General features: G+C 39.0%; 1 protein-coding gene across 3 annotated transcripts; it reads right to left on the bottom strand.

Annotated features, from left to right (window-relative positions):
• Positions 1-37,447: 37,447 nt before the first annotated feature.
• On the bottom strand, positions 37,448-108,760 carry STRN (striatin). 3 transcript variants are annotated; one of them, XM_075203607.1, is made up of 19 exons: positions 108,228-108,760; positions 79,709-79,812; positions 78,538-78,611; positions 70,937-71,018; positions 70,349-70,516; positions 66,613-66,748; positions 65,220-65,355; positions 62,940-63,050; positions 58,430-58,516; positions 57,929-58,072; positions 54,807-54,943; positions 54,346-54,521; positions 50,443-50,490; positions 48,087-48,208; positions 46,626-46,793; positions 44,993-45,133; positions 42,651-42,758; positions 41,690-41,776; positions 37,448-40,600 (listed from the first exon to the last, which is right to left on the bottom strand). In XM_075203607.1, exons 1-19 carry the CDS (start codon positions 108,495-108,497, stop codon positions 40,431-40,433), a joined length of 2,469 nt encoding a protein of 822 aa, XP_075059708.1. In that variant the 5' UTR covers positions 108,498-108,760; the 3' UTR covers positions 37,448-40,430. The 3 variants fall into 3 exon arrangements, with proteins under 3 accessions (XP_075059708.1, XP_075059709.1, XP_075059711.1); XM_075203608.1 differs by lacking the exon at positions 58,430-58,516 and having other exon boundaries at positions 108,228-108,759; XM_075203610.1 differs by lacking the exons at positions 58,430-58,516; positions 62,940-63,050.
• Between the last annotated feature and the right edge of the window lie 22,900 nt (positions 108,761-131,660).

The raw sequence follows: 131,660 nt of genomic DNA, 5'->3' as shown, positions 1-131,660 counted from the left end.
GCGCATGTAGGCAATGTACAGTAAGGGCATGCCAAGGATGCAGCAGCATTCATTTCAAGATTTGCCCATCTCTAAGGTGCAAGTGATTTTCAGCCATATCACTTGCACCAGCTTCAGGCCAGGTGTAAGTGCCGAGTGATAGTGATGACAGCCAGGTATGTATGCTAGAACATGTGTTTGCAATCAAAAGGAACTGTAAAAATGCATTGTATGTATAGTAGACATTAATAATGTCATGATAAGTGTATTTCATGGAAAAATGTATATATAAATTGTAAATTAGTTAAAGATTATAATATTAACAGGAGACAATAATTGAATACTTTTTTTTCTGTGCGTTCTGATGGGACTTTATATTACACATATGTATTGTCCATATCCAGTGGTGTGTTGTCTGTCTCAATAGGGCAAGTGTGTATATACAGAGCGTACTTACGTCCTTATTCAAAAAGAGATGTTTCTTCAGATCCGCTTGTAGTTGAATACGGACATGTAAATAAAATTTCCTTTGCTCTACACTAAATGATAAATAAATGGATGTGTGTGTGTGGGGGGGGGCTGGGTTGTTTTTTATTATAATGATTTTTTATGTCCCTTAAGTTGCAGAGTTTGCATTAGAGTTTGCAGGCAATTGTAACAGCTGAATTTTTAAAGTAAGCACTGCTCTATAAAAGGTTGTCAGCACAGCAGACTGCTTGTCTGCCACAGGTTGGATGGGGAATCAATAGCAAAGAAAAATGTGTGATAGAGTGGTAGGGGTAATGTGAGACGGGCTGCCCGACAGGTAATCATTCTTCTCTGGCAGCGGCAATGGTATTCTGACGTAAGCTCCATGGCAGTAAATGCATGTGGGGAAAAATGGATCAGGTATTATAACTGTCCATATAACATGAAACAGATCGTAAAGCTAACAATGTTCAAATGAGTTTTATAATCTGTAATCTAGAGAATTGATACATAAGGTGGTGGGACAATAACTGTAGCTGTTGGTGAGGAAAGTGTGGGTAGCTATTGTAAGGCAGAAACAGTGTCAGCCACCAACATTAAAGCAGTCATTGCCAGCAATTGGCATCTTTGTGCAACTTTCGTGGTGTAGTTCAGTTGGAATGAGGAAAGACAGAAGAAGGGGGAATTAAATTAAAAGTTGTGGTGACAGCTTTTTGGATGGAGTTAAATATTTGCAAGTATGTATATAAAACAATGTTTTTTGTGTTTAAGAGCATGACTATTTGCCACATAAAAGGTTGGTTTACAAAATAAGGGAACTGGGTCTTGGAAACAATATTTGTTCTTGAGTTTATAACTGGCTGGAGAATAGGGAACAGAGACTTGTGATTAGTGAAACATTTGTTAATTGGTCAGAAGTTTAAAGTGATGCTCCTCAAGGTTCCGTGCTGGGACCACTCTTTTTTAATATATTTATTAACGAGCTTGGTGATGGTTTAGAGAGTAAAGTTTCCATTTTTGCAGATGACACTAAACTTTGTAAGGTAATAAAATCAGAGCAAAATGTAGTTTCTCTACAGTGGGACTTGAATAAAATGGAGGATGGAAGTTGAAGATTAACATAGATAAATGTAAGGTTATGCATTTTAAGATAAAAAAAAACCCACAATCTATAAATTAAATGGGATAAATTTAGGGGACTCTATAATGGAAAAGGATTTGTGAGTTTTCACAGACATTGGACTTAGCAATAGTGTTCAATGTCAAGTAGCAGCTGCAAGGGCCAATAAGGTATTGGCATGCATAAAAAGGGTCATAGATGCAAGGGAAGACAGTATAATTTTGCCACTATATAAATCGTTGGTAAGCCTCATCTTGAATACAGAGTTCAGTTCTGGGAACTACTTGATAAAAAAGACATTTTAGAACTAGAAAGCGTTCAGTTATGAGAAAAGGTTAACCAGTTTAGGCATATTTACTTTAGAAATGGGGGGCCTGAGTCATTAAGGCAAAAAAGGAGTAAATGTTCTCTGGGACAAACCATGTTTCAATGCAAGGGGTGCAAATTAGTTTATTTTGCAAATAAGTTAAATACTGGCTGTTTTTTAATCTAACACACAAAAATATAATACCTTTATTATTACACTGATATTTAATGTTGATCTAGGACATGCCCTACCCCAACTATAAATCTGTCCCCACATTTTAAATTTACCTCCCCCTCCAATGCAACATGGTTTTGCCCAGGTGTAAATGATACTCTTTTTTAGGTTTTGCTCTCCTTAATGACTCAGGCCCGAAGTGTCTAAGAGGGCATATAATTACTATGTACAAATATATTAAGTGTTAATACAAAGAACTTTAATGAGAAATTTTTACCCCAAGGACTGTACATAGGACTCGCGGTCACCCGCTAAGGTTAGAGGAGAGGAAGTTTCACAATCAGCAAATGAAGGAGTTCTTTACAGTAAGGGCCGTCAAAATATGGAATTCACTGCCAGGGAAGGTTGTGATGGCAGCAGGGCCATCTTTTCCATTGGGCACGATGGGCAGCTGCCCGGGGGCCCCACGGGCAAGGGGGCCCCATAGGCAGGGCTCTTAATGAGAATAAATAATCCTGCAAAAGAAAAAAAACTGCAAAAAAAACCTACAAGGGTCTCTGAGCAAGTACATTATCTATCTCTATATATCTATATCTGTATCTGTATACATCTATATATCTATATCTATATCTAGGGGCCCCGGTGCACTGCTTTGCCCAGGGGCCCATAATGTTGTTGAGATGGCCCTGGATGGCAGATACAATTGATATGTTTAATAAAGTGTTAGACATATTTTTTAGCAAAAAAGGATATCCGGGGTTACAACCATTAATTTAAATGTGGATCCAGGGAGAAATAGAGCTGAAATATTGGGTCAGGAAGGATTTTTTTCCCCGATTGAAACAGATTGGCAGTTGCTTCTTCAGGATCAATGTAAAATATAAGAGTGCATAGTGGATCCTGGTGCCATCTCTTCCTCAGGTAAACAAAGTACACACACCTGGTTGTCCACATGATGTAAAAGAAAGTGCGAATTATCAGACCAGACCACCTTCTTCCATTGCTCCATGGCCCACTTTCGGCGATGGACAGGGGTCACCATGACCACGTTTGGTAGGTACTAACCACTGCATACTGGGAACACCCCACAATACCTGACGTTTTTGAGAGGCTCTGACCTAGTCATCTAGCCATCCCAATTTGCCCCTTTTCAATGTAGCTGAGATCCTTATGCTTGCCCATCTTTCCTGCTTCCAACACATCACCTTCATGAATGTACTGCTCACTTGCTGCCTAATCCCACCCCTTGACAGGTGGCATTGTAACGAGATAATCTTATTCACTTCATTGTCAGTGGTTTTACTGTTGTGGCTGATCCACTTACAAAGCAATGGATGCAGTGGGAATATTTTTGCCCAACAGGTAACTTTCCCAAATATTTTGCTTTCTGTCAAATTACCAAATTTTACATAAAATGATAAAGTGGTAGGTTGTATTTTAGCTATAGAGTTGGAAATCTTTATCATAATAATAACTGTGTCATCAAGCAAATCTCCAGAGATTTGAAATCCTGAGATGACTATCATTTACAAAGTCTAGATTAAAAACATTCTACTATATAAAAAACATTAATAAAACATCAAATAAGACTTAGGGCTAGATTTACTAAGCTGCGGGTTTGAACAAGTGGGGATGTTGCCTATAGCAACCAATCAGATTCTAGCTGTCATTTTGTAGAAAGCACTAAATAAATGAAAGCTAGAATCTGATTGGTTGCTATAGGCAACATCCCCACTTTTTCAAACCCGCAGCTTAGTAAATCTAGCCCTTAGCCTTGTTGTCACTGTGTCAATAACAGAGAGAAACACTATTAATTGTCTTCCAGAATACTTGCTAAATCTGTCACCGGCATTGCAATGAATTCAATTAGGAGAAGTGAGAAGACACAAGAGACAAATAGAACTGGATTAAAACTAGTTGCTTGTATGTAGTGATCTCCATATGTCATTCTTTGTTACTTTCCCCTTTCTATGGTCCCAACATTGTTATGATTGCTCTCCCTACCCTTCCCTCTTCCTAATACCTTCCATTCCTTTAATGCCATCTTTCTGGGGGTACTTCTTCCTGGTTTCTGAGTAATATTCCCTCCCTCTATTAGTTCCTTACCCTACCTTCCATCCCATTTAAAAACCATAAAACCCAGCAGCTTTTTTGTTACCTTATTCTAGCACTACCAGGTCTCATTATCTCAAGTTTTCCCATGTTACTGTTTTATTGATACAGAGGGTTGCTGGCTTTTTAAAAACATTTTCCATATTGTATGTCGTTTATAGCTTGTCCTTTTCTTTTAATTTTTTTTGTATCTGTCTTGCGTGACCTGTATTGTTTTTCTGCTGTTATAAATAAAAAGTTTTTTTCTTAAATAATTAAGTATTATTGTGAATTGCAGGTTGATTAATCATCATTATATTATATATACTGTTTTTTGTTTCTTCTATTCGGCATCATGAGTTTCTTTTTCTGTTACTTTTTGCCCTCAGTCATTGTACAACACTGTATAACATGTTGTTGTTTTATATGTACTAGGTCATAATAGAGACTTAGTCAATGACAAAAACATTTTCCAAACACAACTAGGGAATGTAAAAATTGCTTGCTATGAGATGGCATAATATTTATAAAAAACAATAATACCTCAAACTTATTTATGAAATACAATTTAGTAATAATGATTACTAATGTAATATTTTCTAAGTTAAAAGTAGCAGCGGTACGGTTGATTTATTGAGTTTAATTTAAACTGTAATATTGCAGCTGGCAATATATGAGAAAAAAAGCACTGGTCTGTTTTGTAGCATCATGTGACTTAAATCCACTGGAGTGACACTAACATGACATAAAGGTCACTTGGCAGAGCTTCAGGATAACAGATTATAGGGATTAGATGAATCAAGGCAATTTCAACCTTTTAAGTGTGTGCAACCATATGGAACAACAAAGTATAACACTTACTCAAATCTGTTTTGTATAAATATCAAATACATCTATGTATATTGTTGTAAATGGGGATTTTTCATTGTTAACATGGCATTACATAATTTCATGGATTAAACAGTGGAAACAATAATGATACAAAGCAAGATGAGACTCCATTCCAGAAATACTGTTTGCATCCTTAGAGCAGCAACATCTAGGAATGTATAAACTATTGCAGGTGGTAAGTTTTTAAAATAAATACTGCTATGTTTGTCTATGTCATGATGTGAATTCAGGGCAAGAGAAGGGTGATAATTTATTAGACCTTATGAGATCTACACCTTTCTGTGCTGTATTGCACAATGCTTTTCTAAATATATTCAAGCATATGATATATACACAGGTTGTAACTGGTCACCTGCTATATAGCACAAAAAAACAAACGTACAGTCTCAAAGTTGTTGAACTATACAGAATATCCATGTCTGAATTTGCTCACAAGCAATATAATTAACAATATAGATACAATTAGTTACACTGAGTATATAATCTGAATAGAGTAGAATATGAAGGCAAAAGAAGAGGAAAAAAAGGGGGCATAACATGAACCTAGTCAGATACCCCTGGATCAAGGCTGATGTTTAACAGGATGCCCAACAGGAAGACACACTGCTCCCCCTTACAATCTACTCTTCATTTCTAGTGTACATTTGTCATTCTAGTGCGAAGAAGGAATCATTGTGCTACATACAGGAGCGGATTGGTGATTGGCCTTACCGGGAGGATTCCTGGTCAGCCGGTACCCTAAAGAGGCCGCCTGGAGGCCACCTCACTAATGAATTATTATTGTTTTGGGTTTTTTAAAGTACACCCAGATTGGGATGCCGCTGGGTGGATGGTGCCGTCGGGTTGCCGATGGGGTTGTGAGAGAGGGGGGTGGGGCGATGATCAACTACTTTGGTGGCCAGTGTAAAGCAACAGGCAGCCAATCGCGAGGCTGCCTGTTGCTTACTGGAGTCCACAATGCTGTGCGGTTGGACAGGAACTTCCTGTCTGATTTGAGGAGCGATGCTGCGCACTTCCAGGTAAGTGAGGGGAGGGGAGCTGCTCACATATATATATATGTAAAAACTATTCTGGATGGGAAGGGGCTGTTCATATATATATATATATATATATATATATATATATATATATATATATATATAGTATTTTGGATGGGGAGGGGCTGCTCATATATATATATATAAAAACTATTCTGGATGGGAAGGGGCTGCTCATATATCAACCTATTCTGGATGGGAAGGGGCTGTAATGAGAGACATGAAGGGGCAAAGGGAAAGATGTGAGGGAATGGGGAGGCTGCTATATTACTACAATATGCGAGGGACAGTGCCGGATTAAGGGAATGGAGGCCCCTGGGCTAAAGGGGCCTTCATTCCCGTGTGAGGGGCCCCCCCTTGATCTGAGTTGCCCCCCCCCCCCGTGATCCGAGCTGCGATCTCCTCAGTAAGGAGAATACAGCGCGCCGGGGAAGTACTGCAGTGAAAGTGCTCAGCAGCACTGATTGGGCTGGGGGCGCCCCCGACCGATCAATACTGCTGCTGAGCACTTTCAAGGGCCCTGTCACTCACCGGAGTGTGAGTGCCTCCACTCTGGTATGTGATTCTCCATCTTTCCTGCTCACACCTGTGTGGAACCGCGGCCATCTGCCATCCTGTCGCACTGGGCATGCGCAGGTCCCTTTAACAACTACACCTGACCACTAATGTGATTGATGGATCTTACTTAAGGTACCTGCAGCCTTAGGTAGTGGCCTGATCTTGAAGTCTCACTCCCAGTGAACTTCTATAGGTGTGTGCAGTTTCCAAACTGCTTCCAGCTCTACTCCTGTGTGCAGTTTCCAAGCTGCTTCCAGCTCTACTCCTGTGTGCAGTTTCCAAGCTGCTTCCAGCTCTACTCCTGTGTGCAGTTTCCAAGCTGCTTCCAGCTCTACTCCTGTGTGCAGTTTCCAAGCTGCTTCCAGCTCTACTCCTGTGTGCAGTTTCCAAACTGCTTCCAGCTCTACTCCTGTGTGCAGTTTCCAAGCTGCTTTCAGCTCTACTCCTGTGTGCAGTTTCCAAGCTGCTTCCAGCTCTACTCCTGTGTGCAGTTTCCAAACTGCTTCCAGCTCTACTCGTGTGTACAGTTTCCAAACTGCTTCCACGCTGCTCCCTGCTCAACTCAGCGGCGGTTCCCATACTGCTACAACGCTTCACTTCTCAGCTGATTCCGGATCTGCACAACTGGGTATGCTCTACTGACTATTGACTATTGCCTATTGCTCGCATACCAGTTGTATCCATTGTTGTTTGCTGCACAGGGTACAAGTACCCATATAGACTGTGTTACTGCATTGCTTCATTTAGGACAAGCTTTCACTCAAGCTACGATATCTCCTCACGCTACTACTTAGCGTTATTGTGCATATCTGCTGTGACCAGCTTCTCCTCACTGCAAGGCATCTTCTCCATACAGACTATTCATTGTGCCTTCCATCTCTGCCTCACAAGACATTGCTCTACTCGCGCTGTTTCCATACAGCCACAGTTTGCCTTTCAACTTCACTCTCCTGCACCTGGACAAGTCCTCATTCCTTCTCACAGCAGTGGTACAACTTGCTGTACGCAGACCACTGACTCCTCCTCTACCTACCATCACCTATCCACGTCCACTCCTCATGTCTACATTATCTTCAGCCTCCAGTTTACTGCTCCAAGTCGCTGACTTTCCTCTAACCATAGCTGCAAGTCGCTGACTTCCTCAGACTATCTCTACTCTCCTGCTGTTGTGTCGCTCCAATCATTCACCTGCCTGCTTTGAGGTGCGTGCCATAACCCCGCCTCTCTAGCAGAGTTCCATCTGGTGAAACTCGGGTAAGCAACTCCTAGTGCCCGTGACAGTAAGATCAGGCCATGACAGACCCAGGATTGGAACCAACAGCTAAGGAGATGCTGCAGCATCTGATCACTCGGGTAGAACAACAGGATGTTCAGCAGCAACATCAGTTCCAGTGTTTCCAGACTCTGGCCCCCCGAGGAGTTCCTCTACAAACTGTTTCAGCGACTGTTGAACCTCAAGCGCCTTCTCCTTCCCCAGTGCCATCCCAGATGTCTACTGCTTCCACGCTACACCTGCCTACTCCCTCAAAATATGATGGAGATCCCAAGACGTGCAGAGGTTTTTTGAATCAGTGCTTTCTCCATTTCGAGCTTCAACCTCACCATTTTGTCACTCACCGTGCCAAGATTGCCTACCTCATTTCTCTGTTTTCCGGACAGGCTCTTGCGTGGGCCTCCCCTCTGTGGGAGAGAAATGACCCCCTATTGGAGGATAGTGCACTCTTCATTTCCACGTTCCGCAAAATTTTCGATGAACCTGGCCGCGGTGTCTCTGCGGCTTCCAGCATTCTCCGACTACGCCAAGGATCACACTCTGTGGCCCAGTACGTCATTCAGTTTCGGATACTCGCCTCTGAACTACAGTGGAACACCGAGGCCCTGATAGCTGCCTTCTGGCAGGGTCTGACGGATAAGATCAGAGACGCACTGACCACACAAGAGTTACCCTCCTCCCTGGACGATCTAATTTCCCTATGTCATAGGGTAGACATGAGATTCCGTGAGAGGGAGTCTGAAAGAACAAGCACCTCTAAGGGGTTCACTCGCCCATCACCTCAAGTTCGTCATCTTCCCCCTCCAGTGGAACCCATGGAGGTAGGACGTTCTAAGTTAACATCTAGAGAGAGGGATCGACGAATACAAAATAGACTCTGCATCTATTGTGCTGACCCTACTCACAGCCTGAACTCATGTCCTAAGAAGTCGGGAAATGCCAGGCCCTAACCAGTTCTGGAGAGGTAAGGTTAGGGTCCCTGGACTCCTCTCCATCTTCTATGGATTCCAAAGTGTGTGCATTTGATGTTACCATCTTCTCAGCCACCAAATCTTTTATCTCTCAAGCACTTCTGGATTCCGGCGCTGCCGGCAACTTTATCTCCAGTGCTCTTGTTAACTAGTGGTCCCTACCAGTGGCCCCGTTAAAAACCGCCATAGCGGTCACCGCTATAGACGGCTCTTGCATCATTAATGGACTTATCACCCACTGTACGACTCCTTTGACCCTTCAAATTGGAGCCTTACACCGAGAGAAAATCTCTTTGCTGGTCCTTCCTGCTACTACTAGTCCCATCATTCTTGGCCTTCCATGGCTTCAGCTTCATTCACCACAAGTTGATTGGAGTACTCCCCAAGTCACATCCTGGGGCCCGGATTGTCATCATAGATGCCTAACCCGAGTGGTACCACTCAAAATCAACAGATCATCTATAACACCTGGTCCTCCGGGTCTTCCTCCACAGTATGCCCCGTTCGCTGACATGTTAGATAAGGCGCAATCTGAACGCCTGCCACCTCATCGGGCATGGGATTGTCCCATAGATTTACTACCTGGCAAAAACCCTCCTAGGGGCCGTGTATACCCTGTCTCGCTACCAGAGACACAGGCTATGTCAGAGTATATCAAGGACAACCTTCATCGCGGATTCATTCGACCTTCCAGCTCTCCCGCTGGAGCGGGCTTCTTTTTCCTGAAAAAGAAAGATGGGACCTTAAGACCCTGCATTGATTATCGGGGGCTCAATGCCATAACCGTAAAAAATCGGTACCCGATTCCTCTTATCACCGAACTCTTTGATCGTATAAAAGGTGCTCGGATTTTTACCAAACTTGATCTCCGTGGCGCTTACAACCTAATCCGGATCAAGTCAGGCGACGAATGGAAGACAGCATTCAACACCAGGGATAGGCATTACGAATACCTAGTTATGCCCTTTGGACTGTGTAATGCCCCAGCTGTCTTCCAAGGATTCGTGAACGAGATCTTCCGGGACCTATTATACGTGTGCGTTGTAGTCTATCTGGACGACATTTTAATCTTCTCTCAAGACCTTGTCTCCCACCATCAACAAGTGGCTGAAGTTCTCTCCAGACTGCGGAAGAACCTCCTATTCTGCAAATTAGAAAAATGCTCCTTCGAATTATCCCAAATTCCATTCTTGGGATACATCGTGTCCGGAGTAGGTCTGGAGATGGACCCAGACAAAGTTAATGCCGTTCTACTTTGGCCCCCAGCCAACTACCCTCAGGGCTATACAACGCTTCCTGGGATTTGCGAATTATTACAGACGTTTTATCCTGAACTTCTCATCTATTGCTTCTCCTATTGTGGCCCTGACCAAGAAGGGCGCCAATACTAAACACTGGTCCTCCGAGGCCCTTCCCGCTTTCCAAAGCCTTAAAGAAGCATTTTCTACCGCCCCTGTTCTTCGGCAGCCTGACGTAAACCTTCCATTCTTTCTCGAGGTGGACGCCTCCAATGTCGGACTAGGAGCTATTCTCTCCCAAAGATCTGAGCAACAGAAATTCCATCCTTGTGCCTTCTACTCCCGGGGTCTTCTACCCGCGGAAAAGAACTACACCATCGGTGACAAAGAACTGTTGGCAATAAAAGTCGCATTGGAGGAGTGGAGATATCTACTGGAGGGGGCTCATTATCCGGTAACCATCTTCACCGACTACAAAAATCTTCTCTATTTACAAACAGCCCAATGTCTAAACCCTCAACAGGCGAGGTGGTCACTTTTCTTCTCTTGCTTCAAACTCATTATAACGTTCAAACCTGCTGCAAAGAACAGGAAAGCAGATGCTTTATCCCGGGCATTTGCTCCTCCTTCTGACTTCTTGGATTCTTCCGATCATCCTATACTGGATCCCAAATGTGTGACTTTGGCCACTTCGTCCACCAATGTGCTACCGTTTGGAAGAACTCTTGTTCCGCCATCTCTACGCAAGAGAATATTGTCATGGTACCATTCTTCACGCTTCTCTGGACATTCTGGTGAACGAAAGACTTTTGAGATCCTTTCCCGGAGTTATTGGTGGCCTTCTATCAGAAAGGCTGTCAGAGAATTTGTGGCCGCTTGTGAGATCTGCTCTCAATTTAAGTCTTCCCGCAGAACACCAGCGGGATTGCTCCAACCACTACCTATCCCTACCAAACCTTGGACCCACATAAGTATGGACTTTGTCACCGAACTTCCTCTTAGCAAGAGATGTAATACCATCTGGGTAGTGGTGGATATATTCTCCAAGATGGTTCACTTCGTGCCTCTCACCGGATTACCATCTTCTTCTACCTTGGCTGACCATTTTATTAAAGAGATTTTTCGAATTCACGGCTGTCCGTCCGAGATTGTGTCCGATAGAGGAGTGCAGTTCGTCTCCAGATTCTGGCGAGCACTTTGTAAGAACTTGGGTATCCGACTGTCTCTATCATCGTCTTACCATCCCCAATCAAACGGCCAGACCGAAAGGGTCAATCAAGATCTCGAGACCTTCATAAGAATCTTTTCCTCAGCCAATTAAGATAATTGGGTAGATTTACTCCCGTGGGCTGAGTTTGCCCACAATAACATGTACCATGAGTCTTCAACAAAAACTCCTTTTTTCGTGGTTTACGGTCATCATCCGTCTCTCCCAGAGTTTCCTGCCCTCCCTCCCACCCAAGTCCCTGCGGTGGAGAGACTTTGTCAAAACTTTAAAACCATCTGGACTCAGGTGAGATCATCCCTGAGGAAAGCATCAGCCAGATACAAATTCTTCGCAGATAAAAAGAGGCGAGCCATTCCACCACTCAAGCTTGGAGACCGTGTATGGCTTTCTACAAAAAACATCCGCTTGAAGGTTCCGTCCATGAAGTTTGCGCCACGCTTCATCGGCCCATACAAGATCACTTAAGTCATAAATCCAGTATGCTTCAAGCTACTATTACCAAAGAACCTCCGGATCTCCAATGCCTTCCATGTCTCCCTGCTCAAACCTCTTGTTATCAATCGTTTTTCTGCTCCTCCTTCTGTACCTAAACCAGTACAGATTCATCAAGAAGAGGAGTTCGAGATCTCTCAGATCCTGGATGCTAAAATTTCGCGAGGAAATCTCAGATTCCTCGTTCATTGGAAGTGCTTCGGTCCAGAAGAACGCTCCTGGATTCGCGCTGAGGACCTCAACGCTCCAGCCCTGCTTAAAAAATTCTACCAAAAATTTCCGGGCAAACCCGGTTCCAAGTGTTCTGTGCCCACCTTTAAAAAGGGGGGGGGGGTACTGTCACTCACCGGAGTGTGAGTGCCTCCACTCTGGTACGTGGTTCTCCACGTGGTTCTCTCGCCATCCTGTCGCACTGGGCATGCGCAGGTCCCTTTAACAACTACACCTGACCACTAATGTGATTGATGGATCAATCACCCCTCCCTACTTAAGGCACCTGCAGCCTTAGGTAGTGGCCTGTTCTTGAAGTCTCACTCCCAGTGAACTTCTATAGGTGTGTGCAGTTTCCAAGCTGCTTCCAGCTCTACTCCTTTGTGCAGTTTCCAAACTGCTTCCAGCTCTACTCCTGTGTGCAGTTTCCAAGCTGCTTCCAGCTCTACTCCTGTGTGCAGTTTCCAAACTGCTTCCAGCTCTACTCCTGTGTGCAGTTTCCAAACTGCTTCCAGCTCTACTCCTGTGTGCAGTTTCCAAACTGCTTCCAGCTCTACTCGTGTGTACAGTTTTCAAACTGCTTCCAGCTCTACTCGTGCTTCAGCTTCCATGCTGCTCCCTGCTCAACTCAGCGGCGGTTCCCATACCGCTACAACGCTTCACTTCTCAGCTGATTCCGGATCTACACAACTGGGTATGCTCTACTGACTATTGACTATTGCTCACATACCAGTTGTATCCATTGTTGTTTGCTGCACAGGGTATAAGTACCCATATAGACTGTTACTGCATTGCTTCATTTAGGACAAGCTTTCACTCAAGCTACGATATTTCCTCACGCTACTACTTAGCGTTATTGTGCATATCTGCTGTGACCAGCTTCTCCTCACTGCAAGGCATCTTCTCCATACAGACTATTCATTGTGCCTTCCATCTCTGCCTCACAAGACATTGCTCTACTCGCGCTGTTTCCATGCAGCCACAGTGTGCCTTTCAACTTCACTCTCCTGCACCTGGACAAGTCCTCATTCCTTCTCACAGCAGTGGTACAACTTGCTGCACGCAGACCACTGACTTCCCTGCTACCTACCCGCACCAGTACTATTCTTCCCATCACTACAGTGGTACAACTTGCTGTACGCAGACCACTGACTCTCCTATTACCTACCTACACCTGGACCAGACTCCTCACCATAGCAGTGGTACAACTTGCTGAACGCAGACCACCGACTACCCTGCTACCTACCTGCACCAGTACTATTCTTCCCATCACTACAGTGGTACAACTTGCTGTACGCAGACCACTGACTCCTCCTCTACCTACCATCACCTATCCACGTCCACTCCTCGTGTCTACATTATTTTCAGCCTCCAGTTTACTGCTCCAAGTCGCTGACTTTCCTCTAACCATAGCTGCAAGTCGCTGACTTCCTCAGACTATCTCTACTCTCCTGCTGTTGTGTCGCTCCAATCATTCACCTGCCTGCTTTGAGGTGCGTGCCATAACCCCGCCTCTCTAGCAGAGTTCCATCTGGTGAAACTCGGGTAAGCAACACCTAGTGCCCGTGACAGGCCCCCTGGATGCCATAGGCCCCTGGGCTGTAGCCCAGTTAGCTCTATGGTTAATCCGGCCCTGGCGAGGAATTGGGAGGGGGCTATGTTACTAAAATGTATAAAGGAAAGGAAGGGGGGTTTTAACATTATGCGAGTGTGTGGTAGGCTATACATTTAATGGTGGAGTGTAGGTGGGGGCTAATTATTTAATGAGTGCTATTTTTTTTTTTTTTATTTGTGGGGTATTGAGGCTATTTAATTTAATATTGGGGCCTAAAAATTTAAGGCGAGGTGACAGGACGTTTAATTTAATGCTTGGATGGTATAGTGTTATTAAATGAGTATGAGGCTGAGGTTGGGCAGAAAGGCTGTTTATTAAATGTGAATATGAATTATTTAATGCCGGGGATGGTTTTGGGAAATGGCTATCTTTTTTAAACGTAAATACTATTAATTTATTGCTGGGGCAGTTTAGAGGGAGGGAGATAGGTTTCTTTATTACATGTGTATACTATTAATTTAATATCAGGTCTGGTTGGAGGGAAATAGATCTATTTATTAAATGTGAGTACTATTATTTTAATGTTTGGGCTAGAATTAGGCCTAATTATTGAATGTGGGTGCTATTGATTTAATGCTGGGGCTGGTTTGAGTTTTGTACATTTCATATACCTTTCATATACCCATTTTTTCCAAATAGAGCACCCAACATTCCAGGATCCAGACAAGCAGCAACTGATCTAAAGAAACCAGCAGCTACAGATGGTGAAAGGGACAAGAACAGGTAGGAGAGAGCAGAACAGTCTTCCACCTGTCATGAATTTGTCGGACCAATCCAGAATTTGTGTGACTAAAGTGAGTCATTCTGGATTTGATCAGACTGCAAGGACAGTTATTAAGTATGTCTCGCTTCACATTGTACTGCTTGTGAAGGCAGAGCTGCATGTACCTTACAGTAGTGCACACTGTATTGCCTGAAATTAATCCAGCTCTGGTGATACATTAATGGTTCTTGCATTTATCCCATTGCCTGCCTTCTACCTTGCACTGGTCCCATTCTCAGATCACTTTGTTGAACATACTGTACTGAAAATAGGCCTGATTCATTAAGGAAAGTTAAGTAAAAAAAATTGAGTAAGTAGGCTCCTGGACAAAACCATGTTACAATGCAAGGGGTGCAAATACATTTTCTATTTTGCACTTAAGTTAAATACTGCTTATTTGTACACTGAAATTTAAAGTTGATATTTGTGTGCTACATGAAAAAAACATACAGTATTTAACTTAGGTGCAAAATTGAAAACTAATTTGCACCCCTTGCATTGTAAAATGGTTTTGTCCAGGAGACTACTTACTCAGTCTTATTATTTAACTTTCCTTAATGAATCAGGCCCAATATCATTAATCCTTCCTCCTTTACACTTACTATATCACCAGCAAACCCTTATGCAATTGTTAACCCCCACTGTACTGATCTCATTGTTAACGCTCCCTGCACTGTTATTAATTAAAACCATCCCCAATCACAGGGCACATTTAGAGCTAATACACAATTAGAAGTGTTTTGTTGCAGATGCTTAAAGCATTTCACCTTGATCACACCTAGAAAGCCATTTATTATAGGAATTACTTTAAATGCATTTGTCTGAAACACACAGTACACATATATATAATATATTATAGAGAGAGAGATTTGACTGTTATCTCATGAAGTCAGGGGCAAGAAGCAACAGTGCGTGAGCTGCTCATTTGCTGCTCTAGCAGACTGATCAAATACGATTGTGCCAACATGTTTCATAATAGTTAAACTTATTAAACAAAGTCAAGTATGTTTCTATGAAGGGAATTTTGGAAGGCTGTGTAAGTAGGCAATTAACAAGTTGAAGCACAGAAGCATAAACCAGTTGCTGATGATGCAAAAGGATTAATGTAATTTTATAACAGAGGACTGGCTGCTTTTTCCCTGCATTGCTTTAGAAATTACCCACTGTGTATTAAGTTATTACATCTAGGTTTTCCTAAATATTACTACAACCAAATTCCAGTACTTCCAAATATCACCCACTTTTGTGTTCGCCCCGCCCACAGTTGATTTGGTCCTGCCCACATGAGGCCACTTCAATAGATTTTTCCCAGGGCCACTTTCAGTTCCCAATCCGCCCCTGGCTACATACAATTATCATTGACCACTTACAGCAGTGATGGCCATCCCATATACTTCAGAGGCCAAATGTGTGATATATAATATATATATATATATATATATATATATATATATATATATATCCCAAAATGCCCTCACATGCCCCTCAAACCTCTCCACATGCCACTCAAACCTCCATAAAAATTGAGTGTCTATTGATATTTTAATTAATATGAGGGTGTGAAAATACTGTATGGTAAAATTCCCAATAGTGCTGTGAATAAAGTTAGGACAGTTGGTAGAACAAAAAAGCGGCATTGCCGGGTCCAGCTGCCTAACCCTAATCTTAACCCTAAACCTGACCCGAGCCATAACACTAACACTTAGCTTAGATGCGTTAGGCAGCGGGACTCGGCATTGCCGATTTAAAACCATTAATATGACGTTTGCCATTTTAAATTACATCAAAACGGCTTTTCTGGATTTCTTGTGTTCAGAATATAGCTGAACACTGTCGTATACTGTAGGTGTCATTTTGAAGGTCAGACTATATTTATTGTCGGGCATGTAAGCATCTGAGATTTTATGTTGGGAAAGTAACTGTCAGTGTTATCATTACCGGGAACATGACTACCACCGGTATTTTCTGTCTCATGCAATCTATAAATATTATTATTTTTATTTATAAGGTGCCAGAGTTGAATGATCTCTAGACCATAGGTTCACTTAAACACAGGGGGCCTGATTCACTAACATACAAAATGGTTTTTTTTGGGGGGGTTTTTTAAAGGCACTTACATCGGGTATGTGCATGTCCATATTCAACAAGGAGCAGATCTGAAGATACAACTGTTGATGAATACAGGTCTATGTCCTCTCTACTCTAGCAGACAATTCACTACAGGAAACATCTATACATATGTGGAATATCAAGTCACAAAAGAGCACACAGAAAAAAAAAATCAATTTAAGTCACCTGTTAATAATATAGTCATTAATGACAAAACATGAAAAAAATATTTAAAAAAAAAAAAATCCCCCCACAAAATACATTTATTAGGATGTTCTTAATGTCTACAGTACATAAAATACATTTTTATGTACTGCATACAAACAGTTGCTCCTGATTGCAAACACATCTTCTAGCATGTATACACAGCCGTCATCACTAGTAAGTGGTAGTTACAACTAACACGTGCAAATGTTACCACTGAAAATCACCTACCTCTGGGATGCCCAACGCTTGAATCTGACCCTGCTGTGTGTGCTCGAGCTTGGCAGGCGCTTACTGTACATTGACTACGTGACCATGCCCTTTCCCCTCCATGTTCCACCCCTGAAATCAGGCTGTCATAAGTTTCCTTTGTGCTTGAAGTTGAATTACATACACTTGTGTTCTATGATATATAGTTCGTTTCTGGGTATGTGCAGAGCAGTTTAATGCGCTCCAAGATGAGCTGGACGTTGCTGTGTTCTCTGGCATATGGTCTGGTTCTGGGCATGCGCAGAGTAATTGTGCGCAAAATAGGCAATGTATCGCCATTTACTCCCTCCTTAATGAATCAGGCCAAGGGATACTAGAAAGCTTTGAGCCCATATATAAAGAGAGATAAAGTACATTCTCACTTTTCTATCATGTAGGTCATAGCAGAGAGGGTATATAGAGTAGACATTATTATTAGAAAAAACAATAAGGGTGCGCCAAATAAAACAGATCATATATAAATAATCTATAGTAACAATGACTGATGGCGGCTCCGTTGTATATAAATAGATTTATTTTGATTTAAAAAATAAACAATAATTGTATGTGCCATATGCACTAAATGCAGTAGTATATATAACCTCTAATCGGAAATGACGTGTCCGATTAAGCAGAATAATATTTATTAATCCTGAGTAATATTCTCATTAGAAGTGGCAACAAAGTGTGTGGCCAGTATACCTTGTGTGGATATCTCAAATCCTGGACTTACGTATAGAGTCAAAGTTGAAATGATCAGAATAGTGGTAATAGTAAAAGATCTCACCCGACTGTTTGCACCTGTATACGGTGCTGGTAATACATCCACGTATGCAGTCAAAGTTGAATTGATAAAAATAGCGGTATTATCATAAAGATCTCACCCGACAGTTTGAACCTATAAGCGGTGCTAATAGTACATCCACAGATGGGGGTCCTGAATAAATGTATTAAGTATATGCCATGCGTTCTTGAGCTCACGGTCCTGACAGTATATCGTGAAGAGTCTGGCTGTTTAGTAAAAGTAACCTCCCCTCTTGATTACTTACAACTCAATGTCCGATCTCAATTGGGCAGATAAGTGCTCATTAGGGTGAAGAAAAATGTCTTGTATCCGCTAATATGATGTAAACCAATAGTGTCCAGGGATAGTAAATAAGGATAAACTGCTTATCCAGACGTAGGCCAATATCAGTTATGGAGGCATTTCGTCCACTCAGGGGCAAACTTTTTCAAAACTTGATAAAGTTTGCCCCTGATGGGGCACTATAACTAATATTGGCCTACATATGGATAAGCAGTCTATCCTTATTTACATTTATTTACAAAATTACATTTTTATTTTAATTTCTATAAAGAAATATTTTTGTATTGTCCATAGGAGTGCTCAAGTTTTTGTTGTTTCCTTTATTATATTATTATTCTTAGGCTTTAATTATAAATCACCAACATAGCACTGTACAATAATGAAAAACAACACACATACAGTATATTGATGACTGTGCAACAGGAAAAATCTAGAATATAGTTTTATCACCCAACCTCCCTCCCCCCACCAAAAAGGTCTGCCAGATAATTAATTAGCAAAGGCATTGATAATGAATTGTGATGAAACACTCTTAAACCATATAATTGTTGTACACATTAGCATATTCATCATTCAAAATATATATTACTGCCATTGTCATTTGTTTTATTACTTTTTTTTTTTCTACCTTGCTCTGACACCCCAAACACAGGTAGACAACCAGATCTGTTCTTCTGCCTTTAGCAACCCATTTCTCCTTAGGAAGGAATCCCCCGCCATTCCATGGAAAGCCACATGTTCAAGCAAGGGTGCCACTTAGGCATGCATGAATCTGGAAAGTCCATTTTGGTTATCATCATCATCACCATTTATTAGCACCACTAATTCCGCAGCGCTGTACAGAGAACTCACTCAAAGCAGGCAAATACGAACCCTTCTGCAAACCTTGGTTCCCGTTTTGTTTTCCCTTCCCCTATTACCCAGTAACTACCGATCTTTGTTCATCAGTCTGACCTTTCACATGGCAATGACAATAACATTTGCAATGCCTATCACGTTCACTAACCTTAGTAATCTATATATATATATATATGCCTAGTGGCGTGTGTTAGTCTGTCTGTGTGTGAGTGTGTGTGTGTGTGGAAAAAATAAAACCAAGCTGCAGCGCCACCTGCTGGGCGGAGTTATACACTGACCTACTAAATTCTTAGTGTGTGTGTGGAAAAAAAACCTCAGAAAGGGCTGAAATTTGGTATACTAAGATGTTTTAAATTTGTTAATTTAATTTGTTAATTGTTAAAAGTGTTTATAAAGATTTAAAAAAAAATATATATATTTCTTGAAGGAGAAGTGACAGTTGGGAGTGGTTGGTGGTTGCCGGGGGTGACAGTGGGGAGAGGTTGGTGGTTGCCGGGGGTGACAGAGCGAGAGGAGTGTGATACTCAGGACCGCTGAGAGAGATCCCTGTGTCTGGATAGATGTGGCGATAAAAATGAAGGATGAGGTGATGGAGAAGAATGATGAGGTGGTGACATGTGGACAAAACCACGTTAAAAAAGGGCACTTGCGTCGGGAAGTAACGCTCTTCCCCTGAGGAGGCCTGGGCTATGGCCCAAATGCATGACAAGAACCTTTTTAACACCTTAAGTAGCTTGATTTGATTAGAATGCATGAGTATCATGCACGGGTTAACTTGTTAATAATATAATTCTACCTATATACCGATACACCTTAAATGTTTTGTAACTCATTCCATGGTTTTTGTACATACCCTGAAAGGTGCTCTCCTCCCAATCCATTTCAACCCTCTTTTCTACCTCTAGCTTCTCCTCTGTGATTTTATAATATACCTTTAAAGCCTTAAAATGACATGCTGCCAATGTTCTATTTTTTCTGCATTATTTCTGTTTATTCATGTATTATTGTTACACATTTGAACATTCTACTTTGCTAATTTTTATAATTTGTATACACTGTTATTTCAAAATAAAAAGTTGCAAAAGTCGTTTATAAAATTCTATTCCACGCTACTACATTATGTCACTAGTTTATGCACTACTATAGGAGCTGTGTAGGAAGTTTAAAAAGTGCTTTATTCTCCAATACATGAACTTATCATACAAATCAATAACTGTAAGAATGTTAACATTAGTTTTGATGAATTAAGGGTGGGGAATGGAGCCGTACAATATTTATTTACTATACTTCAGTTTATATAGTAATGGACTATGACTGTAGCAGCTACTGTAATCTACAGTCAGATAAAACCCCTTTCATTGACATTTGTACTTATGTTGCCATCCTTACTTTGATGCTGTATTTAATGTATAAAGCATGTACTCTATGTCTAATTTATACAATATTGTGTCAATGTATACTTTTGTATCAGTGAAGTGAGCTTTCATTTTAACAGTAAATTGGTTCAATTGTTTAAATTTATTTACATTTCTGTTGGTAAATTACTTGAATTAAGAAAGTCAATGATGTCAGTCCAAAAACATTTTTATTGCTAAATCTTTTTAGTATGGTCCACTATATGTTGAGCTTTCACTCAGCATGTCTATAGGTATTCAACATTAATTGCAATATAAATATATATTACACTCTACAGTAATTACATGCATCTCCTTCACTTGTAGTGCACTGGCAACAATGATCGTTTTTCACAACAGAACAATGAATTGAGACATGAGTCATAAAAACCTGTAAGTCTAATATAGTCATCAAATTCCTGTAGCTATACCATTTTGCTCAATTAAAATCAGCAAAACTCTAAATATGTGGTCGTTCATTTCATGTAATGATAACTGTGTAAGTAGGTTATTCAACAGTACACTAAAAGTACTTTAGAATTAATGTTAAGCTGATCAATTATTTATATATTTATTTACTAAATTGAGCTAGATAGGCTAACCACTTATGATTGGCTGGCAATTGGGAAAACTGCTTGTGATTGGCTGAGTGGTGAAGGCTTGTCTAGCTTATTTCAGTTTACTGCATTGTGTGACAGGTGCACCCAGCTAGCAATTGTGCCATTTAATATTTTTTTTTATGTTATTGAATTAAAAATTAATTCAAATGGTACCATTGGATTACAAGAAGATAGAAGAAAGATGATGTGTAATAAAGTGGTACATGAGGGCCTTTTGGGGAGTATTCTTTTCCAATATTCCTTTCAACACATTCATCTTTTATCTCTTTATACTATATTAGCATAACCTGGAAGGGGTCAACAATGCCGGTCCAGGCTCACAATTCTTACTATTACGCTGACACCCACAGCTCAGAGGTGCTGGGAAAATCTCAATTGCTTTTCATCACAAGGCTGCTAGACTCTAGTAAGTGTGGACCTGTTTGTTTTGTGTGGTTCCTCTTACCATCGAGGCTCCAGACCAGGCTGGGTCTGGTTTTCATTATTACAGGTTGATTACATATTGTTGGTCTCCCAGTAATATAATTAATAATGAGAACCAACCATTCAGTCCAGTCTATAGCTGGTTTCCACTGTATCAGCACACTCACAGTGCCCCTGTTTTAGTGGGAACTAGCCCATATTGTCTAGCGCTGCTGTTGGCTATGGATTTTAAAGGAAGAGTATGCTGTCCATTTCCATTTATTATTTCAGATTTCTCAAATTTATTCCAGTAGGAAATTCAGTGCATGTGCAGGTAGAGTGATTGAATGTGACATCTGATGTGACATTTTCCATCAGATTCTAGCTATCATTTATTTAGTACATTCTACAAAATGATAGCTAGAATCTGATTGCTTGCTCTAGGCAACATGTCCACTTTTCAAACTCGACGGAAAACTCTCAGCTTGATACATTTACACCCTGGTGTCAATTTCATTGTCTGCAGCTGGCTGTATGGTAGGATGCATAGATTTAGCACTGTAAAGACACAGCTCTAAGGCTACTTATCTTTGTAAATTTCTGACATCACTAGTTATTAAACATGACAATATATTTCACTACAGTGGCCATTTTTGGACATATCTCACACATGCCAGAGAGCAATGGTTAGTCTGCAGTCTTCTCATGGTAAAAATGAACATATATTACTTCCATTCATGGTGACATTCATTCCAATCTAGGTGACACAGCATGGAGAGCAGTAGAACTAAATGCCATATTATTTCCCTTGCGGATATCTTGATTCCCTAACAAAGATAACACAGATACTGTATTTAACGCCATTGGCTATGGTACTTGAGGCAGTTACCTTGTGCCAATCTGCTATCAAGCTCCCCAAACCAGTATTATAATGTGGCAGGTATTTTCATCTCCTTTATAATGACATTGTAAGAAAGTTTATTGTGTCCAACATGGGCTATGTGAAGATGTCCTTGACCAAGTAACATAGGGAACAGTTTTTTGAAGTCTAATAGAATCTTATTTCCCCCCTCATGCCAATATACCAAGTACATAACAAGATTTCACATTTTGTATGAAGCTGGGTTACGGTCATCTAATTCCCATATGACAATGTGATCCTCTAGGTTCCATTGTTATCTGCAAGATACATTTTTGTCACGTTTTTAATATACAAAGTAATGCTAATGAGAGTAAACTTCTGTAAATAAGATTTATATAAACAGTGAATTCTGATGTCATCACTTATTATTGATGAGTTCTGATTCAGTTTTAGAAAGTTGAATGCACCCTTACTGTTAACTATTAAGGATATTAGAAGTCATCTCAGATTTCTGTGACTGGATTTTTTTGGGCCTCAGCAAATTTCAGGTCCCATGTATGTTCTGGATTTTCATTTTACAATCATTGGAACTCAATACTAGTATCCATTTTTGCTATTACTTAATCACTGCCACATTATTGTAACTAAACTGTTATTTTGACATACTTGCCTAATCACTAAGAAATAAAAAGTTCAGTACAAGGAAAAATAGTTAGCAATAAGCAGATAATCTTCAGCTTTTTTTGGGAGATGAACATTTAGTTTGCAGAAGGAAATAGAATTTGCATTGTGAAACCTCAAGGGGGAGAGTTAAAGAGATCATAAAATGACGTGAGATGTAAAAACAAGCACACATTCTAGTTATTTGCTTGTAGCTTGTTTTTTTTTAATTAAGTAGGTCTTTTTGTGTTGGCTAACTTTAGTTTACTAGAATTTTGAATGGCAAACCCAATTCTCAGCAAAAGTGAATAGTTTATTGCTGATATTTATCATTAACGGTGGTCATAGAAATGTGACATTATACTGTAGTGCTGAGTGTTGTAAGTGGTTTCTTCATGATTAACCCAACCATAACTGAAATCAGCTGCAAAGTGGAGATAAGCTCAAAACATATCTCTACGTTATGCCTGTCTAGTTATCAAAATTACACAGGAGCTGCTGTCCAAATGGAATGAAGTGTAAATAATAACAGTTTTTTAACTCGAGATGCTCTACGGTCTGCATGAATACCTATTAGCAGGATTACAATCTTTATGAAAACAAATGTAATTCTACTTTTCTATATTCCATTTAAATACGTTATCAGAGTCTTCAAAGACAAACTGCTGGTATAACAACTACAATAACTCCACCTTCAATTACTGCATTGGTAGCAGTTATCTTAAGGTAAGTTTGGACCTTCCATAGGATATATCACGTGGCTGGGGTACTGTGGTATATTCTGGTAAATTTTGCATACATGACCCAATGTTGGTACTCTCATTGATTAGAGTTAGGACCATCACATAGAAATACTCTGTAAGTGGTGGCTGCCTTACACATATTTGCAAGATCTCTACTTTAATTACTATGTTTATAAGAAGGTCTTAATTTAGTGCAGGAGGATTCTATTGTATATGCACCAGTAAATAATTGCCCCTGCCCTTATTTAAACATTTTGCTAGCTATACATTTATTGGGCAACTTGCCTTGTTTCTTTTTTGTAGCATTGGTAATAATGTTAATCAGTGAACCAATTTCTTAGCAAGCTCAGTTTTAGAAAACAAATACTTGCATACTGATTAGAAAAAACTGGACCTTTAATTAATTAACTTGCATGTATGTAAAATCACTCTAGATGGACAATGTTATTATTATTGAAAAAAAACTTTGGGTATATGAATTTTGTGGTGTCAAATGCACCTCAATATGAAATAATCATCGTCCATCTGTTTAGCAGAAGATTCACACAAATCATTACTGTTGGGGGACCCTTTCACAGACTGTGGTTTTCAGCCTCTATCCATTCCCCTAATCACAGTAGGACATTATCCCGGTCACTTGGAGCCCTGCCTTCACCTCACACAAACAAATGAACAGGACACAGCTCCAATCACTGAGGGTTGGCTGGAGGCAAAGATTATGCACAGTACACTGCCCTCTTAAACTGACTGTGACAGCCCTGTGACATCATCGGGTTACATCTGCGAAGCTGTCAGCGGAGGGAACCTGGAGGAGTCCGCCGAAGAAGTTGAGAGTAGAGAAGAAGTCCTATGGTAAGTAAACTAATGTAAGAGTGGTATAGAGAACAGCAACACTAGGCAGTAACTTGAAATAATAGGTAGGAGAGCATAACACAGGGTTTGAGATTGGTCTATTGCTCATAACAAGATATGGGGGGGATGGTGGTTTCATCTGTACTGAGCCCCACAATTTCTGATGGTGGCCCTGCCCCCTCATATTTAATATGGATAGAATGATGGGAAAAATGGGATGAGGGGAGAGAGTGGAGGGCATATATGACATAAGCAATTCCTTACTCTCCCCTTGTCATATATGTTCATCCACCATTCTTTCATTTTCATGTGTTCCTCAAGCCAACCCCCTCCCCCAATAGGCTCCTACCTGGTGCAGCATCTGCAGGAATAGGCTTCTAATCTTCATAGAAAACGGAGTAAGGTTCAGAGCGCAAGAGGTGTGTACCTAAAACTTGGATTTATTCTATTAATAAGCACACATAAATTAATATAAACATGTTCCATCCGGAACAAACATGTATAAAACACTGAACTGTACACAATGCAGGGCACAGTCTAGGATTGGTTGCACTAAGCAGTTCAATGTAAAGTAAAAAGGGAATGAACTCCCAGTGATGTCACTCACAGCATTCTGCACAGATTGTTCACATTATACAGCAGTAGTGGGAGCTGATCCTATGTAGTGCAGGGCAGTGTAGTCGGCTGATAACTCCTCCACCAGACACTAAAGAAGGGTAAGAGCTGCTGCTATGGGTGGATTAGCAGAGCAGCATGACTGTGATCTCCAAAGAACTCAGGATAGTCAGCAGACTGAGCTGCTCTCTCCTACATGTTCGTGTAGCTTCGACTACCTGCTGCTTGTGTCTCTGTTGCAGCTTGGTTGGATGCATCCTGCAAAGGCAAGGCCCTGATTGGAATACATTTGCTATACACCACTTTGAAAGTTTAGCACCAAAAGAACACTAGTTCTCTTTTCCCAAAACCAACCTCAACATCAGTAGCAGCCAAATTTAGTCCCTACCTGCTGCTATATTACATTGATAGCCTCATATTTATTAGTAAACCAAGCATTGTATTAATAACCACCAACACCAACATTACATGAATAGCCTCCGTATTACAATATTAGCCCCCACCTTTAGCAACATTACACATTATTTAAGCATTCATTGATAGCCAAGGTTGGAGCTTTCAAATACCTTGCTGCTATATTAATGTTGATTCAGATAGACAAAGGTGGCCTGCACCCATAGTACAAAGCTTCAAAGACTACGCGCACCATACATTTTAAATGTTACAGGGCATCCATCTTAGACAGTGAAGCTATAGTCAGCTGCACCCATACCAAAAACTTCAAAGACTAGTACTATGCACTTCTCGAAGGACAGAACATTCATTATTAGCTACAAGTGGAGCTTTCACACCTTGTTTTATTTATATGCTACGAGTAAGGTAGATCTGTTCCATAATGCTGCCCATGGAATCATACCAGGGGACTCATTTATGGGGAGGGCTGAAGTATCAGTCCCACAGGGGAAGCTTCTTCCAACCCCAGGGGAAAAGGAACTACCTGAGACTTGCAACGTAGGTGGTCCCCAAGACTCATGTATATAAATATGTAATGTATATAAATATTCATATGTTCTATTAGTGAAGTGTAAGAAATATGTAATACAGACAGTTCAACAGTTAGGCCAATATTTGCATTTTCCACACAAGTATAATACATTGATTTAGATTTGGTTGCCCAAAACATCTCGACAATGCAATTGACTTCATTGTGAGTCCAGAAGGGGTGTAGTCACTCCGACGCCAGATATAGCGCCAGCCAATCGTAAAGGATTATATCCTGGGACCAGTGGTGCAATGTCAGTATGACCTTCCACTGTTTGGTTTTTCTATTAGTAAATATCTGACTCACATTGCTCTCTCCGCCACCATTTTTGTTTAAATAAAAATTGTGACCTTTTGCCAAATTTACATTGATGTCTGTGTGGTTATTTAATTATTCAATTACAGTAATAGTAAGTCTGAACATGCGAAAGAGTTTTAGGTGCAATGAAAAGATAAACATTATGCAGTTTAATTATTTTTTTTAATTTAATCGGAGAAAGCAAATACAACAATGGCAAAGTTACAAAATTTAGGACAGCTCGCTGCAGACTTTGGCCAAAATTGGTAAAAATTGGGACAGTTGTAAAGGGATCATTAGAAAATAGCTTTGAAATGACTGAAGAATGTTAATGCCTTGAATAGTAATAAAAGAACAAAAACAGCGCAAAATGACATTATTTTACCTATTTTTCACAATATTTAATTAAATCTAGATACAAAACACCAACCTTTCATGTTTTTTTTTTGGCAAAACCAGTTACGAAACCAAGACACGAATGCGTTTTAGAGCCAAAGCCACATCCAAAACACGGGGGTCAGCGCACGTCTCTTGTATTCGGCATAATGTCACTTAAACACCAGTCCATTATCAGACAGAGTTCCACTATGTGACAAAAGTCAGTTTTTTTTTATAATGCTTTAAAATTTGTATAATACACACAACAGGAACAATGATTGGTTGTTGCAAATTCCACAAGTATGAACACACACAATATTAATACTGCTAGCACTGAAAGTGTAAATGCAACATGAACTATAAGTCTTGGTGTAGTGTCACCATCTAGTGGTATTGGATGGAATTTCTCCAACTCTCATAAGTAACCTGTATCTATCTGCATGTGTCTAAAAGTGTTTTAGATTTACATTTAAATTAGTTTTAGCAAATTGGTTTTACTTGAGAGTTTAAGACAATTACCCAAATGCAGAGATTTAGAAGTTCAACCTTGGGACAGTAAAATGGCTTGCCAATTTAAATGTGTGTAAACTCTGGAATTTAGTCATTCTTTATTTCTATAGAGGTAAAATACCATATCATTACAGAGACATGCATCATGTCTCTATCAGGTTTTAGAAACAAGTATTCCTGTAATCACAATATAGTCAACACTACCAGTGTAGCCAAAAGACAGCTGTTAAAGCCCTGTATCTTAAATACCTGCACAATCCTACAGTCACAATACATCAGCCATGGGAGGTTAGCAAAGACTAGGATAACAAAGACAGAGTATACAGGAAAAGCAGAAGGACATTGGGAAACATTTGGGGGAAGACGACAGTTGGGAGAAAAAGAGCTAAAAAAAAGTGAATAAAATAAAGGGGCATTTATGAAGCAATGGGCAGGATAGACAAAGATGGGCAGAGATGAGGCACGGAAGCAGTGAGCAGACGTGAGGCATATTGAAAAAAATGGGTAGGTGTAGCCTTTGACCAAGAAGATAAAGAAGACAAGGTAGAGAACAGATTTGACAATGGGGAAATATTGAAAATACAAAAGGGCACACATCCACAATTGGGGGAAAAGGGAACAGAGAAGGAGTCGCCTGTCCTCCACACTAAAACAAGGAGATGTATTCAAAACCATATTCATAGAGAGAGAGCCCTTCAGGCTGTAAAAAGGGAATAGTTAGACACAATGTAGGCATTATGTTTATTTTTTTCATTGTGTTTTATATGCATGGTACTAGTCAGGGCTGCCATTAGACATCTCGGTATTCCCTACAACCAGTTTACGCCAGAGCCCATTTTGATGAATTGTATAAAAAGTGAATTTCCATTCTGGTGGTTAGTGTATGTGGTTACTGACGGAAGTGTCCTTTGTGTTCGAAGATGATTTGGCTGTTCTTGCGTTCACTGGCATATAGTTTGTTTCTGAACATGTGCAGTGTAATTTAACGCATTTACGTTCCTTAATGAATCAGATCCCTTGTGTTTGGTGTTGCAGCAACCCACCAGTTTCTCTGGCTGAATTTGTCCAATGACAAAAGCTCTTTTTCAGTGACATCATAGTACCTCTTCCCTGGACTCACTTTTGGAATCCTGCTCACTATTTGTAAATACATAAATTCCAACGCTTAGGGGCTAATTCAATTAGTCTGAGTTCTGTAGTAGTATCATGTGTTATGGTTTCCATGTAATGTTTCGGTAATCCTCATTACTTTATTTTCTCACACCTCATACAGGTGTGAGCAAAAATAAACAATGTTTTCATTACTGTAATCGCGGTTTTTCTGCATGATGCTGCTACAGCACCTCGTGGATAACTGAAATGACCCCTTAGACCAATAGAAGAGGTTGAGGCATGAAGTCAATGGTGGAGTTTTTATTACCAGTCTAGTATGCCTAGAAAATATGACAGATTTCAGCAATATTCAACACTGCAAACATAGGTAAAAACTTTACCTTTTCCTATATGGAATCATACACATGGATGTTTTACCTGCATTCGCAGGACATAGAATTGTGAAGGTCTCTGCATCTAAAAGTAGACTAAAGTATAGTGTGTTCAGTGTTTCAACTGCAAACAAATTTAACAGTATTGTTTAAAACCTGTGTGCACATACCTTAAGGGGGCTTGTTGTTACATACAGATTTGTACCTGCAGCTGATAGTTGCACTTTAAGTTCTAAGAGACTCCATATTTCCCTTATATTAAATGGTCTACTTTAGCCATCTTCAATTGTTCTTTATGCATATAGCACTTCAAAAACTACCACTCCTGCATATATATGTTAGTTTTAATCATACTTGCCAACTCTCCCGGAATGTCCGGGAGACTCCCGAAATTCGGTTCAATCTCCCGGGCTCGTTGGCATTTCTCCCGCATCCTGGATTTCACCGAGAATCGCGTCAAATGACCCGATTCTCAGTGATTGACGCCATTTTGGAGGGCGGGAGGGGGCAGGACGAGGCCAATCGCGTCATTTTGGCCCCGCCCCCGCGACGTAAATTACGCTTCCGTGGGGGGCGGGACCAAAATGACACGTTTGGCCTCGTCCCGCCCCCTCACCCAGAAACTTGTTTCCGAGAGTTGGCAAGTATGGTTTTAATCTATTTGTGGAGCTGCATGTAGTGTGTTTTGTGTTTTCCAAAATTCTGCAGACGTGTGCATGGTCTTACAAAGGTGCATTTCTTTACAGCCATCGTGACCGTAACTCCTTTGCTTTTTCAAGTAGCTTAATAAACATCATATTATGCATAGAAAAAAAATTCCTCCACTAAAACAGATTTCATATATTCTGATCTCTAACAAGTTGAATTTGTAATTATACCCATGGAGTTTATATTCAAGTCTCACAGAATCAACTCGAAGATGACAAAGGAGAAGGGTGTCATGGGCAGAGTAATTCCTGAACATACAATCAAACTTGCATGTCACTTTAATTATTGAATAAGTTCTTACTTGTTAGGGAAGTAGACTAAAAAAAACACAAACCAATAATAAATAAATATGTGTGTGTGTGTGTGTGTGTGTGTGCGTGTGTGCGTGTGTGTGTATGTGTGTGTACATGCACAATTCCGTCCTAAAAGGTCAATGCAGAAAACCATAACCTTTAAAAAGGGAAAACAAACAAATCAAGGAAAGCGGCATACTTTACTTAATCATTTAAGCACAGCTGCTGCATAGACTCAAGTATTTAAATCTACCACTTGATATACAAAATTATATATATATGTATACATACATATACACACATACATACATACATACATACATACACACACACCATATAGGGGCAGATTCGATTCCCTAAATATCCGCATGAGGTGCCTCTGGAACGGACGCAAAACACCCTGCGGGTATATTTTCTTGACATAAGTAATGGTGCTCGTTACTCGTGCCCCATAAAGATGCAAGCAAAACTAAATGTTACTTTGTACTATAGCATCAGCAAAAAAAAAAAAAAAAAACGACCAGTTGAATCTACCCCATGGTGTGTTCCCCTCAAAACCACCTGGGTGCTTCTTTCTTTCAAAGTATAGCACAGGTGAAGAGAGAAGGCACTCTCAAAAGTTTTCATATACAGCCAATCCTTTAATAGTGCTGTGTGATGTTTTGGTCAACCTAGTTGAGCATTAGCAATCATAAAACAGTGAGAAAGTGACGAAGTATTTAAAATGATTGGGAACTGAATTCAATGTACTGAGGATACAGTGGTCTAGCATCCAGAGGCTGGTGAAGAGATTGGCCACCTCAATTAAACAGCATTAGTATGACAGGACTAGGCAAAACAAACACACAACCAAAGTAAGTATGATGAGACTAGCGCTTCCAATTGAAAACTGCTAGAATACTGCTGGGGAAAAAATCCCAACAACAATAGTATATCAAGATTCAAATGGAATATGACCATAATCTCAATTACAGTTTCAAGTCTACTGTAATTTCCACCAGACCCCTTCCTAAAAGACTCACACAGCCAAGCAGTACATATTAATAGGTGTGAATAATTCTTTCACCACTTCAGATGCCTCCCCTAGATTTAGGCTGGGTACACACTACAGATTTTTCATCCAATTTTCCGTCAAATCACACTATAAACAACCGTTTAGCCCGATATCATATTAGTGCGTATGCTCCAACGATGAACAATTATCATTCCAAAACACATTGTATCGTTTCATTTGATTTTTAAACTGAACTAAAAATCTCATTCAATGATGGAATGATGTTGTTACAATCCTGCAGTATGTATGCACTCACAACCAGCAGTGTTCAATCTCTATGGAGTGTGCAGAGTCACAATCTTTTCAGCCGATTGTTATGACAGATGAAGAGCAAATCTGGAGATAAATATTGTAAAATATGTTTAGTGTGTACACATGAATCAGCATGCTTTTTTTTTCCCCCCCAGTCGTTGGTAAAGGTTTTAACAATATTGCATCGGTAGAAATTTTCTGTAGTGTGTACCGAGCTATACAATTCCCTCTAATATAAAAGTTATATCATTGTTTATTTTTGGTCATCTAGAATCACCAACAAGTCACATTGTACTATTAAAAGGATGATCCTGTGAGTCATCGCTGATTGTATATCTGTCTTTTATGTACATTTAGCACACACTAGTATAACAAGTCACTTTTTAAAAATTTTTTACATGCAAGTACAAATATGTTAAACCATTTATAGACTCTGCGTTACAAATATGTATAAAACCTCTATTTTAAGTATGGGGCATCATAACTGGTCCCATTGCCAAAGTAGAATGAGCTCTTTAAATAAAATATCACTTAGCCACCACTCTTGCAGACTCATGTTCTGAGGCACATGGGGACTGTGGTATGTTAACATTGCTACAATAGCTATGGTGGGCTGAGAGATAAATGAAGTCCTATCCTGTGGTTGAGATTAGTCAATTTTGCTCATTATTAAAAGCGAACACTTATATGGACCACACATTTTCATACAATCTTTGTAAGTCACCATAAATTCCAACAACTGAGGTTTAGTTAATGGCATTGGAAAATACTGCATAGGCACACATTTCTTTTGTCCACAGATAACCCAAGTTAATATGGTCTCTCACCTTCCATGACATAATTACCATAATTCATCACTGTAGCTCCTGTCAAATGTTTCTCCGCAAATCACTCTCTCAGCAACTCTAGCTGTGCTGATAAAAAAATATTGGGCATTTGGGCCGGCCCAGAATAATTATAAATGAGAGATAGCAAAAATACACAGAGATTGCTCTAAATCAAATGTGTGTAATTTCCTTTCTCTGTCAGTCAGTTTGAGACAGAAAGATGGAAGATCTGTTGATTAATATGGAAAGTGGTTACATTTTTAAGCAAGAAGGATGGATAAGCTCCCGAGTATCACTTTATCCATTTATACATACAAAAAGGGCTGTTTGCACAAAAAAGCATGTTGTTTTCAGTTCTACAAGCAGAAATAATTGTCGTCAGAAAAACTACTTTAAGCGCAAGATACTCAAGACAAAGGGATCTGACACTAAAATGTCCAAAATTAAATAGACAATCCAAAGTGCAATGAAGACTGGAGAAGAGGATGAATTGTCTACACTGCTTGAAAAAATACAAAAAAAACCCAGATAATATAATCTCCAATAATGCACCAAGTGCAGGTACCTGAACTTCAAGGTTGAGGGAGATAGACCTTTGCTAAGGCTTTCATGAAGAAAGTCCAGAACAAGAGAAATATTAGCCAAGACTGGATCTAGTTTAGATTTACACCACATGATAACTTTTCTACTATAGAATATGTAAAAAGTTTATTTTTCCTTGTCTGCAGAAGTACAGTATGTCACTTTGTCAGAAATTCCCTCATGTCTCATCACTGACCACTCAATCTCCATGCCATCAAAGTTAGTCATAGACTTGGATGAAGAATTGGGCCTTGGTGTCGGAAATCTGGTTGAAGAAATAGAGGACATGGTTGTTCTAGAATAGCATATCCCAAGCTACTGGAAACCATGGACGACCTGGCCAGGATGGCAGAATCGTTATGACCCCTGACTTTTCTTTTCTTGATCTTCTTTAGAGTATGAGCAATTAAAGGAAATGGCAGGAAGACATACCTTAGTTGAATGTACAGGATATCTATCCCCTCTGTTCCTGGAATGTTGTAAGAAAAATTGTGCTACTATGATTTTTTGCCTTGGTGCCATTAGATATGTTTGAGGAAGACTAAAATTTCTTGTCAGCTGTTGAAAGATTTCCTGAATCCATTCTCCTGGATGAATCTTTGACCTAGATAATCGGCTAGATCCTGCTTGACTGCTACATGAAGCACAGATAGATCTCATTATTCATTGCCCAGGATATGGCTTTCAATACTACAGACATCATAGTTGGTAGTATGGAAGGCTCCTATGATCATTTAGAATTGATAATTTATGAAAGCAACTAGTCTTGTTGACCGAAAAAATCCTGGGTATGGTCTTGTATAAAATGATGAAAATGCCAGATTGCATTCCAGTCTGCCCACACTTCCAAAACATTTGCATGTGTGATCATGCACCTTGTGTCACTCTTGATAGATGAGCACAGGAGCCTGTGTCACTGGAGTCTGCCATGCATGCTGTCCATTCTGGTCCTAAAAGAGACACTCCAGCTTTGGATCTTGCTGCCAGTTGAGGGACTCCATGGTGGTTTTTGTTAAGAAGATGACTTGTTCCAGAGGTTTGTTTGCAATCGCACCTAGTGTGCCTAACTGAACATGTGCCACCTTATGTTCTATTGTGGTAGAAAACATTCCTAGAAGGCAAAGGCCTATTTGTTTTAATATGTTGTTGACTGTAGCTGACCTACCAAGGACTAAATCTTGATGCAACTTTCTGTTGGTAGAGACATAACAGGTTAGTGACAGGGAGGGAAGGGGACAAAAGTGAAAGTAGACAAAAATAGGTGACATACTTGAGGAGCAATTTGGGATAAAAACAAAAACAAAAAAAAGAGGCGATTTAAAAAACAAAACAAAAACAAAACTCAGCAATGAGATTTTAAGAATGGGAGTGATGGAGGATCAGAAATCAGGAAAAAGAAAAACACAAGCAGAATTGCTTGGGCTAGGGGGAAAATGCAGACATTAGTGATTAATGAGAGCAGAGTCGAGCTAAAGCAAAGATGACAGCTGCAAATGGCCAAACAGGAAGAGAAAATGACTTTGTGTGCACACTGCTCACTTCAGCACTTAGGGATCGGGACTTTACAAAAGCACTGCACCATCCATCTCAGGCCAGCACATTCAACAAAACACTGCACTGTTCAACATTATTCTAGGCATAAATAATTTTGCCTAGAAGAATGTTGAATAAAGTTGTGGCCAAGTGAACAGCAATTTCCGCCTTTGTCATCAGTAAACTTAAGTGAATCAGTGTTGGATCATTAACACCAAACTCCAATTACAGGGGATTGACAACCTCAGCAGATAATCACAAACCAGTGCATACTGTAATTTGAATTTATTGAAACTTGATGAATTCGATAAATCACTACAGATTGTCAGCAAAATTGTTTCAGAGACAATTAAGATTGGTAGTTGATCATTAATTGTACACAGGTAAGTCACTTTTTAACAACTTGGTCCTACCTTAAATTCCCTTCTATTCCTATGCCACACCTTTCTTCCCCAAATAAAAGTTTTCATTTAAAAGCATGATTCTTGGGCTGTTTTGATTAGGGAACATCATCTCTCTACCTTAGGTTGGTGATAAACTCTCACTCCAACTCAGGGAGAAGTGTCCACTAAAAATCGACCACCACATGTGTTCATGACACATTTCAAACTCAATGGCTATATATGGATTGAGGGAATTTAAAATCCCTTTCTAGCATTATTGATCTGAATAAGTTAAAATGAATCATATTCAAGGACACAAAAAACTAAAAGCCAGAACACATAACCTTTATGCTTTTCTCTGAAATTAATAGGGTGCAGAACCCCCCAAAAATGTTTACAAAGGTCAGTAGAAAAACTAAATATGGTGGTGGTTGTTATCTGTTAAGTTTGCCTGGTACATGGAAATATAAGCAGGACAGTTTCAAGGGGTTGTGGAAATTCAAGGAGTTGGGTATAAGGTTTGCCTGCATTCTGTCACTATTGGACAGTTTCTGAGCTGGCCACTCCCAATTCTGATACAACAACTGGGGGAAATTGGAGTGGGGTATTTTAAAAGAATTATCACACCCCAGTAACACTGATAGCAGAGTTCCTGGAGGAGACTCAGGGTTTCTGGGGAAGGCAAGGTAAACAAGGAATGTGTATCACTAACTTTTACTAGAAAATGTATTAAAACAAATAAAGTTCTATAACAAGAATATTTGCATACATTATCCCATAGAGTAAGTAAACCCAGAACATGGCATTAGACATCAAAAGCTGTGATTTACTACGTAACTGTGGCGTTTATAATCTCATACAACTCTGCTGCAGGCTGCCATGTCAGTAATGTTTTTCTATCACAGCACAAAGTGGCTTTATTTATAGGCCCTGTGCAGCCTCATACATAGGGGGAGGACCAGTAAGAGTGATGTGACAGTAGCCTGGATGACTGCATTCTCAGCTTTGTATTTTTTACCTACATTAGAACCCATCTGCTAAAGATGTGGAGGAGCTTCAGCTGTATGTAATGGAGTGGGACTATATTTAACTGAGCTGTAGCAGGAAGCAAGTTTAAACTATATCGGTCGCTAGCCGAAATGTTGCTAATCTCAAAAAATGTGCACCAATATATATCGTTATAAATATATGTTATACTCATTGGGGGGTATTCAATTGTTCGGCTTGATGGCCGAAAAACTCGCGCTCTAAAACTATTACCGTTCATACGGTAATTTACTTGCTGAATTTCAGCTCGCAGCTCAGGGAGCTGCGAGCTGAAATTCAGCAAGTAGTTACCGTATTAATGGTAATAGTTTTAGAGCGCGAGTTTTTCGGCCATCAAGCCGAACAATTGAATACCCCCCATTGTGTTTATATATTCAAAAAGTGACAAATGAAAAAGATATCCGGAAAATCACAAAAAAATGTGAGGTAAGAGATAGCGGAGAGAGTGTACAAGGATGTTTGATAGTCTTATTTTGACACTATATTCTCTCCTACAAAGATACTAATAAGACGTCTGGTTGGAGCTCAATTGGTAAAACATAAAAAAATATAATATAAAAAATAGACACAATGTGCCTGTTACTGCGGTATCCGCGTATTATCTTCTTTCCTTCAATGATATCGAAAAAGCGCTATATAAGCTGCTGAAACGGTGATGAGCTGCATTATTTTCACCGCTAACACTCTACTCCACAGCGCGGTGAATGAAGACTCTTTTCAACTTTGGCATTATCAATCTACTTAGCGGACTATTATCCACCAACTTTTCCTTCATTTGGGTACGATCACCGAATCTTCACACATAAGTGCACCTCACAGGTATTTTGAGCATTTGATCAGACCACACGGGACCCGATTTTACTATATATATATATATATATATATATATATATATATATATATATATATATATATATATATAATCCTGCCCAGCTTGTATGTTTGGTCTCACATCCAGATTACGGAACATTGGGCAGAGTCACTGGGACATTCTGTTCTCTAATTGGTGTTGCAATAACACATCGGATCTGGATGCATACTAAGATCACATTGAGCGGAACAGGCATCCGGCTGTTGCAGTGTGGGTCTACTGTGGTTCCGCCTTTCTGTCAGGCCGTTTTGTGGGGGTCTGTGCGGATATTTCATCGCGCTGTGGAGTAGAGTGTTAGCGGTGAAAATAATGCAGCTCATCATCGTTTCAGCAGCTTAAATAGCGCTTTTCCGATATCATTGAAGGAGAGACGATAATACGCGGATACCGCAGTAAGAGGCACATTGTGTCTATTTTTTATATTATATTTTTCATGTTTTACCAATTGAGCTCCGACCAGACGTCTTATTAGTATCTTTATAGGAGAGAATATAGTGTCAAACTAAGACTATCAAACATCTTGTACACTCTCTCCGCTATCTTAGCGCACATATTTTTTTGTGATTTTCCGGATATCTTTTTCATTTGTCACTTTTTGAATATATAAACTCAATGAGTATAACATATATTTAGTTTACTGGCCAGACACACAATATTTATATGATTGAACATTTATATGTTTTCTTTTATATTTAATTGGTAGCAAATATATTTATTATTCATGTATACCACTCTGAAGCTAATTAAACTCAAGTAAAACATTATCCGCCATCTGTGTGTACTTTTCTGGCGCTACTATATCGTGGCGCATCCAATCTCTTGATATATGTATTGGTACCTAAAAATTTAAGTTTGGGGGGTTTATTGGTCCTTTAATAGTTACATTAGATATTTTCTAACAGAAAATAAAATAGAGAGAGTCAGAGACCATTTAAGATAGTGCCTAAACACCACTGGTTCCAGTCTACCCAATGATGAATGAGAGAAAGAATTGAGGTATATTCAAATTAGATTTAACACAAATAACACCCAAACAGAAAAACAACGTATCAAGCATTAAGTTAGCATGCATTCATTTTAAACCCATACTATTAAAATGTGCATTTGTCAACTAGAATATTTTTTTAAATCAATTATCCCTTTATTGGTTTATAAAATAAAAATTACCATTGCAAGTTGACTTTACCCAGCACTCATTCATATTTATTTCAATTCACATCACAAATAATTATAAATTCAAAAGGAAGTTAACAAAATTGTGATTTGTCCAATTCCACATGGGAGATTCTAAAACTTCATTTCTGCGCTTGCAAAATTTTCTACAGTTCATATGTATTGTGTTGTCTGTGTACAGATTTACAAAATAATGATGCTATGCATGTTTTGAAACTAAAATACATTTAAAAATATGCATTTCATTGTTCAACTAAAACATATGCAATTACACAACAAGAATTTGTTTTTAATTTTTAATTAGATAGTACTAAAATCAGGGCGGGCCAGGACATAAGAACATTTCTCCATTCAAATTTGTAGATTGGAATCTTCAACGGTCTACTTTCTGCGTTGATTCTTGGTCTTGTAGACACTGAAATTTATTGGAAGATGGTTGCAAACTGATCAGCAGTTTACCCAATGAGGTTTTTTTAAAAAAATAAAACTATCTTCCACCCTCTTCGAACACTCCTCTAAACTATAACAGACTGACATGTTGTATTTTCCTTGCATGAGTTTAAATAGCCATTTTTTTTACTTACATTCAAATTTTAATCAACTAAATATTACAGTCAGTAAAACAAGCATGCCAACTTAAGATGTATGTACATCAATTGAAACAGCTGTAGTTGTATATAGTATGTAACAGCAAAATACTCAATGTCATACTCATACCATTATCTCTTGTGTACACATAGAAGAATTTAATACAAAATATTAAAATGCACCCTTGGAGTCATCCCATACTAGACACATTTAATATATGTTTACAATATATATATATATTTATATATAATATACATAGCTTTTTTTTAGCATTTCCAAATAAATCTTTGCAATTAGTCTAAAAAGAAAGTAAGAAAAAAAACAAACAAAAAATAAACATAAGTCAGATACACAAATAATCCACAATTTCAATGTTTAAGTAAAACGCCACAATTGTACTTCTTTAAACAAACTGGAAACATTAAAAAAAATCATTTAGGTTATTTTAGTGGCATTTCATTTCCGATTCCTTTGTTTTAATGATCTGTAGCTATTTAAATTTAACTGAGCACAAATATCACTATATAAAAAGGTAAAGAATTTTCCCAAGCATTTGAGCAAGTGTAGCAACAACCAAAAATCAGTGTTTGATAATATTTAAGTCCATGTACATTTCTGTAATACAAAACATGTACAGAGTTAAAACTACGCAACCAACAGGGTAGAAATTGGTGTATTTAGCATTCAAAATGTATCACTGCAATATCAGGTATACAGGATATTTGGTGCATCCTAACAATTTAAATAAAAGTGAAAAAAAAAAAAAAAAAAAGTGTTTGCCATAATTGGAAAAATACTACTGGAAAATAAATTACTTAAAAAAAGGATTTTAAAAGGTGATTCAAAATGTATTTGTAACTTAACCATCATTAACTCATTAATGTGCGTAAATATTGCATATTGCAGTTTTCTATATGCTTTTTATTTTCCCAGCTACAAGGCATATCTATGTGTTCCCATAGTTTGCATTTCTTTGGATCAATGTAATAACGCTACACGTAGGTTTACAAAAAGGACATAAAAACATTTCATGAAGAAATGTCTTTAAAAAAAAAAAAGGCACAGGGTTACTGTCATGTTATTTCTACCACAAACTAAGACATGAAGACTAACAATACTAGTGATCATTTTAAATGATTTGGCCGACTGCATCTCAGTTACACATGCATTGTGCGGACAAGCACAACTTACATGTATTGCTAATCGATGCAGTTATCCATCAATCTAACTAGGCCATTGCCAATTACTTGTGTGCCACAGGAGAAACACAGTATTAGAAATAACCATAGTTTCACATCTAACCATATTGGAGAAGATGCACAAAATGCTCAGGGTCACAGTACAAGCCCAGGATTATCATTTTGCATGAGAAAAACATGTGCAAATGGGAATTTCTAGGGAAAATAATGCCTACAATGCAGCTCTGGGTTGTCTCCATTTCACCCCTTAGTAAACAGTAAATTTAGAAGTTAAGTTGCCAAAAGAATGGACTGAACAAACATTTTACGTTATATCATCAATACTGATGAAGAAGTCCGAAAATATTGACTAAAGTAGTGATTAAAACTATTAAAAGCTGCTAATGTATTTGCAGAATATGCAAATTGAATTGTTAAATAAAATAATTAATGTAGGTGAAATTCAAAACTGACATTTGACATATTCAACACATTTTTACCCTTTTTAGAAATTTATTTTGGTATTTTACCTAGAAGTACATTCAAAGAACACAAAGCACTGTATACTAAACAAAACAAGTAAAATATAAAATGTGTTCTCTTTCTTTTCTTACACTGATTTGATTTGTTACTAGCAGCCCACTGGAAGGGAAAATGCTTCCTTTCTCAATAATCGGCTCCACAATGAGAAAGATGCACAATGAGAACTGGGCAAATAACAGGTCCATGCTTTCCACCATGTGTGCTAAAGCTCTAAGTGAGAAAAGGGAGCAGTTGAGTACTATCCCCATTGTGTTTCCTACATTGTAGTTATTTGCCATTCACTGGCCATCATTTTTTGTTTTTCTTTTTGTACATTGTCCCAATTGCCACATCCGCAAAATAGGCTGGAAGTTGGAAACTAGTTTGATCCAGGCCTGCCTGGTCAAATGTGCACTCTTTAAAAATAAAATGCTGCTACTGTAGCTCAGAGGTCATTTGAAAGACAGAATCCTGGCTCCAAGCACCAGTCGAGTTCACAGCACCCTGAACAAACCATTAATTTAGAAAACACCACCCAACAAAACTAAACCCACAACATTGGTTTTTGCATCTTATCCTGATTATTGAAAACAACAAGAAAAGAAAGGCCGGTTAAATCAAATCTTCAGGCATTAGTAGTACGTCTCTTTTCATGTGGCTGCTTTGTAAATTAAAAGCTACAGATGGTAAGCATGGTGTCATACAAAAACTTTGGCAAGGGCATCGGCGCCCGCACTGGCTATATAGCATTTAGATGGGTGGAATGCCACATCGTAAATGGACTCGTCAGATTTCTTGCGGTGAGCTGTGAATTCCTGTATGCAGGTCTTGCTCTCCAAGTTCCACAAACGTATTGAACAGTCATGACCTGTGGAAAAGGCAAACATTTTAATGGACTTTCTTGTATTTAAATACAATAAGCAGCATGTAACCATAAATCAGCACATTTCTTGTACATACTTTGAATCCCTGCGTTGGAACGTGACAAGACATATGAAATAGGCAGATATTTTTATTGCTATTTTTATGCGCTTTTCCAAGCCACAATTTAAGAACATAGTAAAACAAACATACTACGTTCAGTTGTGTTCATAACACATCACATTATAAAAAAATGCAATTGCAAAGAAGAAATACAATATTCTTCACATATAAAATGCAACAATAAACATGTGTTTTTTATTTTCTATTATCGCTTTTATCTAAGTTGGCCAATCACCTAGAAACATGGAAGCAGCCATTTTGAGGACTGCACTAATATTACTGAAAATGCAGACTATCAATTGACTGGTCAAACCTTGACACTGCCCATGTCACATGCAGACATGACTAGTATTCATACACACAATCACATGAGTGGACAGTTCACTGTCACAATTCAAGCACTAGTGAGTATGATTAACTACAAGATTTCCTTTCCCAACCCACTTGTAAAGAGCAGACATGGATTACAAAATAAAAAAAAAGGTACTCAGACCACAATCAAATATACTATAAAGCTGCAATAACCATATGAACAATCTGGTCTATCCCCTCCCTGAAGCCCCAAGGCTGCTCCCACAATAATGGAACTTATACACCCATGCTAATAGGTGAACTGGTTACATACACCCAAAAAAATCAGTGTACTTTGAACTATTACAGCATTCTAGGGAGGTGGACTAAGTATAAGTAAACCAAGCAGACATTAAGATAAAATCTCAATAAATAAAATGGTATTTTAAGTAACATGGTTTTCACTTTGCTTGATGTCTTTCATACATTATACAATGTATTTGCCATTAACTCATCTTTACTTCAGTGTCACGAACTTTGAGTACAATACAAAATGTTTGCTTGTTTCTTATTCCCACATTTTGGGTTTATAGTATGTTGTAGAAAGTATTGAAGTGCATCCTTTCTTGTAACACAACTACAAATAAGTTATATTTGAGCAACTCATTCAAACAATACTCACTGCCAGACATCAGGTATAATCCATTTGGATCAACAGCTAAACTTGTTACAGCATCTAAGTGAGCAACCATTGAATGGATCAGTTTTCCTGGAAGATACAAAAAAAAAACCTACAAATTAATGAACAATTAAATGCTATACCATTTATATTTAAGATACATATTTTCATACATTTATACAACTATAAAAAGTTTCCAAAACATAATTATTCTTTGAGCTAGTCTAAAAATGTAAGGAGTCTAAGCAGGCAAGTGCCAATTAAAACGTTACATAGTTTTGAAATAACAAACAGTAAACCCTTTGTAATAGCCAAATTGTACTGTACGGTTATCAGCACACAAAGCATCAAACATAGCATTCAGCTTTAAAAAGGTGTCACTGCCTTCTGTGGTGTATATATAATGTAAGTTTTATTTAAATGAACTTTTGGTGTGGGCAGAATTTCCTGTGGCACTAAACTCATGTGATCATTCGGAGCCAATGTTCTGAAACCTGGCTGTTTGATGAGGTCACAGGATGTTTTCTCAGGAGCGCACTCAGCATGCTTCTACCAGTAAGTGGGCTCTTTACACTCTCGTACTACTCAATATTCATTGCTGCACATAAGGTGGCCAATTTCATGCTGGCATATATAAAAGTAAGCAAATTTAAAATAAAAACCACGAACATAAACAAAAAAAAACAAAACAAAAAACTATATAGCTATAAATTGCAACAAACATGTTTAGTAACTATATGAATTTTTGGCAGCCATTACTACTCTATCTAGTGATCAATAGCCTCTGTTCTGTATAGTAATTTCAGTCATGAAGCAGAAGTCATCAATATGTTCCTCTTTTCTTCTCTCTATACTCCGACTTTAAGGAGTACACCAGTGAGCCAATAACATGAACAAACTGTTTTCAGTCTTTTCCTTTGACCCGGTTCTGTTTTCTTTACCAGCAATGACTACGTATATATACCTGTATTGTTGTCATAAAACTTGATATGACGATCTTCATGAGCAGTGATGCTGATTGGAAGCGTCGGATGGCTAATTACTCTGTTTATCTGGCAGCTGGAATGAACAGCTACAGGGAACAATACAAACATTTCAGTCTCCTATGTACAGCATTTGTATATTAAAATGAGAACTACAGTCTATATACATGTTGTTTTAGTACATAGTTACCCCAACAAGACATTGGGGTGGGCTTATTAAAGTTCCTCTACAATGCAAAATCTGATGTTTTGCATGATGGATGCAAGAAGCATGAGACTCTACAGCCTATTCAATATTGTTTCAAATTAGTTCTGTTATTGCATCAACTTCAAATTATTTTTAAACACTTTGGTCATGGAATCCTGTAGTAAAATGATTCATGCTCATATTACCTATGTCTGTATTACCCAGTATTTCTTTTTTATTACTGTGTTGGTTGCCAATTGTAAAGTACTACGGAATTTGTAGGCACTATATAAATAAAAGTTGATTATGATGACAATATTAGAGGTTAGAGAACTTTTAAACCCTATACTTTAAACACATATGTTGTAGTCTATACAAAGTCAGTAAACAACATCGGTAGTGCAGATTCTAACTTGGTTTCATATTCTACAAACTGCATTTAATTGGGAGGCATTTATTTCATATGCTTGCTCACTACATGGACTGCTTCTACAGCCAAACTGCTGGTATCATGTCTATGTTAGGCTCGCTTTCCCTGGTCTCTTTCCATGTTTAGACCAATAATTTCCCTACAAACTAGAATCTTTACAAAAGTTCATTAATTATATATCTTTAAGCCATACATACAGAGAAGTGTGTCTTCAAAAGCAGTGGCGTTCCCCCTCTTCCTCAGAGGGAACCTAAATGCGAGTGTTCCATTGTTTTGCAACACCCAAAAAGGCAATGTCTTGAACATACGATATTAAGGGTACCCCAAAAACACATTCTATGAAACTACTTGAGATCCCGCACACACAAAAGGTTATACACCTCTGCTATTGAGGACAGACAAAATGACAAGATGATCATCAAGACACATTGGGCATGCATTTTCATATGATCCATATTCAGGGCTCAAATTACAAAGGTGGCTTGGAAGACACTGGCCAAGCAGTAGCAGAGTAATTGATTTAAACATAGATCCACTCAAAACTAAAAGGATTTAGAAGAGATCAATATGAGAGAATACATAGTTCTACTTTCCCTCAGACACAGGCACTCTACTAGCAGAGAGGAGTGCTTCTCTGGAGCCTTAAAGTGGGTGTGTTTCATGACACACAGTACTGTTGATGCACCACATGAATATGAAGTTCACAGGACAAGGGTATCATCACCACCACCACCACTGGCTGCTTGTAACAGGGAACTGGTAGTAGTAAACACGGGAGCTTCGCTGCACTGTCAGATAGATCCCAGGTAAGAAAAACAATACATTCTGTCATCTCACAGAACTCCATTCAAAACGAAGTGTAGGATGAAGTTCTTAAATACACCAATGAGTGTTATAAGGTGAAGTATTATTCAGGGTGTCTTTCAATCTTGAATTATGTAAACTATTGACTAGTGATTTTTTTTTTTAATATTCCCAAGGAGCACAGGTGAATAAAGTCAATGGGGTCACGAGTTCAATTCCCGACCATGGCCTTATCTGTGAGGAGTTTGTATGTTCTCCCCGTTTTTGCGTGGGTTTCCTCCGGGTGCTACGGTTTCCTCCCACACTCCGAAAACATACTAGTAGATTAATTGGCTGCTATCAAACTTGACGCTAGTCTCTCTCTCTGTGTGTTAGGACATTTAGACTGTAAGCTCCAATGGGGCAAGGATTGATGTGAATGAGTTCTCTGTACAGCGCTGCGGAATTAGTGGCGTTATATAAACGATTTTTTAATCTATGCAATACAGCCCTGCTGATAACACCTAAGAAAACATCTACATTACATCAAATCACAGTTTTTTCAACATATTAGGAATCTGTTGAAGCCACTCGGGACAAGGATAGTGAATGGATTTCATTTAATATACAGTGCACTCTCTTTACCATGCCATTTGCACATTGCCAAGCAATCACTCGCAAATTTGCATTTGGTGGTGGGGGGGGAGAAGAGTCATAATTTCAGATTCTGGTATCCACTTTAATCTTCTTATTACCAGCTTTGGCCTTATGTATTATACTGGCAGGGCATAAGAAAAAAACATAGAAAAAATGTGCCGTCACATCACGACTGCTCTGATGGTCAAGCTGACCGCAGAGTTGTTGTAAAGAAAAATGAACATATTTAAAAAAAACAATCTCAAAAGCTGTCGCTAACTACATACCTGTATCTATGCAAGACTCTAATGTTAAAACTTTCTGCCGCGTCTCCATATTAAAGATGCTTGTGTGCCCACTGTTAAAAGATGCAACCATATGGGCCGGATCACAGCTTACCAAGTCCACAGAAGAAGGTATTCCTAATTCTTCATAATAGAAAAACAAAACATTAATTTGTTATGGAACAATCACTAAGTAAAACATAACTGCAACAGCTTGCAAATTAAATATTGATGGCTGAGAAATGCACCAATGTAGCATTCTGGAGCATTATGGAGATACAATGGAAACAGCTTTTTACAGTCAGAAATGTGGCTTAACATTACTCTACAGCTCCTAAACCACAATACATACTTACATACATAATTATATATCTGGTGCCTAAAGATATTATAAAGCACACGTTTTATAGGCCAAATGTTCTTAGATTGATCTTTCAGCAGACTCAATTGAATAATGTCATGCTCTCAAACAGTCTCTCTCTCTCTAAATATGGGTTTCCATAATGAAGGCACACAGTGACAGTGACCACATGGGATGTGTGGTAGATTATAAACAGGCAATAAAACGAGGCAAGAAAATGGAGAATCATTATCACTGTGCATAGACACTGTTTTGTGTATTTCTACCTTGGTAAATGTGAGCTTATGCAAAAGGATTAACGTAGTAGTTTTGTAAAAAAATTTATAACAAAAGGTCATTCCCAGATGCTACAGATTTATAAGGAAATCAGAAGTCCAGCAAGGAGCTTGTGGAGATCTCATGCGACAATATATAATGTGTGCAGATTGCTTCTCTGATATGTGAGGTTTAACAACCTGCAAGACTTACAGCAAAAGAAATTCAGAATTACAGAAGTGATAAAGATTACAGCACAAACATATTAAAAATTGTCAAGATGGCTGGAAGTGCTAAACCTGCTTTCTTATCATCAAAAGGATATTTCCCAAATGTATTTGCTGTTGATCAATGCCTTGGATAGCAGTTTTGATTGCCATTATTCGTATGTTTTTTTATTACTATTTGCTCCAAACGCAGAAGTCAGCAATATTATTACCATCCGGCTTAAAAGTATTAGCATGCTACATTATGCATGGCCAATTAGGCCATTTTATATCTAATTGGCTGCAAAAAGACAGATCATTTTTCACTACATCTGAAATCAAATATAAAGGCAGACTGGGTCAGCAATGAATGCATCTACAGTGATCATCCGACTACGCTGACGTAGCTGCATCAGATCTAGACCTTGGCCCAAGTGGTGATCACCAGCATGTTTTCAGATTTGGTCATAAAAGTCATGCATATATGTCATATCATATCAATGCAACCATAGAAATAGGGCCAAAGTGTAAAATGTAGCCTAAAAATGACATAATGCAAACTTTACCGCAGCCAAGCTAGAAATGTTCGTTTGAATGTGCAGGTATAAATAAGGAATTACCGATGCAAAAACCATGAAAGCAACAAGCGCCAGTAACAAAAATATAGATTATGAAGCAATCTAAGAAAAGTAATATCTTATGAACTTGTTTGGCATGATTCATTAACTGCAGAACTGGCGTACACAAATACTTAAGAGGACTACAGTAAAATGCAGCTTTGGCCATCTGCTTATTAATATGGTAATTAAGTTACCTTGGCTGTCATTAAATATGCTCAATGCAGGGGAGGCTTCTAACGCATTCCATACTCTTATTGTGCCATCTGCTGAGGCGGACAACAAACGCTGATGAGCAGCACTGTACACCAAGCCCCACACAGCATCGGTGTGGCCGTCAAAGGCCACTCGCAGTACAGAAGGATCTGTAAGAGAGAAACGCCACATTTTACAAAAAAATAAAAGAATTCTGATTTAAAAAAAACAAACTTCAGAACCACATGTTTTGAAGGATTTTTATATCTTCTCAAGTTGCTTTTACTAAGAATGACTCCTTACACCTGCTCAAGTGAATTTCCCTTTGTTATTTTCATAAACAATTATACTCTATTGGAGGCATATTGGGATGTAAGCTCGTATGAGCAGGGCCCCTATCCCCTCCTGTCTCCACACCTGTTCTTCCGCTCCGTCTTTACCTGCCTGGAGTTTCTGAAGTTCTGGTACTTTGAGTTTATTGTTCTGTATTGTTTTACCCTGTATAGTGTGTACTGTTTTTGCCGTGTAAGGCGCTGCGGAAACCTTGTGGCGCCTAACAAATAAACGATAATAATAATAATAATAAAGGTCCTTTTACTTTTGGATATTACAGGGAACAATGAGCAAAAATAGGAAACAAATGCACTAAGTCTTGGCTTTAAGCCTTGCTATTTTTACTGTATTAAATGGAAACCTCAAATGTATTGCCAAAGTTTATTTTCAACGTTTAGCTAATATGCACTTTATTATATTTATTATGTTCACTAATAAGAGACATAATAAATGTTGTATATAAATAGCACTTTTTGTGTGGGTGTATTTAATCACCTAAAGGGATACTTTTTTTTGGCTGTTAACATAAATAGCCTGTTTACATGCCTTAGCATGTTAGCACATGCTCTAACACTTGGGTAAAGTCCACTGAGCTACTGGGATAGGATAAGAACACAGCGCAGAAGTGATCTAAGACAGGAAGCAGCCATGTACACCAAGGGGTTAATGTGAAAGGGATAGACTAGAGATTAAATATAGAATAGTGCAATTTCTTTTATACTTTTAACTTGTGTGCAATTAAATTATGATTTGCAAACCCAAAGCATGGGTGGCCATGACATTTAGTGTGAATCCCCATTATCCTCTTTGCTAACTAAATGTGTGTTATTACCTAATAAACTAATCACATTTTAATTGTTATTTACAAGATTAATTATTTCTACATATTTTTTTTTAGCACTAACATTCTTACTTTGTAGAAAACAGTAATTAGAAGTACAAAATATTGAATCATTGCTGACAAAACTGGTTTAAAAATAAATATTGGGGCACTAAAAGGTTACAAATGTTTGGTGTGATGAAAATTAAGCAAATGTGACCTTTAAAATATAAGGCAATAAACGCTGCAAATTAAGCTGAAACAATAGTACATGTTGTGAACGTCACTAGAGATCAGAGTTTGAACATACCGTAAGAGTCATATGGATCCACATTGGGGTTTGGTGTATTCCAGCTCTGGATAACACCATCTGTTCCACCACTGTAACACTGCTCCCCGTTACTACTCATTACTACACACAAAACTGGGCCCCTGAAAAAAAACAAAGAAAACTAATGAATAGGCGGTTGGATGTTAAACTATTACTGAAACTATTGACACTTAATTTGGCACCTAATTCATAAAACATTTTATGGAGTTATACTTAATTATTACTATAAAGCAAGGCTTATAGACTTGTAACCTTTATGCAAACTTCTGTCTACCTAAATTAGGACAAATAAAATAAAAAGTTGACTATTTTGGAAGTATTAAAGATGTAGCCAAAGCGGAGCTGCCCATAATACCATATAGCTCGGCATAACATACATAGTAGTAAATGGCAATTTTTAAGCTATTTGACTCCTACACACTATTTGCAGCTGGTGACGTCACCCTGTAAAGTTACACATCTGGGAAAGGCAGGTAAGAGTTGCACCTACAAGGTGCATTGTGGTCTCATTTATTTAGGATAAGGTGTGCACCAGCTTAGAATGACTGCCTCAGCACATAGTAATGTATTCATAAAACACCTATGCAGGTTATGCTATAGATAGTAAATATTACGATTCTAAGCACCATGAGAACTTTTCATTTATTGAAGGGTATTTTACTTTGACAATCACGACAGATCCTAGAATAGTGATAGGCAATCTGATATCTTCAGGGACCACATGGTTCGGTCCTCTAACCTTCAAAAGGGATACAGATTAGCCTTAATCTTGGTCATAAAATACTACATTTAACCAAAGAAAGACTCACCTATCTGCCACAACATCATAAGCAGGCATTTAAAAGAAGTGTTAAAAGCTACAACAAATAAATCTGTCAATAAAGCAGGGAGGAGTTGGGGGCAGCCTCATGTGGTCCATCACTGTCCTAGAAGATAACATTAGGATTTAGAAAGTGATATGTGCCCACTTTTAGCTCTGTCAAAGTGATGTTCCATTTACTATTGGATTATCAGGGCATCAGCTGAGCTTTATATAATGACTACAGATCTGTATAAAGAAAGTGAGCCACCACACAGACTTTATAGTAAATGACTTAAAATCTGCATGAACTACTGCATGAAAATTGCCATTACTCCAGAAAGTTGTTCTACTTAAAACTGGGAATTTAACAGTTGCTGAAAGAGCCCGACCAAATGCGAGAAAAGTCTCAGCCCAAGTGGGAGACCAACCCTGAGCAGTACTCAAAAACTGTGGCGCATATGTTGATCCACAAGATATCTAGTAGCAGACTCTTGGCAGCCTAGTCGCTCCTAGAATTATTGGTCTCCTGTTTCCCCCTCATGTCATGTCCACACCTTGGCACCAAAACAATATCATACAGAAGCTTCTATTGTGCATACTAATGCTTATTTGTTCCAACGATCGAAAGTTTTCGAAAAAGTGTTGTATGGTCCACATACACTGCACAGCATTAGTACTAGACAATTACCTAAAATGCAAATCTGCACTCAGACATAAAGCCGTCGTAAAGCCAGTGTAGTGCATGAAAAGAGCATGAAAGCAATAAAACGCATTACTAAAATGCATCTAAATGACATGTTAGTTTTAATGTGTTTTAGTCATTTTCACATCATATGTGTGAACGAGCCCTAAATGTCACTTCTTAAAGGCCTGATCGCTTGATAAATTGATGTATAACATGTTCAGACAACGTCTTATACTAAAAAAAAGCATGTCTCTGCCAGCAGGCAAATACTGAAGAAAAGACAGAAAGCTCTCATCTCCAATAAGGTAACATAAGAAACATAGACATGTCAAAATATGCTAGATTTGTAGGTTAAATTTAAGTACATAAATAGAAAAATATGGAAATTATTTCAAACAGCCCTACTAGGAACATTTGCTGCTGAATACAATTGTGTTTAATATAGCTGTCAGCATAAAGTTTAGGAAATCATGTTAAGAACTTGAGGTACTGAAATTATAATAAATTAGTTTAGATTTATAAAAGAAACATTGATAAAGTCAGTTATTTAGGTCACCTTTGATTATTAAAATAAAATAATAAACTTGAGTACTGCGAAGATCTCTGGTGGACATCATCAATTGCGCAGTGGTGAAAGGTTTTAAATTGAACCATCAACTTGAGTTCTTGATGCTTTACAGAAGTAGAGTGACAGACACTACTAAATTAAGTACTCCTTACACAGCTCTAACACTTGTCCTGCTAAAGATGACACATTTAATAATATCAACATGACTACTTTTATAGATGGCCTATTAAACGAACATAGAAATCTCCAGATTTCAAAGTAATAAATCAGTGTCCATTACCTGTGTGCTCTGAATGTATAAATTGGTTCAACATCAAGAGATGTGCTCCTAGAATGGTAAAAAAAAAATAAAAAAAAAAAAAATTAAAAAAGTAAAAGAAATAACATTCCAATAAAATCCCTTATGGTTGTATAACAATGCATGGCACAGACAGAAAAGGCAAAGTCCGATATTAAAGGCAGGATTAAAGCACCTGTCACTAGGCTTGATATTTGCTCCACAACCCCTAGTCTCAGTTATACGTTCTCCATCTCTATGCTAGAGCTTTATTAATAAAGGAAAATAAATGAAACAAGCTAAAATACATGGCTAAATATGCTGTCATTCCAAACTGGTTAAAGTTGTATTAAATGCTTTCTGCAGTCCATAGCCTTAGCTTATGGTCCTGCTATTACTACAAACATGATATACCTGAGCAAGCCCTTGTGATGGAATCCATAAATATGTGCAGTAATTTGCAGTGGTTCTCACACTGCAGGCCACACAGTCCTACTATGGAGTTTTTCAGCTCAACCCTTTTGACAGGTATATTACACGCAATAAGACACCGATTTTATCATATTAAAGTATGCACTTGAGACTTCACTTACACTTCAAATCTGCTACATTAAATGGTAGCACACCAATTTTTTTATATAGCAAAATAATAAACCTAGCTGGATGGGCTTCTTCCTCTGTACCTACAATGCCGTAGGCCTCTCTAAGGTTTGTCCCCATGGGTGTTTCCTTTTTCCTTTAAATAGTAGTAGTATTTTTTTCACTTAAAAACAGTGCTCATGCTTAACATGTTTTATGCTTGCATTAACTTTTTTTGGAAGCTGAAGGCATATTTAAAGAATAGTACATTGTACATTTTTCTTTCACATCCCACTGACTGATGGGGAAACCATGTTAGGGGTGTACCAACATCTGTAAAGTGCTGGACAAATGAAACTGAGAAGTGGACAAGATCTTAGAAGAAGGTTACACACACACCAACATAAAATTCTGCATTTAAGATGTATTTCTAACTAAAGCTAAGGACATATAAACAGATGTAAAAAATAAAAATCAACGTAGCAGAATATACATATCTGCACATATCTAGCGTTGTTATTCATTATCTTGAGCGATTCTTATTCCATTCTAGTGCCTGACACGCATCAATGCAACTGAAAACACACATTTTCCCTAATGGGAGCACTTTGTAAATGCAATGAAGTGCGGTTAAGAAGGGGTTACATATGTGTTTCCACACTTTCTATTCTGTTGCAAGTGTGCCGACATACATAAACACAATGCAGTTAATAAAAATGCTTTGAAAACACCAGTGTGTACAAACTCTTAATGATTCCAGTGATTATATTGAACAGGTAAACTACATTCTGAACGTCTCAAGGTGTTGGGAACAGTGGTTCACACATAAAATGCAAATTTACACCACTGCATTCAAAAGATGTGACTGGAAGAATAGTCAATAAATGTGTGATACAATTTCAAAATATGTACTTCAGAACTTGGCTAAGACAGCTTATGTTCTTAATGTAGTTCAAAATGCAGCAAGAGATATCTGCATAACCCAGGAAAGCATGAATATCACTGCAGAAAACATTTTCTTGAGTCAATGTGAATTGTCAGTTGTGAGCAGTAAAGCTATTACCATGCAGAAGGGGTATGATTAATTAGAAAGCTATTCTAAAATGTACACACTAGAGGCAGCCATCTTGCGGCCTAAACCCAATATTTACAAATCAATAGGAACCAGTAACATGACTGAACCATTAAATAGTAAGTGTGTCAGTGATGTCACAGGTTCCCACTGAATTGATAAGGTGTGCTCTGATGAACATTTGAAAAACGCAGTCACAACAAATGGTCTGTCCTGGGCAGGCATCTTCATAAAAGCATGATGGCACAGCTGAATCAACTATCAGACTCACTGCAAAGTTATCTATTATTGCCAAGCCCTATAAATGCTTTAACCACTGTGTGATCAATAAGTGCAAGCAGATTGCTTTTTACATATTTAACAAGATGTTGGCCAGCCACCAAGCCGACATTGTCATTAGCTTAAGCAATTTAGTTTAAGCAGAATTAAGATCAGCAATATTACTGCCTGAAAAATGTTTACATGACTTGCAAGTCGTAATCTCTAGTAACATCCATCAAGTCTATTCTGGTCGATTACCTTTCTAATCACCGTGCATAAATACACAGTATCGTATAATATAGTTATCTAAGCCCACCAAGGGAAGACAGACTTTTTCAGCACACTGGTTTTACCTTCCTACTCCACTACAGAGAGCTGGCAACTCTGCCCACATCTTCAGGACAGTGTGCTGATGGTGTCCAATACAGTTTAGACTGAATTAGTGACATCACTGGCTATGCCCCTTGTATGGACCAACCCATTCACGCTGCATTTCTACAAATCTGACAGTGAGTGTGCCTTCTCTGTTAGAGAAGTACCTCTATCAATATTCCTGCTGAGAGGAGCGAATATACATAATGGACAAAGTCAAATATAAGCCCTAATTATTTCATGTACATTTAGCTCTGCAATGCACAACTTTTCATATATATATATATATATATATATATATATATATATATATATATATATATATATATATATATATATATATATATATATATTAATGGAAAAAAAGGGATATGCTCTTCAAGAACTTTTTCTAAGATCAATTGGTGATTTGCCAATAAACATTTCCATAATTGTAAAGGGCTTTAACTTTAAGCACAAGTTTAAGAAAGTGAAGTTAGTCCTTCAGCTGCCTATAATTCAGGGAAGGATGTAGTGAAAATTTTAGCAAACTTTTACTTTACCATAACTACAGTGGAAAGTCAGAACACTGAACAAAATATTTTCTTCATGCTCCTTAAATGAATTTGAATGTTCTGTGTTGTGGTCCTTTAAGCCAACATTGAATAGATACAGAATACGGCCATGGGAAAACGCATGCGACAAAGGAATTGACATTTTCTTCCACGTGAAGGATGGTGTGAAAAGAAAGTATTTGTTTCAAACATAAAACCGTACAGACTTGCAGAATTGTCAATAGTGGGAGATTTTTAAATCGCTTGTACCTTAGGTTTAGTGGTGAAGTTATTTAATGACAAAAATTGTCTTTTACTTTAGAGTATTTGAATAAGTTTATGTCTGTATGTAAGGACGTTAAAAAAGTATAGAACAGACAAATCAATTGTTGAAATGTAATATAACTGTGGAAATATTGTTTTTCTTCTATTGCAAGTATTTCATTTCTAATAGTAAAGACACTGCAATGGCTCACTTGAGTTTATTTGCAGTGAACAGACCAGACGAATGCCACATTCAACCACAAAAGCAAAGTGGGTAAGGGCACATTGGAAGCAATAGTTTCCATCCCCATAGAACATTCACTTACCGCCTGTGGGTAACTGGCCTAAATGGTAATTGCCTCTATTGCAAAAGTCTACAGCATTGTTGGAATAAACACGAAAGGGTCGAAAAAAAGCAGTTGTGGCTGTCTGATAATTTCTACTGAAATGAATAAGAAGGGGTGGAAGATACGACTGCTGACACCACTATAACTAGATTATTACAGCGGCTAAAATATCCAGGTAAGACGGCATATACAATATATGCTGCTTCTACCAGAAGAAAGCAGCCAAGTTAAAAGAATGTATTCCCCCCCCCCCCCCCCAATTCATTAAGTCAGGTAATAAACAAGATACACATTTCTTATTAAAAGTGAAAGTTAAATAGTGTTTTGGTCAAAGCTGTCTGCCAACCTACTAACTCCTTTGCACCTTAGGAGAAGTAGAACAAACTTACTTGCAGTAGAAAAACTTCAAACACAGTTGTGACTTATCCATGTATAAAAAGATAAATGTTGCAATTAGAATAACAAGAAAATCCCATACTTTTTTGCTGGGGCCGTCTTTTGTAGATTCCACATCTTTAGTGTATGATCTTCCGATGCAGTTATAAGGACTGGCTCTGTTGGGTGGAACGTAAGGCCGCGAATTCCATCAAAGTGGCTCCGAAGAGTGAATTTGGGATTCCATGTTTTCCTAAGTGCATCCTTATTGTTAGCAATCTGTGAAGGCAAGGGAAGCTGTTAAACCTCTATACATACATTTACAGGTGTAAAGCAAAGTACATAGTTACTGTATATTATTGAAATTGTAGCTCAGTCAGGAGGAAAGCAAAACTGCTTCTTAAACAGAACACCAAACACACACAATGATGTTGTCTACATTGAAGTGGTTACAATCTAAATATAATGTACATATAAAAAAAAAATATACTGGCAAAGTTTGAATGGGAATATTTAAAATCCAGAACGTTTTCAACACAAAGGATTTTCTGCACAAAAACTTACGTCATACGTCAAGGAGTCTGCCTCATTGGCCACTGTAAGCCCCGCCAACTCTCCTAGTCCGAGTTCGTTTTCTAATGCTTCATCAGCTCCCATTATGAAAGATTTTCCAGATGATGGTGGAAAAGTTAGTGCTTCAACTGGACAAAACAAAAATAAGTGATATAGTAATATAAACACGAACATCTATATGATTTCAGAGAAAATTAACATTGTATAATTGTGACCTACATTAACAAATTGATCAATGACTGGGTTTTCCTGATATTCTGATTTAAACATACAATAATGTTTTCAGTGCATAACTGTGTGCAATTTGTAACCAATAGATCTCTTAACAAGCAACACATACTTTAGCTCTTATTATTTTAACCGACTGATAAACTATGTCACAAACTGCAATTTACTCCAATATATTGCCAGACTGGATCCCTGTTGCAAACATGCGATTATTAGCCCTTCAATCATGACAGTGTGTACATAACTGAATCCAGTGTTCATAGCACTGGGTGCTTCAACATTTTAAAGGTGAAAACCTTGGACATCACTATGTGATGTCAGATTATATAATGGATGGTAAGCTCAGACATATGCATTGGATACCTAATTAAGGCCCAACGGCCATATAACAAAGCAGTAAACTGTCCCAAAAACAAAACAAAAACACAACTTTAAAGCAAGGTCCCATTTTTAAAAGCTTAAAATGCATTTGTTTGCTTTACCCCACAACCAAGATATGATGAATAGAATCTCCTCCTAAACCTTGCTGCTAATATCACACTGACTGACTGTTCCTGAGCAATTATATTAAAGCAGTGGGACCGTCAATGAAGTTTGAAGCTTGGCAGAGCTAAGAAACCTCTATAAAAAGGTCATTCTAAGGTGGTAATGAGAAAGGCTCATTATATTGCAGCAAACAGTTAATTAATGTCATTTAAAACGGATATATAATACATGTATGCAGAATGTGCTAAAACAGGGAAGCCTTTACCAAAATTATGTGTGAATTAGCTTTGCAATCAATCCCATCAATAATGTACTATCATATAATTACTTTGCTGGCATCTTCACATTAAGCAGCTTACTGACCTTATAAATTACAGGTGAGCAATACAATACGTTTGGAAACAGAGGTACACATAGACCCACCCTGAATTGTTTGTATTCTTATGCTTTGGGTCCTGACCCATAGGTTAACAACTGCTATGCTTGAATAGAAACGTACAAAATTCCTTAAATGTGTCCTTTACGGTACAAAAGAAAATTTGCCAAGATGCTCGTCACAATCTGCAACCTATCAAACCATTAGCACATAAACTACGAGGGAATGCTGATTTAAGGATTTCTTCAAACAGCTCAATTTGAAGATGCCACAATATACTGACAGCCACAACAAAGGTGGCAGATGCATGGATAAGATTAGAAGAAAAAGAAAATGTATGGAAAGTTGTTGCTTAGTAACCAGTTTCCTGTAAGATGCACAAGTGTGGAGGAGTCATCAGATGAGTCATGAGAACAGATTTGCTGCAGGCACCAACATCCATACCTCCTACTATTCCAACCAGCCAAGCCAGCAATAAAACAAAGGACCAATTATCTACAGTGCTTTGTATGTTTCTATTAAAGCGAATGCTAGATATGTCGCTGAAATCAACCAGCAAGCCAAAAGTCTAATGTATCAACGTAAGAAAATGTCACCTTTATAGCTAGCTAGGACATGGACACTTATTCCACATAGCAAACAATATTGCTTTGAAGTTTAAAAAATAAAGCCTCTATCATCTCTGTACCATTATAGAAGAAAGGAAATATGAATATACTGCTAATAGGAATAGATAAATATGGTGTTTCTAACAAAAGAATTTTAATTATTTAACACCAGAACACAAACCAATATACATTTGTCCGAGTTCAGCATCTGACTGCAACAGTGTGCTTTTATATAGTCACAGAACTCCAGGCTGACACTAATATATAACATCATATACAGACACCACAGAAAGTGGGAGGTTGTCACCTTATGTCCATAAAATATCACATTATCCAAGCTGTGCACTGGTAGACCTGAACAGCAAAGAGTTTATGGCAGATCTCCTTTATATGCAGCTACTTATTAAAAAATGATAGCGGCAACATAATGTAAAATGAAACATAGACCAAATGGTCTTTGGCTGTTGTGTCATTTCTTATAAATAAAAAAGTTTAATAAGTGAATTATGCATTATATCATAAGTGGTTTAATTTGCATCTGGTTTTAGGTTACAACAGTAATTAAGCTCTCGCCTTACGTTTTTGCTGAAACGGCTTTTAACTTTTTAAATCTTAATATCCTAATTAACCAGTTTCTGACCACATGCTGTATCAAAAACGGTGGCTTGTGGCTGCTCAAATCTCCACTTATGTTTTAAAAAGGCAGACAGAGGTTGTAGATTTCCCTACACAAACCCAAGGAGACCCATGTAATAAGTGGGACACTGCAAAAAAGATTCTTCCTCCTCTGCAAAACAACTAAAAATATCAGCAAGTCTGAAACTTATACAATACATACATCATTTTATCCTAAAATATATTTTGCACATATAATCACTTCTTTATCTTCAACTCTTATTACAGAAATAGGCAAGAGGTGGACAACAACTGACAATTGCAGAGCAGAACCTGATTCACACTGAGCAGCTACTGAATACAATCTGTGCAGCTGGGATAACATTACCAGAGCATTAGGGGTCTGTAAATACAGTAAGTACCGGTAAATAAACGTGCAAAATGCTTCCTAGAGATTTAAACAATCACTGTTGAAGGTCAGTGGACATGTCGGATATTTAAACATTTTTTACAATGATGCAAAGTCCTCTTCTATTCATTGAGAGAAAATAGGTGTATCTAAAGCACCGCTGTCAAACTTGACATTCAATTCTCCCTATTCTCACTGCACAAAGCACCAGATCTGTATGCCTGCTTTGTAAAGCAGTTTGTATTGAGCTCGGGCTGAGTGATATAAATGACCAGAAAGCCCCTTAACCAAAAATGTATTGTGCTATAAAACTCAGTTCTGATAGTCCTTGGCCCAAGGCTGGCCTCACACAATAAAACCAATTCTACTGCACCAATACGCAGGAGCTCACCTTCATCCGTACGGTTTATTTCCTGTTCGCTGAGTCGTGAGCTTACGGGTCTTGAGGATGACACCACAGAGGGCTGTAATGACGGCAGTTCATCAACATCTCGAAGGTTTGCCAGCATATCTTGGAGCTTCGATCTGTTTGGCCCTAACCACAACAAAAAAAAAATGGAAAACAGGGAGCATAACCTATTTAAATGCATATATCAAAGTACATTCTCAGCTCACCATTATTATCACGGCAGCTAGTGTCAATTCAAATTGGAGTATAGCTGTACAAAATATTTTATCTTGTGCTGGGTTTTAAATAAAATTAAGCTGTTATAAAGTCACAAGAACAGAATTCATATAGCACTTAAAAAAAAAAAATTCAGAGAAACAACAGCAAAAGTCAACGCACTTTCATGTAATAAACACAAGATAAAGGCAGCCAATCTGAATAAAGGCAGAGTGATTTTTTTTCCCCACACAGTGACTATGCCTTTGCACGGATATCTGCACTTACCTGAGCTTTTCTCCAACATGCTCCCACATCCCTGTTTTGATTGTTTTATGTGGGACACAGGCTGAGGCATGTCTTCAGAAGTTTTTCCTGTTATAAGTTTAGGGACAAAAGGTTCTTTAAGAAATGGAAAGGTCTATCCATTGATCCATGGCATTTCCTAGATCAGTAAAATGTGCTCTGCTTTAACAAGAGGTTTATTTATGTCATTTTGCTATCAATACATTTCATGGCTTAACCATCACGACGGGGTATACACATGTTTTTATTTACAGATTTAGGAAATGTACAAAGTAAGAGAGAAGCAGCATGGACGGTCAAGGCTGAACTTCAAGAGTATGGTTTTGTCTAGAAGTATCAGGGGACGAAGCCCATAATGTATGAATGTGGGGAATGGTGCAAGACTTCTTATGTGCCGACCCACAGATGCAGCAGTATGAATAACTCATGCAGAGCTCTAGATATGCAGCAGACAAGGTTTACCAGAAGAAACAGTCCAGTAAAATCATTAGGATTGTATGCAATAAATGCTTGGAATGATTGCATGTACAATGCATTAAAAGGGACAAATATAGTTTTGATCATCACAATTTACAAGTCTAGTGTCAAAATTCTGCTAACCGGAAGAAGAGATCCAATATTAAAAGCAATTCAGAATAAAAGAAATAGGTTGACAAGCTATAAGCAAGAATCTGGTAATCTAAATGAAAGAAATACACATTGGCAGAGCTAGTAGAATTAGCAGGACTGGATAAGGCTATGAATATTGTCTCCCCTCCAGCAATATGAATTCCCTGTGGACTGTCCATATGGATTTTTCTTCTAGTACCTGGCTCAGAAACGTACTGAAACACACAAATGTAACTTAGGGCTCTTTCTGTGTTTTGGACAGGGTGGTTGGTATCTCACGACTTGGCCAATGTTACCATTTTTTGAAATGTGCAAATCTGCCTAATTTACATTTGGGGGGGTGGGGATGGCGGGTGTATTTCTTTTAACAAAATATTGAAAAAGGGAAATCATTAAAAACATGCACTGTTTATACAATCTGTGCAACATGAAAACAATGCTTAGTTCATACATTGAAATTGTAGAAGATATATAGTTATTTAAAAATAAAATCTTGAACAGCACTTTTAAAGCTATATTTGGGTCATTTGTTTTACAGTTTCAATGAAAAGAATAAAAAGTTTGACAAGTCTAAAATAAACAAATGGCAGCACCCTGTGTGTACAGCACCCTTTAAATAAGTTCTCTTCATACCTTAGCTGTGTGTTAACAACATGAAAATATTATTTGGATGAATAAGTAAAAAAAAAAAAAGAGCGATGGGAACCCTGCTCCCAGTACTAACAGACTCATTATAAACTAATAGCTAAAATGCCTGCTACTATTAAATACAGATGACAATGCTGAAGGGCTGACGCAGACCTCCCAGGCTTCCCTCTACCAACTGAATCACCAGACAAGGGTATAGGGACCACTTTAAAAGTACTTTTATAAAGTGTCAGACAGTGGTAGGAGGTTAAGTAATGAAATGTTGTAGTTTTGCAGTAGTTTTACAAATATATATTTTATTAAGTCTCCAAACATCTTATGCAACATAGTGCTCCTTCGGTTAACCCAAAAGCCAGATTTCTATGATTACACTTAATGCCTGATCCATGAAATGAGGATTGCATCATGATTTCCCAACTGTGAGCTGCCCAATTGTCTGGTATGGTATATGTATTTGTACTATTTAAATAAGGAAATTTAAAGGTATATTGGGCAAGATACTGTGAGTCCATAGTCTACAAAAATACTGCACATACAGCGATGAGAATTTTTAATGAGAAGTTATACTCCTTAACTGTTATGCTACTGACAGGGGGCAAAATGTTTCTAAATTGTGTTTATTAGTGATAAGCAGTGAAGTATTTCCCAATTTATAGATTTTTATTTTGTTTTTATAACCAGAGCAGCAAGTCCTGAAAGACAACTAGAAGTCAAGAACTCAGGAGTTACTCATGTGTGCTTTCAAATAATGAAAACATTGACTAATAATGGTCCTTGAACCACTGAAAAACCTAGCAGCCATGTATGCCATCAGCATTCAGGGATTTCTTGGTTGCATAGTTTGATTCCCCATTATGATAAATCTTGAAAATATTTTACCTTTAGTAATTCTAGAAACACAAACACCTCAGTGATAAAATAAAGGTTGCTGATGCACTTACTAGTGATTTTACGCTTCTCCACCCTCCATTTTCATGGATAATAAATTATAGGTTAACTAATTTTTGTTTGCATAATTTTTAGCCCAATGAGGCTTCATAAAGACATTTAAGTACAATATTTATGGCTGTATTTCTTGTTCCACTTTGTGAACTATTAAATAAAGTTTATTAACTGAATAGAGAAATCAGCAATAAATATTTTTCGGAGACAGTGGAGGACCTTAATAGACCAGATGAAAAATGCTTGAAGCACAAATGCAAAAGACACACCAGATCTATAATAAACTGGTAGGACAACAGCAAATGTAAAAATATGGACATGGTTATAAGTGTGACTTGCTGCTTAATTTATGTTTGCGATTCAACTTTTTCCCTCTATGAAATCGAAGGAGTAAAATATTGGTTATTAATTACTTTTTTGGGGGGGGGGGGGGGGGGAAAGGCATAATGCATTCTGTTATTTGTAACAAATGCATGTGCAAAATGTTTTATATAAAAGTCTATTTTGTTGCTTGAACAGATTGTATTTTACCTATACCTTTAGGTGTTCCTATTTGGCATATAACAGACCTTTTAATTGTAAAAACATGACCACAAACGCACTGCATTTTCTGGAGGGAGTCAGAAAACGGTCACCAATCACAAAAAAATAACCTCGTTGTTGACCAGGTCAGATAAGAAACCCCCTTTGTATTAACTGTATATACAGTAGGGGTCACCCATTGGTGTACATTACCTATTCAGCATACATTAACAGCAACATGTACACAAGGCAACTGAAACAAGGTAAGTTACAAATGTGCACCCAACAGTAGTTCAGTATGATGCAATGTAATGCTTGGGACTGGATGATCAGACACATTTATTGGGCATTATCGCCTGTGCTTCTGCTCAGCATGAAGAATGCAATGGTCTCAAATTAAAATGCATACTCAATGCACAGCATAAAAATAAAAACTACACTTTCCTTTTCCTGGGCAGAAAGAGCTCAACTATAAAATGTTAAATTGTATACTTTTTTTTTTTTCTTTTAGAAGAATTGATAGAAAGGCACTGGTCTGTAACATATTAATAAGCTGTGAGCATGTGAATTACTATTTCTTAAGTCATGTGTACCAACACAAATATAAAATAGGATATACAGAAAGACAGAAAAGGCTCCACTTTTCTCAGCTTCACTAAATACTGTCTTTACAAACGCACCCTCTGAACCCATTACGCAACTAGCAGAAAAAATGGTTTATAGAATTGATTTAATATTTACTAGTGGAGGATCACCATTACTAATCCAGCTTGTGAAAACAAATTCACACGTTTACTAATAATTAGGTGGAAACCAAAATAAAGTTCTAAAATTTGAAACCATTTTATTGTAAGAAAAACAAAACACTACTCTCCAAGCAGTTGGATGCTTGAAACAAAACATAATTTATAGCTTTTAAATGGAACTAAATCCAAATATGGAAGGCATCCTCAGCGTGATTAATGTTAACTACCTTAGCAGGTCAATAGGCTCAGGATAAGTTTAGTGAGCTGCCATAATGATCTTAACCATATCTCACTGCATCTACTATACAATGTACTTCCATTGAGATCAATGTAAATGTTCAACTGCATAGAAGAGTGTTTCTAACAAGAGTCCAAAAAACACAATGCGGTGAAACTAAAACACGCATAAAAACTCCATTGTGTAAGGTCTTATTTAGTATAATGGCTTATGTTCTTATTCATTTACGTGCTTAAATTTTTAAACGCAGAAATCAAACACCAGTGTGTAGATCATCAAATCATGAGAGACTAATAGATTTGGCATGACACCTACTAGTAGCTAACAATGGACCTCCAGGCTATCAAGGGAAGGAGCCACAAACATATGGCTGCATCTTTACTCTGTAAACCGCTAATAACCAATGAACATTTAACCTATACTGGAACTTAAGACTTTTTTTTTTTTTTTTTTTTTAAAATTTACGTGTAGTTCCACTTTAAAGAAAGCAATACTGGCCTATGTGGCTCATCATTCGACTATGGCAGTACTAGAGATAAGACAGTAGATTTTTACACCAAGCACTATAATCATATTGCCAGTATTGACATAATTTGTCTAATAGGTAATAGAGCTCCAATGCCCGTTAAAAGGTGAACAGCAGGAAAAAGAGGAGGAGCAGCAAAGTAAAAGAGTAAGTGGTTGAGGAAAACATTGAAAGAAAAATAACGAAAAATAGCTTTGGAGGGAAGGTAGGATATGAAAGAGGTGGGATTGATGATTTTGAAGTGCAATGTTTTCCACTTACTCTTCACCCCTTTTTTCCCCTTGCGCTCCTTTTTGTATTGTTCCTTGAGTTTGGTTATTACTCCCTGATCGACATTCCAGGATTCCGGTATGGGACACTGGTCTTCCTTTTCTAAACAGTGAAAGAAATCAAAACACATTCCTCTTCAATACAAATGGCTTCACCAATACTCTTGTCTGAAGGAGTCCTGCCATTTTAATTTTGCCCCTGCCCCCAAAAAGGAGGGGAGAGTGGTACACGTCACATATCCTATCCACAACTAATAGTAGTAACTGAAAGGGACCAACCTCTGAGAATACAGCGGAAAACATCAGTGTAAACAGCGGATTACATTGTGAAACCCTATACTTTCACACCTGTTACAACGTAGCTAGGGTCAGAATTAACACCTTACTGGGTTGTAAGGAACAAAATGACAAATTATAACATGCAAAAAAACATGTTTAACATAGTATTGGCTACAATAGTCCTAATAATCTCCATTCTATTCTAAATCTGTCAAAACTCTTGGCCAAAAATATTCACTGCTATACAAAATAAAATACCAAGTTTTCCTATGACTGTATGCTGAGTGCAGATCAGTGCATTAGCAAATAATCAAGGCCATGTGAATTTTTTGTTTAAAAAAAACAACCTTTATTAAGTTCATATACATTATATACTCAATAGGTTTTAGTTTGTTTGGACGGGATCCACTGAACTGTAAAGTGTGCAGATATTTTCGGTTTTCAATGCTCTGACTGTTACACATCAATAAAAGCATCTTTATTGCAAATCAGGACAAACATATAAACACGATGAAAGACTATAAAATGATTAAGTGATTTTCAAGAAAAGCATAAGCTGGAAATAGACAAGTAAAAGGTAACATCTTTCTATCGGGGCTTACATTCCTAAGAGCTCATGAGCTACAGACAGAACAAGCTCCACCCAAGGAAACAAGCAGTCAGTAACACAATGTTGCAGCAGTCCCCTGTATTTCCTCATTCCAATGATATCTTATTCTAGAGCAATAAAATTATTATTAGCTTCAAAGTGCAGTAAGAACAATGTCACATATTAATCAGCATATTCCAGCTTACTATAGATTTGCACCACAACTCTGCACTGAGCCAGGCACAGGGTGTTAATTCTCATTATAATTTTACATGAATGTGAAGTCTTAATGCTGCTGTACATAACCAGATCCAATTTCAGGACAGCTAGAATGAGCTTTAGGATTAAAGGCTACAACATTGGAAGAAGAAACCCCTCTCTCAATTGAATTGTGGGGGGGTCCATCCCCCTAGACTCTGATTATCACTTTTCCATATAAGGTTGCTAACATTTAATGCCCCAGCACCAAGTTACTACACTGGGACTTAGAAATACAATTACACCAACTGGGCTATCAGAGAGCACCGCTGCAGCCTACTCATATAACAGGAGATTTTGTGGAGGGATCCAAACAAAGTAGAAGAAAGGAGTACCTCACATTATAGGAGTAGGGAACAAAACAGGCCAAGCACTCCCTAGAGACCGGGTGCCAGGGTGTGTTTTAAGGCCCTGGGATAGGAGATGTTTATACAAACATTGGCAAAAATGTTGCATTTGTATTTAAACACACTCACTCTGCCCCTAAAAGATACCATTATAGGTGCTATAAACATCTGTTGGCACACTTTGAAGGATTATTGCGCATGCTCCTTTTATGCATCTCTTCTTTGAGTTCAAGCCAGCTACAGCAAGAATTATAAATGAACATATTAGTATCTTTAAAGGTACACCATTAGTTGCTTCCACATAGAAAAAAATATATAAAAGATTAATCAATCCATTAGGTGAAAATCTAAACAATTCATAGCCCCTAAAACACAAGGGATATTATTTCCTCAAATTGTATTTCAATTAGTGTAAAAAAAAAAAAAAAAAAAAAAATTACCGAAACTATCAAAGTAGCCCAAAAAAACTGGGATTTTATTAGCTGATAACATAAGCAATACAATGTCCTCTTGATGTAAATCAAACACTCTCTCTTCCATGACTGCATTATTGGGACGACCTATGTTTATATACTGAGCTATTGGCTGCAAAGTATACTCTGGCACCTGCAGTCAGAATGCAATAAATGGCCCTTTTAATAGAGAAGTGATGTAAAGAGCAACAACTAGCGTAACCTAGATAAGTGTAGCGGTCACAGCAGCCACATAGTAGCAGCAGACCAGGACCAATAGAGAAATAGGCAAATTGCACCATCACAAAGTAATTTCATTCAATTTGAGAAAACAAACACAGCCTTACCCCATTCAGTGCCATCACCAGCACTTCTAGATTCCCCCCCATCAGTATCATCCGAGACCAAAAAGTCAAACTCTTTCAAAGCCTCTTCTGTGTCCCGATCTTCATTGGGATCAGGCATGACTCTTCTTCTCACAATCTAAAAGAAAAAAACAAAAACAAAAAAATACATTAAACCAAATTTTCAAACATAGTACCAATATAGCTTAAGAAACAATTGCAATATTAATTAGACCCAATGTTTAACATGAGCTCAGTGTAATTTTTGTAGGTTACAATCTCAAACCCTGTGAAAGAACAAGTTTAGGCTGCAAGGAATTCATGGCATCCTTTCCTTTGCAAGTACAAACATACACAAATACCCCCCCCCAAAAAACCAAAACAAAACCTGTATGTACAGCGATTGTCAATAATGCCCTTGTAATGTGTTAGATGTATAAACTACTTTTACATATTTCCATCTTTCGATGATATATGGAGAAATAAAAGTTATCATCCCAAAAAAAGTGTCTGCTTTTTTTTTATTATTGGGAATTCCAGTAGCAGTTTTCCAACTTTTGTATAGCAGTTCTAGTGTGGGAAAGGCAGCTCACACTATGTGTACTGGGTGTGCCAGTAAGTCACAATGCACCTAGCTCACTGCAAACATCCATCCAGTAGCAGCACCTGTCTTGTGACATCATCTCCTTGCTGCCTAGAGTATGATATAGTTTCACCTTATGATTGAATCCTGAAACATCTGCAGAGCAGGTAACAAAATAGAAGTGAAATGAGGCATATGCCTGACAGTACAACACTGCACAGCAGTGTCTGCTACCTGGCAGCAACACAATATTACACCACAAGAGGGAAACATCACTGGAACTTATAAATTAGTGTTCCCATCTCGTATTAGCAAATATATATCTTGGGACCTTAGACACTTTGGAAGCCACTTGTATGTAAGTGGTATAATGCAATATTTTTATCTACCTATGTATGGTTTAATAAGAAAAATAAAGTTATTTTGGCTTCGGTGTAAACAGGTTTCTAAAAACATCAGCTGACATTACACCATTGGTCGTTTTTTATTTGTTTTTTGTTTTTTACAACAGAGTGTTAGAACTGAACTTCAAACATAGAGTACTGGTGATGTTAATTTTATGAAAGGAATATCCAAAAACCCTCAATTTAATCTGTAAATTAAATCAGTATTGTGTTTTCCTTCAACTACTGGCTTTTTCTCTACACCCTCACATTATATTATTTAAATCAGCCACTAAGGTGCTGCACTTTTCCCAGTTATATTGCTTTGCAGTTTTGTTTGTGATGTTTTTGCTAGTTTAGAAGGGCGTGACTTGGTATTCAATGGCCTGTGCACATTTTGTTCACATTAACAATATTCATGAACGCTTACCGTTGCAGCATCTATTATAGTTTTATCTCTTCCCTCATTATCTTCATCATCCTCTTCATCACTAAACTCTGCAGCAGCATTCTCCAGAAATTTAAATGTTTCCAGTACAGAGGCTGAGTCCGTCATATCTGGCTTCCTATTGTCAAATGAGAAAACACTGTCCTAAATTGGTTGCATATTAATTTAATAAAGGTACAGATGTGATCAACCAGAGCAAACATATCAACATTCAAATATTTTCTGCAAATATCGAATCTTGGAATGAACATCTCAAATGAAAAGTAGCCTAAAAGCCAGTATTGGTCGTCAGCTCATGTCGCTGTGCCCTAATTGACATCATACTACATTGTTAAACAAGCTTCTTCCGGAAATGGTGTATGTTGTGTGTGACAGGACCAGAAGGAGCACAGGGGGTGGGGAATGCAATATAAGGCATTTAGCAAGATTGTTTGGGGCTTTTTCCCTTTAAGATAATCTATTCAGTGAAACGGGACTTTCCTACTCTTTTCAGAGACAAGACGATGTCAAATAAAATGTTAATTACGGCTTCCTCACATATACTTCTACCTAGCATTGCTTGCTTCCCACATTTATCTTCACAACTCGTTTCAGTTAAAGAATAAAGTAATATGACGGCAAGTAAGCTGGATGGAACAGATATTAGGCTGTCAGTAGTAAGCTAGGAAGAATAAAATGCATTTTGGAACATTTGATTAACAACTTAATGTGGTAATTTATACCTAGCAAGCAAAAACAATTATATACTGTACATGTATATATTCGTATTCATTTTCTTGCAGGACATTGAACACTTTGAATAATGACCACCTATATACTTGCAGGGAGTTTATCTGTGGGCAATATAGGAGATATCTAATGAGTAATTATCTTTCTTTAAATATTAGATGTTCCAGCTATACATAACAATTCTAGCCCCCTCCCCCCCCCCCCCCCACATTAAAAGTCTGATCATTAGAAAGGGAGGGAATTTACCACAGGGGTTAAAGTGGAAAACCCTTTACAGTTGTGCAAAAAAACAAAATATAGTTAGATTGACTTTTAGTTATGTACATTGCATAACAGGCATTCGCTTGTTAGCAATTGTGTCACAAATGAGATTACCATTATACACATTTAGTATAATAACCAATTCCAAATACTCATTTTAAATTGAATTGACTTAATCCACTAACAATACTTAAACTTGCTGGACCATGTACAAATCAAAACAAAATAGCTTTATAAGCAATTTGAACATAAGAGGATAATCATGTGGCCTAACTGGTCTGCCCAACATGTCACCAAACGTGTAATTATTACAGTTTATAGACTTAATGCATCCTTGGACAAACCTGTAAAAATCAGTACAAAATAATATGTAAGGATAGTATGAAGTACTAGCATTATATACCTGTAAATTAAAACTCAATGTAATCAATGAAAACAGCTCTAACTACAAAGAATTCCTATAAAAGACCAGAATGTGTTAAAGCCACTTTCTGAATGAGATTTTAAATGAGACAGACATTGCATGAAGTTTTAATAAACAAATCACAGAATGTTTTAAAACACCGAAAAACACAGCTGATCTCTGTACAGTTTTACCATATTTGGTGCAAGAAACTTGGCGCAACCTGCAGTACTTAAAGTGAAACCGCATAGTAAAAGTGTATGGAACACTCATGTTTACTATGTGGTTTTACTATGTGCTCTCCCTGTGTGCGCCGCCTCCCCATTAATTTCCTAACTAGCCACAGCGTAATAAGTGCTGTCCGCATGCTAAGGCAGATACCAGCACCAGGCTAGACTCTCTGGGCCAGATCACATTAACAGGGAAACCCTGAGCATGGGGGCAACCACAATCATAATGGGAATCAGCACCAACCTGTACCTTTGTGGGAAGAGGGCCACTCAAAATACCCCACTGCCTGCCAGAAACACTACCAGCTTCTGCTTTGGAGGAGGTGGGGGAAGGGGACTGCCAATCTTTTAGTTTATTTAACATTTACAGTGGTTCCAGCCAACAGCTTGGTCCAGGGAAGAAACCTCCAGTTGAAGTCGTTTGGATGCAATCTGTGATATATACATATTTGTGCAACTTAATTATTGATCACCTCATCTCAGTGTTTTGGGAAATAACAATTTCCAGCACAGCTCACAGTGTAGTGAATTAACATCGACAATTTACTCATTGCGAGCTGTGGGAAATGTAAAAAGTGCTTTTTGACCTATGCACACTTCACACAGAGCGGTTGGGTTGTTGCAAAACTGGATTTTAATATGCTGCAGCCCAATTTGTATATAGGTTTGGGTGACAGAAAATAAAGAAATCCAGATTTGGAAGATTATAAACCATTGCCTGAAGGGGGTCACAAGTTGTGAAAAACATGGACACACATTGCTTGATGCTTATAGATTAAACTTCACTTTGATTGGAAATGTTTGATATATTATACTAGAGTTATAGCCAATTCCACACAGCACTGCAGTGTGCCCACTCTGTATTTTCATCAACACCACTTCACTCTTTGTATATACTTTTCACACAGAAATAATTCTAATTTATGCATTCATAGGAATCCGTTTGATCCCAGGGAGAAGTGAAAGTGAACTGTATGAGGTCTCCGAGACACACAGGATTACTCATACCCTCTACCCAAGCTCATTGCTCTAAAGCAGGCCTGACCAACCTGTGGCTCTCCAGGTGTTGTAAAACTACAAGTTCCAGCATGCCCTGTCAGCTACTGGCTAGCTACTAACTGGATAAGCATACTGGGGGTTGTGGTTTCACAACACCTGGAGAGCCACAGGTTGGCCAGGCCTGCTTTAAAGCACGATCTGCTGAAGTACACAAGAGAGCCAACAGTGCCCCAAGAGGTTATTTCTCCTGTGCAATGAGTACATCAACAGGCATCTGCAGAGTGTGCTGGGGACTGGCCCAATATGGTTATTCGTAAAGCAGCATCATTATATCATGGGACAAAGAGAACAGACAATAAAATTATGGAAATATGCCACTGTGCATAGTCCAGTAATACCACAATATTACTATATGACCCATAATACTTACCAGCCATACTGAAAAAACATACAGAGTTGATTGCTGCTTTTGACAGCTATCAGCAGGAAGAAATGTAAAACAGGGCTGAGCAATCCTGCTGAACAGCTCATAGACAGATGCCACTGCTTAATTTTGCTCACTTCTTTCATTCCCCTGCAAATGGCAGCCAAAACCAGCAACATCCGTAATGCAACACAAACAGTTTTCCAGTGCAGGATTTTCTAAATTTTCAGAAAAAAAACTTTCCCCACCCACTATCCGTTATGCAGCAAGAGACTACTGGGAAAGCTGCAAATGCTCCTTTCTGAACAAAATGTGGTAAAACATTAGCCTGTTACTTCATATCCCAATTATTTACCCCCGAGAACACAAACAGCGGTTAGACACAATAGAAAGATTGAATAGTTTCCCAGGTGCAGCAAGGAATATCAACTAAAAGGAACATTCAGCAGAAAAATTAAGAAAATTGTGAATAAAAAATGTAAATCATCTAATTAGAGATAGGTGTTATCCCTGTAAAGGCGTAATAGCATATTTAACTACCTATATATTTCCTTTGAGACTCAAACTTTGGTGACATGTCTCGTTATAGAAAACTCCAACTTTGTATTCTTACTGCTTTCAAAGTTTAATTTGACCAGAGCAAAATAAAAATAAAACAAAATGAAAACCTACCCGATAACCAGTGGATTGGGAAGCTCAGTCTCTGTGCCATTAACCATGGAGTCCTGATTTGTATCTGTGAGTCTGTCTGAAGAATCAGCAGAAAGGCCTAGCAAGGCACGCACCCGCTTTGACTTCACCTCCAGTATTGTGTCTGTATAACCAACCTCTTGCAAATACCTACAGAAAAGTGACAGAGTTGATGTGGTCATCAATATAAATTTCAGTTCTCCACACAAAACTAAAAAATACCCACAATGAGCAGATAATATCCGAACAGCACGCCAATATCTATACAATGACACAGTGCAGTACTGTGCAGGGCAGTCATGCTAATAAATCATCTGCTACCAGCTGCAAGGCTTGTCTCTACCAGCCTCTACAGGCACTAAGAAAATGAAAGGAGTCACTGGTACAATTCTCTATTCATTACCAGGGATAAATGTAATGGGCACAGAAATCACAAGAAATACAGCTAGTGCCACTTAAGCAAATTGCAGTGGTAGAAAAAGTCTCTGCAAACCCAAAATAAAAAAAATCAGTGTAATATAATTAACCCTTCAGCTGTCACTTGAGATGTGCTGACGAGGAGTCACTTACTGCCGTAGTAACTGCCGGCTCTGTTTCCATATAAACTGGCTGTTCTGTGGTGGAGGCTGGATATCCATCTCATTTGTTTCATCTAACAGGAAAAGAACATGAATTATGAATGTGAGATTGCAGAATAAAAACAGTCACAAACAGGATTTTGTTTCCACTACTCAAATGAGCAGCGATCATAACAGAATAGCTAAATAAATCTAACTAACTTAAATATAGTGCCACGTCGGTTAAGCTACAATGCATTGCTGTTCAGTGTTCTCCCCAGCACCTATTTCCAGGGTGCTCCACCCGACTGTTTACTTGCCATCCGGCTCTTGGAGCCCAACAGAATCCTATTATAATAGAATAAACCTTTGTTTCTCCTATTAGAACAGGCACTATGTGAACACTACAGCCAACAGCGTGTGTTTGACCACCAGTCTGACCAGTCCTGGCAGGTGTGGGCAATAATTAAATAAATGATTACAACTGCCCCCACCCACTGCTTCTTAATGCCACCCGGCTGGCAACATTTGCTGGCGGAACACTGCTGGTCCTACAGCTATATTATACATAGGCTATACCAGACAAAAAAGGTGATGAAATAAAGTCAGTGAAGCTAGGCTCACATTATGAAAACTACGAGCTGCTTGGAAAGAGGTTTAAATACTCATTTTACCATTAAACATATTTATTAATAATTGCTTGTATTGCATATAATGAAGCACTTCGCAGAAAATATTTAAGCATTAAAACAAACACTAAATGCATATACAAATCAATGTTCATGATGTTCTACTTTTTCCACTTATTTTGCATAAGCAGCTACTTGGCTTAAAATATCTATTGATATGAGGAACATCACTCACTGGGATCTGGGCTGTTCATTTGTTTTAGACCGGAGTGCAGTACAGTGTGTGTGTGGGTGTGTCTCTCTCCCTCTGTAAATATCTATCTATCTATCTCGAGAAAGGAGTTCCTGACAATCTCCGAAACATAGCAACATTATGCGCTTAGTTTAAGCACCAAGACATCTCGTGAGTGCACACTTCTAAATTGATATCTATATATCTCCATCTAATTTTTTATTTTTTTTTCATATCGCCCTAATGCCTAATAATTTATCCAGCTTTACTGCAGTTGGAACATGAACATGTAGGATCTAATATGTCATCATACTGTGATGGGGCTTAGATAGAAAAATGAGAGCATATGCTGCATGGTTTTAAACTTCATTACATTAACATGCATATTTGTTAATTAAAAAATATTCAGCCTTGACAAGCCATGGTTATGTATATGGGTTATTTTTGCTTTTGTAAACAGTTGTATTAGCATTTATTTTATCTCTTTTATTCAAAAGATTATTAAAGCTGCACATTACAGTACAAAGCATAAATCACCGTTTCAATTGGTAGTGAAAAATTTACATATAAAGCCTAGCATATAATACTAGCATTCTAGTACACAAGACATGCATCTATATTTGCACAAGTAACATGGAAATTAACCAAAACCAGAACCATAATAAATCATGAATAAAAACTAGAATGTGTGCTGCAGGGTTATAGACTATCCTGTGGCAAGAGAATATATTTGGTGGTGCTTATCATTATGGTTTTAATGTAAAATAAATGGATCCGGGGAGCTTGTTATAAAGTTAAGTCCAACTGGGTGTTTGCAACACGTGTTCAGAGTCCTCTATAAAACTAGAACCACAATAAATTATGAACCAAAACTAGAACCATTGTAAACTAAATCCACTCATTACATCCACCATCCCTGTTTACAGGACTTTTTGTCGAGCTGCACCCACTCTGTGAAATTCCCTCCCTAGCACAAGACGGCTTTCTTCTGGTCCACAAACTTTCAACCGTTCTCTGTGAACCCACCTCTTCAGGTAAGCTTATAATATTCCTCAACCACCCTCTTAGCCTCATTGGGCTACCTTTTTACCCACCTTTACACAATTCACACAAGACAAAACCCTCTGACCCCAGACCAACATTGCTGTGTGACTAGATCACATAGCATACCAATAACTTTTTTACTTTTGAAATCTGGCTGGACCAATATGCAGTATTGTAAGCTTGCAAGCAGGGCCCTCTTACCTCTGTCTGTTTTACCCAGTATTGTTTATTACTGTTTGTCCCCAATTGTAAAGCACTACGAAATTTGATGGTGCAATAATAATAATAATAATAATAAATAATAATAGTTGATGATGATAATAAAGTTGCTCAGTAAAATTAATGAGATAATACAGAAAATGCTCACAGATAAAACAAAGGTGAAATGCAATATGTGTATAGGACTAAATAGGATAGTGTGGCCCAGTTTTGAAATAGCCCTCACCAAGGTCCGAGTAAGAGAAAAGAGTGGCTGGGGAGTCTAGACAAGGAAGTCAAACAGCGTTCAATTTATTGGGGCATCTATGGTGTTGGTAAGCCAATTTCTATAATGGGTGGGGGGTGCTCATTCACTTAGTCATAATTTTAGGAATCAGCCTTTTGGCAATAGTTTTACAGGTGTGAAACAGGACTTCAATTATATAGGTCAGAGATCGTTTGGTATAATTCAGGTTTTAGATTACATTGAGCAAATATACATTGTGGGTGGGACAGAAGTACCCCTGTTATTTAACAACTTTAGGATCTGCTTTCAGAAGCCTTGCAGCCTGGGGTAATTCCATTTTAAAAAGTTTGGACTATCCTGAGACATTAGGGCACTTGGGCGATAATGATGTAAATTGAATGTAGATAATCATCTGTGTGTTGCATAAGATCCAATATGAAGTAAATAAAATTGTGCCATATTTTCCATAATTGGGCGCCACTAAATTTAGAGCCTAAAGTGCCTCCTCCTACCAATCATTGCCCAAAGAGTCCACATACATCTCCCATAGGCCCTTGCTTTTATCAACACCTCTGGCAACCCTGCACAGCAAAGGGGTTTATAGAAGTTTGGAAGGAGACTAAAAAACATCTCAGAGAAAGGGAAATCCATATATTGTGCGGCTTGGCCAATAATGACTTTAGAGCATGGTGGACCAGAGGGTAATTAAATCACTATAAAAACAGTGCCCATCAAGTCTTTTGCTGCAGACTGTGTGAATGCCCATAGCACATCGCATTACCCACACACATCTCTGCTACTTATATGTATTACCTCGTCTATTTGCCACTTGCTTCTGTATCTGGCGCTACGGAACCTGTGGTGCGTTATAAATAAATAATAAACGTCAATCTCATAATTGTCTCCAATCATACAACCGAGCAAGAGAATAGACTCAATACTGATTCCATTATGTTGCACATTGGAGATTTGCCAATTTAGAGAGAGAGTAATAATCACACAAGTGTATAAATGTATCTTGAACCATGATATACTATATCCAGTGCTCCATGGCCCAATTCTATAAGAGAGAGTATGATCTATAGAGGAGGAATATTTGACAAACATACCAATTTATTTATTTTATCAGTGGTAAGCCAGTGCAACAAATGGCAGTCAGGTGGCATAGTAATAGAGATGAATATCTGGGACCTGTGCTTCTCGCCATAACCAGATGTTCTGCATAGATTGCCATATAAATTAAGAATTAAGTTTATTGAAAATACACTGAACAATACTTTGGGTTTAGCTGGGTTACATACCGAAAATTCTGTAAGAGGACCATCTTGACAAGGCTAACTCAGCCAAAACTTGAAAAAGAAAGCTTATGTCTAATAAAATCCAGAAGGGCAACTATATATATGTGAAAGCCTGACATGAGCCTTGAGTTTCATATACCAAGACAGATCAGCTGATTCACCCAACTCATGGATAAAGATTAACAGAGAACATTCTTTTCTATTTTGTTTCCAATATCCATCCAGCCTATTTAAGTCTATTTGGGTATGGCTTATTAACCAGTTTTATTGCATGTCAGCCTCCACACCTGAGACGTATAATTAATTTTAACTGCATTTCTGCATTGTTTGAATACCAGATGTTAATGTAGGTCTTGCAAACATGAGTGCCCTTGATGTTGGGTGGCAAGCTTAAAGATTTTTATAAATATTAAAACCTCATACTTTCATTTTGCTAGATACAGATTTAAGGATAAGCGTTGACAACAATTGTGCTTTTTGTAAAGGATTGTTGTACAAACTAAAATTTTGATTTAGAGGATATAGGGACTTTTCCAAGTTTATTTTTAGAACAGAGATACTGCCAAATTCTGTAATGATACAATGGATCTCACAGCCAGACAAGGACCAGGATCACCAAGGTAAGAAAGGGTGTAATTTGCATAAAAAATATTCAGTAATATTAGGTTTAGACACGTAGGCATTCCAGCTTATTGTACATACATCTAGCGAGGGGCTCAATGGAAACTGCATGTAGATTGGTGTCCCCAGTTAGATTGAATGAGTGAATGAGACAGCCATTAAAGCATTACATCGGCCTGAGGAGAACAAAGTACGGTTTGTTATTATAATAAGCAATAAAGGAAGGATTTTCCATGGTCCCTCGCAGTTCTGCTGCATTGTCAGGATTCCATACAAATTTGAGGAGTGCCTGATGTCTGAGAACACTACATGACTACCTCTGGCCCTCTGCCCAATTTCATCAGAGATTCCAACAGCAAAGAGTAAGTAGACTTGCAAGGGTGGGAACAGCACATTGGCAGCTTTCAAACAGTCACATTTATATATTGTAAATATGAAATAGCTGTGATTGGCAAATTGAAAAGTCCTTATAAACCTAAAACAGATTAGGCTAGTTGTGCTTAGTATTGCACTTTAGAACCTCTTTACAAGAAACCAATGTAAGACAAATCCCTGGGAACTTGTGGGGAAATATAAATCTCACAGCTAGCAGTGACAAGGAGAGTTTAAACGTGATATTTCCCTTCCACTATACTCAAGATCCTAGATTATATTTATTCACATAAACACTCATGTGGAGCTGGTGAACACTTCACTTGTATATAGACAAGAATGGAGAGGGAAATACAGATATTAAAATTAGCCATAAAATACAGCCAAACATTACAGACATTAGTCTAAGTTAGGAATGATTTGGTCAGAACTCAAATTAAAAACCAATAGTATCATTTTTCCACGTAACCCAATTCACATTCTCTAAATCTTAACATGGCAAAAAAGAATGCACTAGCTAAACTGCAGTAACAATAATATACAGAGACCAATGATAAATGTGGCCCTGAGAAAGGATTATTTGAAGGAGAAACATTACGGAATACATTTACATATAGTGTTACCCGAGAAGAGATGCTTATGCATTTGTAAATGCTTAATGAATGTAGTACAGGAGATGCAGTAACAGGCCAGATATGGAAATGGTTAAATGCCAACGTCCACTGCTACAAAGTCCTTTACTCCACTGTATGCATGAATTTAAAAACACATGTAATTTGACTATTAGTTACCCCGTATAGAAAACCTAAATTGAGTATTTTTTTTTTTATAATGCTCTTGGAGATTACGTTTCTAAAACCGTCTCACAAGATAGTGGCCTCATTAAACATTTGGCCCAGTACAGTTCACAAATTCTGAAAAAATGCAAATTTAGAATGGCGTTCTACAGATTGGAGAAGCAACTCGAAAATGTTATATCTGTAAAACTCGCACCTCTGCAAAATAGCCTTGCCATGAAACGCCATTTGAGTGAAATTTCTAGTAACCACATTGCTTTTACAACATATCCACTACTCCAAGAGTACACATAACATTACAGTGCCTAATGTTTCAAGTGTTGCAGTAAAACTGTGCCAAGTGTATAATAACAGCTTAAATCAGTCACAATTGGTGTTCTAGCATTATAAAGACGGTGACAACTGAATGAATGCATTTTTAGTGCACTTGTGTGTGGATACCATAAACATGCATGCTGTTAAAAATTAGGGGATGGTGGTATATAGAGCACTAGAAAAAATAAAATAAAAGATTATAAACAGACCGTATTAATGATTAATGTTGCAATTACTTTTCTTATTATACAAAAACTGCCAATTGCAGAATATCTTACAAGAACCAAAGAAATGGGAATAATTCTAACAAAATAAATTAAGCGCCTTCAAATGTGGGTCACATCTAATTAATGCATTTATGGTTGCATTTAAAAAGGGGCAACTGAAACCAGAAATTAGGTTTCATTTATGAAGCATGAATATAAACGCAATGTTCAAGCCTTGCACTGGAATTCTACTGTCCTATTTCCTCTACTCCCCATCAAACACTGCACAAGCCGGACAAGGACTATAAAATAAGAGTAGCTAAGCATTGTATGTAAATTATTTTCTTTCAAACTTGCTCTGTACTTATTAGCAATTCAGGTGATTCTATTTATGTGAAGTCAGAGACTAAAAGCCACTCACACAGACTCAGGCATCTGCACTGCCTAAATGTTACACAACAAAATGAGGCTCACAAGTAGTTAAAAGATGTTAACTGTCAGGTAAGGTAAATGAAATAAAGCATGTAATGAAGAACATTATCCATAATTTGATAAGCCAAGTGTAACAGAACAAGGTTTAAACATATCTACCTATATAATCAATGTCAAGTAATGCTAAAGAAAACTTTAGAATGTGGGGTTCGCCCATACCAGTCGGCTGTTAATGTGTTTTTCAGTCTAACACATGATAAGCACATTAAAAATAGGATGAATGAAATCTGGTGGGCTCGTTCCCACCAGTGTTTTAAACTTTAAATGTCATCTGAGAATGTGACACAACCTGTTTCTCATTTTCATATGTGCTAAAATGACAACTGATTGCACTAAATAAAATTTAAGAAATTAAATAAAAGCAAATTATAAAAGTGTATGAAAACGCATTAAAAAGCATACATTTTTCCAAGCATTTTATCTCAGGGCATGTGTGTGTGAACATGCCCATATGCTTAGAACGCAGTATAATTCACACTTTTTTAAGTAAATAATTTAGCTGGTGCAACCCTTTCAACTTCATTCCGTTACATATATACAAAAATGGATCAACACAGCAATAAGTGCTCCAAAGTGGACATCCTCTTTAAAGCAGCATCCCACATAGATGTATTATTAATTGCAAGATAAGTACCCTTTAAGCATATATCAGTGAGCCATTTTTCTCGGCTGTCCTCCTACAAATTAACTCCTTTTCAAAATCTCTCGAGGACATCCAGTATGGCTGCCAGTCACACAGGCTCACGGCCATCTGTATGTCATGTGAAGGCAGAGAGAGGATTTTACAGTACACAGAGCAGACATAATTCAGAGGGGCATTCCAAAGCTCATTGTGCCATGTGACTGTGGTTGCCATGGTAGTACATGACTGTGCAGCTTTATAAATTAATAAATAATAAATTAATAGCAGCCTGAAGGAAAGAACCAAGGACAAATGGTAAATACCAACATTCTATGTACACTCTGCCAAAGTGATTTACGCAAAAAACAAAAACATTTTCATGGCATTGTCGCTTTTAATTATTATGCAATAGTAACTCGTCCATTCGGAAAATCGGCTTCACTTTGCCAACTACAAAAAAAACTAAGTGTGAAATACTAAAGAGGTTGATTTAAAAAGGCAATTATTAATGAAGGGATTTTAACAATTAATAAAAACTTACCAGAATCATAATTTGGTGGCTTCATATCTCCCTGATTTAACTCTGTCCCATACTTCAGCTTGTGATATTTTGCCCTGAAGTGGTTGAGAAGGGAAGGAAGATTATTTTTGGTCCATACTTACAAGCAAAAATAGCTATGTAAGGCTATAAACAAAAAAAAAAAACACTTCACACTAACGTTTATTTTTCCTTACAAAACCATCAAAAAAATGATTTCCTTTTCCCCACAGACCCATTATGACAATACTGCTAACAATTGCCATTGTGAGTTTAGAAGTCTTATCTGTTAATACAGCCTGCATTCCAGCAGTAGAGCATACCATGGTTTCATTTTGGTGATTTCACTCCTATCCGCAGTAAGAGAAATGTGCACTTCATACATAATGGGCTACACATATTAGGCTGTGAAAGGTTAACACCTCACAAAAGATGCACCAGCTTGTTTGCCTTAGGGGTATCTGTGTTTTGGTGGGGGTAAAAAATAAAGACTGAAATATTTAATACCCCCATTTAGGGAACATCTGCTGCAGTGACAATGTTAAAATCTAGTTTCATCTTTAGCATGTACTAACGATGAGGAAAATAGTGAATTTATTTAGAAGTCAAATAGGCAGTTCAAAGGTGTAACGGCACAAACGGTTTAAGAACGTTTATGTATAGTACATATGCAATGATCTTGTATAGGGTCTTCCTGAAACTACAGTAAGTACAAAGATATATAAACATGCATGTGGACATGATATACAGGAAATGTTACACTTACTGCATGGTATAAAGTGAACAAGCTAAAGCAGATGTTAGTGCAGGTAATGTAATAAGGAATATTAAACAAGTGCTGTTGAGAAGCTTTTGAGATGCGTAAGTGGTACGACTGGCTTATGCAAAGAGCTTGGGAGTTTCAGGTAAGAACTAGTATGGGAAAAGTACTCTAAATGTATTAAGGCTGTATTAATATTTTGTGATATTGTTCATACTAAAATGTTTACACAGGACAGAGATTCTCCAACCCATCCTGCGCCCTGTTTCCCACCACTCAGATGTTTGTCCTGAACAACTAGTTCATTCGCAAATACAAGTTTGACAACCAGTGACAGTATAATAGTGAAGCCAACAATAACGTTCAGTAGGAAGGATAATGACTTTTGGAACCACACCCAGAGATGGTGCATACCTTTCTTGTTTTAAAGCATATTCCAACATCTTTATTCTTCTCACTAGATCCTTCTTTAAATTCTCCTGCCCTTTTCTTTCACCTTGAAGAAAAGCTATCTGAGCCTGTAAAACACAAAACACAGATTTTAGAGAGATCATTTTAAAACATAATGGAATCACATGCAACAGGTTTTACTTCTGGAAACTTAAACAATGCCACCCAACGCTATACTTGTATGTTATACAGTTAGACTAACATCTCTCTCCCCTCCACTAACAGAAATGGGGGTCCATTTGTGAGAGAGAGTCATGTCTGCATTAGACTCATCATTGTATGGATAGATGGAAAGAGTCCTTGGAAAAGGTGGACAAACTCTTTAATAGATAAAGTGAAAATAAACTGCTAGTATACAACAGGTTTATATTTTTCACTTAAACATGCTTATCAGGTCGCCAAGTAAGTGGGGTGCTCCCCTCCGTCTACCATACCAGTCGGCACAATTTTTTTTTTTAAAAAAAAGCAAAACAAAGAAATGCTATGCGGTGGCGGCCCCTTCCTCCTCTCTCCACACTGACTGCCGGGCGCGACGGCACCATGTCCGACATTTTCAGTGAGGAGCGGTGCAGAGAGGAGCCACAAGTCTGAAGAAAGACCACAGAAGGGAAATAGAAGAAAACAGAGGACAAAGCCATAAAGAGGTGAGTAAAAGAACAAAGTGGCATAGTGAGATCAAGGGGAAACTGATGGAGAATCAAAAAACGTGATGAAGGGCACAGTGGGAACATAAGGGGTCACTACCCAAACTAGTTTGCCGAAACTGTAAAAAGTTATTACAAATACATATTCTTCATTTATAGTATTCATATAACAATTCAGGTTTGCTGTTTAATGTATTTATACCCTTTATTAAAAAATAAAATCATGGTACCAAATCAGGCTGTACATATTTGCATTCTTGAAATGTATTTCACCAGCGCTGCACTGTGTTTTGAACACTTCTTGTTCCCGTGCAGTGCATCAAATGCATTTCAACACAGTTGAAAATGTATCTCAATGGGAGCACATTGTAAATGCAGAGATGTGGTTTAACAGTATTTACACAATGCTTGTACATTGTTTTGTCAGAGATGCAGGTTTAAAAAGATATTCAGATTAAAAACACATTAGTAACTGCAAACACAAAAAAAGCAATTCTGTATTCATAGTTTTTACATGCTATAAAAGATGGTTGATTATAAGTAGCCCTATTTTAATTTATAAGCCTTTCTCCAAATAAGTATTCACCAAATTCATTTTATCACCTTCATCACAGTTTAAGAGTAATTCTCATCACCCACACACTACCATCCCACTTTCCAGTGGGAACTTGCCCCTTGTAGAAATGGGAGGTGATGAAATCATGAATACTACACAACAGATGCAAACTAATTTCTGTGCCAATGTGTTTTATTACAGCAAATAGGTATATACTGCAGAAAATCAGACAAATTCATTGAATACAGTTGCAGTATTTGACTTGGTCATAATTGGCAAAACATGGGGACCCAAATCTTTAGGGAACCAGTTCCATTTATTTTGCTTTTTCACTCTGTGCATGTGCAAACTCAAAACAAACGCCAAAGAACACAATTCATATTCACACATACACTTCCTTCCTTTGAAGGGGGAGGGGAAGGGGCATATGCACGTAGTCAATGTTCAGCAAGGTCAAGTACACGAAGCAGCATTGGATTCAAGCTTTTAACATCCCTAAGGTATGTATTTTTCAGTTGTATCATTTGCACCAGCTACAGGTCAGGTTTAAGTGCCAAGTGATAGTGATGACGGTCGTGTATGCATGCTAGAACATATTAGTTTTTATAAATGACTTAATAGGTGGCAAATACTTTGTTTTCCCTGTGCATTCTTTTGGGACTTTATATTGCACATAGCTATTGTTTGTATCTTGCAGTGTGCTGTGTTTGTCTCAATACGGAAAACTCTGTATATGCAGAGCGTACCTACATCCGTATTCAAACAAGCGACGTTTCTTCAGATCCACTTGTAGTTGAATACAAACAAGTGTATGGCCAAATTACATATTTTATAAGCACATTAAATTGGTTGTGTATGACTTTCTGCTAAATGGCCTTTTCTGCAGTGTCTCTCTCTCTACCCTCTTGCACCCATAGAGGTGCGATGAGAAATCCGCACTGTTACAGTGGAACAGAGTGCGGCCATGTGGCATTCTGCAGACAACTAAATTCCCCCCAGAAACTACTAGGTTATAGAAGAAAGGCAGCAGAGGACAAATACATCCATTTACTCATTTGCCCTCAGAACTCTCTTGTATGCAGAGTTTAAAAGTGACACTTGTAAGTTGTCCTTTTCTCTTGAGGTTTTTTTGCACTTGTTTGCTTTACTTCTATGACTAAAGAGCATTAATTACATATTAGGTGTGTACGATCTACACTAACACCAAATTGGACTTCTTCTAATCAATGAGGGAGACATTCCCTGGAGGAGTGCAGCTTCAAAAACATTTTATCACAGGTGACAGGGAAACTGTTTCCCCGTCACCTGTGATAAAATGAGTACATAAGAAAAGACGACAAGAGGTCTTCCATGCAAACTACACCTGGATAAACAGTGAGCTGTAGATGGAATCAAGGCTAGCACCTGAAAACCACTAACTCCCCTCTAATCCCAATCATTCATCCCTTATACTACCTTAAACACTACTATTTAACACATACAGCTCACCATTAATGCGGTCCTGTATGGCAGAGCTGCTCGATGGGTGACATACCCACCAATTGTAACCAAAGTTGGGACAAAGTGCCCGCTATGTGGGACAGATGGACTGAGATAACCTCCACACGTGCCCATTGAAGTTCATTTCATGGAACTAGTAGTCTGTACTGAACCACATAAGTTTATAGTTCTACATATTGCATATCTGCATATAGAGCAGCAGACCCTGGCTGTGTATAAATGTGTCATTGTACAGGACATGTTTTCACATCCTACATCCTCTTCCTGAGATAGCAGCTTCCTCCTACCTCAGTCACAGCAGGTCACATGACTATGGGTTACCAGACACATATAACAAGTCCATATCCAGTATCACTATATATATGAATTGGCAAGGAGTGCTGGAATGACACTATCCTGCAAATTTAGCACTACCTATGTATCACTAACTGGCTGCAGAAAATGGTTTTCTACACACAGTGCCATAGCATTTGAAATCACACATCTGAAATCCTACATAATCGTTAAAAATTAGCCTGCATGTTCCAGAGCCAACTATAAAAATGCCTGTGTGGATGGATAAAAAAAGGGTATGTACACACTAGTTCCCCAATAGAATCCAGCAGCTTGAATGCAAATACATGGATATCATTGGGCATATTAAAGGTTTGCCAAGCACTAGGGTGTCGGGCGAGGCTGATTATCATAGATATCTGTACGTTTACATTTGTACAAGCTGAACAGACTATGTAGTGAATGAAAATTAATGCTGCCAGAAGACAGAAGCATGCAAGTCATCTGAATGTAAATACCCATTACATCTAGAACACTGATTTAATTGTTGCAAATTAATCTGCCACGTATTGTAGAATCTAGAAAATGTCATATTACCAAAGTGGTAACAAGCAGCAATGTTATGCGTGACATATTGGACTCTGTGTACTTCTGCATCCATAACTTCCCTAACAAGCTAGTTAAGTGTTCATGCCAAGGAATGTAAATAACTATTTAATTAACAAATATATCCTTCATATATAAATGATATGAGCATTGCAACACTGAAATTTAAAATCCTAGGCGAGCAACACACTCCTACACGGATTCACACTTCACAAAAGCAACCTGTCAGCAAAAAAAAATATGGGATTTCAAATATGTTTTCTCAGCAGCCATGACGGCATACACCCAGGTAGGAAAACTTCAGAGCAGAACCCATGCTGCTAACACATCCCCCCAACGCAGTTGTGATGCATTATTAAGGATACAGCTCATACACAGACCTCCATGTCTCTTCTCTTCTGTATAAAATGATAAAGGGCATGTGTCTCAACAACATGTACAGCTCAGTAGGGTCATTTGTCCATGTTATTTTACATGGTAATGTATGAGTAATAAGAAAGGATACCCTTTAAAGCAGTTATGTTAATGGTCCATTGCTCTTTAAAACAAGCTCAGTTACCAGTTATTTTTCTGCTTCAAACAACCACACACAAAGATGGAATAATGTGAAATAGCAAAGAAATCAGTCACTTTATTCTCAGACTTTCTGGTGCTTGATAAATAAAAAACAAAAAAAAAAAACAATGCAATAAATAAACCAGCCTGCCTTTCCACACTGTATGGCAGCAGTGCTATAAGAATGACTTCACATTCAGTGTTAAGTGCTTTAAAAACAAGGAATGGTACATATGATATTCATTCCCTACAAAACTAGTTTAAGCAGCTCTGTAATGTTTTTTTCCTCTTTAACTTACCCGTCATGCAGTGCCATGCTAGGATATGAAGAGAAATCTATAACTTGTTTACTGTTACTGCATCTTAAAACATTTACCCTGCAGGTTATCTAAAAGCAATCCTAGGCTTCATTTCATGTTTTTAGCGTAATATTAGACAGCTTATAACAGTGCAGTTTTGGCTGGTGGAAACAGGTGACCAACATTTTAAGAAAAACAACAAGTTAGTATGCACATTACTTTTACCTACCAAATTGCCATATCCTTTACAGTTCTTTCCAACAGACAATGTGTCCTACTACAAGACCCTGCTATAACATTTTTTTTTTTGTTAAATTCAGGATTGTGTCATGTAACATAGCTGATGAGGTTGAAAAAGACACCAGCCCATCAAGTTCAACTTATTTTGGATCTCCTGCAATCCCTCACTTATATTTGAAATTGACCCAGGGTAAGCAACTGCCAATCTGTTTCAATTGTGAAAATCCCACTATTGCAGTCCTAGTTGTACCCTATATCCACTACTATCCTTCATTTTAATTAATGGTCGTATCCCTGGATATACTTTTCTGCAAAAAAAAAGTCTAACCCTTTCTTAAAACAGATCTATTGAATCTGGCATCACAACCTTCCCTGGCAATGAATTCCATATCTTGACTGCCATTACTGTAAAGAACCCCTTCCTTTGCTGGTTGTGAAATTTCCTCTCCTCTAACCTTAGGGGATGACCACGTGTCCTGTGTATGGTCCTTGGGGTAAAAAGTTTCCATGAAAGTTCTCTGTATTGACCCTTAATGTATTTGTACATAGTAATCATATCTCCTCTTAGACACCTCTTTTCTAAAGTAAACATGTCTAAACTGGCTAACCTTTCCTCATAACTTAATGACTCCATACCCTTTATCAATTTTGTCACCCTTCTCTGAACATTTTTTAAAAAAAGATAATTTGGAACTAGAGTGGTGCCCAGAACTGTTCTGCATATTCAAGATGAGGTCTTACCAACGATTTATACAGTGGCAAAATTACACTGTCTTCCCTTGCATCTATACCCCTTTTTATGCATGCCAATACTTTGTTTGCCCTTGCAGCTACTGCTTGACATTGAGCACTATTGCCAAGTCTACTGTCTACGAGCACTCCCAAATCCTTTTCCATTATGGATTCACCTAAATTAATTCGATTTAGTTTATAGAATGCGTCCTTGTTTTTGATCCATAAATGCATAACCTTACATTTATCCATGCTAAACTTCATATTCCATTTGACCGCCCAATCCTCCAGTTAATTTAAATCCCTCTGTAGAGAAGCTACATCTTGCTCTGATTTTATTACCTTACAGAATTTAGTGTCATCTGCAAAAATAGAAACTTTACTCTCTAAACTATCACCAAGGTCATTAATATATTAAAAAGGAGTGGCCCCAGCACAAACCCATGCTGATTCCCACTAATAATCTTATTGCGCACAAAGTAATCCTGAATACTATCCCTTAATATACCTTCCAGTAGTATTCCCACTATTGATGTCAGGTTTAAAGGTCTATAATTCACTGGTTGTGATCTCTTCTTTTTAAACAACGGCACCACATCTGTTATTCGCCAATCCCTTGGTACTGAGCCTGATGAGATTAAATCTATGAAAATTAAGGTCTAGCTATTTCTGAGTTTAGCTCCATAAGAACCCTTGGGTGTATGCCATCTGGACCTGGAGCTTTATTTATCTTAATGTTCTTCAGTCGCCTTTGGACTTCTTCCTCTAGCAACCAAGTATTAATTAATGGCATGGTTACATTTCCATTTTTATGTATTATTCCTACCATTTGTTTCTCTATTGTAAATACTGAAGAAAAGAAAGTGTTTAATACCTCTGCTTTTTCCTTAGTATCATTTATCAATTCACCAGTCTCAGGTCTTAGGGGTCCTATATTATCTTTTTTAATCCTTTTGCTATTTATATACTTAAAAAACTTTTTGGGGTTTGTCTTACTTTATTTTGCAACTTGTTTTTCCTTTTCTAATTTAGCCAATCTAATTTCCTATTTGCATGTTTTATTACATTCCTTGTACCTACGGAAGGACTCCTCAGATCCTTCAGACTTAGACAATTTAAATGCACGCTTCTTACTTTGCATTTCTTCCCTTACCTTTTTTTTTAGCTACATTGGTTTCGACTTAATTATTTTACATTTAATTCCCATAGGAATGAACTTATGTGTGTGTTTCCAACAACATTTTAAAGACAGACCACTTTTCTTCCGTATTTTTTCCTTCAAAAACTTTGTCCCAGTCTATGCACTTTATAGACTCCTTTAGCATATTAACATTTTCCTTTCTAAAGTTCAAAGTCCTAGTTGATCCCTTGTACTGTTGCTTCTGGAAACTAATAGAAGTACTCCTATAGACCTCTTCTGACTTGTTAGAAATGTTACTCCTTCCTATACTGGGACCAGTCTGCACTATTCAAAGTCTTGAGTGGTTAATGATATTTGACATCCCATAACAAAACTCTTGAACACTTTTCAATTTGATTCTAACCAAAGACATGTCAAGCAGGAAGCATATTACTGTCTAATGTTTGGAACATTAGTTAAGCACTGGCAAAAACAAGACGCGTGATCTAATATTAAACATGAACTTAGTTGTGAGAAGCTATGTGGCGTTTACATAGGCCTCATTCATGCTGCATTCTTTAAATACTTTGCCAATGCAGTAGACAACTAATGAGATAGTTCCTTTGACTTGTGAAAGTTTTCAGTTGAAAAAGCAGAGGAAACACATTTTTTTTTAAAAAAAAAAGTACACCAAGTTACTGTATATCCCATGTGCAATACAACACAGATTTCAGAAGACACCAGGGTAAACTTATCAAGCTGCGAGTTTGAAAAAGTGGAGATGTTGCCTATGATAAATTTATCAATGCAAAATAAATAGTACAAACATGCCCATAAGTTGTAGTGAATGTGTGTAGAAAGATAAATCTCCAGTAAGTGTAAATAAAAAGGTTAACACCTTAGGGCTTAAATCAACTTGAATCAATTTGTTGCATTGTACTAACAATTTTAACAATACAATGCATTAAAAAAAAAAAGTATGCAAATGGAAGCCATGTTCTCCTATAACATACTCTCTCACTTGCAGTGTTACTTACTTTTGTGAGCAATGTGGTTTCTGGGTGTGTTGCTTGCTCCATACAGTACAAATTGTTTAACAAAAGCTAAAATACATTGCAGTCAATTGAGTAGCCCTCCAATACATGGAAAACACCAGTGGGTAGCACCTTAGTGGGTGGTATCCACCAAAAATATACAGAGCCAGTAAACCAAAGTACAAAATGTGTTAACACATAATTCTGGCTTTGCAATGTGTAGCACAATTCACACACAAACATGCTCCCCCCCCCCCCCCCCAAAATAACCCCAGCTAAACTAGCTAACTGGGAGAGAAACTATACAAATACTAAATCCCTTCCCCCTAGAATAATAAACTTGTGCGTGTTTTGTTTGAAATTTCTGCCATAAAGTGACAATTATGAAAGAGCAGTATGTCATAGCAGCCAGGTCGCGTGTCACCTGACTAAAGGAATGAGAAATATTAGTATAAAGAAACACATGACATATGACACAAGCAATTGTTTTGGTTGTGCCACTCTTCTCTTGACATTCCTGAAATATTCCTGTAATATGCTATAATACTACACTTAGAACACATGGAATGTGACCTGATGTTGTTAGGCTGAACTTGACAAGTTTCAAATTTTGTAATAGCGTCAATTCACACTCTTAACATGGGTGCATTTAAAAAAAAATGTATTGGCGAACGGAAATAATTTTTTTCACCCCCACGATCAGTTATTCATTTCAGAGAGAAAGAAAATACTGAATGGAACCTGCACTTTAAATTGGTACATGATATAATTTTTTACACTGTTATATGTGTTCAAATAAGGGACTGCAAAGTAGCTTAGTCAGAGGACAGGAGATTAAAGTGCCCTGCTTTTAGGAAATCATTAAAGAGATATAGGATAAGAAGCTCAAACAGCAAAGGATAACATGCAAATCATGCATTGATAGCCATTTATCATGTGTGAATTCTCCATACTGTACATAATCTCTCAAGAGACTGCTGGTCATTTAACACCTTCACTCACACAAGTCAGTACATTTACATTAGAGGTGGGTGATCCTTGGTCTGAACAGAAACTTAAATCTGCTCAATCTGCTGGACACTTGTCATATGCAGCCTCCAGCTTATAAACCTTGGGCAACAGATCAAATTATACAGCACTCAAAGTGATCACTATGGGAATTCCACTTTATTATATTTACCCATGGGTAGGGAAGTCCATGGAGATTCAAACAAGATCTGTCTCAAATGTCCCGTGCGCATCGTCACTGATATATCCAGTGCATGCTGAATCTCACAGTGGCTGATATGTCAGCTGATGTCAGATACAGTTTACACTGGCAATAGGAAAGACTCCAAAGTCTCCCTTGGTTAAATAATAAAATATTTAAAAACTATCAAAAAATAAACTAAAAACACTGTAGTTTCTAGGCCCTACATTTCCATCCCACCTTACATAAAAACAATTAGTATTCCTTTACTGTGAAAAAGAGACCATTCATTTTTGGGATAACTTTGTGGGAGTTTCTTTAATTGGATTAAAGTAGCTATGGGAAGATTTGTGGAAAATAATTTCTTGCAATATTTAGCCATTTTCACTATGCTACCAAAGAAAGTGCAACGTAAAATTTAGTAAGATACAAAAAGAAAATTCATTTCAGTTAAACACAGGGGGGAAAAACCCGAATGTAATCTGGTCGCAAATATATGGGGGAGGGGGGGGGGGGGGCGGGAGAAACCTAGCCATGAATGGGTTTACGAGGAAAATACAATTTCTCAGACTCTGACCTTGTACTGCCTCAGTATAGTTACATGCATTTGACAAAAGCTCTTAAAAGTCTTGCTTGGGTTTCATCAATGCATCTTTTGCCACGCTGCATGGAGTGCAATATTACAAAGATTGCCATATTTCCCCATGTATAAGGCGCTCCCATGTATAAGACGCATCTTAATTTTGGCCCCGAATTTTGAAAACAAAAAATATTACAGTAGCTGTCAAAAAAGGCAGGGAGAGTGTAAAGACCGGCTGCTCTGATTGTGATCAGAGCAGCCGGGCAGCACACTCTCCCTGCAATCGCCCTTCCCCCCCACTGCCACTGTACCTCTGTTCCCTCCTCCTGTATCCCCGCTGCCACTGTACCTCTGTCCCCCACCTCCTGGATCCCCCCACTGCCACTGTAATGCTGCCCACTCCCCCTCGATCCCCCCCGCTGCCACTGTAACGCTGCCCCCCCCCCCCCCCGGCATCCCCGCTACCCCTGTATAAGACGCACCCAGGTTTTAGACCCAAAATTTTGGGGGAAAACGTGCGTCTTATACATGGGGAAATATGGTATATATGTTATTGTATAAAATGTCAAGGAAATAAAAAAATAAAAATAAAAATATGTAGATTTAAAAAAAAAAAAAAAAAAGGGAAATAAGTTTCATACAAATATTTTGTGTGCATAAAGGCTAGTGCACATATCCACTAGGGGAAAAAGAAAAGACTGCAATATTTTCTGAGCACAAACACTTTCCAAAAACAAGAGAAAACCTTTCCCCAACCACTTCAATGTGTTCATATGAAGTGATTTGAGCACTATAAGCACAAGTGGGTATTTGTATGTTTTTTTTACAGGTGGAAAAGCTCCTCTATGACAACATCATAACTCAACCATTGCACATCAACACATCAAAATTGATAAAAGTAAATAAAATTGATATTCTTCACACACTGACTACAGGCATTTGCAAACTTGAGCAGGTTAAGTCTACAACCTGTGCACACCAGTGTTACAGAATTCATCGAACACATATAGATGTAACGGAGGAGTGCTGGAAGCTTACGTAAATCATTGGTCTCCACAGAGAAATGTCACTGCACACACCACCTACATTGGGGGTCATAGCCAATTGTGTTTTTGGTTTTAAAGCATTCATCTGCATGTAGCTAGGCAACATGGTGCCTTGGGTATTAGCACTTCTGCCTCAGCACTGGGGTCATGAGTTTGATTCCCGACCATGGCCTTATTTATCTGTGTGGGGTTTAAATGTCCCCCTGTGTTCTCCGGTTAGGTTAATTAGCTGCTGACAAAATTAACACTAGAGTACCGTAAATATGTGTATTAGGCAATTTATACTGTAAGCCCCAATGAAACAGGGGCTCACGTGAATGACAAATATTCAATGTACTGCGCTGCGGAATTGGTGGAGGTATGTAAATAAAAGGTGATGAAATTGTGATATAGCAAATATATTACCAGGTATGACACTAGTAAATATCGTTTTGCTTTCTTTTGAGTTGTGGTAACGTATTTCCTATTTTTTTTTCCATTTACTGCATGTAAATCCATCAGGAAGCATAAGCGAGCTCTAATACACTAGTAAAAGCTAGTGGGTATGAGGCCTAAGCATGGTGGACAGACAACAGAGCAGCAGCGTAAGAAAGTTATTCTTTACCCCATACCCTTTGGTTATTCGATTTTCCTTTTTAAAGAGCTACGATGAAAGTCTAGGGTGCACACTGAACACTGCAATTAACTTCACCAAAAACTAAAATATTTCAGTTTAGCAGTCATCAATTCAACCTTCTTAATCATGGCTGACAGTCCACATTCTAGAAGCAAGCTCAAGAGGTTATTATTTTTAGACCTTGGCACCAACAACTGCAATTGCCATTACATTATATTGTTTCTAGTTTATTCAGGGCTGCAAGCAATGCAGATATAAACAAAAATGTAACCATTTCCTGCCCAATTAAACAATTGGAAACAATCACATTTTAGACACTGGAGTATTAGCCCTGGAAATTGGTTTATCTGCTCTATAAAAAGAACATTAAATTTATATTTTGAACAAACATTTGCCAAGTGCAATAGATTGCAGTTTGATTACATTTTATAAGTTTTCTTTAAATGCAGGTTAATGACACCATGATGTACAGCTTGAAATATGTATCCACAAGCCTCAACACATGAAAAATACTTCCATACTCATATCAGTAGCAGTAAGAGACTTCTAAGAGTTTGTGAAAGGGAAATAATGAAAGAACCATTCCAATAATGAAGGAAACAGAAAAAAAAAAAAAAAATCCCATCATGCCTGGCAATAAAAACTGCTGTAGAATTTGGTTGCAGTGTGAAAATGCAAGTCGTTATGGTAAGAGGCATTATTTTGCCCATGTGAAGCCAGTTGCTCACAGAATAACGTAGGAGTTGTTGCTCCCTCTGCCAAGAAAGGACGTATCACTTGGGCCATATATACAAACACACTTATATATAACAAATAAATACACATATATACACACACACATATATATTTATATATATTTAACGGTCAAATGTACAAATATGTATTGTAGTACGAGCAAATATTTAAAATACTTAAAAGACATTTGTACTGTCCAAACTACTTTCACTTATTGTTTGGAAAACGTGACTGATCTAGTACTTAAAGTAGACCTCATAAGATCAAAAGAGACAGTGAGATAATTTCAGATAACGAAATATAAACCAAAAATCGATACATTGTGTAGCCAGGGCAATTTCAGTTTTGATTTTGACTTCAGAAAAGTCTAGAACAATGTCCTCGCTAAAGCTAGATACACACTACAGAAAGTTTCTCCTGATGAGATATATTTAATGATTTTGCCAACAAATGAAAGTCCCGATCAGCATGCCGATTCATGCATACACCATTGCATGATTTTACAAACTTTACCTTCAGATCTGTGCTCTTCAACTGTCAACCATCTGCTGAAAAGATTGTAAATCTGTAAACTCTATGTAGATCTGTGTACACTGCTGGTCACGAGTGCTTGCACACTACAGAATTTGCCCAACATGGTTCCATAAAGATTTTTAGTCTGGCCATAAAAATCAAATGTAACTATACAATGTGCTTTGAAATAATAAAACACGATTGTGGGAACGTACACACTAATGCTATAATGGACCCAAGAGCCATATATTGTGATTGGCATGATCATCGGGTGAAAAAGAAAAACCTGTAGATATAACTCTGCTCTATATTTAGAAAAACATTCATCCAGCTATGGCCAACTGTATACTGGCCAATACTATATATGTCCATGTACATTGTTTATGTTCATACTACAAATTTAGATTCATCACCTATAGATTTCACTTGGAGCCCAGCAACATAATGTATTAATGCTCAACAAAGGTTTATCTGGTATTTTCATTAAAAGTGATCTTGCATGTGTTTGCCACTTCAAAAGTGTTAGAGTTGTACATAATTCCTGCTTAAACCCAAACCCCATTTCAAATATGCAAATTGCATTGAATGAACATCTTGGCATTTAACTTTTGGAGAACTTTTGTTTTAGCCACATAAACACCCTGCCAGAAAGTCACAACTACTACTAACACATGAGGAGGAAAACATCAAATTGCTTATTGCTTTGCATAAAATGTTGAGCAACCCATATAAACATAGATACTTCTACATTGAATTATCTAGATTTGCATAGCTTACTTCTCTAATGTTGCTAAAGAATGTGCTATGTTAGCAAACAGCCCCGTACAAAGTTTGTTTGATGTACACTTGGAAGGTCATATCAATTCCAAACATGTTGAAATAAAGGCAGTCAAAGAAAAAAATAAAAAATAAACGAAAGGAATTTAGGTGTGAGACTGTAGAAGAGGACTAACATTTATACAGAAAGAAGCGACAACCAATGTTCCTTTCTATCTATTAAGAGCGTTCTTTCGGGGGTGCTCCCACACATCATACCATTCATTTATTTATCTCAGACATGAGATTCTGAAGTCCAAAAGTGGTAACTAATGACTTTGGGACTATCAAATATCAATACTTCAGTGGAAAAGCTATATTGATAAAAAATTTGTGGGGGGGGGGGGGGGGGTCAGGCTAAACGTGGCACTGCGCCACTGCCAGCTCAGTGCATCAGGTCCCCCCTTTGTGAAGCTTGGATTTCCATAAGGGGCCTTTTAGAGAAGAGGAAAGGGGTACCAGGGAGGAACATCCACAGATACTGGGCACCAGAACTCATTTTTCAAAGGGACATTTCCAAAAACTGGGGAAACCAAAGCATTTGAATTGCTGCCATCAAGGTAGTGTGTTGGGAAAACCTTAAAGAAACACAAAAAAAAAACACAACCCTGTGTCTAAAATGTAGTTTTAGGTGAAATTTATCATATACAGATAAATACAGAGCTAGGCTCCGAAAGGGACAGTCCCCGGGTGCCTCCAGTGGTCCAGGACTGCTCTGTCGGGTTGGTCTGTTTCAGACAGCCAGTGAGGTTGTAGCAATAGTAGTCAAGAACAGAGCTGAACCATTTGAAGAATTGTTGACCTACCAGATATAGGTAAAACAGATTTTTGCAGATTGGTGTAGTTAATCTTTAAAAGAGGTAATCCTGGGAAAGTTGTATAATACAGTATTGTATTAAGAATGCGTTTATTGCTACCCTGGTAAATACATTCCTCATAACTTCAAGGTGAATGTTACAAAACAATGCAAGAATTTTTTTTTATAAAAGTCCCCAACATTTACATAGGTTTGTGAATGGTAATTTGTCTGCTCGCATAAATTACAAGGTTTAACCTCACTACTCCCATCAACTTTGAAAAAAATGAATGAACACTAACCTGCAGTTCACCCACAATGAACTAGTTAAGGCTGCCAAAATAATCTGCATGCACAAACTTGTGACAGCATTTACACCCTAGTATGAGCAATCTTCCTCATCACAAACAACCCTTCAGCTGATGCACCACAAAAGGTGGACCACTCCTCCTGAGTCACAGTTTATACAGGAAAACCCATTTTGAGGAGGTCAAAGTAGGATTAAAAAATAAGGGGGGAAAAAAAAAAGGATGGATGGGAGAAGGGTTAATTAAAATACAATCCATGAAATATGTGCAACCATTAGAGATGATTTCAATGGATTAGATTGGAAAATTACTGTGTAAAAAAACAAAAAACAAAACTTATGTTTTGATAATCTCCTGTATTCTTTAAGCAAACCATAAACACTGATATTGGGCAATCAATTTCAGCCTCTTAAAGTAGAGGAGATAAAATTTCCAGCGATGATAAAGTCCGGACATCACAGCGATGGCTGCGCACATTGCCGGCAAATAAAGTATGAATCTACAATGGGAGTGGCAAGGAAATATGAGTAGGTTCCAGCCATGACATTGGCACGAGGTGGGAAGCTCTGTAGACACTTCGCACCAAACTGAATCTCCCTTTTTGTGTGGTCACCCTCCAACAGTTTCAACAGGCCCCAGTAAATCTGGTCAAGGTCACGTCTAATTTGGTCACCTGTGTTTGTGTCCATATTGGATAGTGACCCTCCACATATATGCTCAGCACTACATATTTCTGTGAATTTTATTAGCAGCTTATTTAAACAAGCCAATTCTCGGCCAACTAAACTTTTAGACTTTACTGTTTTAAAGCTATAGTTTTGAGGAATAATGCAGTACAGTGTGCATATGTGAAACAAAGCACTTCAAATTTTATTGTGCATTCTACTCTATTTTTTATTTTGCTGCACGTATCTCTTCCATCATGTACAGTATCTTAATAGTGTATGTATTGTTAATGCTGTGGCACAAACATTTTTGATACATAGACCGATTACCTTTAGTGCATCATTACATTTCATTCTTCTTACGTTTTAATTGCACAAGACAGCTGGATCTTTTTAACTAGTATACGATGCATTAAGAAAGCAGTTCAGGTTGGTGAAATGTAATTAGTTTTGTGGAGAGAAAAATGGATTAAGAAAATAGAAGACCATTGGCACCAATGAGCAGAATCATTGTGCAAAACGGATTATCTGCATAAGCAACTCCATTATAAACAATTTGCTTAACTGCCACCCAATGCTAGGTTTAGTATGTATAGGCTGTTTAAAGGGATAATATTTTTTCCTGGATAAAGCGGCCAAGCCAGTTTTTCAAAAAGGATGCATTCTTATTGTTTTCCTGTTTTCAGAAATGTCAGCCTCTGGGAACTAAAGAAAATATGAAAGATAAAGGATGGAAAAAATTGCATACACAAAGGAAGGCCTATCAAATACTGGGTATGGGTTTACATTGAAATATTGTATTACTCCCATATTGCTTTTTCTGGTGAGCAACATTCAATGCAGCCCTGTCCTTTTATTTCCTGTACAAAACATATGCTGTAATAATATCCAATTAGCACATCCAGGCTATACTGAAATCCAATTATGGAGTCCAGATACAAGGATCCATAGCAATGTCTCAAATAAAATCGCTAAGAGACAGTTTCATCAAGTAAGTTTCCATATAGGTATGAGGTATATAGAACATTCACTGCTAGTTATTCCCAGGGTACGGAAAGGAGTGGAGCCTCTGAAGTCCTCTAAGTATTATGGCAGGGCAGAGCATGGGATGAATGTTCGATGTTAGGGTTTCCTAGGAGTCCGGACGTGGTATGACCCTTCAGACCTGTCAGGCTGCGGTTACTGCAGATGACATCACGGTCGGGTATTATTTTTTATTTTTTTTTACCAGTAATACGGTAAAAATTAATGCTCATGTTTGCTCACACCTCTAGGGGGTATGAGCAAAGATGAGTGCGATTTCTTCCTCAAACAAATAAATAAAAATAATTTTATTTTATAAACAGACATTCCAGAGACACCTCGTGCAGATTTTTGTCATTTAAATCTGCCCCTATATATGTTTGAAACTATAGGTGACCGGCACACAATACAAAAAAATTCATTAGAACACAATGACAATGATCACCTTGTGCACGACAGGATTCTTTGTCATAGGAGATGATCAGTGAAGGTGAGGTATACAAAACTACACTACACAAGTGAGTGTGAGATCTATTATCCAGCATATTTGCTTCGAAAAGGGTTCCCTCCCATCATAATTTGGAGCTTCATTGCTAAAAATATGCCAACATACTCCTCTCTGCATTAAATTGTTGAATGAAGCTCCACACAGCAATGGAGGAAGAAACTCTAGGGATAGAATGAATATATACATACATACATACATACATATATATATACACACACATATTGAAAAACAGAATAATTAATACCATTTCATTAGCAAATAAGGCATCATTAACATTTATTTATATAGAGCCAGCACAATACTAACAAATCATCTGAATTAAACATTTCAATATTTTCTACATTCAGATGTAAATATGAAAATCAGAAACCTTAAGCATTTTGAAAGTATTGATACTCCAGGTATAGCAGCCCATTTTCATGCTTGGCAGCACAGAGTCAGCAGGGAACCAACGACATGTACTGGGCATAAAGTACCACATGTAAACTATTAGGATATTATAGGTCATCAAGGAGTCCTGTGATCACAAAACTGCATTCCAAGTGTTTTATTTTTGAGGCCACAAGACTACAGGTGGCTTCTAATATCCTGATATTTTACAGTAAAGGGTACATTTTTTTTTTTATAACACCCATACCTCATAAACATATGAATAGCATTTTTAGATACATAAATACAGGCACATAGACAAGCATATAGACATTAATTGAAGATGATCCTCCTACACATTCCATATTGTAGATCCCCTCCTGCTCAGGTGATTATAAACCACTGGTATCTGCCTATAACAGATTTGTGAAGACTATCATATCATGGTGAGAAATGGAGAGGAGGACTGTTTTTATTATATAGTGCATTGTGCACTATGCATTTAGCACACCCAGCCCTAGTCATCCATTGTGTAAGCATAGTTTTAGGAAGGAAATGACTGTCTTTGTACGAATACAACCTTAAAATAACTTTAAGCACATTTTTAACAAACATTATTTGAAAATACAATGCCCTACCTGAAGTGGATTATTTCTTCTAAATGTATTGCCTATATCAGGGGTTCTTAACAATAGGTTGGATCACTATATTTTTGTTGGGGCCACTTTTGGAGAAAAAAAAACCCCCCAAACTCTCATACAGAAAAGACGAAGCCCTGAGCATTTTAGAGAACACAACAAATATATGTATAGCTATTAAGAGGTATGACAACTATATGCCTGAATTTGATGAGCCAACCAACCAGATGACTTCTGGCATAAGAGTTCAATTCCCAACCATGGCCTTATCTGTGTGGAGTTTGTATGTTCTCCCTGTGTTTGCGTGGGTTTCCTCCGGGTGCTCCGGTTTCCTCCCACACTCCAAAAACATACTGGTAGGTTAATTGGCTGCCATCAAAATTGACCCTAGTCTCTCTCTCCCTCTCTGTGTGTATGTTAGGGAATTTAGACTGTAAGCTCCAATGGGGCAGGGACTGATGTGAATGAGTTCTCTGTACAGCGCTGCGGAATCTGTTGCGCTATATAAATAAATGGTGATGATGATGATAAACGTGGCCCTTGAGTGCTGGGGAAAAAAACCCCAAAAAAACCTGTGTGAGATATTCAAATTAGCACAATGTGTCTCCGAAATGTCCACGGAGACACAACGCACCACTGGTCTGGCTGGATTCTCCGCTCATATTTCCTTGCACTTCAATGGTTGCCTACCGCAATGGCCGGCAATGTGTGCAGCCAAATATCGTGGGTAATTTAATTTTCCCCTTTGAGCAGCAATAGAAATAAAAATCTATTTGTGCTGCAATTTTAAAACCATGGTGACACTGGTTATATGACAGGGAATGGAATTGGGATATTGCCTAATTTGGGGTGCACAATTTCCCTGGTAATGACGGGAAGCCAAGTGGTATGGTTTACAAGTGCATTGAAAAAAATTTACGTCAAGTAAGGGAGTTTTATTGGTAGAATAAAATGTCCATAAATTGTGGATCTGCGAGTTTGCAGATGCACAATTGCAGTATTTCTTCCTCAACCACAATAGCTTATTATTTTTAAGTGTGTTAATATTTAGCATTTTGTTTTTCTGCAACATTGGATAGAAGACAGTATAAGACCTATATTTAAAAGCATAGAACACATTTTGCATGACAGAAGTAAAGAGCAAATTTAAACAGCATAGCCTCCATATGAATATTTCTGATTTTTTTTCCCTGGTATTTTTGTTTTATTTAAACAAAGTAAACTAAAGCTGAATACAGACAAAGATTTTGAAGTTCTTGATGTTCTGGACAGCAACACAAAATGTATTCTGTTAAATTCATGTTTAACTATATCAATACACCCTTGGTGGGTGGGTGTGTATATTACTTATTGTCTTTATTCTACTCTTAATAACTTCTGTATGTCTTTCCACACAATGTGTTTATTTTAACATTTAACATTTTTTATCTATATATCTATCTATCTATCTATATGGAGTATAGGTACAACAAAGGAATTTTCATATGATGCAAATATTTATTGAAGGGTCAACATTTTGGTCCGCAAATAAGGATATTTTCATGTTGATCTACATTGTATAGTGTGCATTTATTCCTCCACCAGAAATTTGACTCTAGGCACCAAATGATGTTCTTGCCAAATGCCCAACATGTACATAACTATATGTGTATATTTGTGTACAGCATGCTGTAAATAAGCTTGAAAAGGATCTTGATCCGAGGCCATAAATGCTGACCCTACAATAAATATTTGGATCATGAAAACTCGTGTTCAGCCAATGTTTCATGTTTTATATCTCCTTCCCAGGCAACAGATGACAGGTGCAACATTACAAACCTAAAATGCAAGTGCTTAATGCAACACCAGTCAGAGTCAGATCATCCATTAGAGAGCCTAGGCTCCAATCTAAAGCCCAATAAGTACTGAGGTGACCGGATTTCTACAATCCATTTGTGTGTTTTTGTTTTTTTTGTTACAAATGGAGAGGTTGCTAGGGCCCTGAACCAATATATTGCCTAGGGGACCCATGGGGCCTGAATCAGGAACTGCTCTCAGTCTGTAATTAAAGAGACACATAGCACCTAGGATTCCATGCCATCAAACGAATGGTGAAAGAAACAAGGTAGTCTAGGAGGTGGTTTTCCCATACCAATTAAGAAAAGTACATTTTTGCCTAAGGTAAACGATGCAATAAAAAGACTCATCATGAGTGAACAGGATATACAAGTTCGATATTCAGTAGTTAAACATGTATAAAAACATAACAAAACACTTTTGCTAGTTTATTGCTACAAAAGACAAGAACCCTCGCACCTTCAGTGTATTCAGCAAACAATCCTCAACCACTTATTGCACAATACAATTATAATTGGAGCAGTTAAGAACAAAGTACTAAATACAAGTATCATTGATCATCTATCTTGCATTATATATTCAAATGTTATGCCATTTACGAGAGTCTGCCAAAGCTGCGTCAGTCTTAGATGACTATAAGGGTGTAACATCTTTAGTCCCTTAATTATGTGTTTAAATTACATTTAATTACAGTCTTATCAGTTGGTCTATCTGCATCCGGTCCACCACATTCTGAACTTTTATATAATTGTAATACTCAGATGTCATCACAATTACTGGTTTGGCTTTTAAATTCTGTTTCCACACATGCAGATGTCAGTTATTTTGTACTTTTTAGCCAAAAATGCAAAGAATGTAGAAAGACAAATTATTGTTGTGAACTGCAGTGTCAACATCCAAATTAATTTAATTGGCACACTAAAATTATACATAACATCCAGTTAGCAGATGACACCATTTGGTGCACACATTAACCAAGCTGGAAAGATAGAAAATAACCACTGCCGAATCTGGCCTTCACAAATGTCCAACAGGGCCATAGATCCTGTTATTGCTAAATCACATGGTATTCATGAAGGCTTAGACAAATCCCAAGATCCAGGTAGCCAACGTTGTTTCTTTGTTTTGTTATTATGCTGGTTTAGTGACTAACTTTTGCTCCTTAAAAAAACCCTAATGATAAATACTTTGTCCACCACTAAATCATTTTGACAGCTCCAATTTTTAAGTTTGGGTCACAAAGAGTTTGGCAACCAAAGACCAATTCAAATTTTGTCTGCCCTAGCTAAAGTCCAAGAAAGCATTGTCCGAAATCATGTGACTAAGTATGTTTCTCTGGGTCAACATGGCTCCTGAAAAGGATAAACTGTAGATTGATTATAATTTGATCACTGTGACAATTACATTTTTACGGTATCATTAGAGCCAATTTTAAATTAAGAAACTCTGTTCATGTGGGTTTCATCAAGAATTTACTGTAGAATACCTTTGTGATTTGTTTTGGTGACAAACTTTACCTCTACTATATTTATATTGTACATATATGGGTGTTTGCATTGTATGCATTTTGCATTGAAAACACGTAATTTTATGTTGGTCATACCTGTAAAAAAAAAAAAAAAGTTCCCCGTCTGTTAACTGACTAAACAAACAGTAGCCAAAATAACTGCATAAATCTGTCCTTGGCTATCAACTACACACAGTCCCATAAACAAATACATGGCCACCCATCAACATTTTTTTAGTTCTTAATGTCACTGTCTTTGTATGCAGACTCCCCCTTTGCTCTAATTTATTCTACTTGGTTGCTTGCTTGCTTAACTTGGCATAATGGTAAATTTTTCTTTAACATATTGGTACACTTTGTACTTTATAACATTCAGGGGCATATTCAATTAGCTTTTGGATTCGCGGTAACGCGCCGGAACAGCCGAAACGTAATACACGGTACCGCAATAATGTGGATTTTCGTTCGCAGCACATAGGGTTGCGAACGAAAATCCGCGCTAATGCGGTACCGTAATACCCGCAAGAACGCGCACTTTTCGCGGCAACGCGCGTTACCGCGAATCCAAAAGCTAATTGAATATGCCCCCCAGTATTATTTCAGATGTAGAATGTCAAAAAAGCATTTGTGCTTCCATAAAAATGAATAATTTGTAGCAAGTTCCAAACAGTTGCAACAAAGTACTCCATGCTGCATTGGACTTGCAAACATTAGGGACCAATTCAATTCGGCCACGTTAATCTACGATTAATGCGGCGTTTGTATTATTACCTTTAATATGGTAATTTTAACCTGAAATTTTACTTGTGGCCCCAAGAGGTGCGAGCAAAAATCAGCGTTAAAATTACCATACTAAATGGTAATATTGTGCACTTTTACTGTACTAATACAGGATGCGTTATTCCTAGAATAAGGCGGCCGAATTGAATTGGCCATTTAAAGACAAAAAGCATGCTTTGAAAACCAATGTTCAAATGACTTTGCCAAGATTATTTTGGTATTGCTGGCTGAGGCCTCCCTGGATTGAAGCTATAATATGAAACTGCTACTAACAGCTTTCAGCATAACAACTATAATATTTGTCCTTTATAACAATTATTTGTACTATCTAAAGCAGCCCCAAAATGATGCATGGCTCATGCAAAGGTAAATATAAATATGGGAGTGGGTCCATAATTGTTCCACCTTTTCCCAACAAAGAAAAACAGGAGGATAAGATTAAGAGACTTTTAAACCTATGAATGTCACCAGCTGGTAGTGTTATCCAAGTTCTCTCTTCTTCAAAATCCTTTTATAGCCTCCTTTACAATTCAGGTGTATACTCTGAAGACATCATCTACGACTGTTGACAATATTCCAAGGTCTGCAAAGTTTTATTGCTAAATTCCTACAAAAACATTTTTTTTTCCCCAACGAGAAGGGACAAAAAAGAAAAAAAAAGAAAAAAAAAAAAAGAAAAGAATTTTGAATGAAAATCAGCTATTCATAAAAAATGTGTTTAATGAAAGTCACAGCAGAATAACATTTTTGCATACTGTTAGCATGATACTCTTAACGTGGGGTAAATAAACAGCAAGTAAAGCCACTCTTTAACAAATCTATATCTGAGCTAAACAATACAAAGTATATGCTTAACCGTAACTGAATATGTATACCATGCTCTCTCACACTTCTGCAGCAGGTTCCAGATATTAGGGAGGTGCATCTCCAAATACCAAGCAGTGTGTGACTTACAGCTAGGCAGATATGCACAGTTTGGATTGGAGGATTTAAACACAGGAGAGGACCAATGATGTCAACTCAAAAACGGCTTTTTGACGTGTCATTGAAACAGTGTACCAAGGATATGGAAGAAACTTCAGCTGTCTGTAAGAGTGTGGAGGAAATTTCTACTATTTAACTGAACTGCGGTTGAATGTCACATTACAACTGAACAATGTATTTTACTTTTATTTATATCTGAAAATGTTAAGTTTGGCTTTAGTGGTTTTTTAAACTATGATCAACTGTGTTGAGCAGGTTTACAGTTGGTTATGTGATCTGCCTGCCAGAGTGTCCTGCATAGCAACCTGACAAATTTCACAGGGAGAACAAAGCATCTTCCATAAGGACTGTCCCAGAATCCTGTTTAAGGTAGCTGCACAGTAGCAGTCTGAAGCCACCATAAATGAAATGCCAGAACTTTTCCAAGTCATTACTGGCTATAGTCATTCCGCCACAATGCTCGTCTTTCCTATAAATATAGCGTTTATTTACGTGGGTGTATTGTATACAGTAAAGATCATAAAGATACGCAATCTCACTAGGAAAAAAAAAAGAAAAGGTTAACAAAGTGGCTTGTGACTAAATTATGGGAGGGGGACAAAAAAAACCTTATTAGAAATGATGCAATTCCCACATTCTGTAGTGCACTGTAGAATGTAGCATGTAGTATATATGAGGCATGAAATTGTGAAGCATTTGAACAAAAAGTCTAATTAAGAAACAAATATGATGCCCAGTACTTTAATATGACACTTATTTTACTTGATTTTTGGGGTGCACTAGCATTCATACAAAAGGTTGTCTTATTTGCAGTGTACCAGGCCTTAAATAAATGTTGTGGTCTAAAGTTATCATGAATAAAATGTAAGACCTTTCAGTCTATTTATTAAGTTTCTATGGTAACCAAATGTACAAGAACATTAAGCCTAGCTATTTTAGCGTTCATACACACGGGTATTAAAATCAAGCACTCAAAGCACTTCAACAAAACCTAATAAGCACACCAACATCAAGGTTGCAAAAAAACCCCCAAAAAAAACAAATCAAATAAGTGAAAGCCTCATACACACAAGTTCCAAGAAGTGTTCACCACACTTTGCTGTGCATCAGTTTCAACATTGCCTGCAGTGTTCATAGGTGGTCGTACAATATAAGGGAATTCAAGTGGAGTGCTCATTACGTGCACAGCACACTACGCTGCATGGAAGCTTGGAGAGAACGCTTCGGTTTAACAGGCATTGAAGTTCAAGACATTTGCACACGTTTGAATAACAATAGCTAGAAATAGTTAGCAATATTTAGGATTTAAACATTTCACAGAATAAAGGAAGGAAAAACATTTATTTCTGCTTTTAAATATTATTTGCATCGGATTTGAGAAAGGGCAAAAACCAGGAACGCACTTCTGCCATCACCCAGATTTAAATGTTCATTCCAGTACCAAATATACAGGCTCTGGTGGTATATATTTTTCCAAATAGCTCAAACATTTATTTATATTAGCTGTAATTTTCCTGCCAGAAAAAAATGAATTAAGCTTTTAGAACACAGCAAATTTCATTCCTTGATGTTGGCTTCATTAACATGTTCCTGCCAGCCGCCTGTACATTAATATGCTGGCAGCAGACAGGCTTCATCCTGAGCCGATGTTTATGGGCCTTGGCTCAATATGTGGTCAGGAACAGTTATCCCTAATATACAGCAATCTAAGTCCATCCATAGCTCACACTACACCTCTAATATAGAGCTATAGTCAGCGTTAAATTCACTAGTTTGGACAATGTTTTAAAGGTCAATTTGAGTCGTGACAGTTTTCCTCCTTCCCTTGCAGTATAGTAAAATGAGGGGGTGGATGCATTGAGCTGTATGTGAGAAGGCTGGACTAACCACCTTTCCGCATGTGCTGTGAACACACTGAGAAAGTAGCTTCCAGCTTCAAGTTAATAGGAGACCCCAGAGATGACGTTGAGAAAGAGGGGCTGATTGTCCAAAAACTTGACTTCTCCTTCAGGTATATTCCGTTTTTGCCATCAACAGAACAATCATCATTTGAAATATTAAACAGGTGGTAATTCGACTTTCTGATGGAATGACAACTGCAGTAGAAGGGCACAAGAACACCCTCCAGGGATCACTTGTTACAGACTACAGAAAACTGCTTGCACATGTGAAACTGACTATACCTTTTTGGTAATGTGGTATAAGTATGCCCAGAGCACAGCATGTTGGTTATTTTTAGGACATACCTGCTCATACTGAATCAAATTAAATAAAACATCTCTCTCTACCGTAGAACGTTACAAGTAGAGGTCACCTTTCAGTTTTGGGGTGGTACCACACGGCAGATTTTAAGCTCTGCGTTTTTTCCCCGCTAGTGAAGCATAGAGCTGGAACACTCTTTATCACCATACTAATAGCTATTAAGTTATGAAGACACTGCATGGAATGTAAAAAAAAAAAATCACTCTTATGTGACATGGAAGTATTACACCTTATCTTTAATTACTAAAATACAAAGCAAAGCAATGCTGTGTGACACCACCCTTAGAGGCTAACTAGTGCCATTATCAATACTAAGGTTGATCCAGTGTAGCTGCAATAGAACATCTTCAGACATAATACAGTACAGAATGGTCCACCAATGTTAGGGGAGCACAGAAATCCGTAATTTGTGTAAATGGTATGTTAACTGCACAGGGTTTGGCAAGTTACAAAAGCCAAGTAGGCAATGAAAAAAAAAAAACTACTGCCAGCAACAAACTTTTGGGAGTCATTTGTTTTTATTCCAAAAGGATGAACATCCTCCCTGGAGCCATAAGAGATGCTAATGAATTATGAATGGTACATTATACACACTAGTGTATATATACACAGTCAGTCAGTCAATAAATACTTGACAGGATATAAATTGGGCAACATGGTGGCTTAGTGGATAGCACTTCTGTCTCACATTGGGGTCATGTTTGATTCCTGGCCATGGGCCTATGTGTGTGGAATTTGTATTTTCACCTCGTGTTTGCGTTTGTTTCCTCCCGGTGCTCCGGTTTCCTCCCACACTCCAAAAACATACTAGTAGGTTAAGTGGCTGCTATTAAAGTGACCTTAGTCTCTCTCGATCTGTGCATGTGTGTATATGTTAGGGAATATATACTATAAGCTCCCTAGGGGCAGGGACTGATTTAACTGAGATCTCTATACAGTGCTGCAGAATTAGTGGTGCTATATAACTAACCGATGATGATATATACATTTGAATAGCCTTCAAAAAGAAGGCTGGTCTGCCCTTGCCTTGCTATTAAAGCTGGAACCAATGAGTCCAGGAAGGTTTCATTTGGCTCCTGGACAGTTGATTATAAACCATAAATAAATGTGCAGCCCAATTCGGAAGATTAAATTCTGCAGTAAAGGTGCTGTGAAATTCTGGTAAAATAATTTTGAAAATGATTAACACAGGCTACACACAGAAATCATACCAGGCAATATGGCCTTTTTCAACCAAAAAGGTCATCAATCCAGTTCAAAATCTGACCAAATGTTTGTTGGGCATGCCAGGAACCAGATTTTATTATTTTTTTTTTAAATATCAATGAGGCAGCTCCTCTTTATTTTTTTTAGGGCTATCTTCCTAGCTTGGGAGTATAATTTATTCATGGCACAATCTGTCAATAACCACAGACATCAAACATGTGCAGTTAGCCACGGTGCTTGCGATCCAACTGTAAATACTCCTTGTTGACAAAAAAAAAAATATGGGCAGTCAACATAAATTAGTTTGGCCAGCCAATTCGGTCATTGATGTAATAACGCTCCATGTGAAGTCCCATCCTACCCATTCAAAATCTGATCTATCAAGATGAAAAACAGGGTGAGCCAGTGACCTCTATTTCGACTACACATGGTAACCAACCAAACTGGAAGTGGAGAAGAGTGAAAAAGCCAAATGCACTCTGCTACACTGTCCTTCTCTCTTCTAAGGTGCAAATAAAGTAACCTGATTGACCAATTAACCTCTACTTGATTACACAGGAAATTTCCAAAAACATAAGCTGGGCTATACATGATTATACAACACCCACACAATATCCCCAAATACACCTAGGTGATTGCAACAAAGCCATTCAGGTCTTCACTTTCATTAAACCTGACTTCCGCCCAATGATATATGAGGAACCCTTTTCTAATATTGTCAAATATCTTGGACATTTAGTATTCTAGCACTTTTGACATTGGACCGACAAACAATGATTTAACTTATACAAGCATGAGCAACACAATTATAAGTGTCTCGATCTGATAGAGGGACATACAAAGAAAAATGATCTATAAAATGACTTAGTGGAGAGCTTGTTTATTATGCAAACCAAGCAATAGCTGCTATGTTTAATGGAAATGCGTTTCATTTATTCCACATAATTCTTGTCAGGCACTGCTGTGTTGTCATCTTCTAGTGAATAACTTATGCTCTCAATCCAGGAAGATAACCCCTTCAAAAATAAAGAGGAGCTTCTTCCCTGAAATGAACCAGCTAGCAATGCATAATGCTGCAAACGTAATTTACAATCCTTGTGTGTGTGAAACATCTGTTAAAATATACAAACCGGGCAGTTTGTCACATGCAAGTAAACACATTGTAGTGCTCCTTTCCTTTGTTCCACTAGTAAGTCTGGCATATAACAGTTTTCTAAGCAATCCATGAGTTAAAAGGGCACACAGGCTGTTACACCCGGCAGCTGTTTTGACCTTTTAGATGTCAATTTGCAAGCCTGGCTGCTAACATAGACTTGTGAAACTTGCTGTGATTACATATCCATAATCAAAGGTACTTCACATGATGCTGCACAAAAAAAAAAAAAAGGAGTTTCTACTATTAATATACTCCCAATGCCTGTTACTCTGTTTCCACATTCAGTTAAATTGTGATTAATAAAGTAGGTAATTAAAATTCACTATCCAACTGTACAAGGTCTTCTAGTATCCAAATGTACTAATATACATATCAATATGAAACTATTCAGATGTATATTGTTGACAATGAGACATAAAAATATGAAGACATTAATAAAGATAAAATATGCATGCATCTGTATAATCATGAGTAGCCAAAAGAACCAAAGCCTATCCACATTTGTGACTATATGCTTCTGAAAATAGAAAGCTCTATATAGACGCATAACAGATGCAGTTTTAACCGCTGTTATGCATGCCATGCCTGAACACATCTCACCTGTAACAGACACATATATACATAGATCATACACAATTTCTCTGCAGCTGTAAATATATACACTACATGACATATACATACAAGTACATAAAAAAGCACTCAACAAACGATCCACACCTACATTTTACATAATATTAAATATATATGCAACTTGATGTACAGAAACCTTCTCAAGGATTTCAGACTTAAAAAAAAAAAAGAAACCTGCACAACCAGAATTCATGAATACTTAACACTATCACACGTGCACACCGTATACAAATTATCAACACCAGCATTTTTTTTGTCAAATTCCAAACCTGTTGTCAACAGATACCCATAGAAAAAAATGCAAGTATTTACAGACAGGGACCACCGATACTATTAATAACTCTGAATTAAAGCATGCACCCCCTTTTAAACTCTCTATTAGCTGGGCATACAGGCAGCACACAAGGCTCATGATCCCTCAAACTGCCACATACAAAATCACCAACCATACACGAATACCACATTATATATATATATATATATATATATATATATATATATATATATATGTGTGTGTGTGTGTGTGTGTGTGTGTGTGTGTGTGTGTACACTATACCCTTAGGACATTTGCTGTAAACCTGCAACCAAATGTTTATTCTATCAAAATGCAGACACACACATACTGAATTATTTTATTGAAATTAAAATGACTTGTCCGGTGTACCACCAGAACACATACAGATACTGGCGGGTGAGATGTACATTAAATCCGCCTTCCCTCCTCCCTCTCTCCAGCAGTGACAGATCCCAGTTGTTATTACCTGCAGCTCGGCCCGCTCCACCTCCCACTGCGCTCTCTCCACCTCAAAGCGGGCCCATTCATGCTGCAAGAAGTGCAGGATCCCCGGGATACTGTACTGGGCCCTGCCGGCGGCCCCGGTGCCTCCTCCAGAAGCTCCAGCCACCGAGGTCGCATCACCAGTTCCGGCCTCAAACACCTTCCCGGCTCCTCCGGCACCACCAGCGGCAGCGGAGAGCAGCGAATTGTTATTGTTGTTGAAAAAGACGCCGGGCCCCGCCTGCTCGTCCATGGCCGCCCTCGCAGCAGGGGCCGCGGTTACGAACGAGCGCCCGCCACCGATCCCCTAGGAGAGAGAGGAGCGGGGTGGGAGGAGGCACAGAGAGAGCGCTCAAACAGGCGGTGACGGTGTGATTCCCGAATTACCGTCTTACGTCACATAGGTTCCCCACACTTCCCCTCTGTTCCACAACCCGGGCTCCGCTGCCGCCCACACTCGAAGGAAGAGAAGCGGCTGTCTGGGCGTGTCTCCTGCCTCTCTGACAGCGGCGTGGTGACGTCACGTACGACCAGAAGCCGTCAGATACGGAACCGCCCTGACTGCCTATCTTCCGGGATGTTTTTTTTTTTTTTTTTAATTATTATTTTCACGTAGCTTTATTGACAATATCTATACTCTACCTCTACAGACTCTTGATATGTAGGAACTTGTGCCATATTGACCCCTGCGTTGGCAGACGTGAACTGCATATACCTACTTGTGCTTAGTGTTACATAATTACTAAAGTTATTTATTTTTTAGCTGCAGTTCCTTTTTGGAGATTTGTTTATTTGGATATCTTTGTCTCTAATATTTCTGTGACTAACCACAACTTCTCTAGTTTTGCGGTTGAATATGATGTGTCGGTATTACAGAAGTTAGTATGACTGATGTTTTAGACCATGAATAGTGGATAATGTGTTCAATATATGGAAATAAGCAGCACATTGTAAATTGAATCATATTGTGTAAATATCAGGAAATTGCCTTGTAACAATAAAATAAGGAATGTCATCTAATCCCTGGTCCCCAATGAGGAAATGTTTTAGTGAATTTTACTATCTTGTGACCTTTAATATTTTTACAGTGTGATACATTGTCTCCATGAGTAACTTGAAAAAACTTATGAAGGGGTCTATGTTTGCAGTTCGGTAGTTATGTGCAAGTCTGATTAAAATATGCAATTAGTTTGTATTTAACTCAGGTTAAGTGCATGTTAACAGATGTGAAAATAAAAATCATTGTACAAAATGAGATGTACATATTTGCTTTTTTTACATGTGTTTAATTTATGTAGCATTGGTGCGTTATCTTTAGTAGATCCATTTCAGTGCTTCTTAGAGTGGTACTTTATGGGAGCCTGTACATTTCTGGTTCCATGTCCTCTGTTTTAACACCTGCTTGTTGGTACAGGATGACCTAGAAATAATGCTGAGTTGCAGACGGTTTGTTTTGAGGAAATGCACCTATTTTTCTTCATGAGTGCATACATTATGGCATGCCCTCATTCCGTCCTTTGGTTCAGTTCTCCTGGGTTGGCCTATCCCTGGGTTCCGCTCTGGCAGGATGGTTGCTAATAATCCACAATCTGGCAAACTTCCATCACTGTCCCATAAAGCTAAATCTGTCATACTTCCTGGATGATGCCAGTTCCCAGTAACATAAAATAAACAAGATACCTGTGTCCCCAAGTAAATTTGGTAGTACAAATTGCGGCTAAATACTTCCTTCCAATTTAACTGGATGTGTCCATATTTTTGTCAAGTTCCATCCTCTCCCAAATCTGTATCCACAGGGGGCACTAACACTATCCGGGTAGTGTGAACTTTTTTGGTAACCTCCGATGGTAAAATGTTGTATGCAAATCTGTCAGATACCCTTTTGTTTTTCCAGGTGGCATTGCAAGACTGGAGGATGGGTTTTCTCTGGTAGATGCTTTACCAGCTGCTGTGGGGTTGCCAGGTGATGAAGATATCTGTTTTTTTTCCTGCACATGTATAGGAGAATCTCTTATTTTCATCAACTCTACAAAGGTAAAATGGATGCCACACATTATCCACCATAGGCCCTTCTCACTCCCAAACAAAATGCAGATAATTTCTCATAAACAGACCTTATAGAGATGTTCAATGAGGTTGGGGTGTCTGATGAAGTTTCCACCCCCACTGCATCCACTAACGTGTTTCCTGACAGAAATGCAACTAGACCTTGGGACTTTTGGGCTGGTTCCTCCTTCTCAATACCCAGTAACTCCTTCCCCAAACAACCATCAGACTTCAGTTCATGTGTAATAGTATTCTCATGTTTTGGGGCTTCCCAATTTACTCCTTTTTCTCCAAAGTCCATACTTTCCAGGGCACCAATACTTTATGTTGGGTACTCCTACTTTCTTCATCTCTGGTGCATCCGGAGAATGGGTCTTCTTCCCCTCTCCGACTTCAATAAGTGAAAGCTGCAAGGTGTAGGTTCAGTTTGAGGCTCCAAGATGTCCAATGAGGATGTTGGGTCTGTAACAGCATCCTTGTTATCCCAGGTACTTTCAGCAAACTCCTGTATTGGGTCACTGCAGTCCTTTTCCACGATCGGGGTGTAAAAAGGTAATAACGTGAAATGTCCAGCTAAATTGACTAGTAACAACTGAGTCCCCCTTCTTTTTCCTGCTTCCTTTCTGTTTTCTGGACAAAGGACATGGTAAGCAGGGTTTAACAGAACTTTTGTTTCGCTCATTTCCTTGGTCGGTGACAAGGTAAGTGTAGATTTTTAGAGGCAGGATGATGCTGTAACATCGGAGAGCTGAGAACAGGTATCGGTGGTAACGCTCTGTAGCAGGATAATGCTGTAACACTGGAGAGTTAAAAGCAGGTAAAGGTGGTAATACTCTGCAGCAGGATAACGCTGAAACACTGAATAGCTGAAAGCAGGTATTCGTGATACACTCAGCAGCAGGAGAAGAACAGAAGCCAGGCTGGAACATGTCTCGATAGGAAAGGATACCTGAAGATCTTGCATTCAGGTAAGGAGACATGTGCTTTAAATATACAGGGCTGACAGGTAATCAAGTGAATGGAAGAAGTTTTGAAAAGAGTTGGTTTTGCACATGAGCAGTTCAGACAGTTAAGATGGCATTAGCCAGCGCAAGCCATGGGGACCCACTGAGAGAGGAGAGTGGTGGTCAGAGGTAGATGGGAGCGCCAAACTCCGACTAGGTGGTCAACGGGTCAATGCCTGACAGAGATCATCTATAGGATATTAATATGACTCTCCAGAATCCTTAACAGATAATTATTACTTCTTTTCCCTTTCCATTGTCCTTTGTTGTAGGGACTAATTGATGGACAGATAACTGCAAATAATACTATAAACAATACTTTAAACAACACCCAGTGCTCACCAACTTTCAACCATCACCCAGTAACACCCCAGTGTTTAATAACCCCAAATTGTTTATAAAGAAAATGGGTTTTCTTTACCAATCCAAGTTATAGGAAAATGAATATGTCTGTTTGTAATGCCAAGATGATCCGGACACAAAATGTTTGAATTGGACCACGGGAGTTTGATGGATTTACTGTTTAGCAGAGACAACGAGTATGCAATCCTAGAAAAGCTTGTAAACCGGGAGCCACGATACTCCCAGACACAATTCGCAGCACACTGGCAGAAGCTAAGACTCCAATGCCAGTAACTTTCAGAAGAAATGACGCAAACCCTAAACTCTACCTGCAGGAACATCTTAAGTTGTAAAAATTTCCAACAAATATAATTGGTATATTGCATATATATGCTCATTTATGGCTAGGTTCACTTATCAACTGGAGAGAAAAAAAATTCTTCATCCTTATTTAGTGCCATCTTATGTGAATAATTGCATGCAGCAACTTTGGAGAAACAGGTATGAACTATTACACTAAATAAATACTTTTTTGCACTGCACCTCTGCATTTTTCCACATTCATGAAAAACATCCTGTGTATCCTTAATCTCCCCATTTCAGCATTTCTTCGATGAGTAGCAATCCTGAATGGTAATTTCATCATTAAACGGTTAGATTCTCCTCATCCAAACTCTTCATTAATGGCATCATCTAAGTTGAAGCAGTGAGATGTCCAGAGATTCTCATATCCAGTAATATAAAGTGCTCTTACAGCCCCTTAGCACTACATTATGTGATTGACTTGGATGGGTCTAGGTGGACTTTAAATAAAATCTGTAATAAAGCTAATATTTGTACAAGAGACGTGTCTATATATTTTTTGTTTTTAATTATATAGTTATTCCAGAAAATTGGGTGGATTGAGTCATTAATTAAATTGCCTTAATCTTATAATCAGAATTGTTGGAAACATGTTAATTTTTAAAATTTAATACATTTTGTCATTAAAAAAATAAAGATATGACTATCCATAAAGAAATTCTCCTCAGATAGATTGTTTTAGGAATGTGGCCAGTAAGCCCAGGGGGTTACATCAAAGAGAAAAGCTGTCACAGACCTGGAAGAGTCACCATATCTTTGGACTTCCATCTGATAATCCAGTTTCTCTCCTGCCATCAATCTAAGATAACTATATAAATAAGGGTTCTTTGTAAAGACAGGGGGATAATGGCATTTCAAGGTGTTATCTTGTCAATTAGTAAGGTAGTGTGGGGAGTAAGGCTTTCAGCTAAAGCAAACTTCCTGGCTACAGAATTAAGAGGTGACAATTCCTGGTGAAATGCGCTTGGTTCAAGAAATGAAATAGCATTGCAGCACAAGGGGGGCTAAGGCAGAGAGTGGAATATCTTAAAAACCCTTGTAATCTATCCTCGGGAGTAATGTTTTGGGGAATCAATTGAATTAATTTAAGGTCATATTGCCATAATACAATGATTTGAAAGTCAAAACAATTGGATGAAGTCGTTTTCAAATTAATAAACATCAATTTAATTGGCTTTGTATATAAATATGCGAATAGCACGCTACGGTGTGGAAGGGCGTATTACGCAATACCACTAGCAAACACTTCTTAATACATTTACACTCATACATATATTTGTAAATAGTTCTCCTTAATAAGTCACATCAAGTCTTTTATATTCAAATATAATAGATTTAATAGTTAAATATAAAAAAATGTTAAAACCACTTTATTGACATCCAAGGTTCAGGATATAGGAAATGTATCATGTTTCTTATCATACTAATCCACTTTTTACCATCAGCCCAGATGTTAAACTGTTCTGGTCTGCCCTCTGTGTCTTCCCTGCTTCTTTTTTGAAAATTCAATTTTTTACGAGCAGCAGCTGCATGAGAGACTGAAGGAGGACACGTCGTCAAGCCAAGGCCCAGTTCAGCGGACAACTTGCTGAGCAATAGCTCCTTGCAAAAGTTCACATCTCGTTCATTTTGAAGCAAAGACTCAATGTAGGTCTTAAACCTTGGATCAAGCACAGTGGCCAAAACGTACTGATCCGAGTTCAAGATCTTAATAACTCGAGGATCATTGTGAAGCAAATTAAGTATTTGATCTACAAGGCCAACATACTTTGCTGAATTGCTTGCTTTCATCTCCTCCTTCAGTTTCCCAAGCTGCTTTTCCAATAGTCTAATTAAAGGAATGACTTGGCTCAAACTAGCAGAATCTGCACTCACTTCACACGTCACAACTTCAAATGGTTTCAGCACCTTGCACAGCACTGAAAGGACTCCCCACTGTGCAAGAGTGAAATACATGCCCCTCCTTTCCCAATGTCATGGCTTGTGCAATACGCTTGGATGGCTTTGCGCTGTTCCTTCATCCTCTGAAGCATGTACAACGTGGAATTCCACCTAGTTACCACCTCTTGCTTAAGTTGGTGGCAGGGCAAGTTAAACTGCTCTTGGAGCTGCTGCAATCTCCTACATGCTGTGGCCGAATGCCTGAAATGGCCTGAAATTTTACGGGCCACCGAAAGCATCTCCTGCACCTCACGGTTATTTCGTAGCAAGCTCTGCACCACCAAGTTGATGGTGTGAGCAAAACAGGGAATGTGATGGAATTCACCCAGCTGTAATGCTCGCACTATATTGTTGGCGTTATCAGAAATGACATATCCTGGGGAGAGTCCACGTGGTAGTAGCCATGTATCAATCACATCTCTCAGTTTTCATAACAAATTGTCATCTCTATGCCTGTTAGTGAAGCCGGTGATACAAAGAGTGGCCTGCCTGTGACAAATGTTACATAGTGGTGTACATGCTGCTGCTGTTCCTGCTGGTGAAGGTGAATGACCAACCCAGTGGGCTGTCACAGTCATATAGTCTTTGGTTTGACCACTTCCACTTGTCCACATATCTGTGGTTAAGTGGACAGTGGGCAGAATGGCATTTTTCAGCGCAATCTCTACATTTGTACACACATTTTGGTATAGTTGTGGAATAGCTTTATGGGAAAAATGGTGTCGCAATGGAATTCTGTAACGCGGACACAAAACCTCAATTAACTGTGAAAAACCAGCTGTGTATATTGTGGATATTGGACGCAGATCTAACACTAACATGGCAGCCATGGGGTCTGTGATTCGCTTGGCGACTGGGTGACTGCTGTCATTTTTGCTTCCCCTAGCAAATGATTGTTTCACAGTTAATTGTTGAAATGTAGGACTGCTCTTTTTTTTGGCCTTCCTCTGGGCTAACGATTTACCCCCAGCAGCAGCAACAGCAGCAGCAGTGGGACTAACGCTTTCTTCAGAGGAATCAATAATAGTGCAGGAGTCATCCAGACTTAATAAGTGGGATGCAGGGCTAACTCCGAGCGCTACTGAGGATATTGATGAGGATGGTGTGGTGGGTGTATTTTGTAGCCGTTGGGATGTCGGTGACCGGAGGGTCCTAGCTGATGATGGAGTGCTTGTAATTTTTTAGGAAGAACTTTCAGCTTTTCCCAACACTTTACCATGAATTCTCGTCAAATGGCGTAACATAGATGAGGTTCCAAGATGGTTAAGGTCCCTCCCTCGACTGACTGTAGCTTGACATACACTACAAATGGCTATACAATTGTTGTCTGGATTGGTGTAGAAATAATTCCACACATAAGAAGTGGATTTTTTTTGTTTTATGGCCAGGCATGACAATGGCCTTTTTCTTGTCACGTGCCAGAACTGCTGCCACTGGTGCAGGACTTACACAAACAACCTCATCCTCATCCTCATTAGCGCCCTCGTCGCCTACACAAATCTCACCCTCATCCTCCTCTAATTCCAAAGTGGCATCCTCAATTTGTGTATCACCGGCTACAATCGGGCTGTTCAGGCACACATCAGCAGAACTGCTGAAAGGGCCCTTCTTTATGGGTACACTAACAGAATGCTCACGATTACACATACCACTTGTGGATGGACTCTTCACAGGGTTTGTTGTCATTTCTGATTCAGAGCATACATTATCCTCTAATGCCTTACTGTTTTCTTGCAGCTCGGGTTTGACGCGTAACAGTAGTTGTGCACCACTTTTAGACTCCAAATTACTTGGTCTGGCTTGGTCATGAGTGACCATTCAAGAAGAAGGCTCGGTAACATTTTTGGATCTGCCACTAATAGAGGAAGGCAAAGGCCTCATTCTTTCTTTGCCACTGCGTGTGTAGAATGGCATGTTGGCAATTTTTTTTTTATCTGCACTTTACTTTTCCTCAGTTACACTTCTTTTTCGCTTCAACGCGGTAATTTCTTTTTGGGTGTGTGTTTTTTCCCTGATTTAAAAAGACTATGTACTTTGACATCGTCTTTCCCAGATGACGTACTGGGAACACTACCATCAGGACTGGTGACAGAACCGAGTTGCTGATTCTGCTCATATGTGGACTGCTTTGAATCCATTTTAATGAGGCCAAAGCACTTGTAGTGCCAAAATTGTATTAGATAGATATATGACTTTTGACAGCCAGAAAAATTAGTGTTTCACACTGGGGAATATGGGAGACCCCAAAAGCACTTGTAGTGCTAAATATTGTTTTAGATACTGCTGACAAATATGACTTTTGACAGCCAGAAAAATTACTGTAAAACACTGGGGAATATGGGACACCCCAAAAGCACTTGTAGTGCTAAATATTGTTTTAGATACTGCTGACAAATATGACTACAGTAGAAATGGCAGATCTGTTGCTGGCTATGGCAGTGTGCTGGGGGAAAAAATGTTGTGTGTATGTTCCTTGCAGGATAACCCCACCCTTTCAAGCACCTGTTGTGGCCTATAATTTGATTTGAGCAGCTTCCACTTTTGTATTTGTCTGCGAGGCATGTTGGTGTCAGTAGCTGAGAGGGGGTACTGGCACTGAATTGCTGTTTGGAGGCTTCTGGGGTACCTCTTTGGTAAGTTGGCTCTCAATTTAAAAGCACATATGTATGGCCCAAATATATGGGACTCTCATTGTTTAGAGTAGGACCATCCTATTAGCAAAAGCGCCTTGGCGTGGCAGGATGGCTTAAACATACATTTGCAAATGTGTGCAACAAAGACTTTTGCATTTTTATCTACAGTAGAAATGGCAGATCTGTTGCTGGCTATGGCAGTGTGCTGGGGGAAAAAATGTTGTGTGTATGTTCCTTGCAGGATAACCCCACCCTTTCAAGCACCTGTTATGGCCTATAATTTGATTTGAGCAGCTTCCACTTTTGACCCAGAAAAAATACTGTAAAACACTGGGGAATAAGGGACACCCCAAAAGCACTTGGAGTACCAGAAATTGAAAAAAACCCCTCCTCTATCCTCCTCTTACTGCTGTAGCAATTGGTATTAATATTAGAATTGCATAGAATAGAATAATGTGTCCAATTGTTGCTCTGTCCCTGCGCTGATATAGCCTGTGACCCAATCCTGCTCTCTCCCTCTGTCAAATGGCAATGGATTGCTGTGGAGGCTGGTATTTATGCTTTTCAAATCTCGCGAGAACCGAGGTCAGAAATACGAATTCGTCACGATGACGTTTTGCCTCGATTCCGATTCCGAATGGGCGGGAGAGTACCGAGCGTGCTCGGCTCAGTACTCGGATAGGAGCACAATGAATCATCTTAGTTGTTATGATTGTTTTCCTGTGCATGCAGAGTTAAGAAAAACTATCTTTCTTTACATGACCGTTCTATCCATGTTGTACTAATTTATCATTAATTATTACTAGCACACCTTGTAAGAGGTTTGCAATATGAGTCCCTCAGTTTATCAACATGTAATACTGCCCTCATTTACCCTAAATCACAAGTAAATGGAATTTGTGTCAATTCCATATGATCAACCAGTTCCAGAACAGAAAAATAAAAGAAGGGAAAATCAGAATACTGAGTAGTTTTAGGTAGAAATTATATGAAAGCATAATGATTATAGTCAACCTTGCTCTAACACTGTTTCCTTTAATTACTAATTGATAATTAGAGACTTAAAACCTATCCACTAGCAATTCCACATAGTTTTAAGTCCTTAGTCTCACCTTCTTTATTATGTGCTACCTCTTGCAGGAATCATATCTTGACTTACCATCTTGAATATTAAGTCCTATTCTCTGTTTTCTACACATATGATCATGTATCTAAATTATGCACAATGCATTAGACTTTAGAGAAACAAATAATTACTTATTGCTTTTATTCTCATTTATTGTTTTGCCCTTCTATGATAATTATGTAAATCAAATACAGAAATCCCTTTAACTCATAAAGGTCTAGTTATTACAGTCTACTTCCGTAATCCCAAACTGCACCAATAAATATGGAGCTCAGTAAACCCGAAGTTCCAGGTCTTCTCCCTAATGCCTGAATTATACTATTTGCTCCAACCACGAGATGCCTGTAACTGGAATTGTCATAGTTTGCTCCTACATGTGACATCATTTTAATAATCATATATGGATTAAGGTATTTAAATAAAATTTCTAGGCATTGTATTGTGGGTGGTATAATGAGAAGGCTAAATTGGGGCTAGATTGGGGTAAGTGTTCATTGTCAATGTAAGTCACTGGTTATCTCTCCCTCTTTCTATTCTTCTCAATATTAGTGCCTTCCTTGATTATATTTTGGTTGAAGCAGAGAAGCTGAAATGGGGAAAAAGAGGTAAAACAATCTAAAAAAAAAATCTTCATAAAAAAAATAATCCAGTATATGCTTTGGAACTACCACAGACTTGTTAAAAAACATGTACCCCAGATGTAGTGAGCAAACTATGCCCCTGAAAGAACAGGAAGCTGTAGCAGATCTGCCTAACTGGATTCAAGGAAGCAGTTAAAGTTGTATAACCAGCAGAGTCAAGCATGTCACCCATTCAAATAGAGCACATTCCTAAATCTCTAGAAGAATTTCCATGCAGGACAGAATAAACATTCTTGACATATGAATTCCACAGATTCCTCAGAAGAGAAAGGTGAGTTAAGAGAGAATGTACATCATTGCAATATTGAATATATTGATCAGCTGATAAAAGCAGTAACAGGAAAGAAGGAAGATAATATATTTAGAGAATACCTAAAATATGTAAGTTGTTTGCAGTACATGAGACCATTGAGGAAATTATTCAGAAGCCATGAAAGTTTAAGCAGATGTTTTTTTTTTTCACAAGGCAGATTTAGAGACGTGTGAACGTGTGAACATCTTGTACGTGTACTTTGACACCTTTTAATTTCAGGGTTCAAAGATTAAATGAAAAAATAAAGTGTTGAGTTTTCCATGAGAAGATTATATGAATTGGCTTTAGCTGTTATACCTATGATTGCAGAGATATGCGGCAAGATCACTTTTTCCCTGGTTTTCCTAGTTTGAAGTAGAGAAAGCCAAAAGCATAATTTAGGATAAATGGCTAAAACTATTATTAGTAATAAAATCAGTCACAAACTTTGTAACACCTTTATTGAGGTGCTGAATATTAGCAAGAACAGTGCTGGTTGGAACTACAGATAGACATGTTATTTAGCTGACAAACTGAAATGCGAATGGTAGGCCAAAGAACAAGCTTTGTACCCAGGGCCGGTGCTAGGGTTTTCGGCGCCCTAGGCAAAACACCCCCCCCCCCCTTCCTGCCCCGCCACCCCCCCCCCCCCCGACGAACACAATAAATAAATAAATAAATAAATGATTAGATTTTATTTACCTGGTCTGTAGATGCAGGGGGGCTCTTCAAACCTCTTCTCTTCTCTTTTCTTTTCTTTTTTTCTCTTCACTTCTTTTCTTTCATTCCTATTGCTGCTCCTCGCCTTCTTCACACAGGAGGCGGAGCGATGCATGCTGGGAGAGGAGGGGGCGTCTGGAAAGAACTTTATTCACACTGTCTGTCACTGACAGACAGTGTGATAATACAGCAGGCGCCGCCAGGTAAAGACCTGTCACCTGATCACTGACATCAGTGATCAGGTGTGCGATGCGTCGGGCAGCCCGGGCGCATCAGAATGAATTATTGACAGTGGCGGCGGACATTGAAAAAACAGCAGCGGCGGCGGGGTGCCGCTGCACCTATCTTCCACTTCTCTCCGCCGACTAGATTTTCAAATCTAGTCAGCGGCAGCGGCGCCCTGCAGGTCCCGGCGCCCTAGGCAACTGCCTAAGGTTGCCTAATGGGAGCGCCGGGCCTGTTTGTACCATTCTCTTTAACAAATTGTCATTGTTTGGCTCAAAGCTGGATAAGCTGGTGGAAATCAGAAAGGAAGAATTTGTTGCTCCAAGCTAGGAAGCGCAGAAGATATAGCAGAAATTTGTTTTGAGGAAGTAAATTTCAAGAGGGGATAGCCTTATATTTCTTAGTTCTGAAATTTGAAACCAAGAGTCAAGAGTACCTTCTTGTAGAAAAATAGTAGGTGGAGGATTTAAGATTCGGCTCTCTTCCCCAAAGTCAATATGAACCTCAGCTTCTGTGACAATGAAAAAAATATGTATAGAAAGGCACACAATTGAAATTTAATATAAAAGATACTATAAACAATTCTATATTTTAGTGAAGCTGCTGCAAAAAGGAGGCTGCTACCCTCCTCTCAAGAAACAGAAATACGACCAAAGTGAGCAGCGCTAAAGAATATTTACTTGTCTGTTCCAAAAACACAGTCAAAAGATGATCTCTAAAAGATGCCAATTAATGAAGAAATAAGTTGCATGTAATCAAAAGCAAAAATATATACCACATACATTAAAACAGTTAAAATTAAATACCTAGGAACCCAAAGAAATAATATTAACACGTGTTCTTTCATCAAAGGTAGGACTGATTAATATAAAATCTATAAAACATTGTGCACATTTAGATGACGTTATTTCTGTTGTTCTGTGCTCATATTATTTCATATGATGTCAGTGTAAGAAAAGCAATTTCAAGAATCATATATCGGTGAATTCTGTTTTTATCAAGGATAATAGCCTGTGTTTAATGGTGACATACGAGGTATGTCTATTATATAAGGAGACTAATTAAATAACTCACCTTTATCATAGGACTCCTTAGAACGAGAGATGGCTTTTCTGAAACTTGATTTGGTTTGTTCCCAGATATGTGCGAAGTTACGAAATAATACGTCCACTGCTGGGACTTCAGAAGCAGTAATTTGGGAAAAGGTGGATAATCTAGGATGACAGCCATAGAGAACGAAAAAAGGAGAATTAGAGAGAGGCTCATGGAAATGGTTATTATGGGCAAACTCAGCCCATGGAAGGAGGTCCACCCAGTTGTCTTGATTGGCAGATAAGAATATTCTTAAAAATTTCTCCAACTCCTGGTTGGTTCTCTCTGTGAGACCGTTAGACTGGGGGATGATATGCAGAGGAAAAATCAAGCTTGATCCCAGATTTATGACAAAAGGATCTCCAGAATTTGGATATAAACTGAGATCCTCGATCGGAGACAATGTGATGAGGACAACCATGAAGGCGGAATATCTCTTTGATGAAAATATCAGCCAACGAGGAGGAAGATGGAAGACCTTTCAAAGGAATGAAGTGAGCAGTTTTCGAAAAGCGGTCTGTGACCACTAGAACCACAGTACATGACTTGGAGGGAGGTAGGTCAGTGATAAAATCCATGGAGATTTGTGACCATGGGTATTCAGGAACTGGTAATGGAAGTAAATGACCATAAGGCCTCCTCCTGGGGGTTTTGTGTTGGGCACATATGGAACATGAAGACACAAACTTCCTTACATCTTCCCGTATGGAAGGCCACCAGTAATTGCGAGATAACAGGGCCCAAGTCTTGCGAATGCCAGCATGACCCGAGAAGAGGGAACGATGAGCCTATCATAGAAGTTTGATGCGAAGAGGTGTAGAAATGAAGGTTTTGCATGGAGGACAGCTTTTCTTGATATGGGTTGCTGCCAATATTCGACTAGGGTTCAGAATAAATGTATTCTCCTCCACGGGTTCCGAGTCAGCAGGATCAAATGAGCGAGATAGAGCATCTGCCTTGATATTTTTAGATCCAGAACGGAAGGAAATGTTGAAGTCAAATCGGGAGAAAAATAAGGACCATCTTGCTTGTCGGGGATTTAGGCAGCGTGCCGTACGTAGATATAGCAAGTTCTTGTGATCAGTGTAGATAGTGATGGGGAACTGGGCTCCCTCTAGAAGATGCCTCCATTCAAAAAGAGCCAATTTGATGGCTAGGACCTCCTTATCACCGATACCGTAGTTCTTTTCAGCAGGAAGAAGACGACGGGAAAAGAATCCGCATGGACGCAGTTTACCGGTAGCGTCTCATTAAGAAAGAACTGCTCCTGTACCTACGGAGGATGCGTCCACCTCTAGAATGAACGGGCGAGAACAGTCAGGTTGCTGGAGAATGGGTGCTGAGGAAAATAAGGATTTTAAGGTAGCAAAGGCTTGGATGGCCTCTCCAGACCATATTTTGGCATTCGCAGACTTACGGGTTAAGGCAGTGATGGGAGCCACCAAAGTAGAGTATCCTTTAATGAACTGGTGGTAGTAATTGGAGAATCTCAGGAACCGCTGTGTAGCCTTAAGGCCCGAGGGTTGAGGCCAATCTAGTATGGCTTTTAACTTGGTAGGATTCATTTGCAAACCAGTGCCAGAGATGATATAGCCGAAGAAGGGAACTTGCCTTTGTTCAAAGATGCACTTCTCTAATTTACAATATAGATAATTCTTTCTAATGCGGGACAGAACCTCCAAACATGTTTGCGATGTGATACTAAATCTTGGGAGAAGAAAAACAGCCGGGGCATTGCATAACCCAAACGGCATGACCAAGTATTCAAAGTGACCGTCCCGGTGTTACGATCTTGATGCCTTAGTCAGTATTAGCACAGGCTTACCTAGGGCGCGGAGTCTAACGGCCTTCCGGTCTTCACCAAGAACCACCGCAAGGTAGTGTGGGCTTAGCTGCCGAAGAACCGCAGGTCGCGGCCCCCAGATTAGCCTACTGACGTAAGGGAGAAAGTTCTAAGTGATGGCAGGCAGACAAGAAAATAGACAATGCGGTGCAAGTACAGGCACTAACCGTGAATTCCAGGCGTAGTAGGTCTGGAACAGTAACCGGTAGATGCACGGAGGCAATGGGTGCGTGGCAGGATCCAGAGAATAGTCGGTAACACAGCCGGGTCGGTACACAGAAGGTAACAGGTATACGGTGCCAGAGGGAGATCCAGAGAATAGTCGGTCACACAGCCGGGTCGGTACACAGGAGGTATCAGGTATACGGTGCCAGAGGGAGATCCAGAGAATAGTCGGTCACACAGCCAGGTAGGTACACAGGAGTAGGAGGAATAGAGGGGTTAACAGGGAGCAGGATCACAGGAGTCAGGACACAGGAACTGTAGCCAGGAACAGGAAACACATTGCTCTGACACAGGCAGCGTGTCAGAGCAGGGAAGATATAGGAGTTTGAATTCCCCGCCCAGGAGTCACATGATCAGCAGCAGAGAGAAGCAGGAAGTGCGGCAGCGCTAACAGAAGCAGCGCTGAAGACATGGACACCGCTGTCAGCTCCCGCTGACAGCGCAGCGGAACGGGGACAAGGTAAGTTCCTAACAGTACCCCCCCCTTCAGGGGTGGCCTCCGGACAACCTATAAGGCTTTAGAGGGAACTTGGTATGGAATTTCTTCAACAAACTCGGAGCATGAAGGTCTCGTGCAGGAATCCAAGAACGCTCTTCAGGACCGTAACCTTTCCAGTCAACCAGGAACTGCAAGGAACCTCTGGAAATCCGAGAATCTAGAATCTCCTTCACCTCAAATTCCTGATCTGGTGCAGAAATAGCAGCAGGAGGTCTTCTTGAAGAGAAGAATTTGTTAACAACAAGTGGTTTGAGAAGGGAAATGTGGAAGACATTGGGAATCCTCAAGGTAGGGGGTAATTTTAATCTAAAGGCCACCGGATTAATGACCTCAATGATCTTGAAGGGACCGATAAATCGGGGAGCGAATTTCCTAGAAGGAACCAACAGGCGAAGATTCTTTGTAGACAACCACACTTTGTCACCAGGAGTGAGTAGTGGAGACGGTCTTCTTCTTTTGTCAAATGCTTTTTTACTGATGGCAGAGGTGTGAAGTAATTTGCGTTTGATAAGATCCCACCTAGACGAGAAGTCCGATAGAAGGGAATCCACTGCAGGAACCCCAGAAGCGGTTAACTCTTTGAAGGGTGGAACTTTAGGATGAAATCCCTGAAGAGCAAAAAAGGGAGAAATGGAGGTAGAGTCGTGTGAATTATTATTGTGGGCGAATTCTGCCCAAGGTAATAAATCAACCCAATCATCATGTTTAGCTGAAATGAAACATCTGAGGAATTTCTCCAATTCTTGATTCGTCCTTTCCGTGAGACCATTACTTTGCGGATGATATGCAGAAGAGAAATTTAACTTAATTCCACAAAGACGAGAAAAGGCCCTCCAAAATCTTGCCACAAACTGAGTTCCTCGATCAGAAACGATAATATCTGGACAGCCGTGTAGGCGGAAAATTTCTTTAATGAAGAGTTGAGCCAGAACAGGAGCAGAAGGGAGACCTTTTAATGCCACAAAATGAGCGGCTCGGGAAAGGCGATCGGTGACCACCCACACTACTGAGAACCCTCTGGAGGAGGGTAAATCTGTGATAAAATCCATGGAGAGATGACTCCAAGGTCGATCCGGAATTGGCAGAGGCTGCAGCAGACCGTATGGAGCCTGACGAGGAACTTTATTCTGAGCGCAAGTGGAACACGCCGTCACAAACTGTCGAACGTCCGAACGGATAGCCGGCCACCAATAACTACGGGAGATAAATTCCAAGGTCTTCTTAATACCGGCATGACCAGAAAAACGGGAGGCATGAGCCCATTTAAGGAGTTTAGTTTGGAGATGTGGAGGAACCAAAGTCTTCCCGTGAGGAATGATCACCCGAGTAGGAGTAGTAGCCAAAATACATTCTGGATCTAGAATAGACCTAACACTCTCTTCTTTGGTATCCATAGAATCAAAGGAACGAGAGAGGGCATCAGCCTTCTTGTTCTTGGACCCTGGTCTGAAGGTAATGATCATATTGAATCGTGAAAAAAATAACGACCATCTGGCCTGACGGGGATTGAGGCAGGATGCAGTTTGTAGATAAAGCAGGTTCTTGTGATCCGTAAAAATAGTAACAGGAAATCTGGCTCCCTCCAAATGATGTCTCCAGGCCTCCAAGGCCAATTTGATAGCAAGTAGTTCTCTGTCTCCAATGCCGTAGTTTTTTTTCGGTGGATGAGAATTTACGAGAAAAGAAGCCACAGGGAGAAAACTTTCCAGTAGAATTCTTCTGAGACAAAATAGCTCCTACTCCAGTGGAGGATGCGTCAACTTCGAGAAAAAAGGGGAAGGAAGAATCTGGCTGTTGAAGAATAGGTGCCGATATGAAGGCTTCTTTAAGATACTTGAAGGCCTCTACCGCCTCTGGTGGCCAGGTCTTAGCGTTGGCAGATTTCTTGGTCAGGGAAGTGATGGGAGCAATAACAGACGAAAACCCTTTAATAAAGTGGCGGTAATAATTAGAGAATCCAATAAACCGCTGGATGGCCTTAAGTCCAACTGGTTGGGGCCAATCAGAAATCGCCTTTAATTTCTCAGGGTCCATACGTAATCCGGAGCCAGAAACCACGTGACCAAGAAAAGGAAGATGCGTTTTTTCAAAGACACACTTGTCCACATTACAGTACAGATGATGCGACCGAAGGCGTTGAAGAATCAAGGAGACATGATGGCGATGAGTAATAATATCAGGTGAAAAAATAAGAATATCGTCAAGGTAGATGACAACAAATTGATACAGGAAATCCTGAAAGACTTCGTTAATAAAATTTTGAAAAACCGCAGGAGCGTTACAAAGTCCAAATGGCATGACAAGATACTCAAAATGCCCATCGTGCGTATTGAACGCCGTCTTCCATTCATCCCCTTGTTTAATACGGATAAGGTTGTAGGCCCCTTTCAAATCCAGCTTAGAAAAAATTGAAGCTCCCTTGATCCTATCAAAGAGTTCAGAGATTAATGGTAAGGGGTACCTATTCTTTTTCGTTATGGCGTTGAGGCCACGGTAGTCTATGCAAGGACGCAATCCGCCGTCCTTCTTTTTTACGAAAAAGAACCCTGCTCCTGCTGGTGACGAGGCTTTCCGGATAAAACCCCTGTTTAGATTCTCCTTAATATATAGGGACATGGCCTCTGATTCGGGTAGAGATAATGGAAATACCCGTCCTCTAGGTGGTATCTTATCCGGCAACAATTCAATGGAGCAATCCCAAGGTCTATGAGGGGGTAACTTGGAAGCCTCCTTTTCACAAAAGACATCAGAAAACGAATGATATTGAGGAGGAATACCGGAGGGTGTTGGGAGACAGCCCATAGCGGGTCTATGAATCCTGGGAAGACATCGGGAATGACACTCTGAACCCCATGCAAGAACTTCCGGTTTCTGCCAATCTAAAGTGGGGGAGTGAAGTCTGAGCCAAGGTAGGCCTAAGATCAACGGGTTGATAGCCTTTGGAATGACTAAGAAGGAGATTTCCTCAGTGTGCAAGGCTCCAATGCGTAGAGACATGTTAACAGTTCTGTTCTTAATGGATCCTCCAATGATACGACTGCCATCTATAGCTGTCATGGCAATAGGTGGATCTAAGGGTTGCCTAGGCAATGATAACCGCTCTACAATGTCAGCTCGTAAAAAGTTACCCGCTGCACCGGAGTCAATAAGCGCTGGAAGAGACAATTGTTTATCAGTATATTGCAGAATAACTTGGATAGAAAAACTAGAATCCATAGGGGAGAGAATGTTCATACCTAACTTAGTCTCTCCGTCATCAGTTAGGTCCGATCGTTTCCCGGGCGCTTCCCACATTGACTCAGGACATGACCGGGTTCCCCGCAATAAAGGCATAAACGATTCTTGAACCGCCTCTCTCTTTCCTCCTGGGATAAACGTGCTCTTCCCAACTGCATAGGCTCTTCCTCCGGTGTAATAGGACTTTGGAAGCGAGGAGCCAAACGGAAGGTAGATCGACGGGAACTCTCTCTTTCCTGAGTGCGTTCACGGAAACGTATATCAATCTGGTTACAGAGAGAGATCAAAGCATCCAGGTTAGTGGGTAACTCTCGGGCTGCTAGCTCGTCCTTAATATGATCGGACAAGCCTTGCCAAAATGTGGCCACTAAAGCTTCATTGTTCCAACGAAGTTCGGCCGCCATAGTGCGAAATTGAAGGGCATACTGGCCCAGAGTAAGGGTACCCTGGCGCAGACGGAGGAGTCCAGAAGCTGCACTGGAGACTCGTCCGGGTTCATCAAAGATGCGTCTGAAGGTTTCCAAGAAAGTGGCACAATTATGGAGAATGGGGTCATCATGTTCCCAGAGAGGAGAAGCCCAGGCAAGCGCTTGACCAGACAATAAGGAAATAATATAGGCGACTTTAGTTTTCTGTGTGGGAAAGTTCCCGGGCAAAAGTTCGAATTGAATAGCACACTGGTTCAAGAAGCCTCGGCATTCCTTAGGATCCCCATTGAACTTGGGTGGGTTAGGTATGCAGAGTTGAGAGGTGGTGGGGGCAGATACAGCTGAACCGCTTGGAGCGGGGGCAGGCTGTGGGGCCGGAGCAGGTGGAGGATTAGGAGCTGCCACCTGAGCTGCTTGGAGCGTATCCAACCTGTTAGACAGAGTCTGCAGAATCTGTAATAACTGTTCTTGATTTTTCCCCTGTTCCTCAACCTGAGCCGCTAAGTTATCTAGTAGTACTCTCGCAGTGGGATTCCCTGTCGCTTCCATCAGTTAGATAAAGGTCAGAGCAAACTGTTACGATCTTGATGCCTTAGTCAGTATTAGCACAGGCTTACCTAGGGCGCGGAGTCTAACGGCCTTCCGGTCTTCACCAAGAACCACCGCAAGGTAGTGTGGGCTTAGCTGCCGAAGAACCGCAGGTCGCGGCCCCCAGATTAGCCTACTGACGTAAGGGAGAAAGTTCTAAGTGATGGCAGGCAGACAAGAAAATAGACAATGCGGTGCAAGTACAGGCACTAACCGTGAATTCCAGGCGTAGTAGGTCTGGAACAGTAACCGGTAGATGCACGGAGGCAATGGGTGCGTGGCAGGATCCAGAGAATAGTCGGTAACACAGCCGGGTCGGTACACAGAAGGTAACAGGTATACGGTGCCAGAGGGAGATCCAGAGAATAGTCGGTCACACAGCCGGGTCGGTACACAGGAGGTATCAGGTATACGGTGCCAGAGGGAGATCCAGAGAATAGTCGGTCACACAGCCAGGTAGGTACACAGGAGTAGGAGGAATAGAGGGGTTAACAGGGAGCAGGATCACAGGAGTCAGGACACAGGAACTGTAGCCAGGAACAGGAAACACATTGCTCTGACACAGGCAGCGTGTCAGAGCAGGGAAGATATAGGAGTTTGAATTCCCCACCCAGGAGTCACATGATCAGCAGCAGAGAGAAGCAGGAAGTGCGGCAGCGCTAACAGAAGCAGCGCTGAAGACATGGACACCGCTGTCAGCTCCCGCTGACAGCGCAGCGGAACGGGGACAAGGTAAGTTCCTAACACCCGGGTGTTGAAGGCTGTCTTCCACTCATCCCCATCCTTAATGCGCACCAGGTTATAGGCTCCTCTGAGGTCCAATTTAGAAAAGATGGTAGCCCCCTTTATCCGATCAAATAATTCTGAGATTATTGGTAAAGGGTACCGATTTTTTACGGTGATGGCATTAAGGCCTCGATAGTCAATACAAGGGCGGAGGCCCCCGTCCTTCTTCTTTACGAAGAAAAAGCCTGCCCCAGCAGGAGAAGAGGATTTCCGGATAAAGCCTTTTCTGAGATTGTCTTGGACATAATCCTCCATGGCCTTAGATTCGGGAACGGAAAGTGGATAAACTCTGCCTCGGGGTACTGGTTTGCCAGGAATAAGATCTATATTACAGTCCCAAATTCTATGTGGAGGGAGTTTCGTGGCCTCTTGTTCACAAAAGACATCGGAAAAGGTTTGGTAGGGTTCAGGAAGCAGTGCCAAGGGTACCCTCCTGTGGCGTTTGGAATCCTCCTTGGGAACTACTTTTGATAGACAATGATTAAAGCAATGTTGTCCCCAGGATAAGATATGACCGGACTGCCAATCCACGTTAGGAGAATGGAGACGGAGCCACGGAGGTCCAAGGATAACAGGATTGGTAGTTTTATGGATGACGAAGAAGGAGATACTCTCCTGATGTAGGGCTCCAATCTGAAGACGAAGAGGAGAGGTGCGTAAAAAGATAGATCCTTCAGGGATTCTTCCCCCATCGATGGCTAAAAGGGAGATAGGTTGTTCTAGGGCTACCGTGGAGATAGAGAATTGCTTTACCAAGGCAGCCGAAATGAAATTCCCAACTGCTTCGGAGTCAAGGAGTGTGGATTGAGAAAAGGTATGTTGTCCAGACTGTAAAGAAATGGGAATAGTGACACAATCATTATTATAAGGAACTGAGGGAGAAGAAATAAGGAGGCCTAACGACACAGTTCCTGAACACGTTAGGCCCTGTCGTTTCCCGGACGTTTGGGACAAGAGTTCAGAAGATGCCCGCTCTCTCCACAATATAAACATAACTTGTTTCGGAATCTTCTCTCTCTCTCTTCAGCCGATAGGCAGGTCCTTCCCAATTGCATCGGTTCCTCGGGTGGAAGAACAGGTGTTTGGAAATTGGGGGCTAAACGGATCATACTGCGTCAGGACTGTTCCTTCTCAGAACTACGCTCCTTGAAACGTAAGTCAATCTTAACGCAGAGGGAGATGAGATCGTCTAAAGATGCAGGGAGTTCCTGAGACACCAGCTCGTCTTTAATCCGATCTGAAAGACCCTGCCAGAATGTAGTTACAAGAGCCTCATCGCTCCAGCGGAGTTCCGAGGCCATAGTTCTGAAGTGGACCACATACTGACCCACAGACTGGTTTCCTTGGCGGAGACGCAATAACCCAGCAGCGGCATTGGAAACCCTTCCGGGCTCTTTAAAAATCTTCCTAAAGGTGGACAAAAAGGTGGATAAACTATACAGGATAGGATTATTCCGCTCCCATAATGGGGATGCCCTCGCTAAGGCTTGACCAGAGAGCAGTGATATCACATAGGCCACTTTAGCCTTTTCAGAAGGAAAATTCCCTGGCAACAGTTCAAAGTGGATGGAGCATTGGTTCAGGAATCCTCTGCAAAGTTTAGGGTCTCCATCGAACTTAGGCAGATTAGGCATCCGAAATTGGGAGGAAGAAGCTGCTGCTGCAGGAGGGGGGTCCGGAGCCGCACTCACTGGTGCTGGAGGTCCGGTAGCCACTAAGGTGTTCTGAACAACGTCCAGCCGGGTAGATAAGCTCTGAAGGAATTTTAGAAGTTGCTCTTGGTTCGCCTCCTGTTTATTCATTCTACCCACTAAATGCTCCAGTAGATCTTTAGCCGCTGGATCCATGGTCAGAGCAAACTGTAACGGATTTACTGGATTCTCTACTAACCTTGATTAACGCTGGCTTACCTGAGGTGCGGAGTCTAACGATCTCCCCGGTATTCACCAAGAACCACCGCAAGGCTGGATGGGCTTTGCTGCCAGGAGTCGCAGGTCGCGGTCCTCAGGTTTGCCCCAAGGTGTAGTACAGCGGAGCAGGAGCAAGATGAGAGTAGTTGGACAGGCCGGGTCGGTACACAGGCAGGCAATGCAGACAGAATCAGGAAGCGGTCTCGGAGTCAATCAAACCGGGTCGGTACACGGGTCACAAGAACAGAAGCGAGGTCAGCTAGCCGGGTCGGTACACAGAGGACAACGGAATCCAGAAGAGTGTACAAGCCGGGTCGGTACACTGGGAGTCAACACACGAAGCGGGAACAAGGAAGGACACAGGAAACAGGAGCCAGGAACTGGTAAGTTGCTCTGACACTCTCCAAGTGTCAGAGCTAGGTTTTTATGCAGAGTCCCATTTGAATTCCCCACCCTGGTGGTGATCATGTGACCGCCCTAGGTAGCGGTCACGTGATCGCGGAACCCGGAAGTGCGGCTTCCGGGTCCGACGGAGCGGCGGGGGAGCGTGGAATGGTAAGTATCGTAACACACCCTTGATATTGAAAAAAACAATGAGCATTGCTTTGAGGTCACAACTTAGTATAGTGTACCTGCTATCGTTGGCACTACTCGAAGGAAGGTGCGGAATCTAACGTGCCCCTGGTGTTCACCAGGGACCCCCGCAAGGAGGTATGGACTCAGCTGCAGGAAACACGCAGGTCGCGGCCCTTCCACGAGTCAGATAGCGAAGTATGAGAAGAATTGTCAGACAAGCCGGTTCGGCAATGGTGCGGGCAATGTAGGTACACAAGAAGAATCCGAAGGGAAGGTGAGTCAAGCCGGGTCGGTAGCGTTCTGGCAGCGCGGTACAATGGAAGATCCAAAGGGGTAGTCAAAGGCAATCCGGGTCACGAGGGTCACAGGCAGACAGGCAAATATCAGGAGACAGGCAAATAACTGGAACACTGAGGGAAACGCTGGAGACAGGAATGGACCTGAAACTCTGGCACTGGTAGGAGGGCCAGGAGCGGTTTAAATAATAATTGTGGGCCAGTGCAGGGGCGGATCCAGGGGGGGGCGATCGGGGCGATCGCCCCCCTAAGACACTGCAGCTGCATTTAATTTGTAGTGTAATCTCACTGCCAACAGGACACATTGTCCGAGCAGCCCCGCCCCCTCCCCGCCCCCTACTTTCACTCACCTGGGTGCTGGCTGGGATGGCTGACGTAGCAGACTGGGAGGAGGGAATTGCCAGCATTTTCATTCATTCACGCTGGGCTGGGTGGCGGCAGCAGCAGGCAGGCATGGCATTCCTTACTATACTATTACAACTCTGATTGGAGGCAAGTAAGAGGCTAAGGCTTCACCAATGAGAAGGGAGGAAGGGAGATACAAACAGGGTCATTCATTTTAGTGAGCCAATGACAGTTTAGTCTGTCTGGTGGGGGGCGGGA

This window comes from Mixophyes fleayi, chromosome 3 (genome assembly GCF_038048845.1).
Source record: "Mixophyes fleayi isolate aMixFle1 chromosome 3, aMixFle1.hap1, whole genome shotgun sequence".
Lineage (NCBI taxonomy): Eukaryota > Metazoa > Chordata > Amphibia > Anura > Limnodynastidae > Mixophyes > Mixophyes fleayi.
This window is presented reverse-complemented; position numbering and strand designations above follow the sequence as displayed.

What these genes read in the sequence shown, in the direction of transcription:
- STRN (XM_075203607.1), bottom strand. Translation starts at nt 108,497, where the DNA reads ATGGACGAGCAGGCGGGGCCCGGCGTCTTTTTCAACAACAATAACAAT. An exon ending in GGGGAAAAAAGGGGTGAAGA is followed by an intron (nt 58,517 to 62,939) that starts GTAAGTGGAAAA and finishes AACTTATAACAG; the next exon opens with GAAAAACTTCTGAAGACATG. An exon ending in CATGTTGGAGAAAAGCTCAG is followed by an intron (nt 58,073 to 58,429) that starts GTAAGTGCAGAT and finishes TGTTGTGGTTAG; the next exon opens with GGCCAAACAGATCGAAGCTC.